Source organism: Camelus bactrianus, chromosome 5, assembly GCF_048773025.1.
Source record: "Camelus bactrianus isolate YW-2024 breed Bactrian camel chromosome 5, ASM4877302v1, whole genome shotgun sequence".
NCBI lineage: Eukaryota > Metazoa > Chordata > Mammalia > Artiodactyla > Camelidae > Camelus > Camelus bactrianus.
Genome location: NC_133543.1, coordinates 85,295,620 through 85,434,436, shown reverse-complemented (window position 1 = coordinate 85,434,436; position 138,817 = coordinate 85,295,620). Strand labels below are relative to the sequence as shown.

At 39.3% G+C, this 138,817-nt stretch overlaps 1 protein-coding gene and 2 long non-coding RNA genes across 9 annotated transcripts; 2 read left to right on the top strand and 1 right to left on the bottom strand.

The window, feature by feature from the left end:
- Nucleotides 1-31,527: 31,527 nt before the first annotated feature.
- LOC123615010 (uncharacterized) lies at nucleotides 31,528-97,787 on the bottom strand. Of its 4 annotated transcripts, XR_006722538.2 has the most exons (7): nucleotides 97,581-97,787; nucleotides 95,999-96,091; nucleotides 91,426-91,526; nucleotides 60,697-60,731; nucleotides 39,254-39,347; nucleotides 37,399-37,515; nucleotides 31,528-33,691 (listed from the first exon to the last, which is right to left on the bottom strand). It is a non-coding gene; the product is annotated as an uncharacterized LOC123615010 (long non-coding RNA). The 4 variants fall into 4 exon arrangements; XR_006722537.2 differs by lacking the exon at nucleotides 39,254-39,347; XR_006722535.2 differs by lacking the exons at nucleotides 39,254-39,347; nucleotides 60,697-60,731 and having other exon boundaries at nucleotides 97,581-97,716.
- On the top strand, nucleotides 51,766-76,977 carry LOC141577741 (uncharacterized). The gene is made up of 4 exons (XR_012507154.1): nucleotides 51,766-53,213; nucleotides 57,108-57,262; nucleotides 57,566-57,608; nucleotides 74,328-76,977. It is a non-coding gene; the product is annotated as an uncharacterized LOC141577741 (long non-coding RNA).
- Nucleotides 97,788-97,835: 48 nt separating the features above from the next.
- NABP1 (nucleic acid binding protein 1) lies at nucleotides 97,836-106,415 on the top strand. 4 transcript variants are annotated; one of them, XM_074364252.1, is made up of 7 exons: nucleotides 97,836-97,975; nucleotides 98,244-98,439; nucleotides 98,737-98,875; nucleotides 101,490-101,561; nucleotides 103,280-103,355; nucleotides 103,970-104,036; nucleotides 105,068-106,415. In XM_074364252.1, the coding sequence occupies exons 2-7, from the start codon at nucleotides 98,349-98,351 to the stop codon at nucleotides 105,235-105,237; spliced, it is 615 nt and encodes a 204-aa protein (XP_074220353.1). In that variant the 5' UTR covers nucleotides 97,836-97,975; nucleotides 98,244-98,348; the 3' UTR covers nucleotides 105,238-106,415. The 4 variants fall into 4 exon arrangements, with proteins under 4 accessions (XP_074220353.1, XP_045367951.1, XP_010947004.1 ...); XM_045511995.2 differs by lacking the exon at nucleotides 98,244-98,439; XM_010948702.3 differs by lacking the exon at nucleotides 98,244-98,439 and having other exon boundaries at nucleotides 97,850-97,963.
- The last annotated feature ends 32,402 nt before the right edge of the window (nucleotides 106,416-138,817 follow it).

Genomic DNA, 138,817 nt, shown 5'->3' with positions numbered 1-138,817 from the left:
TAAAGTCCAAACCACTTATTAGACCCTTCCTCTTTTGTCTGTAACCTCCTTTCACAGTCTTGTATCTTGCCTCCTCCCCTTACCCAGTCACTCTTGTTTCAGGCACATGTGCTACTGGCTGTTCCCTGGGGGAGGGAGGTCTCTGTGTCTTGGTTTATGTTGTTCCCTCCCCTCAGGGTGCTTTTCTCCCACTCCCCAACATGGCTCCTACGTTTCAAGACACGGTCCAAAGGCTCCCTCCTCCTGAGGCTTTCCTTGATCTTCCTCAGGAACAAGATCTTTCTCTTGTTCTCACAGAACTTTATTCCCCCTTCTCTTTGCAGCCTTATCAAGTTGCATTCATAGATGTTTGAAAGTTTTCTTACCTGCTTGTAGAGTAAGAGCTGCTCTCCCGCATTTTGCCATCCTGATGGCTTATCACAGCACTCAGCAAACCTCCGTTCCAGGAAGGGAGGAATGAGGAAGCCTGCAGAACGCCACCAGGCCAGGGCTATGTGGAAAGCCAGTTTGTGTTGGTGTGAGCATGAAAGCAGCATCTGGTCCCTGTACCAGCAGATCTTAGAATATTCACCACTGCAACTAATCCTGAACCCTGTGACCCACAGGGACTGAGGAGCAAAACCACAAAGAGAACCATTTTGTCCACATGGGAGCAGCATGGTCACTTCTACAAGCTGCCCGAGGCACCAGGCCGAATCAGGTTTCTCACCCTGCAGGTCCATTTCTAGCCGCAACTGTGGACCCCACTTCTCCCTGAGTTGAGTTTCCAAAGATCACTCTAGAAGCTTGTCTCTTTCACCACCTTTTCCTGGGCTGCAGGTCCCAGGCCAATAGTAGAAGGCCTTAATTTCAAGGTGATTAAAAAAAAAGTCACATGTAGGGGTTACTTGTAAATTGCTTGCTTCCAAGCACTGGAGTAAGTTTAAATCACTCACTGTGTTCCTAAATAATGAAGCAGCTTCCCCACAGACACAGCACTGTCATGCACTCAGATGGCAAATGCTTTTTTGTGGGTTTTCAGATTTATAAGATGAGCCCTAAGGAGAACCACATCAATGCTCCCTCGGGTTTTACGCTGACATAAATAATTTATATTATATTTATGTAATATATTTATATAAATAATTTACATACTATATTTAAATTATGGCCTAATTTATGCTGACATAAATTTAAAGACAAGTGGGTGATTACTCCCAGACCCACGCACTGTACCCTCATCTGTAACGTCAACAGTAATACTAACTTTTCCACAAGAATTTTCTTTCTGCCACATTCCTACTTTTCAGAGCAGGCAGCCACAGCTGTGACCAGTATGACATTCCCTTCCACTTGTTTTTAATACCGCCTCTTGAGTTAGTTTGCGAAAAGATTCTCAACTGCGATTTTTCTTTTTTTCTATCTTCTAAAGTGTTTATTACTCAAAGATTCAGCTTTCAGATTCTCTGCAGAAAATGCTTTCCTGGGAAAGGTAAGAGGTTAAAGAAGATGGAGCTAAAATTAGTTTCTTTTTTGGCTCTGCAAAAGAAAGGACTGCAGCCATGGCAATCGTCAGAAGCAATAACTTAACGAATGGCTTCAGAAATGGGCTCTTCACTGTGATGTGAAAGAGCTCTCCGTGAATCCTATTTCATAATTACTGCTTGATTCTTACAAAGCATCTTAAAGCTTGTGTGAGTGTCTACCAGTTTCATTCCTCGGGTGAACCCTTTGGTTAGCTGTGTCCAATTTGGTGCACACACTGAACTCTGAACTTATAGTTTGTTTGCTGATGACAATTTAATTACACTTGCCAGCCTTCAGAAATCTCAGTGACTAACAATGATAATATTTTGTTTTATTGATCTGCCGGGATTCCTTTTCATTGGAGGAAATTAAGGTGTTTCTTGTTAATAATTTTCAATGTAACTAGAGGAATTTGGTAGTGAGGGTTGGAAGGAAACAGAATGAACAATGATGGGTAACTGACCTCCCCAAGGTCATTCTAAATCACCAAAATTGGGATAAGAATTTGGAGATTCAGGTGGCCTGGTTGCTTAGTTTTGACGAACTTTGACCATAACATGTAAACCCTATTGTCTGTTATCATATAGGCTCAACTGGTCCTTGCCTCTCCAAAGGGGAAACGCTATGTCTGTATATACAATGTGTGTCTGTGTGTATACAGGAAATACTCCACAGTGAGTGCTTCTCTCTAAAATGCAGAGAGGACAGTATAGCTGGGCCAGAGTTGGTCCACAAACTGCCAATTACTCTTTGAGATTCTCATGCTCCTTACCAAACAGCAGGACCCACTAAGATTTACAGAATAATCTGTGGCTAACATTTGGAATTTAGAGTGTTATCATCTCTACTTTTCCAGAGAAAGTCTTTGCTACATGAGTCTGCTTGTTCTGTTGAAATGAAAAGAATGGGGAAGGAATGAGAGGGACAGAGCTGATCTAGAGTCTAATTTAATGTTGCCACTGATTTCTGTGTAAATAGCAGTGAATTTCTGTTTTTTAGTAAAGGTGATAGGATTCCACCAAGTTGACTGTTTCTGGAGTCAGGTGATGGCATGCGATGGTAATGTGTGGAGGGGGAAGAAGGGTAATTATGCAAATCCAGGCCTCCCCATAATGGGTGGGTCAAGTGCACCTGCTTCTTGAGATAAATATCAGGAGCTGAGGGAAGAGAAGTAAATGTCTTCTCTAAAATCAGAAAAATCAGACTAGAGGCCATGAGCGAACTTGTTTCTAATATTTGCACTGTGATCGTCAAAGGTAGTTGGACTGACATCTAAAATGTGACACAAATCTGATCATCTAGGTAGTCTGAGGATAGTATGTATTTAAGGGAGACTTTGTTCCATTTTCAGTGCCCTGAAGGATCTCCAAAATTGTTCAGCTAAATTTAGGTTGTCCCTTTAATTATCTCTTTACCATCACTACCCCATTACTGCCTCTGAATGACGGCTTTGTGCATTTTTCACTTAAGGGTAATGAGCTGCTCTCTTAATCTCATCCCATCATTCAGCTTTGTTCCAGGGAGGTTCTTTATAGACAATTTCCATTTTAATCAGAAGTGAATGAGACTATTGCCTTTAAAGTGGACCATCTGTGGGTTTACCAGGAATTTTATCAACTTTGATCTTTATTCAATTTAACTTTCTGCCAGAGCTTCCAGTAAAGTTCTTTTAAGCCTGCAGAAAGCAGAGCTCAGAGCTCGGGTTGTAGGCAATTCCCTTGCACTCCCTGCGCCAGTGCACACGCTCCACTCAAAATGAGGCCATTTGTTGTTTTGAATCCCCATGTTGGGGGGGGGGGCCCGTTTGGAAGGTAAGGAAAGGGAATGTGTGAACACAGAGTACAATCCTGGTGTCAGTCCAGGCGAAAGTGGGAGCTGGGAGCCTTCCTCTGGAAGGTCCTGGAGCAAGTCCCCAACATGACTCCAGTTTAAGACTCCTTTGTGTTAACGAGGTCATCTTTAATGGATTCTGCTTTCCCCAGAGTCAGAGTCTCAAAAGCCCTGATGCCAGCCTGTGCTGAGTGTGACGGGCAGTGCAGTGATGTAACCATGTGGACAGGTCCAGGTGCTACCCACTTTGCAGCAGGACCAAGAGATGCATGGAGAGTACCCACAGTGGCTTTGGCCACTGGGGTCAAAGGAGTAGGCAGCAGGCAGCAGGCAGAGTCTTCTGGCACCCTGCTTGTACAAGCTTTGCTTTTATAGTTTCCAGATGACTCCTCTGGCCTTTGAAGGGGAGCAGTTTTGGATGTCTGCAGATCCCTCTGTGTTTAATGAATGCCCCCTGCCCTCTGTCCAGGGCCGTTGCTCTTCCTCTCCTCTAACTCAGGCATCCTTGACACTTGGATAGGATGTCCAAGCTCCTAGGCTCTGTTTCTTTTATTCTTTTTAAAACAACTTTATTGAGGCAATTGACATACAATCAACTGCACAGACTTACAGTGTACGATTTCACACATTTTACTTACGTATTTACCTGGGAAACTCCGACTTCAATCAAGACAATACACATACCCTTCACTGTAAGGTTTCATAGTGCCTCTTGGCAATCTGTCCTTTTTGTCCTTATCCCTAGACAATCACCGTTACTACAGACTATTTTGCATTTCTAGGATTTCATGTAAGTAGACTCAACTTTTTTCTTTTGGTCTGGTTTCTTTCACTCAGCATAATTATTCTGAGAGTCATCTATGTTGTTGCATGTATCAATAATCCCTTTTTATTGCTGAGTAGTAATCTATTGTATAGACATGTCACAATTTCTTAACTCATTGAGCCATCATTTCGTTTTATAAAATCACAAAGCATAAGAACTGTAAGGGGCTTTACAGATCACTTAATCTAAGAAAATCATTGCACGGATTAGATAACTGAAGCCAGGATACTACTTCAGAATTTTCTTGGAGATTATTTAAAATTCAGACTCTTCCTGCCATTCTTTTTTTTTTTTTTTAAAGTATTTATTATTGTATTATTTAATTATTTTTATTTTGGCAGGGCAGGGGCAGAGGTAATTGGGTTTATTTATTTTTAGAGGAGGTATTGGGGATTGAACCCAGGACCTCCTGCCTGCTAAGCAGGTGCTCCACCACTTGAGCTGTACCCTGCCCAGCCATTCAGTTCTATATGGTGGGGTGGGCCCAGGATTCTGCACCTTTAACAATATCCTCTGGTAATTCTAATCCAGATATGTGGTCCACTATACTTAAGACACTGAACCAAATGATTTAAATAATTTGTTCTAGGTCATAGACGATTAGGAGCAAAGGCTGGATTTAAATCCAGTTTCTGATTTTAAGTTCAAGGCCCCTTCCACTGTATCATGCCAGCACCAAATCACAGCTGACACACAGAAGCCTGACGCTGTCTGCGGGCATGAATCACTAGCTTTCTGATGAAAGAGGAGGCCACAGCTTTGGGATGTTGAGCTGCTCTCATCTGTTTCCAGGAGAGGGCACTGATGACAAATCCTTTATTTCATGTCTGTCTGCCTTCTTTTCTTTCTTTCCTTTCTCCCTTCCTTCCTTTCTTCTTTGCCATCAAATTTGAAACATGAAAAGCAATGACATGAGACAACCACAGTATGGGGAACTATTTTGCACCAGTAAAAAGACAAGGCCCCTGGAGGCATTTCTTGACTTCACTGCATTTTATCACAACCTTGCCCGGAGATGTTTTCACTTATTTGCTTCCTGTGTCTAATTCTGTGACTCAGCACTTTCTCCTGGTGGCTGTCTCAAAACTGTACAGGTACACAGGGCTGAGCAGAACATGCGAAGTCAAGGATGCTGAAAATGTAACCAGAGCTGAGGAAACTGACTTTAGGAATAACAACAGCAAAAACTGCCATGTAAGCCATCTTATCCCCTAGATCTTTCTCTTGAGTTTGTTAGGGAAGAAGCCATAAGGCCTCACTTGGTACATTTTCCCCTTTGATTATTATAATTTCAGTGACATTAGATCTTTCTCCGAATTGTGGAAATTTGAGCTCAGATAGAAAGGCCTGAACCATGACTTGATACCTGGTGGCTGAGGATGTCGCTTCTGTAATACAAAGCTAGCTAAACATAGATATCAAAATTATGAAATAATCAAGCAATAACATATCAGTTGAAAGAAAAAAGGAGTGTGTCTCAGTTTTTCAGGAAATTTTAATTTATCTTTGAGAGTGTTGGCTTTTTCCTGACAATACTGTTACGATGATTTGGGTAGTTCAAAAGTGCTTGCTAGTTTTGAAGGCCTAGAACGAAAGTGGGCTTTTTTCCTCAGTCAATGAGCTGAAGAAAAGAAGGGGCTTTGAAAACTCAAAAACTTCCTTGGGGAGAATTATGAGAAGGCACACTGTGTTCCCAGGTCCCCCAGACTCCGTTCCTCCTTTTCCAGAACCTGTTCCTGCCCCATCTTTGCCAGGTAAGGACATTCTATTGTTTTCCTTACCAGATCCTTGGTGTGAGTTATACAGAGTCTTAAGTATCCTGTCTGAACTACAGTTTCATTTTAGCATTAATTGTGGGCATGAAGGGCTTTGTCTTTGAGTCACAAGATTTGGTAATGAGACAGAAGATTGGTAATTAGGAGTTCTCATCTGTGTTCATCTATTTATCACTCGTAAGCCTGGAGGCAAGTCATTTAACCTTTATGAGTCTGTTTTCTCATCTGTAAAATGGTAATGATGATCATAATCTGCACATTTGCGAGTGGCTTTAGGGATTAGAGATAATATATATAGAGTGCCTGGCCCCTAAATGGTAGTTAAAGGAATGTCAGACGGACAACTGTCAGGCATGCAGGAGAGGAAATCTTTTGGGCTTTTCCTTTCCTTTTGACAAGAGGACTTTTCAAAAACAATTGAAACTGGATCACCAGGAGGGAGAGTGATGGTCCCCTACTCAATGAAGGTGGCTTTATGTGTTGGGTCCTACTGCTTTATGTCTACCTAATTTGCCTAGGTGTTCATTGTAATCATGGAGCTTGAGTGAGAGTCAGAAAGCTAACTGGGTGAGTGCTGGACTAAGGAAGGACTCCAACATACTTTTGAATTAAGCTATTTTAGTGTTGCTGCATTTGAAACACAGGTACTGAATACACACACGTATGATCGGGCCGTCCAGGATGGCTGTTCTCTTGCTCTCTGTACAGCCCCTGCTCAACCAGTCCCTGCTTCACCTACACCTGACTCACATGACTGACCTTCCCCCTAATCATAGAGCCTAATCCGTAAATGCCTACCCTCCAGCCTGTGATTGTTCTAATCTTTATATCAGAACATCTCCACTGAGATAGCTTATCAAAGGGGCGGTGAGGGACATGCCCCTCAGCTGGTTTCCCTGGTAATCAGTGAGCCAAACTGACATCACTTCTCCCCTAACACTGGTAACCTCCCCCACCTACCCCGCCCCTGCCCATAGCAATCTGCCACACACGAGGTCCTGGAGTGGGGTGTCGCTCCAGGACCTTGCTTCAGACATGTAAGACTCCCCCCCACCCCATCCATTAAGCCATTGATGTCTCTGTCACTGACTCTGGGCTGTCTCTTCAGTTGAGACTGGGCAAATACAGGGCTTGTGGGCCTGCAGGGTGCAGCCCAACAACACATACACAGAATGACAAATGCACTATTCCACGAGTCTGACAAGGAAACGAATCTTGTTACTTTATGGTCACACTTCTATGCCAGTACAGTTCTATTTTGTCAAGATGCATAGCTGTGTTTATGCATATATACATGCTCCTCGATGGCCGATTTCTATACCCAACCCAAAATAAATACAATAAAAACTGTCTCCTCACAATCCAGTTAGTTATTTCTTCCATGTGTTATGACAAGAGGCATTTTCACTGTGATTTCTCTTCTCGGGTAATGAGAAGCTGTGATAGACATTAACAGAAGAGGCTTCAAGTGGAAAGTTCCCCCAGATTTTCTCACCGCCTCCCTCCAAATTTGATATGCTGTGATGTTTTTAGTCTTATTATTACAGTGTCTGGGTGGAGATGTCGAGAAAGAAAAGATGAAGTGCTGGAATCTAAAAATGAGTAAACAGCTGTCAAGAGAAATTCTCAAGAAGTGTCCTAAAGCTTGGAGAAGGTTTAAAGAATTTATTCTTGGCATCATTGCCTATAATCAGTAATTAGTAACCCACTGAAATGATGTTTGTTAAATACCTACATTTTAGATAAAGACTATTGAGATTACATTAAGCCAGTGGGACAACATACTGCAATATTCACTCTGGAATAGATTTTGGTCTCTGGGAGTAGGTAGCTTCCTGAAGCCAAGTAGTTCTTTGGAGTTGACCTAATTAGCCCCAGGAGACTGGGATTTCTAGATTAGCAGAGTGGTACTGTAGCTGGAACATCTGCCAACGGGCATCCACCTTAGTGAGGAGATTTTGTTGTTGTTGTTGCAGGCTTTAAAGCTCAGAAAAATTCAGAAAACAGCTCTCCAGGTGCTGACAACTATTTATCAATATTACAGCTGGACTCGTTGCTGTCCTTGCCCTGAAGCTTTTGTTGATGTCTCCTTCCAATCAGTCAGCTCAGGGTTTAATCTGGTTAATCCCACTGAGCACTGGAGTCCTTTTTCTGCTGTAGCTTTTCCAGTCCAAGGAGAAGGGAGACATGTTCAGATTCACAAGAGGTCTGTGTTTTCCAGCACACTGCAGCAGTGTCAGACATACGTGGCAAAAAAGCAGCAAATTGTTTTCCTTCTCCCATGGTTGGATAAGAAATATTTGTAGTTTCTGGAACTCAGGTGAAGGTAAAGCTATGCCCGTCTCAGCGGCACAGCTGAGCTGACTGCCAGGCATGTTAAGCAAGTTCGCCAATGATGGCAATCAGGTATGTCGGCCTTTTCCCGTCTCCGGAAGTGCTCAGTTTGGGCAAGAGAGTGGGTACAAAGCACTGGGTGTATGAGCCCAGTCTCCGACATAACTAAGATCAGAAGGTTGACTTTGCCACTACCTGGTCACCTCTCTTCCTATCAATCAAAATATTTGTGGAAATTAATGGTAATCTGAATTACATCAGTGACACAAGACAGAGGTAAAGGACCGTCTCCAGAGGACGGGTGACTGTATTAGTTTCCTGGGACTGCTGCCACAAACTTGGTGACTTAAAACAACAGAAATTCATCCTCTCACAGTTCTGGAGGCCAAAAGTCTGAAATCAAGGTGTTGGCAAGACTGGAGTTATTCGGCCACAAGCCAAGGAATGCCTAGAGTCAACAGAAGCTGAGAGGCAAGGAAGAATTCTTGCCTAAAGCCTTTGGAGGGAAGGCAGTCTTGCCAACACCTTTTCTCTGTCCCGTCCCTGTCCCATCTTCTCCTTCTCGATCTTCTGTCTATGACAAATTTCCTTCCACCCTGCTCTTAGAAGGACACTTGTCATTGGATTTAGGGACCATTGAGATAATCCAGGACTACCTTATCTCAAAATCCTTAACTTAATTATATCTATAAAGCCCCCTTTTCCAAGTAAGGCCACACTCATATGTTTGGGGGTTAGGACATGGACATGTCTTTTTGGAGGCCACCATTCAACTTACCACGGTAACCACCTGAATATGTTAGTTTGATTGAGAAGGTTCCAGTGAAGATGAATTCCAAGTCCCTGGTCTGGACAGACAGGAAGATTGTGGTGGCAAATGCCCAGAGAGGGGAGATTAGAAGAGATGCTGTTTTTGTCATTTAGTTTTAGACGCCAACTTTAAGGTGAGGGATAGAGAAAGTAGAAACTTGACTTCACCATTTTGCCTCATATTAACACAGTCTTGAGATTTCAATAATGCTGTCAGTGTTACTCAATTAGGAGTCAAGAAAATAGATAAAAGGCTACAGTGTTCCTGATTATATTCGACTATTACATCATCTTTGTAAAACTTTAAAAATACTTCAGGATAAACAGGACGATGTAGGAATGAAATTAAGTTTTCATTTATGTCCTAGGAGCAGTTAGTTAGCATTTGAAGGATCCTGACCAGGAATCCACAATCCAGGCATGATTACCAGGCACTTCAAATATTGCTATGGAAATCTGCAGAGGAGTTTGCTAATTAGCATAAGAAATGTAAGAAATCATTTTTCATTGCTCAAATGGGTAATGTTCAACATGTATGCCGACTTTCAATTCCAACCACACACGCATGAAAACTTACAGGAGTCTGGCAAGCCCAGCCCCCCTGTTCCTTTGGAGAAGCCCTCAAGGGGAGAGCTCATTTAGTCCCAGGTCCCACACTTTACAGAGCACTGGCACATGATCAGGATGCTGCCATTCTCACCACCAGAACATCATGGCATCCACCTTGGAGTGAACTTTTCATGCAAAGTGCCTATTGTTGAGTCTGAGGGCAGAGAGTGGAATGTCTCCAAACTTACCAGTTCAGGTTGACTGCTTTTGCACCTGCTTGCTAATAAATGTTTGAGTATTTGGCAGAATTTGACTAGAGACTGACTTTCGTCTAGCCTGCTGCTTGTCGAGGAGGAGGCTATGGGGAAGCTAAGGTGGACTCACCTACCTCTGATCCCCGGAGGCTATCGGCCAAACGTTCTAGTTACCAAAAGTCTCAGGCATTTGTTAAGTATACACGTTAGTTTGGGTAAATTTGCAACAGGCTCCCTTGGCCCTTGAGCCCAAACTACCTCCCTTTAGATTTGATGGGGCCTGGTTCTGTCCTCTGGAATACATGGGGTAACTCTTCTCCCTCTGTGGCCTGACAACTTTTCAAATATTCAAAGACAGCTGCCATGTCCCTTCTCTGTCTGAAAATAAATGCATAATGAGGGACAGTTACACATGCCTAAGGTTTTGCATGGCAGGGACATTCTAGGGAATGTCACACCAGCCCTATTCAGCCGATCTATAGGGAACAACCTGGCAACCTACAGATGAGTCCCTAAGATAGATTTATTCACCCTCATCTCAGCTGGCTTGTCAAAAGACTTAAGAAAAAAAATTATAATGCTATTTTGAATGCCTTATTCTTTAGTGAAAACTGCATAAAGTCACGAATTGTGATATTATCTTTAAATTACTAGTTTCATTCATTATTAGCTCAATTTTATGTCCTCGGTTTTATGATGCAAAAAGAAGGAATTCAGTGCAAATAAAAGATTAACATAATGTTTTGGTAATGCTTAGACCAAACAACAAATGATATCTTATATTTAATTTTTTTCTTTAAGAATCTCAGGCACAGCCTAACAGGGACTTGCAGTTTGAAGGTTGGCAGGCATAGAAATCACCCAATCAACATTCTTTCAGACATTAACTAGTGTTGTGTTGCCCGTAATTTACTTTAAAACACTTGAACAGAGTCAATGATTTAGTTTCAGTGTACAGCAGCAGTTTCAAATTACATCCAGGTGATGGTTAGTTACCATTTGAAGTACCCTGTTTACAAATACACTACAGGAACAGCTACCCAATATTGGAGAGACAGGAATCAGAGGTCCACACTCCCAGAGGAGCCGCTCCAACACTTCAGCTAATTTTCTTCCTCATTTTTGATCAACACCAGCAATTTTTAATAGTTATGTTACTAGAAATATCTGGATGTTTATCAGAAATGATTTCTTTATTGATAAAATTAGTCATGATAAAGAAATGTGGATTTGCTAAACTATCATACAGGTAGTCTGGCTCTTGCATGCCCAGGGCATAACAATCTCACTGTCCCCGCCACTGTAGCCTCAGAAAGGCATTCTTGGTTTCTGCCTCTGGCCCAGTAGGTTCAGATTTGGAAGATTTTGGTTCTTTGACCTCTATTAAAAATTTAGATAAATCCTGCCGCTATAATGAACCTTTCCTTTCACTGAAGAGCCATCTCAGCACCTAACAGGGTAGAGCTCCGGGACTTTGTCAAGCTTACAGAACAGCTTCTATGACTGCTCTGTGCCTGCTTGCCTGTATGTCGGGCAGAACTCCATCTGAGACTGACTTACACTGTGTCACTCGCCCCGGAAGCAAGGATATAGGGGGAAAGACCTATGACCCTCATCCACTCTAGTTACTGAAGATGCGTTAGACTGGATTATTGTTCACAAACATTCACTCTGTCCCCATAACCTTCCCCACCCCCCTGTAAGGAATACGCTTTCCCATCTTTTGACACTGGAATGGCCACAGGACATGTTTTAGCCCATGTGATGTTAGTTTATGACACAAGCACGGGCTTGAAAGGTGCTTGTGCAGGAGGCTTGTCCGCTCACATTTCTGCCAAGACCGTGAGAGGAACATGCCCTAGGTGGCGCTCGGGGACAAGGAAGTGGAGAAACACAGGGAGCTGACCTGGTCTCAGCCGGCAGCACAGAGATGCCCAGACATCAGCAGAGCTGTGGCTGCAGACCCACAGAGAAACTTGAGTGTTTATTGTTGGATGCCACTGAGATACTTTGTTATGTGTCAGTTGCTGACGGGCACATGAAGCTACCAACATCTACCCCACACAAAACCTAATCATCATGAATGTCCAAATCAGATTAGGCTCTAGGCACTTTACAAATATTGCTTCATATGATTCTTATAACAAATCTGGGAAGTGGGTATTATTTCTCCCATTACACAGATGAAGCAATCATGGCCCGAGTTACACAACCAGGAGGAATATAATGAAAGTTAGCTCCAATCCAAACTGGAGAGCCCATCATCTCCCACTGCACTTCACTGCTCACTCTTACCAGCGTGCTTAGATTGACCTGAACCGTAACTGAAGCTGTGTCCATGCACCAGTGAGGGTCATTCATGAGCACATGCATTCATTACACATTTAATGAGCACCTGCTGTGTGCCAGTGCATTGTGGTATGTCCCAGGGATTCAGTGATAAGCATGACAGAGACTATGCCTGCCCTACAGGGCTTCCTCGCATCTTATTATAGATGTATCTGTTAAATACACGTTTAAGGTTTTTTTGTGTTTTTGTGGTGTAAGGATTATAGCCTCATTTTACACTGTGTCCATAAAGGAAACTCCCTGTCTTTGTCTGACTTCTAATGTGGTACACACTAACTAGTTGGCATGCAAGTAACAACTACTCTCAAAAATGCCTTCAACTACGAATGGTAAACCTACGTTGTTGTTCCACGGAGTTCTCCCATATGTTACAGGTCAAAGAGTTTGGGAAAAACAAAGTTACTCCTACTGTTCCACAGGGAGAGAAGAAAAGAAAGCAATGGGCTATTACAATTCTTATTAATAAACATTATTAAACCCAGACAAGTTCTGAATTTTAGAATAAAAATAATTAATCTACTGAAAGAATGGTAAACCAGGAAAGATTAAAAATTATAATTAAAGAATGGGAATGACATTTGGTATCAGAGGCATCTCAGCAGACTATCTGAATAGTACACTAAACAAAGTGAATTATTTCTACCATAATAATGGTATTTACTATAATACAATGGCATACTAGAAATCTAATTGCAATCTGCCAAGGATTTAAAAAAAACAGTTATAATATAAAAATACATGAAGAATAGATATGATCTGTATTTTTAAAAGAACATGGTAATGCTACTATATGGTTCAATTTTCAGATACCAGGATTTAATATAATAAGAAAAGAAAGAGAAAATGAAAATTGGGGAGATGTGAATAGGTGCTTTAAGAAGGGGATTTGCAGCCGAATGGAAACAGGCTGATTTTGATTACACTTTAATATGAGATAAAGTAGAGATGGGGTAAATCCAAAGTAAAACATAATTATAAGTTTCTGCATAATCCCTGGCAGAAATATTAAAGATTAGATTTCAGAATTGTGTTCGCAGCTCCATACAGCTTTTACCATTCATAGTTACCCACTGTACATTAAGCAGAGTCACAAAACAGATAATAATATATTCATAGATGGAAATAATCATAAAGGTATTTAATAAAACATCTGGATTTTAAAGTTTTGCTTTCCTCTTTCTGAAATAGAAAGAAATCATAAATACAACTTACAACAGAAAATAATCTTGTATAAACACCAGAGTGAGAGTGAGGAGACAGAATGCTATGAATTCACTTGTCAGTAGAAAAAAAATTAATTGCAAACTACTCTTGCTACAAAGAAAGCGTGAACACAGTATGCTTTATACTATCCCTTGATTTCTTTTCACCATATCTTTTGCATATATTGAGAAATCCCCATGTATGGGAACACAGATAATGAATCACAGAGGTTAATGGATGGAATATTGACTAGTGGTCCTTGCTCCACACAGGCTAAGAAAGACAGGCATTATTCATTCTAACATAAAAATAACCCTCAGGTGTGAACAGAGAAATCAACACCCCTTAACTTAAATGCTGACAATCGATAGATTTGCAGTGCTGCACATAGGTGAGAAGAATAGGTTCATTTTAGGCAAGTGTCGGACATTTGGGAACATCTGATTATGAAGAGTCTGAGATGGGCCAACTCAGTGCTAATAGAAACTGATCATGAAATGTGGCCACCATTCATTCTAAACTCTCAGAAACCAACAGCGTGGTAATAAATCCGATAATATTAGTGTCTTTTTTGGTCTGGCTTTTTGTCTGTCTACCTCCAATACAGAAGCAGGTGGACATGCACAAAATAAGCTTCTACTAAAAATCTTGATGGGTGACCAAACCATTTACCACCGCTAGATCAAACGTACTTTTAGTGGTTGTATATTGCAGGAGTGAAGAGAGAGGGGAAGGAGAGGGCGTGGGAGAGGGAGAGAGAGGGCATTACAAGGTATTCATTTTAAAGATGGATTTAGACATTTTTACAAATCAAATAAAAAAAAACCCCAAAAAACAGAAGGAATTGTAGGTAGGGAAATAAAAGTAAAAATTACATTCCTATAAGTAGTGTCATCTCTGAAGAAATTATTTTAACTTTATTCATTTCACAGAATTTTTTTCTGGAATATGTAATTAAATAATAATATTGACTTACATTTTAAAAAGGATAAAGTTTTTTTTTATTATTATATTACTTTCCTGAATTCATTATTAAAGATTTTGACATTTAAGGTGGTTGGAGCACTAGAAGCCCTTGATATGGCTGTGAGTTTATTACATTTTAGAAAAATGTGTATTTTATTTCTGATTATAATGGTATTACATTGTGGGCAGTATGGATAATGATAATCATAAAAAGAAGAAATTGACAAATCTATAATCCTTTCACACTGTTTGTAGGTGTTACCACTTTGGCACATTTTCTTCCATTTTTCTGCTCTCTTTAAAAAATATATATGTATTATATGTATAAATTTGTGTCCTACTTTCCCTTAATAGAACATCCGAAATATTTTCCTATGTGATTAAAAATTTTTAACAAGAATCATTCTAATTGCTGTGCAATATTCCATTGCATAAATGAGATCTAACTTTCACATTCTCTTTACTTATATATTTATATTTGCTATTTTCTTTTTAAAAATTTTTATATATATTTATTATTAAAGTATAGTCAGTTTACAATGTTGTGTTAATTTCTGGTGTACAGCATAACGCTTCAGTCATTCGTGGACATACATATATTCGTTTTCATATTCTATATTTGCTACTTTCAATGACCTCAGAATGAACAAACGTATTTGCATTTCAGAAAAAAATTAAGTGCCAATTTCATGAGCAAAGATCCTCAGAACTGGAAATATTGAGTCAAAGGCTAAGTGTTTTTTATAGTGCTATAGCTGTCTGCCAGATTTGTTTGATTTTCCTGCTGGGCACAGAGATAGAGTGCACTTCTCAGCCTCCCTTGCAGTGAGGTGCGCGCACACTCAAGAAGGAATTATTTCCAAAGGAATGTGAGCAAAAGTGATGAAATGATGTACAGTGCTTCTAAGTGTGGCCCGTAGTCACCTCTCACACAATGCTCAGCCTCTCTCGTCCCCGTCTGCTGGCTGTACGTCAATTCAAGGGGAGCGTGGATGGCTTTTGTTGAAGAGAGTAGAGCATCTGTCAGGCTGTTTCTGAAGAACTGTGGAGCAAAACAGCCCTAATTTCCACTGCCTCTAATTGATATTATATGAGTAAGAAGTAAAATTCTATTATGTTAAACTATTAAAATTGGGGGCTTTATTCATTTTACTGCTAGTGTAATCTTAACTAACAGGGATGTTGGCATGGGAAATGAGCTACAACTCTCTAATAAAAACCTAAAAGATGTGGAATCAGTATTTGGCAGTGAGGAAACTAATATCAGAGGATGGGGAGATGGAGACCCATGTGATACAGTCATAAAATTTGTGTTAAAACTGTCACTGGAGATAGCTTGAAGGGAGATCAAGCACTCATAAAGCCTGTAGCTCCAGGGTGAGAGACCAGAAAACAGAGTCATGTAATGGGTGTGGGTTGTTACTGGCTTCTATTAGGAAGATATTAGAGGGGAAAAGAGTCAGTAAATAGCTAGATGATTTTCAAGCAGAAATAAAACAAACAAAAAAAAAAAACAGAGAAGAAATTTGGGGCATTAAAGAATTGGAAAAGCTAACTGTTTCTAGACCCCGAACAGTGGGAAATAAGATTGAATGTGCTTTTAGTGGATGGCTCTGTGACAAAGACCAGGTTAAGGGCATAGCCTTCTCTCCCAAGACTCCCATATGTTGTATGACCTCAAGGATGCTGGCATAAAGTTGTGTATATGTGAGGGAGGCATGATGGAGAGGAAGCAAAGAGAGGAATCAGAGTCAGTAATTATACTTAGGGAAGAGTTTTGGGTGGTGTTTCTGGCATGTGAGACTGAGTGGAAGCAAATGGGTAGAAGTCTACTAAGTAAAAACATACTGCCAAAGACATCATAAGCCTGGATGGAAAAAGCCTTTGGCTGCTTGAGTCTTAAAATCATTCTTGGACCCCCAAATCTGCATGAGCAAGAAATAGGCTGAAAAAGCTGTTTGATCCCATGAGAGGAGGTCTCCCACTTCACTGGAATTATGACCAAAATGCAAATGGACAAGGAAGGATCTCCCAAAGGTCAATTCAAGAACTGTGGAGAAAAATGGACAGAGAAGTCTCCTGCAGAAAGTAGGATCAAGGTCAAGGCAAAGCACTTCTCCACCCTGGAGGTAGGAGTCTCCAGTCAGCATGAGTGCTATAGACCAGTGACTGCGTGTCCAGAATCTTCCCTTTTTTGAATGAGTGGATTTTTTTTTTGTAATTATCAAAAATGCTGTTGTGCAATTAAAAGAATGAAGTACTGATAATGCTACAGGATGAATGAAGGTCAAAAACATTATGCTAAGTGAAAGAAGTCAGACACAAAAGACAACATTGTGTGATGTCATTTTTATGACACATGGAAAAAATGCACATCTATTGATGTAGAAAATAGATTAGTGGTTGCCTGGTATTGGTGTGGAAGTGAGGAATGGTTACAAATGAGTCTGAGCGGCTTTTGGGGGATGCTGGAAATATTCTAAAGCTGGATTGTGGAGATGGTTGCACAACCGTTAATTTACTTAAAAATCACTGAATTGTGTACTTAAAACAAGTAAATTTTATGATATCTCAATAAACTTGTTTTTAAAAATCTGCTGGTGAATGTGGAGGAAAATGAGCACTTTAATACATGGTAAGAATGAAATTTGGCATAATCTTATGGGAGATATCCAGTAATATATATCAAAACTTCAAATGTTTGCACTCTCTTACCTAGCAATTCTACTCCTAGGAATTTGTTCCAAGGAAATATTTGGATACATGCTACAAGGTTATTTCTTGCAAAGTTGTTTACAATATTGAATAATTGAAATAACTTAAATGTCTGTCCATAGGGGACTGGTTAAATACACTAGAATATATCCAAACATTGAAATGGCCTACAAGTGTGCTACTACCGTGGAAATCTTAATGTATTTATGTGGAAAACTATCCAACAACAACAAAAATGCCATTAAAGTGTGCTGTCTATAGTATACACCCATTTATGTTAACTAGTTTAAACACAGGGGTATAAGGGTAGAGGACACCAATTTTTACTTTTCCTGAAATATGTGAATTCTTTTCAGCCACCATACTTTATTAGGAAAATAGCAACAAAACATTTACACTTTGGAAATAAGCTTGTGGTAAAGTAAAATAAAAATCAGATTATAATTTTATGCTTTTGATATGTCTGTATTGTAAATCCTATTTGACTAAATTCAGGGATATTCCTCCCTCCAGTTTGAAAATAGTTAAATTTATGTGCATGTGTTTAACTCCCTTAATGTTCAATAACTCATTTGACATACATTTTCATATTTGAATTTCTTTGACATTGATGAAGTAAATCTTACAATCCACCTTTATTTAATTTTTCCTATGGGCTGATTCTAATTAAAAAGTAGTACCATGAGTTAAATCTGGTCTGTGTTCTGGAGGAGATTTAATGCTGCCGTACAACACAGGGTCATTTTAACAAAACTAAAATAGCTAAACTAGGCAGACGTGGTTTGAAGTGAGGGTCACTTTTTCAGATCTTATCCTTCACAATCACCAAAGAAAACTGAAAAGGGGATGTTTAGAGGCTAGATTCCTATCAGGAAGTAAAGAATTTGTGAATTTACTTTATGTAAGAAAGTAAATATTTAAGGAGTTTTTCACGTGACTTTAACAGTTCTTTCGTACAGTATGTTACAAACACATTTGCTTAAGGGATTTATGACATTTGTTGATAGGTACTAAAATTCAAAGTAAAGTATCTTTCTGTTTGTCCCACACAAATCTAGGATGTAATTGAGTAAATACGTCAGATTATGTGTCAGAGTTTTCTGAACAGATTAGAACTGGTATTTGGGGCATTATCTCACACACACACACACACACACACACACACACACACACACACACACACGTCCCCGATTATTTCAGAGCTCCTCTGACATTAAGCATCAGGTAGAAAGCTGTGTGTTAGAAAGTAGTACTGCCTTGCTGTTTATTTCAAAAAGGAGCAAGAATAGTATATTGGTAGGTATTCTAAGTTCCAGCTCATTGACAGAAAACTGAATTTAAAACAATAAAGCCTGAATCGAGAGGGGACTCACAAATGAGTAATCAGACATTGTTTGAAACCAATGAATATCCATGACAGTAAAAACAGGGTGTGTGTATGAGCAGAAGAGAGAAATGTTTGGATATGAAGCACAGGACATTAACTGCTTGAAAAATGGAAAATCCTGGGGCTGTTTAAGAAATAAAGCACTGGACTTTTATTTTATTTAATATAAGAAACTACTGTTCCTTTGAGTCTTTCTGTAAAAATGAAAATTAAAGGCTTTTGGGGGCATTTACCACAAAACTATTATAAAATGTTAAACAGACAGTATTTAGATGTATTGGCACTTTCAACAGGTTACCATTTGCCCCCTAGCTTAAATATCTAATAGGAATGTCATAGGCTTTGACTGGGCAGTGGATTGTGGCATCACATTCTTATTCCTTTAGATCAGATGCTGTTTTTAAACTTTGACTCTTAATCGGGAGAAGAATTTGCTTGAGAGGGAACCCTAGGGCCCAGGGGCAGCCCAACGGCAGGGCATCTCTTGGTCAGTGTTACTGCCCAGTCTCCCTAACATCTACTTGCTTCCCTTCTTGACTGTTATTTTGGCCTCTAGGGCGGTGGTTCACAGCTTTGGCTGCACATTGGAATCACATGGTGGGCTCACCTTCAGGAAGTCAGACTTAATTGGCCTGGGGTGTGGCTCGGGCATCAGGGCTTGAACAAGCCTCCAGGTGATGCTAACATGCAGGTGATACTGAGAGCCATTGCTCTAGGCAGCATTTCAGAGTGTGATCCCGGGACAGGCAGCAGAGCAGTGCCGGGGAACATGTGAGAAATGCAGTCTTGGGCTCTACCTCAGACCTCCTGAGTCAGAAGCCCTGGGACCGGGACCCAACTATTTGTGTTCTACCAAGTTTTCCAGGTAATCCAATGACGCACACTCAAGTTTGAGAACCCTTGCTTAAAGAAACGAACCTTCTACTGGTAAGAGTGAAGCCAGTAAAGAGTGAATGAGAGAATGTGGCAGTTGGTCACCCATCTTTTTTTATCTTCAAAAGTGGCTGCTAATTTAAGAGAATTTTGAAGGCTTTTTCCCAGGGTTGTGTTCCTTCACAGGCGTTACTGTGTAGCAGATGACATCACAGTAAGTGTATCCATTATGAATGCTTTTCCTGACTCTTCCTCTGAATTGAGTATTTTTAGCCTTATCAGCTGTCTGGGAGTAGACATTAGTGAACACGATGTCTTTAGCTGTACACAATAGGTGACCTTCCATCTCTTCTGATAATATTGTGAAGACTGAGTCTGAAAAGGAAACCTTACTGCTGTCAAGCAACTGAGGCTTTTTGTTTTGGTTTGGTTTTGTATTTTAAGATCCTGGAATTGTTTACTATGATCATTGTAACTGTAGGTCTAATTAAGACCTCTAATCAAAGAAATTGATAAATATAAATCCTAACGGAACACTAAATATGCCATCTCTTATGTGGCAGATTCTCCAAATGAGGTAAGCTTCATCAGTATTAGCACTGCTTGTCTCCAAAATTTTTCTTTCTATGTCTTTTACATATTGTGTTCATTTCCTATTGCTTTTCTAACAGATGGCCACAAATTTGGGTCAGAATGTTGATATGAATTTATGGCGAGCTGAAGTCAAGGAGTCGGTAGGACTACATTCCTTCAGGAGGCTCTGGGGGAGAATGTTTCCTTGCCTTTTTCAGCTTCTACAGGCTGCTTACATGCCTTGGCTTGTGACCCCCTCCTCCATCTTCAAAACCAGCAGTGTATCATCTTTAAAGCTCTCTCTAACTCTGATTCTCTTTTTCCCATTGTCACATGTCTTTTCTGATCCATGAGCCTCCCTCGAGTAAGGCTGTGATTACACTGAGCTTGCCTGGACAATCCAGGAGCGTCACCCATCTTAAGCTCTTTAACTTCACCATGCCTGTAAAGTCCTTTTTGCCAGGGAGGATTCACAGATTCTGAGGATTAGGGTGTGGACATCTTTGAGAGGCCATTACTTATCCACCACACATGTCAAGAGACAAGAAAGGGTAGGGAACATGTTCTGATAAGATGCCCTTGGAGACTAGACTGCAGGGGAGAGTTGAAAAGTAGCTGCCTGGGGAGACCCACAAAGCAGTCAATTTCAAATTGTTGTGTGCTTCAGATCACCTGGGGATTTGTCAAACAATGCACATTCCTGAGCCCTGAGTGGTTCAGCCTGGGGTCTGCGCTTTAGCCGTGAGCACGCTCGCATCTCCCTTCACTAGCTGTGCGCCCAGAGGCGAGTGGGTGCAGGTAACCCCCAGAGCACAGGGAGAAGCTGCCAGCAGGGGGGTGGTGAAAAGCCCAGACCCCGGGACAACTCTGTAGCAGCAGCAGCCTTAGCTCCAGGGGATCCTCAGAATTCCTAGGGAACTGTTAAAAATAGTTTTCTTGCGCTCCACTCCAGGAGATAGTGATTTCAGAGGTCAGGGAAGGGCCAGAACCTGTGTTTTTGAAAAATGCTTTCAGGTGATTCTGGCTGAACACCCTTGCCCCCACCTTAGAATTCCTTGGGGCTCCTGGCAATTCTACCTGATCCAGCTGTAGCCAGAGGACTCTCCTATTTTCCTGTATTCAGAAAACAATCTTACCAGCTAATAGTCTTTTTCTTTGGGACGGATTCAACTATGGATCACGTTAAGTTTTTAATTTTTGTGTCTCCAGTGCCCTTCTCAGAGCCTGGCACAGAGTGGGTACACAGTAAATGTTTCTGGAGTAAATCAGTGATTCCCAGACACGACCCTGTGTCACAATCACCTGGAGGGCTTGGGAGAACACAGATGGCTGGGCCTCAGCCCCAGAGCTTCCAACTCAGCAGTCCTGGGTGGGGTCTAAGAAGGTGCATTTCAAACAAGTTCCCAGGTAATACTAGTCCTGTTGGTCCGGAATTACACTTTGAGATCACTGGGATAAACAGAGTTTGAATTGTTAAAAGTTCTAACTCGTTTACTACAAAATGAAAAAAAATCCCTTTTCAGTTTTTTTTTTGGGGGGGGAGGTAATTAGGTTTGATTAAAGAAAAAAAATTTTTTTTTGGTGGAGGTACTGGGGATGGAACTCAGGACCTGGTGCATGCTAAGCATGTGCTCTACCACTGAGCTATACCCTCCCCACCCTCCCCGCCCTCCCCACGAAAAATTTTATATATGGTTGAGAGACTTAAAACTTTTCCCAAGTTTTTGAACTGTCCTTATTTTTTTTTTTTATGATTTCTATTTTCTTCCCTTAAAAAATTTTATCCTCTCGAGATTGAAAAAGAAAATCCTATTTCTCCAGTAATAGCTGTCCTATCATGCTTTATTGTTTATTTCTTCTCTAGATGTGAATGCTCTAGAAACAAAACCATTGAAAATAGTTGCGGAGTTCCTACTGATGACAGATTTTTTTCAAACTTGTATCTTTAGCAATGGTGATGCATAACCTAACAGTAAATTATCTTTTAATCTGAAGCTTTAGTTTGATTTGCAGTTTTGCCTGTTTGGTTAGTTGATTTTTCTTTTGGTCATATTCCTCAAAGTGGGTGAAATTGTAAGGGAAGGTAGTCACACATGCATTATGAGGCCAGTCAGCACTAGAAATACAGCACAATTGAGAAAGAGAAGTACTGCCGAGTGATTTGTCCGATTTGCCTGAGACTTGGCAGTGCACACTTTTTTATCGTAGAAATAAATATAAAATTCATCCAGTATATGTTTTCATGAAATTTTATTTCTTTGGAAGAATATCTGACTTTTTCCCTTGTATTTATCCAGCTAGAGATCATACACAGGGGATTGATAGCTCTTAGATGTACTTTTTCAACCTAAGAAATCCTTTTTTAGGATTTTAAGGATAGCTTTCCTTATTTATACAAAACTGTAACAGCATGCTTTCCTCGTAAAATACTCCCTGCAGGTTGGATCAGCCTTGCAGATAGACTTATGCCTTTGAATCTGGGTGTACTAAGAGTTTCTGGTGATGAAGTAAAAAAACGTATTGATTTGATTTATTATACTCCCATGAAAAGGCTGTATAACCAGATTGATGGGATGGAGGATTACTACAAATATTTTTATAGGGCTAGGAAATTTGAATCTTGTATACAGTGCTGAATTTGAACATATTGCTGGGCTGAAAGCAGGCATCTCGTAAACAAACTCTTGCAATGAACCACTCTTGCATGGCTATTAGTAGTCAGTATGTTTTTACTGAGTGCATGCCATGTTTGCAGCCCTGTGTTAAATCATTTTCTGTCTTAAAAGTTTCCTTTTTTTGTCTTTTGCATATACATTTGCAAAAAAAAACTGGTAAGAAATTCTTATTAATACCCAAAAGAGGTATACTCAAGTTAAAAAATTGATATAATTTTGCATACAATGAAAAGCACAGTTCACAAATGTACACATAGGTAGCTTTTGACAAGGCATATACTTCTGTAATGCATACCCTTATCAATCAAGACGCAGACATTTTCATCACTAAGAAAGTCGCCTCGAATCGCTTCCCAATCAATCCCCCTCCCTCCCATCAACACTGATCCAATTTCTATCGCAGGCACTCATTTGTGTCTGGCTTCTTTCACTGAGTACAGTATTTTGAGCTTCATCCCCGGGGTGTGTATCAGCAGTTAGTTTCTTTTAATTGCTGACTAGTATTCTATTGTATGAGGCCTGGGCAAACTTCCTACATCCTGCTGAGTATTCCCTAATGGAGTGAGAGTGCAGACAGGATCTAAGGGCTATCCTTTGTTCCCTTCACTCCTCAATGTTTAAGCCATTTTTTCTGAAAGTGCAAACCTTGCCCTTCCTTCATCAGTATCACTAGGGCCCCACTATTATGTCTGATCTTACTAGATCAGAATTTATACACAGGGTAGAGGACCCAGTATTTCTAGCAAGCTCTCTATGGGATGCTGAACATCCCATATGAACATTAACGGTGGACACTTTAAGCAAATATTTTGCAAATATAAAGGATTAAGGAAAGAACTAGAAGAGTAAGAAACAAGGTGGCCAAACTGCTTCCAGTAATTCACGATGATGGACCAAACCAAGCAAATTTCTAAGAGTACACTAAGTCTCAGACGGTGAGAGGGGACGGGAGCAGGAGTCCCTGGTTGGGGGGAAGGTCTAATAATTAGAGGGGAGACAGAGAACGGGGCCTGAGTAAGTCAATCCTTTCTACATTTGAAAAGATGGGTTTGGGCAAAACAAAAGAGGAAAAGGTGAGAAGGGAAGCAAGTGAGACTGTTAGTGTGTGGTGTCTCCCAGGAATAAAAAACCAGATTTCAGTTTACCTAAAGCCTTTCCTGGCTTTCCTTCCCGATCACTCTCCTCCCACCTGCTGTCTCCCTGAAGGTTGCTAGCTCACCTGTTTTTTCCTTGTTGTTGCTTCCCAGCAGAAATGTGAGTACAGCTCAAAATTAAAAGAGCAAGTATATCGGTGCTCCTGAATCACGAGTTAAAAAACAGCCCAAAGAAATGGGATCTCTCCTCTCAAGTGTAGCGATAAGGCGTTTAAATGCCAACATGATAAGAACAAGATAAATAATAGCAACAAGCCCTGTGATGCACCCAAAATGTCAGGCTGGCGCCACATGCTGTCCAATGAAATGTTTTTGGATGATCTAGGGGCTGGGAGGAGAGTATATACTTTTCATTCATACAATTTATTCCTTGAAAATGCCAAACTGCTATGAAACATTTCTTTCGCTGAAGTGTCTGGCTATCTGGTGCTTGCAGTCTCGGCACAGACACTGCCCACGGATAAACAGACGTCTCGTATTTCATCTGTCTTTGTTCAGTGCTGCTTGGGGCATATCTCCTTGGCTGCCAGCATCACCAGCAGTCCTGGAGGGTGGGGCTCAGAGCATCTCTGGCTCCACTGTTATCAACAGGCTAAGGTAGCCCCACCCTCCACTCACCCGAGGTCTTTTCTCTTCTCTTCTCAAGACTCAGAGGGGAGATGAGATAACTGAAGTCATTCTGACCATTATCCTAGCCAGAATTTTCCTATTCCTCAAGGGAAAAGCTTTTGTCTATACGTAGCCCCATTAGGTATTTTTGAACATAGGCTGTGTGACACATCATTAGTGGAATATAGTCTAAACAGACATACAAAGCAATGTTGACTTCCATTTAGTGTCTTAGTGTTAGTAGTAATATTGACATATTTCATTATACTAGATTTTACTGATATTTGGAAGTTATATATTATACTTATAAATAAAGTGGTTATGTTAATGTTATAATTATCTTGATGACAATATTGTTAAGAACCATCATTTTCACTGTAAGAGAAAGATACCAGTATAAATTTTTTTTGAAAACTTAGTTACTTTTAATTAAATTTGAACTATTTGAATATTTGGAATTTGATATGTCAAATATTAAAATATATTTGAACTTGAGATATGAATATAAATTTGTTTTTAAAACATTTAAAAATTTGAAATGTTTTAAAAGTGAAAATGTTAACATACCCCCGTTTCATCCACTAAAAAGACCCAGTAGCAATGACAACTCGTGAGAATGTTAGCATGTTAGCATCAAACTATGGTCTCTGAATACTATTCCCTACTAAAAAGAACCAGTGATTCTTGGAGAGATCGCTGGTTCCAAATGTGAAGTGGCAAATGACAGGCAGAGACTAGATCATCTTGTTATGCTGGAAAGCAAGGAGGTTGGCCACTGGCTAAAGGTGCACAATTTTTCCATCAAAAGGAAGATGATGGCAACTGTTTGAAATACACAGCTAATAAATGTAGGAATGACAGAAGTAGAATAATTCATTATTCTGTAACATCTAATGAAATAACTGATTCAGGCAATAAACAGCTATGGATGTGAAACCTAAGAAGCCAAATATTAATGAGGAACTAGATATTCCAAGGGAGCCAAAAGGTCACCCTCCAACTTTGCACCTACTGATTAATCGATCAACTGGCATCTTTAAAAGGAGGGCAAACAAGTATTGCGTACTTTCTCATGAGGGGTCATATGAAGTATGGAGGATCACCTGTGAAGTACCCCTGCCAAAACTGTTAGCCCTGAATCTCAAGCCTTTATATCTAACTTCCAGTTATAGAAACATAGGAGATGGAAAACAAGTTGGAAAAAATTCAGCAAAATCCAGAATGTAATGGGACAATTGGCCCAGACTCTTTACGAGGCCACTGCTTGAGAAAAGGGTGATGGGGGAGATGACTGTGCCAGACAAAAAGAGGCTGAAGAGACCCATCAACTTCAACAGCAGCAGCAGCAACATTCCCTTATGTTAGTTAATTCTATGTCTTTAATTTGCATATGTGTTTCAACAAAGGACTGTGGTTGGCTTGCTGACTGACATAGTGTTTCTACTAACCTCTAGTGAAGAATGTAGCTGGCTAGGGTTTCCTGTGCTCCCTCCCAAAGTCTCTACCCCCTCCCAAAGTCTCTGCCTTCCACTCCCCACCCCTAACAGAATCCAGAGGGGTAAGTTCACAAAACTAATAGCAAGAAGAGGGGCATAAACAGACAGAAATAGTTCTTACTCAAAATAGTTTCTTGGAGGCGGTTTTGGATTCTGCGTTGCGGGCTTGGTCACAGAGTCAAATGCTGTAATAAAAACCAGATAATTTTGTGTTCAACAATAAGGTATAATTACATATGCTGAGATAAAAGCAATCAAATATCACGCTCTGTCTGTGATGGAAATCACTGCGTGCTGTGCAGGACTGTGCTGCAGGGGTCTAAAATGAAATTTCCCCTGAACTGTGTGTAGAATATTAATAGTTGATTAGAGTTCTCTGAGTGTCAAATATAGGTAGATCTAGTGGGAACAGTGGTCCAAAATACAAACCCCATTTAACCAGGCTATTCAGAAAGTACAACCAGTAATTCTTGTACCATGTCTGGTATCACTTTACATTTGATTTGAATGATTCTCTCATTAAATTTCTTCTCTCTTCCCTTCTGTTCCTCTGTCTCCCTTACCCACCTGTTCACATACATACAAAAACCACATATATTATTATATTCTTATGTCATATGTGGTCATTATCTCAAATCCTCATATCCCCAACCAACTGCCTAACACTGACTGCCTTAATTTTAATATGAGATTTAATACCAGATGACATTGAGAAGAAAAACCTTTTGTAAACAACCATTTCTATGCTTTAACCCAGAAATTCCACTAGTAGATATTTTTTCCTTAAAAATAAGTAGTTAATTTAGGTAAAGATTTAAGATGTTTATCACAACATTACACACAGTACAGGGAAAACTGGAAACCATCTAAATGCACATCAGTAAGGTGCTCCTATGCTGTGGGATATTGTGTGACAGTTAAAATGAGACAAAACTATTCATATTAATGTGGGAAAATGTTTGGGATATCCTGCTAAATGAAAAAAAGTAAACTGCTAAACACTAGGTATAATGAAATATTTTAATAAACAACAATAAAACACATATGTATATGTATAGAAAAAACTCTAGAATTACATACATGCTATTTACAGAGGATACCTCTGGGTGGCAGGACTGCAGGCTGACTTTTACTTTCTATTTTCAACATTTTTGTATTGTATGAGTTACTGTTGCAATACCAACTTGAATAATAAGTTTTATTTAAACGTTACATGAGAGGAAAAATTCATAAAACATACTGTAGACTAGAACCCCTTACTATTTCTAAAAGTTTTCTTTCTCAGTGTATGAAGAAAGAATGGGGTAGTCATTCAGTGAATCCATGTCCTTGTCTATAAAACTTACTTTTTCAAGGAATTCTGTCCTAATATATTATACCTGAATAATTTCTCCTTGGCCCCATTATCTCCTAACATTCGTGACTTTGGACTTTCATTCCTATATATATATTATTTTTCAAATATTCCTAAGTAGTTTTTACATGTATATGTTCTATATCCTCAACTGTATAAAATCCTTGGTTATTGCCTTTTCTTTCTATGGTATAGTTTTCTATGATCAATAAACGCTAAGGATTTTGTGATTAATGGGCTAATTCAGGGGTCATCAAATAATGGTCTGTGAGTGAAATCTGACCAACTACATGTTTTTGCACAGACCATGTGCTAAAAATAAGTTTTACATTTTCAAATGATTGGGGAAAAAAACCCAAAAGAACAATAACACTTTGTGACATATGAAAGTTATGTAAAATTCAAATTTCAGTGTCCAGACACAACGTTTTATTGGAACACAGACACATTTATTTGTTTACATATTTTCTGTGGCCGCTTTCATGCTATAATATAAAAGTTGTAATGAAGACTGTATGTCCCACAAAGCCCAAAATATTTACTAGCTGGTTTTCACAGAAAAAGTTTGCCAGCCCCTGAGTTAGCATAATGTGTGTAAATAGCATCAGAAAGGTCCTTTAAAAAAAAATCCGCTATTGTAGGACGCGTTTAGTAGTTTGCTGGATTGCATCATTGTTCTCAATTCTTCTCTGCTGCTTTCATAATAGGATTATACATCCATATTTTTATGCACATGACATTGCAATGTCTTCCCGTAAAGAAGACAGTATACACCCTTGCCCCAGTGTCTTTAAGCTTGGTCATGGTATGCTTTGGCCAGTGAAATATTAGCAGATATGATGTGAATGAGGCTTTAAACATGCTTGCATAGTTTGACATGGATTTTTGGGTGTCTGTGGTCTGCCAAGAGGTAGCAGCCATCCGTCCAGCTAACCACTGGTCCCAGAGTGAGAGACATGCAGAACATACCTGAACTTGAAGCAGAGTCAATTCAGTCAGGGCAAAGACTCGTGAGTGAGAAACGAATGCTGCTAAGAGTCATTGAGGTTTGCAGATTATTTATTATATGACAATCTGCCTGATACTCTGGGACTTACCACTTGTTAGTTATGGTGTAGTTCGTGTAGCTCTTCTATGCTAAACATATAGAAACTGGAAATCTCATTAGATTTAGGAAGAAGTAATATGGATTACACCAGGTAACCAGTAAATGTAACATACTTATACTGCTTTATGAGTATAGTTATAAGCTTGAGAAAAGTCTATTTTTTTTCACCAAGCTGTTCTAATGCCTTGGAATCACATTTTCAGTGGGCTATTGTCCAACAGTACGAAAGCCAGTTGGTTGCTGTTAAAATGAACAAGCTGAACTCCTATGCTTCTTTGTCCATTTCCCCACTCCTCTTGTTTGATGCGTGATGTGACGTGTGATTTTATGCATCTCTGTAGATCTGATTTCCAAGTCTTGAAATGCAACTATATTTTTACCTGTGAAATGGGACACTTTTTTTGATAAAAATTTTGCTCTATTCTAAACCTACACAAACTTGGTGCTCTTTCCCATAAGTATTTAGAATCTGGTTATATTACTGAAGATGTGTAGTGTTCGTAAGGCAAGGTTTCCTAACAGTGGCACTATTGACACTTGAGGCTGGAAAACTACTTGTTGTGGGTGGTTGTCCCGTGCGCGTTACTATTTTAGTAGCATCCCTGACCTCTATAAACACTGGATGCCAGCAGTGCCTCTCCGATCCACCCACTCTTCCCCATCCTGTGCAGTCACTGATGAGCAAACATGTCTTCAGACATTTCTGTATGTTTTCTGGGAGGTGAAACCACCCAGATGAGAACAGCTGCCCTAAAAGTAAATTTTAACGTGGTAGTTACACATTATAATAATCCAGTAAGTTTTCTTTTTTTACATCTTGTTTTGAAATAACTACAAATGTACAGAAAAATCCCAATTATAGTACAAAGAACGCTCATGTCCCACTTGCTAACATTTGCCAGGTGTACTTTTTCTTTTTCTTTCCCACTTTTTTTCTGAATCATTTGGGAATAAGTTGCAGGGAGGATACACTCTTACCCCTTAATACTAAGTATGTATTTCCTAAGAACAAAGCTATTCTCTTGCATAGTCACAGTATGAGTAACAAAAACAGGAACTTCAATATAATACAATATTATTATTCAATCCACAGTCCATATCCGACTTTTGCCAGTTGTTCCCCAAAATGACAATGCTTTTCACAGTCCAGACTCCAGTGAAGGACACACGTTGTATTATCATATTTCTTAGTCTCTCTCTTTTTTTTTTTTTTTTGTTTAGAGTTCTGCAGCTTGCTTTATCTACCTAGTGGTACATCCTACACACCTTTCCCTAATTCTTTACACCAGGTATGTATATATATCTCTTTGACTACCGCTGATTGATGTTTTGGTTGTTTTGTGGCTTCTTTAAAAATATCTTTGTTGTTACCAACAATGTTGAGATAGATATCTATGCACATTTATCCCAGGGCACGTGTGCTTGTGTATCTATAGGCTAACTTCCTAGCACTGAGACTAAATATCCTTTAAGAATTAATCTCCTTTAATCTAGAGCAGTTTCTCAGACTTTCACTGGTGTTTAAACCTCAGTATTTTTCAAGAGTACAGACTACTTTTTGTAGAATGGCTCTCAGTTTGGATGTGTCTGATGTCCCCATGATTAGATTTAGGTTGTGCAATTTTGGCAGAAACATTATGAGAGTAATGCTGTGAACTTCTCAGGGCATCTCGTCAGGAACCGTGAGATACAGGTTAAAGCCTTTATTGGTGATGTTAACTGGTCATCTGGTCAAGGTGGTGTATTAGTTTCCCAGGGCTAGCCTAACAAGTTAGCATGAATTTGGTGGCTTAAAACAGAAGAGCCTTCTCTCACAGTATGGAGGTCAGAGTTCAAAATCAAGGTGTAGTCAGGGCTGTACTCCTGGAGGGTCTAGGGTATAATCTTTCTTCTTTGCATCTTCCAGCTTCTAGTGGCTGTCTGCATTTCCCGTGGCTGTCTCATGCTAACCTCTGCCTCTATCTTCACATGGCCTTCTTTTACTTCTCTCTGTCCATGCCTTCTCCTCTTCTGGTCTCTTATAAAGACACTTGTCATTGGATTTAGAGCTTGAGTAATCCAAGATGATTTCATCTTGAGATCTTTAACTTAACTACATCTGCAAAGACCCTTTTTTTCCCCAAATAAGGTCACATTCACAGATCCTAGGGGTTAGAATGTGGAAAAATCTTTGGGGGGCACCATTTAAGCCAGTACAGGTGGTACCTGCCAGGCTTTTTCACTATTTTTCTTTTTTTTTTTTATTAACAAGGAATTAATGGGAAGATACTTTGAGACAATGAAAATATTCTATTCCTCATTAAGCTCTCACCCATTGGTTTTAGCATCTATTGATGATTCTTGCCCAACAGGTGATTTTTTAATTGCATTATTCCGTCTACATTTACTAGTTGGTGTTCTATTGAAAGACCCTTTCCTTCCTTCCTTCCTTTTTTATATCTATATAGACTTATTTTATTCAATGGGTTATAAGCTATCATTGTTCTTTTATTTTCATGCTCAAACTTTCCCAAATGTGGCCATCGAGAGCCCCATCAAGTCGGCTTCTGTGTTCCTGAACATGACCCCCACCATTCTTTGAGCAACTTTCTTTCTGGCACAAGAAAATGTTCTAAGCTCGTTTTATGTTTTTCCCATCTTGGCTCTAGAATCAGCCATTTCACCAAGGATCTTTAGTTTCTTTTGGTGGGGAATAATATTTAAAAGCCAAGATCTATGTCTGAGAAGCCTTTTTCAATACAAAAATTTGAGCCCTACTTTCGAAGACTGTAATTCACAAGTCCTTGGGTAGGGCCCAGAAATGTACATGTGTGTGTGTGTGTGTGTGTGTGTGTGTGTGTGTGTGTGTGTGTGTGTGTGTGTGTGTAAAGTTTCCAGTAGCTTTGCTACACGGCAGTGTGTGAGAACTACAGCTCTAATGCATTTGAGGCATGACTTAGTTTACACTACATTTTTCAAAGCACATTTTTTATCTTAAGGGACAAATAATTGCCTCATACCTTAATTACTGGATACCAGAAATCTAAGCAAGACAAAACCTACACTATCTGAAACATGTATCAGACATCAGATGTCAGTGATGGATGTCTAAGATAGAAAATGTGTTCCATAATGTAAAATAATTATTGATTACAAAATCAAGTCAACTTAGATTCAAGTCTAGATGTAATTATAATCTCAATTTAAAAAGAAAGTGGAAATTTTACTTTTAAATTGCATTCATCTGACTATAATCTCTCTCTCTCTCACACACACAAAAGAATACATCACTCTGTGGGAAGGGATGCAGGGAATACAAGAGTTTTCACAATGGAATAGAAAAATCATTTATTTCAATATCCGTTGCCTGACTATCTTCAATAATAGATAACTCACAGAAGGAACAAAATTACTTCAGTGAAGCCAGACTGTAGTGTTGAAAAGTTATATCACATTTTGGTATTGAACGTGAAAAAGCATTTTTCCCATATGAAATTTTGGGTTAATCTTTTTTTTTTTTCATTCCTTAAAAAAAATAAGTGCATTCCAGGAACTAACACTTATATTTTGAGGAAGAAGTTCTTGTTCTATCTACAGATAATCAGTGTATATATTGAGACTTGGAGTCTGTAACTTTGCCTTTGTGAAAAGGAACACAATATACCTCCTTTTTCAGATGGCAGCACTTTGATCGCCCACTGAGAATCACTGAGGTTAGTTAGAAGAAAATCCCCCATGGGAGTAAGAATGGTAATTCTTATTATCAACAAATAATGATCGTTGTCATTTTTGAGCTTGTACCAGGAATTGTACATATCATCTCTATTTTTGAATCAAGTAAGTATCGATAAATGAAGTAACTTGTTCAAGGTCACATAGATTGGAAACGGCTAAGGCAGGACTCAAGCCCAGTCAGGACAGACCAGGTTATGTTCAGTAACAAACAACTGGCAAATCTCAGCAGCTTGTAATGACAGAGATGCAGCTCAGGCTACACTGGCACCTTGGTTTGGCTGTGGCTCTATGAGTTTCATTTCCATCCTCAAGCCCTGGCTGACCATGAAGCCTCTGTTTGGAATACTGCCAGGAGCTGCAGCAGACGAGAAGGAGGACTGCAAACCACACAGTGGCTCTGAACCCTTCTACCTGACAGAGGAACAAAATGGTTTCAGTGCAGCCAACTGCAGCGTTCAACCACTATGTCACATTTTGGGTTTGAACATCGGTATTTGCATTTCAATGGCCAGAGCAAGTGAGGCCAAGTTTGATGTCAGTGAGGTGGGGAAGCAAAATCCTCTCACAGGTAGGGGCAGCAAATATTTGTGACTGTAACCAGCTTACCACACACTGGTATGCAGGTGGCATAATGTAACCTTAAGCCAGTGCAGCAGTGCCCGGTCTCAGCAACTGGTCCACAGTGTGAAGCAAAAACTTGTTCGATGGTTTGGAAAAGAGTTGACCTTGCTCTTTCTCTAATAAGGAGCTGCTGCGGCCATTTTTCTGCTGGGAGTAAGTGCGACAAAAAGTCTGCTGATTTGTGCAGGAAGGCAGTCAGGAGAAGCGGAACCCCAGCACCGAGGATCCCATGAATCTCTGGAACAGCTCACCCTGATGGTGGTCCCACCTCTGAACTTTCCAGTGATATATCCCAACAAATTCCCTTAGGTTGAACCAGTTTGAAGAAGAACTTCTATTACTTCTATTTCTAATTGATAATATTAAAATCCAAGACCTAGCAAAGTCCTAAACTTTGTCTTGGAAGAAGCACACATGTATATGTGTATGATACACTTAATTTTCTAAAAAAAGCAATGTAGTAATACTATGACAATTTTGAAACTAAGGAGGAAATTACCCATAACCATACTACCCTAGAACATGAACTACTCATCAGGTCTGGGTATGTTATTCCACTTCCCCCTCCCCACCATGTGCACTGACTTTTACATAAGTTGTGTTAAAGCATACAAATCATTTTGTGTCTTACCTTTTCACTTAAATGTACATTTGAATTCTTCTCCCACATTGCTACCTAATATTATATGGATTGCTGGAATAGCTACAAAATATTCCAGCACTTGGCTGTAACACAGTATCGATGAAAATTTCCCTAATCTTGGACATTTAGGTTGCTTCCAGTCTTTCACTTTACAGGTAACAGCGCCACATACAGAAATGCGGGTGCGTGGAGAACAATGGCAAGGGCACACACAAGGCGCTATGCCACTGGGCGCTTTTCTTTAGGTCTCTGTACAGCCCCCTGGACCATCAGGTGACGAAACGCACAGACTCGGGCAGGCGTTGGGCTCTGCCTACTGCATGTCACTGATCTAGATACCCGCAGATGCGGATCTGGTCTTATTGTGCTGTTAAAAGAAAAAAAAAAACTGGCATAAATATCTTGAAATTTTTCACCATAATAATGAATTCTGATTTGGAATAGTTGGTTAAAATTCAGAAGATAATAACTTATAGGTGGAAGCGAGTAGGAGAGGGAAACTTGCAAACGCATCAGTAATAAGTCAGAAATAAGTGCTACTGAGATATATCAACAAAGATTATAGGCAAAAACCAATCTTTTTTGTACTGAGGTCCTCAACTGGCATGAATTGCTCACATAAATCTGTTTGGCCACTGTCCTGAGGAGGTTATGCTGAAAGGGGCAGCTCTTTACTGTTTCCCGGGAGTCTGTGTACTGCCCTGTGCGGGTCACACAGCTCTGCCAGCCTGGCCTGCTCTCTGGCCTCTGAGGGCTCTTGTCTCTGGTCCAGAATCCTCCCGTAACAACATTCCTGTGCACTTTCCAGTGAACCTGAGATAGTATTTCCCTTGCTTGCTCGAGATTTATATTTATATCTATCTGTTATAAATAATTAAAAGGGGCTGACATGGTTATTCAAGAGTAGTGTCCAGGCAGTTCTCCAAGTCAATTTATCTTTCTCAGTCTCATTTAAAAACTGGAAGACTGGTGGACTCTTGATTAGATGTTGAACTTTATGGCTCTGCTAATCTTGGTCTGGAGGTACAGGGCCACAGCTGTTGATCTTGGCACCTGTTTCTCAGTCCAGGTCCCGAACATGATTTCTTGACAACTGTATTAGCAAAAGCATTTAGCCTGTACCTACAGGGCCATTAAAAGCAGAGCTGGATAGTTTGTTTAGTGGATCTGACTTCATAAATTAGGGAATCCTTCTTTGGCAGAGTGTGGGCTGGCTCGGGACAAAGTGGTGGTATGTAGTGGAGCCAGAAGGATGTATATTAGTAACTTCTGAGCAGAGAACCAGAAATGGGCCTCGATCTTCAAAAGAAACCTAGTAAGAAAGTATCTCCCAAGAGTGAAGTTGGTCAAGCAGGGCCTCCCAGGGAGCGGTGACAGCATCTCCTCTGAGATGATGTGAGTGTAGTTGACCTAAAAGTGAGGGGATTTATAGTTCTCAGGAAGGGGGGAAAGGATGAGAACTACCAATAAAAATTAGGCCCTGGAAGACAGTCAGATAAAACGCAATCCCTACCTGCAACCTTTACATAATCACTGAGTGAATGAGCAGCTGGTGCAAGTCCTTTGACTGAAATGACTGATTACTTAACTTATATCTTTGGCTAAATTCTATTCAAAGAATACAGAGATATAACAATGTATCTTTTTATTGAGAAATTTTTAACGTTTTCATTTTCAACCAGTGATTTTAGTATTATTTTAGACAATGCCTTAGAGCTTCTTTTTTTTAAATACTTTTTTTCCGCAAAAAACTCCAGTATGATACCAAGAACATTTATCCCCCCATAATTCAAATTTGGGGTGATGCCAAAGCCTGTTATAGGATTTCATTGTGATACTCAATCCTGAATATTTAATGTAGACCAACATGTCTTTGTTCTTTTCCAACAACTGCCAAGCCTTCACAGCAGCACCACACAAGAGACTTGTTTACAAAGCCTTTGCTCCCAGCCTCTCTTAGGTCCCCAGAATGTAAGCTGCCTGAGGGCAGACCGCACCTATAGCATTCGCTGGCTTCTCCTCATGCTTAATAAACACCATGCTGGCTCAATGGATAATAAATGCTAATGAATGTTCCTATATCCTTATTGCTATGTTTACTGGGGGAAAAAAAATAGAGAGAAAGGTTAAGTGGAAGTAGATAGATAGACAGACAGACAGACAGACAAATAAATAAATAAATAAATAAATAAATAAATAAATAAATGTATGTTATGAGAGAACCTGAAGTTCTCATTTAGTGAAATCCATGCTTTAGCACAGTGACAAGGTGTGTAGCTGTTTGAAAAGACAGAGAAGCAGCAGAAGTCTGTAGCATGTTTTCGCTTTTCAGAATTTCCCCACTACAGCATATTATTTCAGATTTTCTTAAGGGTTTTTCTCTGTACTCTCCAATTATCCTTTGAGGACCATCACTAAGGGGTGAAGCTGGCACTACTGCTTTCTGAAATAGCCCTAGTGTCTCATGGAGATGAGATTCTCTGGCTTTCAGTTCCCATTTGGTGACAGCCCCATGCACATCTAGCCTGACAGGCCATTTATTGCTTTTGGCAGCAGAGTGAGCTCTGTGCACAAGCATGGTTGATGAGGGAAACTCCATGGAGAGACTGAGGAGTGAAAGCAGCCTGGACTGGCTGGGAAAGGGCAGCTCAGGGAGCCGGTGTCCTGGATGCTTGCTAACGAGGATGGCGGCTCAAAGAGAGCTACTGCTAACCCACAGGAGCCCCACTGGCACGTCCCCCTCCCCCAGTTTCTGCGGGAGCCATCACCCTGCTCATGCATTCATAGGTCCTCAACCCCACTGCTTGCCCAATATGTATTCTGTAGAGACAAAGGGCAGACTTGAGGATCATTAAGAATATGTGGAGAAAAGCAGTCATCACATAGCAATTACCCAGAGAGCAAAGAGTCTGAGATTTATTTCTGAATGAAAATTTAAGGTGGAAATATACTTGACATCTTTAATCAGTCCCTTAAAATCACTGCATTCATTTATGCCACACTGACGTTATAAAGATGAATTAATGACTTCAAGTGTGGACTTCAAATCAAAATTATTTCAACTTATGTAAATGGAAGGCTTTTAAAATAACAGGCACATACACCTGTGTATGTTAAACACTAAGGAATTTCCTTTTTTTAAAACCCTAAGCAATAGAATGTTTTCAACCTTACCACATCACTCTAGTTATTGACTGGTGAAACAGCGCTCATATAAATACTGTGAGACTTAGTGATTCCTTGCAGAATCTGATTCATTAGGGAGAAGTACTCTCTGCTATTTTAAGCACTTAGGTTACCTGTTCTCTGAGCCAGTCTACTGTCATAGCAACTGATCTACCACAGAAAAGCAAGGGAGTGCCCTCCAGAAGTGCTTTTCCTTCCCCTTCATTTGGGAATCTTTCCTTGGCTCTTAGAATTAAGTTTCATAACTCAGGTACCTATTATGGAAAATTTCACTTAATGAATGATAATTTTGTGGCAGCTTTTAAATTTCTGAAGTGTCAGATTTAAGGGATGTTCAGATGCTACAGGTTAGCACCAAAGGTTGGGAGAGCATATGCTGGAATACCAGGAAAATCATGTGACAGATGAATGGGAAAATGAACCCCGTGAGTTTGTATAAATATATCCAGAAAAACTGAGATCGAACAAACCCAGATCAGTCAGAAACTGAGGGCTTATCTGGATCTCCTTAATTTTAATCACATTATGGTTAATCTGATCCCACATGGGGTTATAAACTGCTTTACATATTCCAAAAATGTCAAACAAACAACTAACCAGTGGCCTGATAAGGCAGTCTCCCATATTTAGACACTGTCCAAGGAGGGAAAAAAAAGTAAAAGTAAGTCCATTGGGGGAAAATGTTTCAGTGGCTCAGAATCAATGAACAATGAAACCATCGAATATTCTAAAGTCATAAAGTGTTTGTATAACATGGCCGTAGATGTTCATTCACCAAGTCGAAGTATTAGACTTCAGAAAACACTTAATACTTTAACTCTTTTTAAAAAAGGTGTGTGTGTGGTGGGGGGGTAGTATAAGAAAGGAAACACATCTGAAATCACTTACCTGAAAACTTTGGGGTCCAGAAATACTTGTAATGTAGGACTTTTTAGCTCTTGGATAGGTAAAAATATAAGTATTCTATATCATACGTAAAACCCTGAGTGAGGCTTGGGCAGCTCCCTGTAATAAAACAAATTGACATTTCAGTGGTGAAATGTATAAACATTCATACTGATTGTGATCAACGAAGATTAAAAATAGCCTCAAGTCAGTTCAGGGCAGGTTTTGTTGCCAGATGAGTTCAGGTCTTGTCAGGCTTTGATGCCCCATGAGTTATGAAAAGTCTTTCATTTATCAAACCTCTTTGGACTTCAAAATTGGCAGATAAGGGATGGTGAACCTACACTGCTTTGTGCAGTGACTAACATTCTCTCTCCACTGAATAAAGCTGCATGGACTGTTCAAAAAGGAAAACAGGTGAGTTAAGGGCTGATGGAGCTGCAACAAGTTAACAAAGGAAAATAGTAATATTTGGGAATATCTGCCTTCAAGCAGAATGTTCTTTACATTTCTAATAAAAACAGGGAGCTAAGTAGATGGAAGAACTGATCTGAGATGTGTTTTGGTGATTCTTATGTTATGCTGGCAACACATGTGGGCAATTAGGACACACTTTCACACAACAGTGAGGCCAGAAAGTGAAATAAGGGATAATGGGATGTCTAATAGGTATGATTATGTGACAGACACACTTGTGGAGGCAAAGGGCAAGGGATTTGGCATCAATTGGCAGCCTTCCTGAGTTCAAACTTGACTCCATTACTTGCTTATCTAAGCCTCAGTTTCCCCATCTGTGAAATGGGGACAGTAGTATCCTAGGGTTGTGAGGAGGTACCAATACAATAAAACCTGTAAACACTTAGCACAGTGCCAGCTGTATGAATAGCAGTTAAGAAAATAAAACAAAAAAATTTCGAAGTTAATTGTTATCAAATGTACAGATACAAATATCTCACTCAGTGTGCTTAGTTAACATCAATGGTGTCATGAGATTACATATAAATACACAATCTTCTCTATTTGCACCAGGCCTCCGATGGGGGCACTCTTATGAAGAAAAAGACATTTGAGAGCTGTCTCTTGCACAGGAATCTTGCTTCAATTATACCTTAACATAAAGCAAGAGGCTTTTTTGCTAAAATAACTTGCTTCCCCACTGCCCTGTACTTTCCACTTTGTTCTGTGTGACAGTGGGTTTTAAATCAACCAATGTACTAGGCCTCAGAATTCTGCTACATCTGGGTTCAAAAAACCATTTTCTTCTATAGTTTTCTGAATTAATCTTATTTCTTGGTTGTCATATCTCATAACTCACAACTTTCTATGTACTGAATTTTGGGCTTTCTCTTCTTTTTCGCCATAAAGCTACATACCTGAAAGATAGCCAGCTCTTTCCTTCTCCCCACCTTAATGTTCACTGTGAAATATATACACATACTTTGTTAATTTAAAAAAAAAATTCCAAAGCCAAATAACATAGGAGAGTGTGTGTGTATGAAGCAAACAAGTAAAATGGGAAAATTTACCTTGAACTTTCATAATTTTATCACCTGCCTCCCACTTTGCAGAGATAATTGATGTTAACCATTAGGCCTATGTTCTTCCAAGTAACTTTTTTTTTAATTAAAAATTTTTTTTGGGGGGAGGGAAATTAGGTTTATTTAGTTATTTACTTATTTAATGGAGGTACTGGGGATTGAACCCAGGACCTCCTGCATGCTAAGCATGCACTCTACCACTGAGTTATACTCTCCTCCCACCCCAAACAACATTCTAACTACATACAAACATTTATATCCTGCATGTTAGGGAGGAATTTGTTGTTGATTTAGCAAAAATAAAATCATTCTATACATACTGTTCTGCAGCCTGCATTTTTCCTGTTTAACCATGTACGATGGCCATCTTCTCATATTGTTACTATTCCCATTCTTCTGTAATACGTTGTATTCCTTAAGCATAATTTGTATAGTTATTAACTTATTCCTTCATTCACCAAAGTAATAATTTTTAAAAAATTATTTGATTGAAGTGTAATTGACTTACAATATTAGTTTCAGTTGTACAGCAAAGCGATTCAGTTATACATATATATATACATATATATTTTTTATTTTCAGATTCTTTTCCATTATATGTTATTATAAGAAACTGAATATAGTTCTGTGTGCTATACAGTAGGACCTTGTTGTTTATTTACTTTATGTATAGTAGATTGTATCTGCTAATCCCAAACTCCTAATTTATCCCTACCTCCTCTTTCCCCTTTGGTAACCATAGTTTGTTTTCTATGTCCATGAGTCTGTTTTTTCACCGAAGTAATATTTATTAATCGTTCAAATGAGGAAAATATGTGCTAGTTGCTACAGAAAGTGCAATATTGTAAAAGACAGTTTTTGTTTTCTGGATGCTTATTATAATCTGAAAAGAGAAATAAGACAGGGACACATATAACTACAATATTAAGTAGAATAGAATATGCAAACCTAGATTTTAGTACCACTGTGGGTCAGAAGAAAGTGAATTAACCTTTGGAAGGGTTGATCAGAAGGTTTTTAAGGAGATTTTGGATTTAAATTGGGTCTGGAAAGATTGGCTGGATTTCAACTGATGTAAAAGAGGAACAAAAATATCTTTGGCCAAATTTCTGAGAGAAGATAGAGACCATGCCCCCCCCCCCACTAGATAGCCTTTATTTTAACACTTTTATTATGGTATGATTCCTGTAAACTACACACATTTCAGATGTACAATTTGATGAATTTTGATAGATGTATATACACTAATGAAACAACCACCACAATCAAGATAGCTAACATTTCCATCACTCCCCAAGAGGTGCAAATTTTGAACTCCTGAATTGTTCTTTTCAAACTCCTTCCTCCTGGTAACCATACGTTTGTTCTCTATGTCTATGAGTCTACTTCTGTTTTGTAAATAAGTTCATTCTTCTTTTTATTTTTTAGGCTCCATGAATACGTGATATTATATGGTATTTTTCTTTCTCTTTCTGGCTTACTTCACTTAGAATGACAATCTCCAGGTCCATCCATGTTGCTGCAAATGGCATTATTTTATTCTTTTTTATGGCTGAGTAATATTCCATTGTATAAATATATCACATCTTCTCGGACCAGTCATCTGTCTATAGACTTTGGGTTGTTTCCATGTCTTGGCTATTGTACTTACTGCTGCTGTGAACACTGGGGTGCAGGTGTCTTTTCAAATTATATTTTTCTCTGGATATATGCCCAGGAGTGGGATTGCTGGATCATATAGTAAGTTTGTTTTTAGTTTTTTAAGGAACCTTCACACTATCCTCCATAGTGGCTGAACCAATTCACATTCCCACCAACAGTGTAAGAGGGTTCCTTTTACTCCACACCTGATAGAGGATATGTTCAAAGGAGGGCCATAATCTAAATGGATTGATGTAAAACAATTTTTGACTTCAGAGATATTAAAAAGTGGGGAGAGATGTAAAAATTAAATCAAGAAGATAGCGTATTTGGTCAGTTTGATTGGAATGGAAGGTTTCCAGAAGGTAAATTGATTTTAAAAAATTCATAAAAGAAGTAGACATATCATGGAGAGTGTCGACTGCCATGGGACATCTGGAATCTGCCTCTTTTGACTCTTGCATTGAATTCTCTTCCAGATCTTTCTTTTCTTCTTATAACAAGCTGTTAGAATTTAGGAAGAGATCAGATAAACTGGTCTTGAAGCATAAAAGTCCGTATTCTGGAGTCCTTATCCTAATGATGTCTTGAAAGCTGCTGACCCATTTTGGCAGGCTCTCTCATTACACTTTTTTCCATAAAGAGATAAACATTTCATATTAGTTTATTAATATGCCCAGCAATGTACTAGGCACCAAGGTGTCAGTGGTGAACAAGTCTCATCCTCACATGCTCATGGCCTAGTTACTAGAATTTCCAGTGTCTTCTCCCCCTTTCCCAGACATCATCACTGTCAAATTTGCTGGCCTATTAACCATCAAAAATGTCCATCACCTCGACATCGCATTCTGCTGTCTTGGCATTGTTTCTCGTTAGTGGCTGTGATTTCCTCTTTGCCTTGCTGAACTCTGATTTCTTGAAATCTCCGTGCCCTTTCTTAACACCTAGGTGATTTTTTTTTCCTACTGAGCTTTACTTTAAGCAGAGCTATTTATAAATTAACTTTCATTTTCTTTTCATAGCATTTCCATAATTATTTCATAAAAGAAAAACACATTGGTTTTTGGGTTCCCTTGACATTGATGAGGACAATTATGATGATGATGATGAAGAAGCATGGGTGGACTCAGAAATATGCCAATATCTGCTACAGAAAATGCTTATAACAATAAACACAAGTGGGCTTTAGAATCAGGCATGAAGCTTAGTATACACATTTAGGATTTTTCATCTTTTTGAGGAAATTACTGTGATGAAATATTCCCCCTTATCTCTGATAATACTCCTTCTGGAATCTACCTGGTCTCTTGTTAACAGCTATTCTAGTAGCCTCCAACATGGTCTCCACCTCATGGTATGAACACCTTTGTGTAGTCCTCACACTGTGCCAAAATTGGTCTGTGTAACTAATAAAATATGGTAAAAGTAAAGTTATTTCACTTCTGAGACTAGATGATGAAAGACTGTGACTTCTCTCATAGGCCCTGTCTCTTTATTGGATCACTTCCTCTGGGGGGAGTCATGGCATGAGAAGCCCTGTGGAGAATCCAAGTGAAGGAGCTGAAGCCTCCTGCCAACCACCAGGGAAGTGGGCCTGGATGCTGGTCCTCCAGACCCAGCCAAGCCTGGCACCTAGACTGTGAGAGACCCTGAAAAAGAAAACCCGGAATCCCGATGCACAGAAATTGAGATAACAAATGTTCGTTGTTGCATCTGAGGTCACTTGTTATGCAGCAACGGATAACTTATACATCTAGCTTTCTTTTGATTAATACTTTCATCGTGTTTTGAGGGTCCCAAGCCACCCCTATTTCGGTGATTGGCCAAAAGGACTCACAAGACTCAAGAGAAGGGTTATATTTGCAACTAAAGTTCATTACAGCAGAGGATACAGAGCAAAGCAGCAGGAAAGGGGCTTTCATTGGGTAGAGTCCTGAGGGATCCAGCACAGGCTTCGGAGTCCCTCACCAGAGGCCACATAGGATGTGCTTTCTCTCTCGCAGCAAACTGTAGGACCACATGTGAAATGTCTCTACCCAGCGAGCTCTGCTGGAGTCTCAGGGTCCACAGCTTTTCTTTGGCGTGCTGGTCACGGAAGCATATCTTGCTACGCAACCAGCCATGGCAACTGAAACGCAGGGCAGTGAAACCAGGTGCATCTCGTTCATCCTGATACTTGTGCAAAGCAATCTGACAAGCTGACATAGCACAGCCCATTGCTCCAGGTGGACATAACAAAATCATCATGTTCCCAGCAGCTCCTCAAGGGTCATTCATGGTCCAGGTTCTCTTGGAAACATGCAAGGAACAAGCAGCCAGACCGGCTCTGTTAACTCTTTCCTTACAAAAGGTGGCCAACAGTTAGCATCAACTACCAAATATGTAGCTAAATGAGACTTCAGAAAATTCCAGCCTCCAGGCTTCAAGTCTTCCAGCTCAGGCCCTAGACATTGTGCAGCAGAATGAAGCATTCCCTGCTGTGCTCTGTCAGAATCGCTGACTCAAAGAAATGATAGGAAAGAATAAATGATTACTGTTTGAAGCCACCAAGCTTTGGAGGTGGTCTGTTCTACAGCAATAGATAGATAATACAGGGTAGTATTTTCTTGCTTCTTTACAAGCCTGGCAATTTTTTATTGAATGGATTTTATGTTGTGGGGCACTGAATTTTGTTGTGTTTCATTTAATAGTGTTAGATTTTGTTTACTGTTACTAGGAATTTGTAGGATCCTTTTAAGGGCTGCTTTTAAGTTTGCTAGGGTCCAGAGCAGCCTTTAGCTTGAAGTTAATTTATTGCCACTGCTAAGGTGACAGTATCAGGAACTAACAAACTTTCGGTAAGGGACACAAGGTAAAACCTGTAGGCTTTGCAGGCTGTATGTAGTCTCCGTTGCACGTTTCTCTTTGTGCACTTTTACAGTCCTTTAAAAATATAAAATCATTCTTAGTTTGCAAGCCACTCAAAAACAAATCTATGGGCTAGACATGGCCTGTGGGCTGTAGTCTGCCAACCCCTGCCCTGTGTGACGTCCTCTGCATGAAGAGGTCTTTCCAGAAACTGGCTGAAAGGAGTTCCAAGAACTTTTCTGCCCATTCATTCTCAGGGTTCTCTCCCCAGCCCTGGGTGGTTTCCTCTCATGCATGTGCAGATTAGCATTCAGCCAAAGACTTGAAGGGACCTTTCTCCAAATTCCTCTCGGCGCAGCCCCCTCCTCTCTGGCAGTCTTCTACAAACCCTAGCTGTCATGGCCTCTCTGAACTCCGGTCTCTCTCTTTTCCACGTTCTGTGTGGGTCCCCTTCCTGTGTCGCAGCCTGGAAACGGCCTCGAGGAAGTAAGCTGGTTTGATTGCAGGAGTCACCTTCTTTGTTTCCCTCCTCTCAGGGTCACAGCCCTGTGCTGTTTGGTTTTCAATATTTTCAAAACCATTGTTTCAAAAATGTTTTCTAGTTGCTTCAGGTGGGAGGTTAAATTCAATCCCTTTACTTTATCTTGGAAAGAATCTTTATATTTGAATTAAGTTAGTATTAACGGTCATGTTTCTGTTTGCTTACACATACTTACTTCTATGTGTTGGTTTCTACTTATATTGAACATAATTTCTAACAGGAACTATTTAGTTCTATTTAATGTCCTCCCTGTTAAACATAGCACCGTGTTCTCACACATGTAGATCATCATAAATGCCATTGATAAAAGCTGTATGTCAGGGACCACAGACTCACAAGGTTTCTAGTTGAGGCAACTCTTAAAGGATCAAGCTGATCCTAGTCCATCTCTAACCATCTACAGAATTTTCCTCTTTAACATCCTTAGAAGTAAACATGTGCTTCTGAGGGCCATACTCTACTTTTTAAGATAGCCTGTTTCATTCTTGGCCAGCAGAGAATTATTGTCAGAAAACATACATTTTAATGAGCTAAAATTTAATTCCTTATAACACTGACTTTTTAGCTCTTACTGATTTTGTGTTTAACCTAAGTCCAGGGGATCTTTTCTTACCAAGTCCTTTTAACTCTCATTGTGCGTTACTGATTCAGTCTACAAATATGTGCTGTGATGGGCTCTGTGCTGAGCTTGGGGTTGCAGGGGTGAGAAAAAGGAGGTCATGTCCAGGCCTCAGGCATCGTTCAGTCTGGTGGGACAGTTAGAGAGCAATCAAAGGAATAAACATGCACACGAGTGAAGTGACAGTGTGATATGTGCCAGTAGGCAGCATGCTGTGGTGACACTACATAGAGGAGGACCTGACCTGATCAGGGAAATTAGGGAGGACATCCTTGTAGACATGTGAGTTGGGATCTGAAAGCAAAGTAGGAGATAATCAGACAAAAGGGGTAAGAGCTTCCAGAAAGAGAGAACAGCCTGGGTAAAGGTACTGGGGCAAAAAAAGAGCAATTGGTGCTAAGTCTAAATGTAGGACTTTCAGATAACCCTCAAGTATTCTCCTCACTCACTGAATACACCCAATCTGAGAAAAAACACTGTATTACGGAAAACGTGTTTCTATCTTTTTTGGCAGGGAAAAAACACTGTATTATGGAAAACACGTTTCTGTCTTTATTCCAATGGGAGGAAGTACTTCAGATTGACCTTGCAAATATTATTGTCCCCACCTGAGCTTTTGTGAGCCCTGAAGCTTATAATACATTTTGGAATGTCCTCTTTAAGACAAAAAATACAACCGATGAATGCAAAGGTTAGTACAGGGCGTGGAAGAGGCCTCCCAAGTGAGAGGCCCTGATGCTGACGCCTCGTTAGTTTCCGAGTAAATAAATCTACCTTCTACCTTGCGGTATTCAGACAAAAGGTCCATGACCACTTACTGGTAACGTATCGTGGGAGTCCAGATGCTGTGTAAAATCTGGACTTGACAGATGGCTAAGTGTCCTCCAAATGCAAAGACTTTGTGTTTACTTGGCTTAAGTCTGAGAATTGAACAGGTCAAAGTTTGACTCTGTAACCTTCACCACAGCGGTGTGGTGTGTGGGGCTGAGTGGCTGAGCGCGGGTGTGTATCTTTCAGGTTCTCAAATGAATCTGAACGTTAAATGTCTAGTTTTAACCCCTAGCCGATTGTTTTGTTCTAGCACTCAAATCTCAAACCACAGATTCTGAGCTAAAAAGTCTTCTGAATAAGAGCTTGGGTTTCATGCCCATGCTAACCAGTGCGTGTCCACAGAGAACACGTCATGGACGGCCCCGAGGCAGCACCTCCACCCTCGACCCTCCTCTGTTCACGTCACAGCAAATTCCCCTGGTCAGAGGAGGCTCGAGGAGAGGAGATGGATGTCTTAGTGCAAGTCCCCCATCCCTGCTGCAATACACTGCCTGCTTCATTGTCAGAAAAAGAGGGCACAATACAAATAAAGACGCCCCCCAACCCTGGCTGCCACCCTTCAAACAAAAACAAAAACAACCCTCAGAGTCAGCTATGCTGTGGATCATTATTGTAAAGCAGGACTAATACTAACAACAACGAAGTAACAACAGCCGCACTGTGACCGAGGGCTTCTGCATTCCCAGGGTAGTTGTCTGGGCTCTTAGAAGACTTTAATTAGAGCTCAGAGGTAGGTGAGTTGCATGACTAAAGTTCCTGCCATTCTGGTCACCAGAGGAGTAAAATTAGGTGAGGTTAAGTGGTCAACTCATGGACACCTGGTCATGCTCGGCTGCAACTGCTTTTCCAGTCTGTCAGGTTTTTTGGAATCTGCCTCGTTAGCAGCTCTGCCAGGCCCTGTGCCCTTACTTACAGGTGCTGGGTTTGGCGCAAATGTGTTAATAATGTCAGCTGATTGCCCACGGGTTTGGCCACACCAAGTTTGAACCTGTTTGCTTTTTTTTAGAAGTAAGTCTACGTGGGACATCCCTGAGCCCAGAAATAACAGACCTGGGGCCAAGTAGAGTGAGTCTGAGTGCCTGCCAGGCATGGTGCAGAAACAAGAACAGGGCTTTTCCATAGGAGGTAAGTGACTGCAAGTGGCCCCAAGTTAGTTTAAGTTTTTCCTACTTTAATATTTAGGAACAGTTCAAAACCATATTTTTGCTACTTATGTAGTCATAGAACTACTTCTAAGAAGACAGGGAAATTTTAGATCTAGTAAGGAAATAAAAAATAAAGTCCTGCTGAAGGTAAGTGAAGACTTGGAACTTTCCTGTCCTGCGTGTCCCCTACCCACTCAGACTTCTGCAGTGTCTTTGTTTTGTGCCTGGTGAGGACAGAGCAGTTCTGTCTCGGACAGGGGCTCTGGGATCAGTGAGTTTGCTCACCCTGGATTCAACTGTGGCTGATTAGAAATTTCCCAGACTTCCACAGTTACCATTCGTATTGTCCAACCACACATACGTTGATACAAATCTGCTTCAAATCTACACACTTTTTTTTTATACCAACACCTGGAAGATAGGAGAATACTGTCTTTCACTTATAAGGCAGAGTGATTGCTTTTTATTTATCCTAAAACAACACTTTCCAAACTTCAATGGCTTTCATTAGGTCTGGCACCCTGGGGTTTGGAGAACCAGGCCCTGTCCACCCAGACTTCATGTTCATAATTTCAAGTGTAATTCTATTCCATCTCACTCTCTTTTTCCTGGTCCCACCTGTCCTCATTTCTAAGTCCCTCTTCCCCTTTAAATTGTCATTGTTTTTCTCTGGGCCTTTTCTCTTTCTTGGATGCCCCTTTTAAATTGAAATCAGAATTTCACACACTTGTCCATCTTTCACTGTGGTTTCTGTCTGAACACACTCTGATAATTTACTTTCATGCTTTGAAAAATTTTTGTGTGTATAAAATTTCCCAGTTTATGGGGTTTTTCGGTCTCAGTACCTATCAGACTAATATATTTGCTTAGAAAAGAGTTGACAATGACTTCTGGTGCTTTTCTTAGATTTTAATCGATAGCTCAGAAATAATCTTGTAGGTGAAACATTTTTTCCTCTTGAATTCGGCATTATTATTGCATACACAGAAACTCATTTCTCTTTCTGTTTGCAGTGCCCAATTCTCTTCTCCTTACTCTTTCATGAGTTGCCACTGCACTACCTGGAAAATCAATGGTAGCAATAATTTACCAATAGCTTAAGTAAAAGTGTTGTCCTGAGACATGGGCTTAGTGAGGGCAGCCTTCAGGACAGCTCCAGGTGGCACATCAGGACACTACACCACAGGGGCAGAAGCTGCTTGGTTAGTGTCTTAGTTTGCCAGGGCTGCCATATAAAGTACCACAGACTGGGTGGCTTAACCAACAGAAATTTATTTTCTAACAATTCTAAAGGCTAGAAGTCGAAGATCAAGGTGTTAGCAAGGTTGGTTTCTTTTGAGGCCTCTCTCCTTTCCTTGTAGATGGCCCTCCTCTCCCTGTGTCTTCACATGGTCTCCTCTGTGTGTGTCTGTGTCCTAATCTCTTTATAAAGATACTGGTCATTGCATTAGGGCCCATTCTAATGACTCATTTTAATCTAATCATCTCTTTAAAGACCGTATCTCCAAATACAATCACATCCTGAGGCACTGGGGATTAGGATTTGGGCATATAAATTTAGAGGGGGACACACTTTAGGCCACAACAGTATATTAACAATTCCTCATATAGCTACCGTATTTCTAGCAACAACGGTTAGCTCCACGTACAGCCTCTAAACCTCAAAGTCTGTGTAAAAGTTAGATTATGGAGCCCCATTGGGTTGAGATGTCACAGGCCCCTCCCTCCATTTTACAGACTCTCCATAACAAATGTAAACACACTGCTTATCTGACTCCCCAAACTGCAGCAGCCCAGGGTATAGAGTAACCACCAACCAGAAAAAAGACACACTGTGAGGGGCAGGTGTGCCAACCGCAGCAGGAAGTGACTTTGGCATCGAGACAGCAGCAGAAGAACCTTAAAAGGGCAAAACTGGATTGTCAGTTGCCACAGAGTGCGATGAGAGCAGACAGTAACAGTAGCCCTGACTGTCAAGAGTAGGAGATGTTACTTTCAAAAGCCTGTAGTAGAAGGCTGTGGAAATTTTCCCATAAAATATAGTGAAAACTGGGCATTTGAGGGAGATAAACTTCAGTTAGAGCAATTCACCTATGCAAAATTAAAATTTCCTAGTTCTACTGGATAAATACTTCTTTCTATAGATGACAGACAAGGTCCTGCCTGGATTTCATGAAGGTTTTGCTATAATCCCGAACACAAGCATGTGAAAGAAAGGCTCTGGGATCAGGGCCTTTCTGTCCTGATGGTCCTTGGGTTTAGGCTTAACTTCCCAGTGAGGCTTAACAGGCAGTCACTGAGATTAGCTAGCAGTTTTCAAAGATGTTTATCAGACAACTTTTAATTTAAACCATACCCCCTGTAGAGTGCAGTGAATTAATATTTTAATAACTCCTATAATGCTTTTATGAATACTGCAATTATATGGCATTGTGTTTCGTGTGTATGATGCTTAGTGAAAACATTTAAAACACACTACTATTTTTATAATGTTGTTTTGGCATTTCCTCATGTTTTAGTATACCAGGTGCCTCAAACCTGAGAGCAACCTGAGCATTTTCTGGTTCTAAGGCCTGTATTGCAATGCACTGGGTACTCAGCCTCAACCTCCCCTGAATCATCTCCAGTTTGCACTTGGTGCTTCTGACTACCTTCTGTCTCCTATTATAGTTATTTATGAAGCTGTTTTATATGTCTTACAAGATGTGAGCTTAATTTCCCAATGGCCAACCCCCAACCCCATGGTAAAAGTACCTAGTCTTTATTTTCTACTTGTTAAACCATTTGTAGCATTTGTTGCAGATGCCTTACAAGGTTACCCTCAGGTCCTGCCCTGTGCTCAGAGGAAGATCACCCATAATGCTCTGCTAGAGTTTGTACAGGTCATGGCCATGGTGTGCTGGGAAACACAGGTTTCTAGGGTGGGCAGTGAGAAGGAAGGCCTGATTCCTAGTGTTTGCTGGTTCTAGACCTCACTGAACGTGGATCTGGGAAGTGCACAAAATTGGCTCTTGCTGGCCAATCAGACTTCAGAAAGTCCCAGCGCATCACTGGCTCACACCTGAGGGACACTGAGAAATGCTATTCTGTAAGGAATGGAGAAGCACACTGAATCCTTCTCCCCCCGCACAAGGCAAGCCTGCAGTACATAGTCACAAGACTGTCTCCCTTTCCAGGTTTGCCTCCTCCCACCCCTCGCCAACTAACTGCACAAGATCTTGACCAACCTTGAAATAGCTTTAAAGTCATGGGCAATGAGTCATAAAATGGATCTACTTGGAAGTTTCTTAAGGGTCACTAAGAAGAAGGCAGTTCAAAACTCTCAGAATTAGTAATGTGTACATACAGGCTGACTTTGGGGTTATAGTCTTTAACCCTCCAAATTATCTTTTTCTAGTACTTACTCAATTTCCTACCCCTTTGCATGCATACACACTTACTTAGACACGTGCTAAGGTGTCTGTGACTCAGCAATTTTTATCAATGAGAGGCAGTGGTACCACTCCCTCCCCATCCTACCTCCTCTCTCCCACTTCCATACACCAGACTGAGCAGATTTCAAACTTCTTTAATCAGGGATTTTGGCTTACTCTTCTATCTCCCAATATGATGTTTTATTCTCAACAGATAGTCAAAAAGTATTTAAGTTAACTTTCATTTTATGTAGTATATGAGAAATACCTTTTTTCCTCTGACTACAGGTGCTCATAAATGTTTACTAATTCTTGCATGAGCAAGTTGAGATCATTTCTAATCTAAAGCGAACTTTCTGTTCTTAGGAGAACAAGTTTTTCTGACTTAGCCAATAAAGTCTAGCCTTGCTCTACCTCTTCTTTGTTACAATAACTAGCACGTAGCTGTCTGCCTCCCACAGCCGGACTTCCCTAAGTTGCCACAGTCTCAAAAGCCTTAGCCAGTGATGACCCAGATCCTAGGCTTAGCCGTGCTGGTTTCTGGGGCTTGAGGAGTGAGAAAAATCTGAGTCTTAAAAACAAACTCGCTAAAAAGATAGTGAAAAAAGACAGACAATAACAACTATTAGTGAGGAGATAGGGAAACTAGATGCCTCATAAATTGCAGGCAAGAATGTGAAATGGTACAACCGCTTTGGAAAATAGTTTGGCAGTTTCTAAAAAGTTAAACATAAACTTGCTATAGGACCCAGCAATCCTACTCCGACATACCTACCCAAGAGAAATGAAAATGTGTGTCTGTACAAAGGCATGTATAGAAATGTTCATAGCAGGTTTATTCTTAATAGTGCCACACTGCAAAAAATCCAAATGTCTATCAACTGGTGGATGACAATACAAAATGTGGTATTTCCATACAATGAGATACTCTGCAGTGACGAAAAGTAAAGACGTACCGATACATGCTACGAAGCTGAAGAGCCCCGTAACAGTAATGTTATGCTAAGTGAAAGATGCCAGACACAAAAAACTCCATGTGGGATGATTCCATTTATTTGAGAAGTTTGGGAAAGGCCAATGAATGAGACAGAGAGCAGAATGATGGCTGGCTGGGGGCAGGGGACAGGAACAAAGACTGACTACAAATGGACAAAGGATCTTTCTGGAGTGATAGAAAGTTTGCACATTTTGCACAACTGTAAATTTAGTAAAAATCATTAAATGTTATGCTTAAAAATGGGTGAATTTTATGCTGTTAATTATAATTCATTAAAGCTCTTAGAAAAACCAACACAACATAATAGAGGTCTTTGTTAATTCCATTTAACCACTGGTTTTCCTGGCCTGATTACGAATCCCAACATGGCTATGTGGGATCTACGTCACATCTTATTTTATTAGTAGATGAGGAGAGTGGCTAAATATGTTGCTGGAGGAGGCACGGAGTAGATCAGGCCCAACAAATCCACAGATGCACTGACAGATTTTTTTTTCGCTATGGGCATACTGGTCACATCGCCTGCAGGGAAGGACATGGCTGATTCATTGAGTAACCATCCTTCATTCCATGTAGCTGGCCATGGGAGGGATGAAGTTCTTGTGTGTCATCTGCATGCTGGGGAAACTGTATTGGATATGGGGTATTACACTATCTTAATCCCAGGAGACAAAAGATACGCCTTGTTAAACTGGAGCTAGTCTTGCTTTAAAGGATGAGATCATTTCTTTGACCACTAATCTTTTTCTTACCAAATGCCCTCTCTTTGGGCCACAACAGAATAGGAAGCCCATAGGGAACCTTCTGGTTTTAACTTGGGCTCTTGATGTGGCTTTTGAAGAATATCCTGGAGCTTGCTCCAAAATAGCCAAATATCAGATGGCAATTCCCATAAGGGGACCAGCTAAGAGTTGGGAGAGCAGGAACACTGGCAAGGAGTCTATAATACTGTTCCAGGCCCAGGGGGAAAACAATACACTATTTTTTTGTCCATCAAACGGGCAAACTGGAAAATTAGGAAGTATACACTGTCTAATTTGGAGTTCTTAGAAAAATAATTGGCCTGAGAGTATAGGCTGGGTGGCTTAATTTACTTCCAGCAATACCTCAAAGAGGGTTTCACCCTGGTGGTCCAGTTCCACTGCCCTGTGGCCCCAGCTACCTTTTCATTTTCATGTCCTTTGATTCTCTTGTGTGTAACTGATTTTTTAAGGTGTATTCACCACCTTTCTAAAATAAAAAAAACTTCATTTTTTTATTATGCTGCGAATACTTAACATGAGATCTACCTTTCTGAAAAGTTTTTAAGCACACAGTACAGTACTATTAACTGTAGGCATGATGTTGTACATAGATCACTAGCACTTTTTCTTTCGGCATGACTGAAACATTGAACAGCAACTCCCCATTTCTCCCTCTCCCAAGACCCTGGCAACCACCATTCTATTCTGTTTCTATGAATTTACTAGTTAAGATATTTCATGTAAGTGGAATCATCCATCGGTGTCAGGCTTATTTCATTTAGCATAATTTCCTTCTGGTTCATCCATGTCGTCACATTACCTTTTTATTTACGGCTGAATAATACTCCATTGTATGTATATACCACATATTCTTTATCCATTCATCTGTCCTGGACATTTAAGTTATTTCTGTATCTTGGCTATTAGGAATAATGCTGCAATAAACATGGGAAGGCAGATACCTCTTTGAGATCCCAATTTCAGTTATTTTGGACAAATACTGAGAAGCAAAGTTGCTAGATCGTGTGGCAGTTCTATTTTTAACTTTCTGAGGAACCTCCATACTGTTTTCTATGGCATTCGCATCATTTGACATTCCCACCAACACGGGTTCTCTTTTCTCTACATCCTCACCAGTTGTTATCTTTCGTTTTCTTGATAATGGCCATCCTAACAGGTGTGAGGCAATATCTTATTGTGGTTTTGATTTGCATTTCCCTAATGATTTGTATTTACCCTTCTATTACTAGTGCCTGCCCATGCCTGGAGCACAGCAGATGTTCAATAAATGTTTGTCCAATGAGTGAATTAGTTATAAATGAAGTCATCTTCAGTACAAGCACAAACACTCAATGTGAGAATGGTGGGGGAGGGGGGCAGTTGTGTCTGTGACACAAAATCAAAAGGTCCAGGCTGCTGGGATTCCTTCTGGCTTCATATTATGAGGCTGCCAAAAATGGCTGGGACCTGGGGACTTGAATAAGTTCACCACAGTGGAAAGAGGTAAGTGTTTTGTAGAAGGAGAAGAATGTAAATGTTTTGTAGAAGGAGAAGAACGTAAATGTCTTGTAAAAACCATGATCTTAAATATTTGCATATACTGAATGTTTGTGCTCTGGAGCAAAGCCCAGGAATGTTTTTTTTAATCTCTTCCATCCTTCAAGGCTTGCCTCAGAGCCTCTACCTCCACAGCTGCTTTCCCTAAACCTCCCATTTATTCTAGTACAAATTTCTGTTTCAGCAAATATTTGTGTTCCCACCGTCCCCTGAATGCCATGGCTCTTTGCATTCTTCGTGCCCAGTCATCCTATCCACTTTCGTCTCCAGGGACAGCTCTCTGCCTTGTCTCATCCTCCCTTCTCAACAGCAAGCTCAGTGGCAGCAGCAGCTCTGTGTGTCCCATATGGGAACACTAAATATTTGTCTGATTGGACTGATTAATCAAATCATTTGGTTGGTATCAGATTACTTTCTTAGGCAAGGGAGACAAGCCTGATGAAATGGCTTACAGACTCCCAGTACTGTTTCAAAATAGCTCCTCTTCTAGAAACTGATGTCTATCTGTAGGTGTTGTGACTCATTTTTTAAATAGAAAAACCAATATTTTTCCCTAAAAAGCATTTATCAACTCGACAGATATAGAGAGAATATTTTCAGTTGACCAAGTTTGTCAAAACAATACCTAATTTCAGAAAGGAAGGTAGAACTAGGGGTGAAATTCCATCTCTATATTTGATCGTTGCTATGAAAATATGTAAATAATATTCCACGCTAGTGAACGATATTTATAAAGTGTTTTGCCCTGTGTGGATATGCCCCTAATTAATATTATTTTATATGGACAAGGCAAGCCATTTAAAAAAATCAATTTATACTTTTGTTAGTTTCATAGTCCCTGTAAGTAGTTCTACTGTAAAGCTTTCCTGATAGCTTTCCCATACTCTTACTAGCATGGGCTTTCTGGAAAGACTACAGTTTCCCTTTCTGTCTCTATGTGGCATGAAGGAAGCAGCCACATCCTTTGGGTGACATCTCTGTGAGCTGAATTCTAGCCTTGACTTTGGCAAAGAATAAATGAGTCATCTGGATTAAGTCACTTGGGATCTCGACTTCCTTATCTGAATATGAATTATGAGGGAAGAGGACATCGGGATTTGCCATCATCAGCTCATAGGATTTCCTGTCCCCTCCTCACTCGCCAAGGCCCACAGCTGAGGCTCTTCGGTTCACTTCCTTTTCTCCCCCGTGCAGCTGCACTCAACCACTCTCAAAAGAACCAGAACCTCGGAGCTGATGGCTGGGTAATAACCTGTCCAGGACAGGCAGGCTATGTTGCCACACTTGGGATGGGTGAGGAGGGATGAGGTGGAGACCTAAACATGAATGGGGACAAAGGATGGAGAAGAAGCTGCAGTAAGAATGGCTCCTGCGTGCCCAGCATCTTAGGGCAGAGGGGAAGAGAAGACAAGGGGTGAGGACAGAGAGCACCAGCTGGGCTGGGAGACCTGTGCTCAGGCTGACTGGGCTCCACGTATCACTAGGAAGCCTGGGTCCTTGGACAATATACCCTCCCTCCCAATCCCTGTAAACTCCAGGACAGACTTCTGACAGCTTCATTAAGAACCAATGCTGGCTTAAAACCTCCCTCACGCTACAGGATAAGTAAATAGTAAAACTATGCGAGGATTAGATCTCTTGGGGAGAAAGGGCATGAGAATACTGTGAGTCTAAAGTGGGAACCGGCCTCCTCTCCATCTATTGCTCGCCAGGGGAAGTTCTCATGAATACAGGAAGCCCCTGGGATCTTCTTTCTCCTTCCCAGTCAGAGCTCATGCAAGCCCTCCAACGCTCCATTGGATTCTGGCCCCTTGAAGGTTCACCTCTGCCCCTGGGCGCCGCACTTCCCAGTGCCCTCATCCTTCTTCAGGACTGTATCCTGAACTCAAGGCTAGACCTCAGGAATGCAGGGCTACATGCTTTCATTCCTTTTTTTAGGCCCATTTGAAACGTTCTTTTAACTGGTAGAGGAAAGAGTCGTCAAGAGGAAGTAAACAAGAGACACAGCTTACGTACTTTCTGATTTTGCTTGAGATGGGCTGGGCCTCCAACAAGTAGACTTCTTCCCCACAGACTAAAGTAAAAAAGCTAACAAACAGCGCAGGCAGCATCTGGTGGCATGCAGCGCGTCATGTACTTAAGGGAACACGGTGCTGCTTCATTTCTTCTTAAAACTCATCTGCCTTGACTCTTGCTTTTCTGCCTTGGATAATAGCTGGGACTTTTGACCTGTACATCATGTCTCCTTGTCTTGTCTAGTATTTTTAATGTTATTTTTAAACCTTCCTGATAGGATAGGTATGCTAATGTTTCCTGAAGCATTCTTTACTCCACCCCTCCCCATAATTAGGCCTTTTTTTCCCTCTTAAAAATTGTTTAGAGTGTATTTCTAATATTTCAAATGACTATTAAAGACATCTAACTGCTTTGCCCTCTCTGCCTGTCAATCCAGATCCTACTCCTGCTTCTACAGGTATTTAGAGTTAAGAGTGCTGTTGAGAATGGTGACCCCTCTATTACTTTATCCTCACTCTGGAAAAGCCGGCAGAAAAATTCCTTTTAGACCTAATTTTCTAAGCAAAAGGAAACCTTTTGCCTCTCCTCTTTAACCAGTACGTTTTCACAGATAATAATGATTCTTGTAACAATCATGTTTCTTTTTTACTTTGGCACAGCTCAGCTCTAGTAACTGTAAAAACCTACAGCAGGTCTCCTGTCTACTAATTCTCGTATCCGGTCTTATCACTACCTGTCTTTGTGTGTGTGTTGGTGAGGGCTGATTTCTCCTAATTTTGGAAAAAGATTTTTCTCCAATCCATTTACATTTTAAGATTTAAAGAAATATTTTTATTTTGAGCAAATTTTAGGCTTGCAGAAAAGCTGCAAACATAGAAGAGAGTTCCTGTGTACCTTTCATCCACCTCATCTTACTTTTAATTTTGTTCTATTGGATGTATTTGTGAAAGTCACCTAAAATTCTTTTTGGAACAAGGCCCACAGGTGCGTCACTAATTTGGCCATCTGAAGTTGTACACCTCTGGTCAAATGAGTTGGAAATGACTGATGCAGACATCCCTGGCAGCTTTGACATGGGAAGGATGCCTAGCTTAAAAATGAACTGCACCTTCTGATAATTTGCTTAAAAGTGATTTGGCCCAAGCAAATAGGAACTAAAGAATATGATCCAAAGAAAACTGGCCAGTAGTACAATCTGGTTAAAATTCTGAATCTGTAAAAACCAAATTTTTAAAATATTAATAATCAATATTAATCATAAGGTGGTTTCATAACCTTTTATGTGGTTTTAAGCATTTGTGTCCACATATCATATTCTCCCTCTCCTATTTAGACTTAAAATAATTCCTAACTAGTTTTTGACCAATAGGATATCAGTTAAAATTACCTAGAGGTCTGACAGTTTGTGACCTTATACATAAGTTATATCGGAGATTATGAAATGTAGCATAATCCTATTTTTAAGGATTAGATCTGTGTGTGTGTGTGTGTGTGTGTGTGTGTGTGTGTGTGTGTGTCCTGGAAGGAAATATCTCAAGATTTCAAAGTTTCAACTAGATAGGTTGAATTTGTAACTGTTCATAGTGTCCCTTTTTGCATATCTATATTTTCTATTTTTTGTACTGAGTAATGTTGCTTTTATGCCAAGAGAAAATTAACCATAAAAACTTAAATAATAAAATAAAGCATAAAAGAAAACATGAAAATTCTGTTTTAATGAATTCCCTATTAATGTATGTTTAGGTTGTTTTAACCCATCTACTTTTGTTGGCCATTTAGGTTGTTCCATTGTTGTTGAATAATTCTTTTTTTCCAACTTTTCAGTATTGTAAGAAGCAAAGAGCATAAGTAGCTGGCAACAACAACAAAGTAGCCAATTTTAACAATCAGACAAAAATGCTTAAGATGCACAGAGACATCTCATGGTATACACACCACAATTACTAAAAGAAGCAGTGGTTGGGGTTACTCAGTTTCATGTAAGTATTATTTTACTAATTTTCCTATTGACCAAAGTACTTTTAAACTAAATACACATAAACACTTTATATTTGCTCAAAATTTATTTGGTGAAATTTCATTTAGCCAAATTGTTTTCAGTCAAATTACCTGCTGCAGTTTGTGAAATTTGAAACATCTTGGCTTTTCCCATCAGGACTTGATGTACTGATAATTCACCAGAGTCCTGAAATGTGGAGCAGAAAGGCAGTCCTGGAGCTAGTTTAGTCTACCTTCTGGAATGTGCCCACCATTCAATAAAATGAGTCATTCTAATTTTTCAGGGATAAGAAGAGACATGTTCTGCAGTGAGGAATACTCTCACAGGTTAGTGGCTTTGGTAGTATTTTGGTCAAGTGGAAAGTAGAACAAGAATAAGCTCTCCCCTCCTGTTGTTCCCTTAGGTGAACAGTTAGCCCATGACGAGCCTTAGGGCTGTAACTGAGTGAGGCTTTCTGCCTAGTTCGAGTCCAAGAAAATAGTGTGCTATGATCTTAATAAAATCTGAAGTTACACTGCAACTTTAAGGTAAAAAAATTTTTTTTCCCTCAAGATGTTGAGTTTCCAGGTGATCGTCCCCAAAGCTAAAATGAATAGGATGGATGCTTCTAGTGGCTGCTGTCCCCATGTTCACTTGCCTTTTGCACAAATTGGGATTGGGGGAGAGGGTAAGGGACAGGCTTATAAATCAGCCTCTTAAACAGCTGGTAACCAAAGGTTCCCTGGAGAAGAGAATTACAAGTCTTTGTTTCTCATATAAAGTCTTTTTTGGCAACACATTGCCATTCTTAAAACTCTATATATTCCGATGCTGTGATTTCAGAGCTTTTTTTTTTTTTTTCTTGCCTCCAGTTTCCCCAAACTCTACCTGCTCTAGCATAGTTTTAGAGAATTTAATTAAAAACAACAACAACAAAAAAAGCATCTGCATAGACTTAGAAAATTTGTGGATTGGAAAACAACCCTGAAATCTATGGTTCTTTCCCTAACTGTGCAGGTAACTTACTGAGAGGGCTGGAACAAATGATTGATGGCTTTGCTCCTTAGTTTCCCCATCCATCTACTCATCCATCCTTCTGACAGATAATCATTAAACACTATGACCCTATAGATACAAAAATAAGTAGAACCTGGTTCCTTTGTCAAGATGCTTGGAATTTAGGGGACAAGACAAGCAAAAATCAAAGATTATAATTCAGTGTGGTAAGTGTGATATTGGAAGTATGCAAAGTGTGCTAAAGGAGTAAAGGGAAGGAACCTCAAATCACACTCGGAGATGGAGTGTCAGGGACCACTTCGATGAAAAGGTGATGTCTTCTTGGAAACTTGTACTCTAGGAAATGAGAGGGGTCCATTAGTAGATCTAAAAGAACCATCCTACATCTATACTCTTACGTTAACTGAAGAAATGCAAACAATTGGGTCAGGATGGTGGAGTAGTAGGACCATGAGCTTGCTTCCCCTCACGACTCCAAGAAAACCACAACTAAAGAACAATTGGGAAAAAAAGACTGGGATCTAGCCAAAATGATCTTCTTCAACTGGAAACATAAAGAGGGAACCGTAGTGATATAATTGGGCCCATATTCTCCCGGAATGGGCGACCCACAAGCTGAAGAATAATTAAGTTGAAGAGGCCCTCTCATAGGAGTGAGAGTTCTAAGCACCATGTCAGGCTCCCCAGCCCAGGGTGCCAGCACTAGGGGGAGGAGATCCTAGAATATTTAGTTTTGAAGGCCAGTGGGGTTTAACTCCAGGAGCCCCATGGGACTGAGGGAAACAGAGATTTCACTCTCTTAGGAAGCACACAAAGAATCTCGCATGTGCCAGGACCAAGGGCAGAGGCAGTGATTTCATAAGAACCTGGGCCAGACCCGCCTGCTGGTTTTGGAAGGTCTCCTGGTGAGGTAGCGGGTGGCTGTGGCTCTCTCTTGGGACATAAAAGCTGGTGGCAGACATCTGGGGAGTGTTCATCTACACGAGGTTTCCTGGAGGCTGACATCTTGCTTGGGTCATTAATACGAAGACCGAGCCCCATGCATCAGCAGACTTCCTGAACTCAGAGTCACCTCTAGACACGCCCTTAGGCACAGCCCTACCCACCAGAGGGTCAAGACCAAGCTCCACCCAACAGTGGGCAGGCACTGACTCCTCTTGCCAGGAAACCTGCACAAGCCTCTAGTCCAGCCTCACCCACCAGGGGGAAGATACCAGAAGTAAGAAAACAACAATCCCAAAGCCTGTAGAAGGAATCTGCAAATGCAGCCCAGACTCTGCCCTGGGACCAGCTGGTCCCTGGCCCTTTGGTGACAAGAGAGGAGTGCACTGATGGGACGTATAGGACATATCCTACAGAGGGCCACTTCTCCAAGGTCAAGAAAAGTAACTAACCTACATAAACATACAAATAGAAATTTAGACAATGAGGCAGCAGAATATATTCCAGGCAAAGGCATAAGGTAAAATCCCAGAAGAAGAAATAAATGATGAGGAGGCAGGCAATTTATCTGAGGAAGGGTTTAGAGTTACGATCATGAAGATGTTCAGAGAACTCGGGAGAATAGATTCACAGAGCGAAGTTTTTAGCAGAGAGTTAGAAAATATAAAGAACACCCAAACAGAGTTGAGGAATACAGTTACTGAAAAGAATAATACACTAGAAGGAATCAAGGAGAGACTAAGTGAAGCAGAAGAATGGATCAGTGAGCCTGAAGACAGATTAGTGGAAATTGCAAAACAGAAAAAAGAAAAAAGAATGAAAAGAAATAAGGATAGTTTAAGAGATCTCTGGGACAACATTATCACATTATAGGGGTCCCAGAAAGAGAAGAGAGAACCTGAGAAAATTTCTGGAGAGATAATAACCAAAAACTTTCCCAAATTGGGAAAGGAAACAAGACCATGTGTGACAAACCCACAGCTAACATCATACTTAATGGTGAAAAGCTGAAAGCATTTCCTCTAAGATCAGGAATAAGACAAGACTGTCCACTCCCACAACTTTTATTCAACATAATTTTGCAAGTCCTAGCCATAGCAATCACAGAAGAAAAATAAATAAAAGGAATTTAAATTGGAAAAGAAGTAAAACTGTCAGTTTGCAGATGACAATGCAATCAAAAAATGGACAGAAGACCTAAATAGACATCTCTCCAAAGAAGACAGACAGATGGCCAACAAGCACATGAAAAGATGCTCAACATCACTAATTGTTAGAGAAATGCAAATCAAAACTACAATGAGATATCACTTCAAACCAGTCAAAATGGCCATCATTAAAAAGTCTACAAACAACAAATGCTGGAGAGGGTATGGAGAAAAAGGAAACTTTTATGCTGTTGGTGGGAATAAAAATTGGTGCAGCCACTATGGAAGACAGTATGGAGATTCCTTAAAAAACTAAAAATAGACTTACCATATGATCCAGAAATCCCACTTCTGGGCATATACCTGGAGAAAAATATAATTCAAAAAGACACATGCACCCCAGTGTTCACAGTAGCACTATTTACAATCATTCAAGTGCTATATAATATTCACAGAAAAGCAACCCCCAAACTTTGTCTCCATTTATGGGTACACATAGCCCCAAAGTTAGTTTTTCATTAAATTTTCTGGTTACCATTTGATTTTAAAACAATACCTCACTTTTCGAAAAGTTATCTGCTCCAAATCCAAACTAATTATAGATGCAGTTGCAAATCTACACAAATTGCTTAAAAAATCTGAAGCAAATTGTTTCAATTTCTAGCACACATTGTTGGTTCCCTTCCTACTGTTTACTTTTCCTTCTTCTTTTTCCCAAGAGAATTCCAATTTGGCCCATGGTGGATGCTAATTGGTCCAAATCAATCATGAGAATTCTATCCCCCTAGTCAGTGATTGGTTTAGGAAAGGGAAGTCAATTGGAGAAGGGGCAGTTCTGGAAAAGGTTCCTTTCTCCTGAAAAAGACATAGAAGGATATGTTCTCTTTCCTTCCCTGGAATGGATCAGGATGTGCCTCTAGAACCACTGCAGCCATATTGCCACCAGAGGACGAGGCCAAGCATGGAAGAAGGCAGAGTTGGTAGAATTACCCAGGAGTAAAACAGGGCCTGAAGTATCATGCTCCATCCTTCTTGGGCTCTCTTTGTTCTATGAGACAATAAATTGCCTTGCTGTTTGAGCCATGATGAGTCAGGATTTTCAATTAGCTGCAGTCAAAAACAGCCTAACTAATAGCCAAGTATGCACTGAAGTTTGTGCACTGTGTTTATAGGATATTATGTCAGGCATTTAGTTCTAGGAAACAGGCTTATCTGATTTCCCAGTTCATTGCAGATTAGAAACAGCACGTTAGAAGCAGAGAAAGGGCTGTCAGAGACAGGAAGCCAGACAGAGAAGGAAGAGACATAAAGGCAGAAATAAGAACTAAGGATGTAACAGTGGGGGATTATTTAATGTTGGAGCAAACAAATCCTCCCCCCTCCATAGACCTTGTGGGTATCAGTACATCTCAGTGACTAATCCATAATGATGGCCACATGTCATCAACGGAAGTTTGCTTTCTGTTTAGCATATTCTGTTTTAGGATGTTGAGGCTGATTAATATTTAAAAATATTTCTTCATAAACAAGGAAAAGGTTAAATGATTAAAGGGATAAGCTTATCTTAAAGGCACACAGAGAACGAACTCCCTTGTGATGCTCAATAAATGGGTGCTGTACAAATGTGCAAACAGAATCTGTTAGAAGTTGGCTTTGTTGAGAGAAAAGGGAGGAGGGGAAATGAAGCAGTATTTTGATTGCTCAGAGAGGCTCCTTTTAGTTTTTGGTTTCCAAGAGAAGACCCAGCAGAGGAGAAGCAAAGCTGGCAGATGAGGATGTGGTACTGCTCTTCTGCAAGTTACCTTATTTTGGTTCAATGGCTCAGCAAGCCTGGCTAAGCTGTTTCCTCAAAAGCCTGCCAGTAGGAAGTAAATAAGCTACTGGACTCTCCTCCTAGAGGAGGGTTGAGCACTTGTAATTAAAGTGTAAATAATTCTCAGGGCCAACAGCTTGTAGACAAAAATAACTGGAAAGATCATAGACACTGAAATTGCACCACACAAAACAGGTTCTAAGTCTTTGTCTTCACAAACGCTATGCCCACCAGTTGATTTAGTCACCTTGGTGAGAAATCACCCAAGCCGAGTCACTTGCAAGCATACACAGGAAACCAGCTGGTTGCTATATGCTGCTGATGACGCCAGGGACCTGATGACGCCAGGGACCAAAACTGAGGCAGGCTTGTTTACCAGGTTCCCAGGCCATGGGCAACTCAGAACACAAGCGTTACAATGAACTCAGGGCTTGTCTGCAATCAGCTGGTGAATCCATTGTCCCACACACCTCCCACCCCTTGGACTGGAAATGCTGCTGCAGGCTGCCCAGATTCAGGCCCCGCCTAGGCCCCCAGGGGCCTGCCCACGTCCTGCTGAGACTCGGGCTGTCTGTACAGGCTCCCGTTCACCAGGGTGTTACTTTGGTTTTAAAATTCCCCTTCATTTGAGGAGGATCCTAAAACTTAAATAATATGCAAATAAAAGCTAAACAAAATGGGAGCAAACCTAAGACCTTTTCTGTGCAATTACCAACAAATGTGCACGTGTGTGCCTTATACATAGCAGGTACTCATAATTTTTTAAATGAATAATAAATGATTTATTAATCTGTGTATGAGGGAAGTATATAAAGAATTAAGGAATTTCATGAATGTGAATATAGAAACAAATACGTATGTGTATGTATGACTGAAACATTATGCTGTACACCAGAAATTGACACACTGTAAACTGACTCTACTTCAATTAAAAAAAAGAAAAAAATTAATTAAAAATAAAGGATTTTATTAAGAATGAAACTTAAAGATTATTTCACTTAGTGGTTTTCAGTGGCCTTTTTTCCCTTCACACTAGTATGCTACCATCCATACTAAGATTGTTACTGGTAAGTTTTTGTTAATAGTAGCAGCCAACATTCTGGCATTACCCTAAAGGCTCTACATTCATTATTTCATTCTATTATCAGAACAGCAGGTATACAATACATTTTACACACAGAGAAAATGAAATTTAGAGACGTAAAGTAACTGCCGGGAGCACAGATTGAGGAAATGGTTGGATTATGAGTCAGACAGGCCCACTCCAATGACAAAGTCATTTCCCTAACCACTACGTCGTTATTGACAATAGTAGTATTGAAGGTTTCCAAGATTCCTCTAGGTTTTTAAATGAAGGGAACTCAAGAATCTCTCACTTGCACTCCAATATGTTGTTTTGAGGGAGAGAGGCCAGAATCATGGCTAATATGAGGAAAATGGTGAGAAACTATGTATGCTCATTAAGTCTCTAGTATGTTTGTCACAGTAAGATTGAGACCTGATTTAGACTTACTTAATCAGGCAATTCTAATTATTGAAACTGAGTTTAGTCCAACACTACAGTACTCTCCAATTCAAGGTTCTAAATATTTTTCATTCTAGTTTTTTCATAATCCTGAAATGCTTACTTGATGTTTTAGCTTCATTTAAAAAAACTAATTTAAAGTGTTTTTTTCACTCTACATTCATTCATGTTTTAGACTCGTTCATTCAAACAGCTACCATTTATTGCCTTCATAATGTCTAAACAGTGCCAAGTCTGTAGAAAAAGCTTATTGCATCAGTGGCTTGTTTTCATAGTCTTTCCTGGAAGGCCCCAATTTCCATCTTGATGACCTGGTTTGGGTTCACAAGCTATACTGGGTTTCACTTTGGTGGCCTCCAAGTGGGTCCTATTCACACGACCTTTAGGATATGTAAGCTAGTTCAGCTATTCATATTTTAGTGTACTGTTTTTCAATGTTAAATTAAACACATATTAATTATTATTTAATTTATTATTACCCTCTCTGCCTAAATTCAGAATAAACAGAGGTAGATGCAGAGGCTGGGTAAATGGAGATGAAATAGTTTTATTACTGAGAAGCTGACTGAGCTCATGGCTTTGGATTGCTGCCCAAAAGAACTTTCTAACACTCTGCTCCTTAGTTAATCTGATTTACAACCAGTCACTGGCATGGCTGTGATCTTTAGACTTTGCCCTCCAGTGCAGACTGGAAGGTAGGAGGGCAGACTGGAAGACAGACGGATCTGATCAGAGAAAATGAAGGGCACTGGGAAAGCTGAACCGTGCCCACATGCCAGATTTTCTCCCCCATTTCCTCAGCTGCGTAACTCTCTCCCAAGCCATGGCTCATGGTTTGGTGACCTGAGTTTCTACTAAATTTTAGCCCCCGCTTACCCCAACTGCACCAATGTACCTGCAGACCCAGGTCACTCCTCCTAGCCATGGGAGAAATGAATGAGGAGATGGAGGGTGCTGGAGTGCTTCTCATGCTTGCTCCTTCTGCGAGATTTACAACGGCTTGAACTCCTGGATCCAGCTGGATATAAAGCTACCTGTACTCCTGATTTTCCCAGTTGTGATCAAATATAAATTCTCTTTCTTTAAGCCAGTTTGACATAGGTTTTTGTCATTTCCAGACCTGAAGTTCTGATGATACTTTAGCTAATTTTCTTATGTTTAATAAAATCAATTTCAAGAAACATATTGTGTGGCTATAGGAAAATACCATCTTTGCCGGTACCAAAAATGAGCCTCCTTTGAGTGTACATTTAGGTTTCTATTGGATATGGAGATGACTGCCCTTGTGAAATCTTTATAACATGGTCTTATCGACAGGCTTTCCAAGTTCCCAACACAGCCCCTTTGCCCTCTCCCTTCGGATCTGGGGTGGTAAGTTTCAGTATTACTGATTCTAGCGAACTACACCACCCCTTGGAGTTCCTCTACCTACCCACACCTTTTGTAAACAGTCCTTTGATTAAACTCCTTGAGTTACTCTACTTGTTAAAGTATCACATAAAAAAAGGAATAAAGTGTTTTGTTTTGTTTTGTTTTTGCAGGGGAGGGGTAATGTGCTATGGCTTTTGGTGTACTATTCTCAGATGAATGTATTCTTTCTTTCTACACTTCCCCCCTTTTTTTTCTCTTTAACCAAGGAGAAAGAATCTAAAATGTTATTTCTAATCTTCATTTTTTTCTTATTTCCTATCTACTAACTTTATTTGATATTAAAAGAGTACTATACATAATTTAAATTTCTTCTTGGAGGGGTATTTTAAATGGTGCTGAAGTGATGCTGAGGTTCTTTTAGCTACTCAGCATAAACAAATCAATAGCTTTCACCACATTTCAAAATAACTAATGAGAAAACACAATGGAAAAAAGACACATCCCATGTACAATAATATGAAAGGCCATGAAAAGTTTATGAGCAGCCTTAACAAGAGCTGTGCATGACCTATATGAAGACAACCATATAACTTTATTCAATGTATGAAGAAGGTGAATAATAATATAAGCTAGCATTTCTATATACTTTGTGCTTTCCCTGTGTCACTTCCTTATCTATGAAGCCGAGAAGTACTACAGTAGCCAGCACACAGCACTTGAGCCTGACTCAGTTTACCTAACTTCTCTGCACTTCAGCTCCTCCATCTGTAAAACCAGGAGAGGTACAATACGTGTCTCACAGAATTGTTATAAGATTTAAATGTCACTACAAATAAAGTGCCTAGAACAGTGCCTGGCAAATAGCAAGCTATTCGTTGTTTTCACCACTTCTAACAACCACCTCATGACACAGGGATCATTATTCTAATCATGTTATAGAGGAAGAAATTGCTATCAGGGAGGCTAGGGGCTTGTCTCATGTCATCCAACAAGTAAATGACTGGGATTCCTATGCTGGCCTGTCCAACTCAAGAGCTAGGACTCTGTATTTATAACATTTTTGTTTCTAGATGAAAAGGCAATGGCATTTGTTTTGACACTCTGTGGAGTAATTCTAGAGTTCATCTGGTAGAATTAACAGGCAAAATATTTTAAAAATAGAGAACTAACAGATTAGTTATAGATGATTGCATCAAAATTTAAATATTTCTATGCTAAAATAGAAAATAATTAGGGTGATGGAAATGTTCTGTGTCTTCACTGTAGTAGTAGTTACCCAACTGTGATTTTAGTGAAAACTCTTAAAACTTTACACTTAACAAGGAGTGAATTTTATGTGTGAAAATTATTCTGCAATAAAACTTGGAGAAAAAGAAGATAATTATAAATAAAAAAATAAACAATCAAGTAGGGGGAAATTTACCCAGATATAACAGAGTTGATAAGTTTTCTATAGCACCAGCCAAAGCTAGTCAATCTAACCTATGACCTAGCAACTCTAGTCCTGTGTATACACCCAGAAATGAGTGCTTATATCTGCTAAAAGACATGTAAAGAATGTTAAAAGCAGCCTTATCCATAATAGCTCCAAACTGCAAACAACCAAATTTCCATCAACAATAGGATGGGTAAATAACTTTTAGTACATTCATACAGTGGAAAATAACACAGCAATGAAAAAGAATGAATGATATATGCAACATGGATGAATCTCCCAAACCTAATGTTGAATGAAAGAAGCCTGACACAAGAGTACATACAATATGTTTCCACTTATAAGTACAATACAGGCTAAATTTATCTATGATGGTAGAGATTAGAATAGTGGCTATCTGGGAGTGATGACTGCAGACTGGGAGGAGATACAGAGGAGATTCCAGGTAAAAATGATGTATATCCTTATGCACCCCAATGTTCACAGCAGCACTATTTACAATAGCCAAGATATGGAAGCAATCTAAGTGTTCATCCACAGATGCATGGATAAAGAGGCTGTGGTATATAGGTACATGTATGTATGTATGTACCCATCTATATATACATGCATACACACACACATACACACAATGGAATACTACTCAAACATAAAACAGAATGAAAATTTTGCCATTTGCGATGAACTTGGTGGGTATTATGCTTAGTGAAATAAGCCAGACAGAGAAAGACAAATACTATATATTATCACTTATTATGTGGAGTCTAAAGAAAAAAAAAAAGACAAACTAGTGACTAAACAAAAAAGACACAGACTCACAAATATAGAAAACAAACGAGTGGTTACCAGTGGGAAGAGGGAAGGGGGGAGAGGCAAGACAGGAGTAGGGGGTTAAGAGGTACAAACTACTATGTATAAAATAAATAAACTACAAAAATATAGACAGCAAACAGGGAATATAGCTAATATTTTATAATAACTATAAATGGAGTATAACCTTTAAAATTTGTGAATCACTGTGTTGTACACCTGAAACTTATAGAATATTGTAAATCAACTACACCTCAATAAATGATGTTTTGTATTTTGATCTGGGTGGTGGTTATATGGATGTGTACATATGTAAAAATTCGTTGAACTGTACACTGAGATTTGTTTGCTTTCCTGTATGTAAACTACACCTCAAAAAAAAGGATCTAATATGAATTAATACAATGGGCAAAGGGCTTGAGAACACAAAAGAAATCAACTGACAACAGTTAGGGACACAAAGATACATACTCTATCTCACTAATCAGACAAATGCAAATAAAGCTATTTTTAAGTTAAAATACCCACAGCTGAGCAAGATAGGAAGTTATAAGGAAGATGCCGAGATGACAGTTTGTGTGTAAATAATTATCAAGAAAGTTCTTAAAAGAGGAACCAGTAAGGGAGTGGAGGTAGAAGAACAGAGGAGGGAAACTCTGGAGTGTAAATGACACTGTGTAGTTTATTCTGTCTCAAGGCAAGTGATCTGCGCTTTCATACTCCTCTACTAGTCAAAGGTGGGCTTCCTGCTGCCCTGGGATGAGAGGATGGAACATCACTGCTCCCCCAACTCCACCCCATTTCTGGCTCCCAGTGCATCCTGCTTAAGGGGTTCCTGTAACCCATGGGTAATTCCCTGAAGAAGGCTGCCAGGAGTAACGTTAGAGTTAAGTGTGCAGAAGCTGGGGGATGGGCAGATACAATCAAACAATAAAGGAGATCCAGGGAATCTAGTGGAGTGTTGACGGTATCTGCAACAACTGTCTTCATGCCAGGTTAGGTTAGTAGCTTGAGGTATCATCTTGCATGAGATTGTAATGACCAATTACGACCAGTTAAGCGAGTAGACAAATAAAGTCAGGAATAAATGAGTGGTCCTTCTTCAAACTACTCTTTCTAATAAGCTTCCCATACTTTGTACATAAAATAAGGTGCTTTTTTTGCCAAGTTTAGCTAAAGGGAGATGGAGGAGATTTATAGGCAAAGAGGTGGAGTTGATTTGTTCAGAAAACCTTCAGATCTTATTCAAATCTTAGAATGTGATGAGTCATGTATAGGCCACTTGTGTTGTGAAACTGTGTGTGTTTGTTCTCTTGCAGGCCTACCTGGTCAGCCTCCATTCTTGTCCTACTCGTGCAGTCATACGCAGCCCCGCTTCTGCTAGACTACTTTGCAGTTTATCATATTTAATCTTAATAACATCCTGGGAGGCAGCAGAGCCAGATGTTTTCCAGATGAGGAAAGTAAGGTTAAATCCTTCCTTTGCAAACCTAGCAGCACACCACAGCCACTTGTGAGAGCTATGTAAACTACAGTTTGGAGTGCCTGGAGGTGGGGACAATCCCTGTTTTTTAAAAAGCTCCCAAAGTGATCCTGGAGTACAGCCAGATTTGGGAACACAGGGATTAAGTTACCTTCCCAGGGTCCTGAGGAAAGTAGGAAAACACACCCAGGCCATTACTGTATTTTTTCGTTCATCCCACCTACCTATTTATTGAACATTTACTTTGTGACAAGGATTCTGCTAAATATTGGGACTGCAACAGAGGAAAGACAGTCATAATCCCCTTGGCCTCATAAAAGGTTATGGTCTGGGGAAGGATTTAGGGTGTAAGTGGGAGGAGCTGGGTATCACATCACACAGGTCCCAGGACAGCATTCAAAAGCTGGGCAGACAAAGCCTGCAGTGAACTTGGGGACGAGATGCATATTGAACTATGAATTCCAAATATGCTAAGTCTCATTAAAATTAGAGCTTTGGTGTATTTGGGGAATGATAATGTCAATCATCTTCACATACAGGAGGGTCGCTGGTCATTTGGGGCCACTGGCAGTGTCCTGTGAAGACAATCAGAACTGCTAATTGGTTCTATTTATACCAAGTGCTCTCTTTTATTAAAACATTACAGAAGCCCATGGGTGGGCTGCCACACGGAGGGCCCCTGACCTTTTGATGTCAAATTCCACAAACCAGATTAAACTCCCTACTGTGGAATTTTTTTTTCTTTTCTTTTTTTTTTTTTTTTTTTTTTTTTTTACAGTTATCTAAGCCAAAGACAATCCTGCAGAGAACTTGCCTAGGGTCCAAACAGATATACAGTTTATCCTTTATTTCCCATCTTTTTGTAATGGTTCAGCAGAGGATTGGGGAGGTTTTTTAGATAAGACAGGCAGACATATGGCATTTGGTGAAGTTGAGCACACTGATTTTAAGATTTTAAGGCCTTTAGACCAGTATTCCCCCAAAGCAAGTGTGAGCCATTTGTCTGAGTCCTGCGGCATAGCACTTGGTGAGGGCAATGGGATGGGACCTCCCTCGCATGAGGATTGTAGAATAAAGGCTTTCCTGCATCAGGGTAGCTCCACGGAGAGTCCAGGGAAGAGATGTGGGAACTTGATTCCAGCATGCTTTCCTTTACACAGCAGCTGCCAACACACAGACCATGTGCCCCACAAAGTTGGGCTCTCTTGGTGTTTAAAAATATAATCTATTTCTTCAACGTATCCTTAGCAGATTTTTAGCAAGCCTCAAGATAATTTTAAAGAATGATTGAGTCTTCTTAATACTATTCTTATAGATTCTTGCTGTTCTGATTTATTGTCATACTGTCTTGTCATGTTGAATTCATCAAATTCCTCATGACAATCATGTCAATTTCTTTAAATTCTTCTCCTTTTTGCTCCTCTTTGGTATCATTTATGATCTCATTTGCGGGGGAGTGCTACTGGAGCTGGTTAAGTTTTGGATTTCAAAGTGTCTCTGTGAAGCCAGTACAACGTCAACAAAGCAAGTAATTAAACTGAGTAGGTGCTGACTGTGGATGAAGCGTATGCCAAGTTGTTAACAGAGCAAGTCATTAAGCAAAATGACTACTAAACTCAATAAAGCAAGATTTGCCCTGGATAAGCTACCCTGGGACCAGACAAGTTGACTATATTTGGCAAACTTTCAACCAGGGAGAAGGTTGAAGACAAAAGATAACTCAGCCCTAAACAACCTTTCAGAGTTTGGGGAACAACAGGCGATCTCAAAAGATCATTGGGTCCAAGCCCTGCTCTTAAAAACACATGATTAACTGATCCTTCTGGGCTATATTCCTGTCCACTCTAGTTTTCAAAGTTAATCAGAATAGACAAGCAACCTATTTATTAAAACCAGTTCCAGTGTTTAATGCTTCTAAATGGCTCTTCCTTATTCCAAATGAATGTTCTCCCATATTTAAGATGCTTTCCTTGGTCAAATTTCTGGCCTCTTGAAAGGAATTGCTCATCATCTTTTTCATTAAAGGGATTAAACTTACAGGCTCTAGACCCAGATTGCCTTGAACCTATGGCTTTTTAACCTCTTTCTTAGTCGGCCTGAGTTTCTTTATTGATAAAATGAAAATACTACCAGTTAGCTACCTCGGAGAGTTGCTGTGAGGATGAAATGAGGTAACGGTTTTACAGTTCTTGATTACTACTGGTACATGCTCAGTGTTCAGTAATGATCATAACAATATTAATAATTGTTATTAAATGCATCTTATATTTGAAGGTGGTAACTGAACCAATCTCTTAGTCTTCTGCTAAGCATTAAAGAAAAATCGAATTCCCTTCTGAAAACTTCAAAATTGCCCCACTTTTTTTCTGGAACAATCAGTCTGAAGCTCTTTAACATCATGGTTTATATCCTTACACAGTGTAAAGACTAAGAAGTTCACTATATTACACGATGTGTTTTTGTAACAATGACCTTGAATCTTTAAAGGAAAGATTGCATGACATTCAGTATATTGAAATTCTTCTTAATCTGAGGAAGATGTCTGCCAATATATATGTTACTTTTTCTTTTTTGAATGAACCCTTAAAAGAAGAATCAGCAATTCGCCAAGTCCTGAGAATATAGTGATGAAAAGTAATAGACATGCTCTTTGCTCTTATGGTGCTTACAATCTGGCAGGAGAGGCAGATGTTAATAAAGTCATAAAAAACGAGGGCCTAATTAATAAGTGAGATTAGTGCTATAAAGAATGAAACATGCTTCTGAGTGAACATATTAAATAGAAGCCTGACCTCATCAGGTTTCCCTGAGGAAGCACCTGTAGAACCGACACTAAGGAATGAGTAGGTGAGAACCCAGGGCCAAGTGAAGGGGGCCGTTAGGTTGTTAGGAGCAGCTGTAGGAGGGCGCTGTTCTGCCTAAAGGGGCCTGTGGTGGGGGGTTGCGGGCGGGCGGGCGGAAGAGCATGAGGAAGAAGGGGATCAGAAAGAAAGGCAGCGTGGCTGGGGAGCCGATGGCAAGGGCAGGAGTACCACTGGATATGATCAGAGAAGGAGACAGGCCAGCCCCTGAAGGCCCTTACTGGCCTTGCCAAGGATGCTGTCCTTATTTAAAGAGTAGTGGGAAATGACTGAAGATTTTAAGCAGGTCGTGTAGAACAAGATCTGACCTACATTTACAAAGGTGACTATGACTGAAGTGTGGGAAATGGACAGGTAAGGGGGCTGGAATGGTTCAGGGAGATCAGTTAGAAGGTAACTACAGAAGTGTGAGCGAGATGTATTGGTAACCTGAACTGGGGTCTTCACAGTGGAGACAGAAAGAAATGGACTCATGTCATACATATTCCTAGACAGGACTCGGTGATGTGTAGATAGCAGGGCTGAGGAGGAGAAAGGTGTTACAGTGACTCCTACGTTGTTGACATGAGTAATTAAAAGGATGAGGAACCACTTACTGAAATGAACACTGTAAGAGAACCTAGTTTGGGTGTTAGATTATGAATTTTACCTTGGACATGTTGAGTTTTATATAATTAGAAGATTTCCAGTGGGCATGGAGTGAAAACAAAAAAAGATAGTGTCCTGATGGACATTTCATTCAACTATGGTTATCACGGTTCTTCAGTGACTGTGTTTGTGTTTGCTAGATTTAGTATCTATCTTTCTAGAACAGTTAGAACAAACCTTGCAAACTTTTCTGTAACATATTGATAATGGCTTAGGATCTGGGTCAGTCCAGTTAAAGATGTCAGATTGAACATAAGCATTCAATTCCCTTCCTTTCTTCACCCAGCTAACAATAGAATGATTTTTAACAAAACATAAATGTACAAGGACAGATGGAATGGGATAGGAGACAACAACAATACAATTTTAGAAACTGGGAAGCAGAAAGACAAGCAGTAACTGAATTAGGACATTCAAGAAAGCTGAATCTTTCTACCGTATAACATGGAGAACTATATTCAATACCTTGTGATGGCCTATAATGAAAAAGAATATGAAAAGGAATATATATATATACGGATCACTATGCTGTACACCAGAAATTAACACAACATTGTAAACTGACTATACTTCAATTAAAAAAAAAAGCTGAATCTTAAACTTGATGATAACCAATCCAATTTACAATACAGGGCCCCCAAAAACTGAAGCAACAGGTAGGAAGTAGGAGTGAGGGTGGGATTACACAGGGGATTTGGTAGAAAGTCTTTTTAAGAAGGTGGTAGGTCCCTAATTCCCTACTCCTATTCCTTGCAGGCATTCGGCCTCTCCCTCATTCAGTATTAAACTGAAGGCTTATTCTCATGCAAGAACTAAGAGAGGGACTCTGGACTGAGATTATAGGGAAAGGAAGAGGGTTACAGTATTGAAGACTGGGGATTAAGAGTAAATTTATAAACTGTGTGTTAAGACTTTCTCAATCTTCTTCCTCCATTTAGTTTCCAGAACACTGTTAGCCAGGCTTATGTTTCCTTGGCAAAAGGCTGGAAGAATTCTCTGGGTAATCTAACCAGCCTAAGAGAAAAGATGCTGATGTGGGTCCAGAATGTTCATTGGCCTGTGTCACATCATCCTGTAGCAAACTCAATGAAGAGTCCCCTTCCCAAGAAGAGCATACTCTTCTTGGTGCCCTGTTCTTAAAATAGAACTAGACAGCCAGTGATCACCAGATATTTGAGGAATGCCTGTTAATGCAAGCTAGAGACCAAAACAAACAGAAGCAAGCAAGGAAACAAACTCTGCCAATAGAAAACTTAGAAAATCAGCTATCTTGTCTTCAGAGAGATAACAGAAGATACGAAATAACAAGACTTATCTATAAAAGGAATAATCAGTAAGCTCAGAAGAAACCTAGATATTAAAAATGTGACATCAGGAATGAGAAATTCAATGTAAGGGCTAAAAGACAAAGTTAAGGCAATCTCCCAAGAAGTAGAATAAAAAGACCAGCATACGTATAGTTAAAAAAAAAAAGATGAAATTTAGAAGAGCAGTTATAAAAGGTCCAACATCTAATAATAAGATTACTAAAAGAAAAGAACTGAAGATAGGAAATCACAGCAAAAAAATTAGTGAAAATACCCTACAATGCCAGTTTCCAGAGTTAAGGGCCCACCAACTGCCCAGAACAATGCGTAGAAATAGATGCCCACCTGAATATCATAATAAACTTTCATTGATATAATCCCAGCACCTATAATAGTGCCTGGCATATAATAAACACAATAAATTTGTATTGAAGAATAAACAAAAAAACTGAAAGGAGGGACAAGGAGATACAACTGCCAACTTCCAGGAAAAAAGAAAAAACAAGTTTAATATAATAAATTAATAATAAGAACTTGTCTGTCTTCTCAATAACAACAACTGAGTCCAGAAGGCAATGGAGAAAATGCTTTCAAAATTCAGAGGAAAACTGTATTTCTGTGCCCTGAAAAGTATTACATTTAGAATGAGATTATTTTCCAATGTGTAAGGTCTCACAAATTTTACTTCCTTTTCACTATTTCTCAGGAAGCTCCTGAGCTGTGGCTTTCAACACAAAAAGGAACAAATCAAGAAAGAGGCAGACATAGGAGTCAGGAAACAGGATCCAAGACTAGAGAGAGGTGAAGAGGATCCAGGAAATAAGGATGAAGCGGCCTCAATTTCCTCAATTTTCCAACTAGAGAGAATGCTGCAGGACATGTGACCCAGATTGGAGCAAGTCTGATTTCCCCCAGAAGATGAAATGGTTAGAGTCCTCAATGCATTTGAACATACTGGGCGGAGATTATACAATTGAGGGAGAGTTTGAATTTGTATTAAGTACAAAGAAAACTAAGTAAACAATAAAATAATTATGACAATAATTTCAGAGAAAATAGGAGGTTATATAGGAAGGGAAAAGTAGTCACAGTGGTCTACAGGTATTAGTTATGAATAGCATTTTCCTATTTATAATAATATGAACACTGCATATTAGATATAATGAAAACCACAGTAAGACTCTCTTAGTTTGTTCAAAAATACCCAGACTGGGGTGGCTTATAAACAACAGAAATTTATTTCTTGCATTTCTGGAGGCTAGGAAGTCCAAGACGAAGGCACTGGAAGATTTGGTGTCTGGTGAGAACCCACTTCCTGGTTCACAGACGATGCTTCTCACTGCAACCTCACAAGGCAGAAGGGGCAAGGGATCTCTTTGGGGTCTCTTTTATAAGGGCACTAGTGCCAGTCACGAGGGCTCCACCCTCAAGACCTAATCACTTCTGAAAGGCCTCACTTCCAAATATCATCACACTGGGGATTAGGTATCAACATATGAATTTTTTGGAGGCATAATCATTCAGACCACAGCAGACTCTATTGAAAGAGTGGGCAGAGGGGATGAGAGCTCATGATGGGGGTGGGGAATGGGGGAGACAGAGGGCTAACTTATCGTCTAGAGTGAGATGACAACAGAGAACACCTAAAATGGAAAATCCACAAAGTAACAATTCAAACATGTTATTTAGCAATATGGAGGTAAATGCCTTAAAATCAGCTTTTGAGGCGGGGAATGAAAATCGTTGCCTCTAGGTTGTGAGAAATGGGATAGGAAGGTAGGGACTAGGGCTGCTGTTTTCAAACAAACCTTGAAGAACTCTTTGATTTTATAAATTATGTGTATGTGTAACTTTAGTAAAAATAAAATATAATTAGAAAAATCAGGCTCTGGAAGGGTACTGCCTGGGTACAGATCCAATTCCTAACACTTACTAATTACATGATGTTAGGTAAATTATTTATTTTCTCTGACCATTAGTTTCTTCATGTGAAAAATGGGTACCTACTCTGCAGGGTAGTTGAGAGGATCAAATTAAATAAAGCTTCATAAGCTTTATGTGCCTGGTCTACAGTTTTGCATTTTGGGGCTTCCTTTTGCTTTGCTTCTTGTCAATCATTCTTATTTTATTCAGTTTTTCCTCAGATTATCATGTTACCATCACATTTCAGATCAGACTGGCTTCACAGATATTATACCCAATTCATTTTGCTTGAAATTCTGAATGCTCTCAAATACATTGAAAGGCTAAACCAGTATCTTGTTACGTGTCAAAATCATATATGGCATGATCCTATCCACATGTATATGAGGAATGCTTCCAGAATCTATTTGGAATGCATTCACCATGAATTATAAGTAATCTGCGTTTTTTCTTTAATATCTTTTTTTTAAAGTACAATGAACTCGTGGTACTCTAGAAAATCAGGGGGAAATATTTATTTTAAAAACAACTCTTCTGTCATAAATTTACAATTTCATGTGACTTTCTCATCTATTATGTGTGAATTTTATTAGTTTGACTCTGTAAGATCCAAATTGTTTCCAAGTTCCTAGTGGTACCTCATTGTTCCTACCCAACAAAGCAACATTCACAGCTGTCTGGAGCATAAGTTCCTCCAGTTTGCCAGAGTAGAAATTGAGGAACACTAGCTTGTCTGAAAACCACCATCAGAAAGGGGCAGAGAGTTAAGACTCAAGTTCGAGTTTTCTCATTCTAAGCTAAGTGTTCTTTCTACCATATGAACTGAATGCCCATCAATAAGTGACTTAATCTCTCTGGCCTAAAATTCATGACATGAAGGTAAAAAGTAGGTGACCTTCAAGTTCCTACCAGCCCTAACATTCCATGAATTACTGAGGTACACAAGAGTAAACCTGTGTCGTTAACAATATTTATTCCTTCCATATAGGGATTATAGATTCCACTAAGTGCCTGAAAATCCATGTGATCATGAAGTCCAGGTTACTTGTGTGCAGTTTTCACTCCCTGTCTTATTCATAAGTACCAAGGCTCAAAACAGCTTTGAGTTTTATTTTCACATTTGCAGTCACTTGGGAATTTTATCAAGGCTGAAGAGATGTGGAAACTCATAATGCGTTTCCCAAGAAGCTGCAAGGGTTGTGAAATTCACAGGGCTCTAGCTTTCCTGAGAGAACGGGAGCTGACTGGACAAGACAGCCCATTTCCAGTAATGTTCCTGGGTAATTCTCTGGAAATAATGGCGAGGGCATGGTAATTGCAGCCCAGTTGTGTGCTTTCAGTTAGGACACCCACAGGATTTTCTTCTCCCTCTGCCTCCGACATTCACTCAGCAAACTACACTCAGCCAGTCAGGAGAGGTCATCAATAATATAGCCCAGCCCAGCTCCCTGTGGGAACTCAAAGATACAAAAACCAACATAATGCCAGTGACAGTTTCAAACTGGATACAGATCAAAGAGATAGAATGAGACTGCGTTTTGCTTAACTGTTGGCTAAACTGTATGCAATTATCTGTGTGACCCACTTTTTCAGGCATTCCACTCCACTTGCCCCCCCAACCCAGCAATTAGTCAGAGGTCTTCCTCAGTCTGAGTGGCTTTACGTCTTGAGAAATTATGCCTCTGTGAGAGTTAACCTTCTGTCTATGCTTAAAGACCCACAATCAACTCTTCAGAAAATTATTTTGAGAAGCAAATTGTTATGAAACTGTTCTTAAAGGCACAGTCCCAAACACCTTTCGTAAGTACCCATAAGCAACTTCTGAAGATGGTCTACTGCATTGATTAGAAGTTACTGATCCTTGAGCAAGTCTATTCTTAGTGACCCATTAAATAAGGTTAATTATTATAACACTGCAGAGTCAAAAGATCCATCCTGGCCTTTGTTTTCCCACACATTCATAAGGGGGATTTAAAACTGGGAGAGAGGTGATGGTGGCAATTATATTCCAGAGACTACTCTGAGGCAAAGTAAGCTTTTACTGTGTTTCAGTGCCCCCTTGTCAGCACTCTGTCCCCACCCTATAACACATCTATAGAGCTCTCTCCCTCTCCCATTAAAATGTCCTGTAAAGAATATGATAAAATCAGGCAAAATGATGTGTAAAACCTGGCTCAGTTTACAGTGTTCCCCCTCGCAGAAATCCTTTCACTTTAGTACCTCTTAGGAAAAATGAGAGAGCCTAGGATCAGGGTTTACTCTGGAGGAGGGAGAAAATGGGGAAGGATTGAGTTTTCTAAACCCTCGCTTAAACCTGCAATGGACTAAACTCTAAAACACAAATACATCTGAAGCTCTTAGCACAGTGGTTGGCACATAGTGAATGCTCAGTAAACATTAGCTAGTATTTTTATTGTACTTTTATCATTATGGAAACTATCATTTAGCTTCTGAGGGCACTGACTGAATATTCATTGATAAGGGGCTGGTATAATCCACATTAAATGAACTGTTTGGGACTTGCTTAGAGTCTACTGGCTTCTAATTTTGGTAACTTGAAAACAATGGACTTAGCTTTCTTGACCCCTGCTAATAGGATCTGGTGAAATATCCAAGAGATGACAATTTTACAAACTCTGACAGGAAAAGTTTTCCAAGTTTTGGACATAAACAAGCTTCCCCAGAAGGGTCATAAACCTAGAGATTTTGCTGAGATGCCAACTTGAATGGAAATACTTCTGAAGCCTGTGAGTTAAGTTGCTATGTTGACGAGCAAGGCCAGAAAACTGCCTGGCATGTGTGTCTCAACTTCCTGGCATTGTTCTCAACTTGTTTCATAGGCAGTCAACAGTGTGATTATTTTGCGTATGTGTGTGTCTCTCAATTGCTAGTTCTGGTAATGCAAGTGAAGCTCTAAGAAAATGATTGTTCTTAGCCAGGCAACAGAGTTTTGGTGTAAGCTAGTATGTGAAATATGTAATTTGGAAGTAGGTTTCAGTCTATGACATGAATGAGCCTTTTATATCAAACAAAGAAAAGATTAAAGTGTTTCAGTGAGTATTCCCAGTGCAAAAACTGTTCATCAAGTGAAAATGAAATTTTGGTGAAAGATGAAAAGGCACTTATTCAATAGATATCTTCCCACATGTGCAAAATGACATATGTCTTGGCTTACACATTGCAACACTGTTTGTAATATCAAAAGATAGGCTATAACTCAAACGTCCATCAACAGGAGATCAGTCAAATAAATGACAGTACATCCATCAATGGAATATTATGAAGACCTATAAAAGAATAAACAAGCTGTGTATCACTGTGGAAAGATCGCTAAGCTGTATTATAAAGGAACAAAAGCAAAGGGCAGAATATTGTAAAAAGAGGTGGAGGGAAAGAATATATATACATACTTACCTATACAGGCACAGATTATCTCTGGAATGATGCACAAGATAACGGTAACTGGTGGTACAGGGGAATGGAAAACTGGGTGACGGGGGGAACAGAGATAGGAAAAATCTCTCACTAGGAACACTTTACCTTCAAAATTTCTAATCATGTAAATTTGTTATCATCTCAAAAATAAATTAGATTAATTTTTTTATTTAAAGGAGAAATAAAGAAAAGGCCGTAATTTGTAGGGTGCCAGTTCATGCATAGGGAATGACATGGCTATCAATAGAATAAGAAGCCAACAAACTATATAAAATTTTTTCTGTTTTTCTCACTTTTGGAAATTTTGAAAGTTTCTAGAAATACCCTTTAGAAATGTCAAGCAACTATTGTATGATGAACATTTTTGGTCATTTATGTTCAGTTAAATCTGTGAGTGTCTAATGGGAGAATAACAGTGACAAGCTGCACCACTTAATTAGGATTGAATTTTTTATGCTGTCTTAGTAGACCATAATAAAATCATGTTTATTGTAGTGAATATGGTGATTGGTCTGTCAACATCCATTTGACTCCACCTTTAAGATTAGCTGTCATATCCTTCAAGCCATAAAGCCCATAAGAGAAGATTACAAGGTTCAAGGCTTCATTATCCCTTGTATTTGTTTCTGCGATACTCTTGTTTTCCTAGAGAAAAAAATCTAAAGGCCGGGGTGGAGTTGTGTACATGACCTTGGATCAAAAACTGCATTGTAATATGGCTGAGTAATATTCCATTGTGTGTATGTACCACATCTTCTTTAAACAGAATGAAATAATGCCATTTGCAGTAACATGAATGGACCCAAGTATTATCATATTAAGTGAATTAAGTCAGACAGTGAAAGACAAATATATGATATCAATTATGTGTGGAATCTAAAAATATGATACAAATATTAATTAGAAACCAAAAATAGACTCACAAACATAGAAAACAAGCTATGGTTACCAAAGGGGGAAGGATCGGGGAGGGATAAATTCTGAGTCTGGCATTAACATATACACATTACTATACATTAAATGTATTAACAAGGACCTACTGTATAGCACAGGGAACTATATTCAATGTCTTGTAATAACATGTAATGGAAAAGAATCTGAAAACATATGAACTAACTGAATCACTTTGCTGTACACCAGGAACAAACACTGAAAATCAACTACTTCAATAAAAAAAAACAAAAACAAAAACAACCAAAAACGATTAGCTGTCATATTGCTGGGTTGCCAGTGGTGGCCCAGACTAGTTTAAACCAATCATCATAATCCCATCTCCTTTACCAAGTTAACTGGTTCAGGGACAGGAAGCCTAAACCAAACTTGAAAAGTCTTGCAGTATGTATTAGTTTTCTATGGTCTAGTCTACTAATTTATAGTTAGGCTATGTTTTTATAGCAACTATATTATTTTTTTCTTTATACACGTTTTCAGTTATTACAGTATTTAGGGAATGGTATTTGTAATGAGATCCTTTGATGTATAATAGGTCAGGCCAAGGGGAACTGACTCATGTTATAAAATACTTCCTTCAGGATGGGGCAGAGTTAGCAGATCCCCCAGCACCTTCCTGGCATTGTAGCTCTCCAGTATTTACCTGACACTGAACCTGTCCCTGGGATAGCACTGGATATTGATTGACAAAGGTTCTGTTCCAGAGGTTGCATAGTTTTTTTTGCCAAGGGTCAGACAGAAAATGCTTTGGGTTCTGCAAACCATGTGGTCTTTGTCACAACTACTCAACTCTGCCCTTGCAGCTTGGAAGCAGCCATTAGCAACATGAGCATGGCACCATTCTAATACATTTTCATTTACAAAAACAGGTTTGGAACCACAGTTTGCTCACCTCTGTTCTATTCCTTCCTTCCTTCCTTCCTTCCTTCCTCCCTCCCTCCCTTTTCTTTCTTTCTTTCTTTCTTTCTTTCTTTCTTTCTTCCTTTCTTCCTTTCTTCCTTTCTTCCTTTCTTCCTTTCTTCCTTTCTTCCTTTCTTCCTTTCTTCCTTTCTTCCTTTCTCTCTCTCTCTCTTTCTCTCTTTCTCTCTTTCTCTTTCTCTCTTTCATTCAATCTCCTAGCAGATCATTCCATTGGGGGGATGATATTTAGGATAGGTTACATTTAATTAGAGCTATTTGTATCTTGAGATGTGACAAACCTGGCCTCCTATATTGGGCAGTAGAGACACAAACTCTGGAGTCAGAGAAACTTAGGTGGAATTTCAGTTCTGCTCTGCAGTGGCTATGTGGCCTAAAGCCTCTCTCCTAGCTCCATTTTCCCATCTGTGGAATGTGGGTAAGAGTCTTATGTTAGGGGTGTGTTGTAATGATTAAATGAAAGTGTATGTTAACTGCCTGACACAAAGAAAATGATTAAAAAATATTAGTTTCCTCTCCACTCCCACAAAAACACAAGTGGGCAACGCCCCATCTCAACCATCCATATTTGGAAACCCTCTCTTGGATGGCTAATGTTGGAAATTAAAAATTAATCCTAATTAGCTTTAATTTCAGATGATGCTATTTTTAAAAATCTGCCCACAGTTTCTGGGAATTCATTTTGTTTAGCTCTTGCAGTCCTTTGCATGTTAACAACAGCCAACCACGATGCCACCAAACCATTTAAGCAAAGGCCTTAATTATGGTAACTCTGATAACCCTCTAGGAAAGTAAAGGAAAGCTATAAAATATACTATCAGATTTTAAAGGGCCACTATTGAAAAGAGATCTTGTGAAAAGACTAACAATTTAGATTCTATTTGATGTTTGCTATGACCATGACAAAGCTTTTTAGAACTGGTTTTACTAAAATTTATTAGGGAATTCACTTTCAGTGCCATAAGCAGTGGATTGTAAAAACAATATTACTTGATATTATTCCCCTTTGATAAGTTTAATTTTAAAAATATGCGTGCATATATGAGGCACTAGTGATAGGAAGTACTTTCACAGCAGGAGAGCAATTCTGTGTGTTTATTTACTTTAAAAAACATACTCAGATACTATAAAATAGAGTATATTTAGCACATGCATTTTTGGTTGGGGGATATTCAAGTCCTCCCATAATTAAAAAGCAAAAATAAAAAAAAATTCGCTCCCTCCCTAGAGAAATTATTAGAATCAAAGCTAACATGGCTATTTGACATTTGTAAAGCAATAATATCTTCAAAGAAATAATGTAGCGCAAAAGCAATATAATTTTGAAAAATAATAAGCATCCCAATAGACAAGAGATGTTATTGTTTCAAGCATGAGAAGTGAGAATTGGGTGTCTTGCTCAAGGAGCTTTGTCCTTGACTTCCAGAATCAGAACTCTTCAATACATGACTCAAGGCATTTGTTTCTTGGTTCACTCATTCATTCATTTACCAAACACATTTATTAAAGAATTACCATTTGTGAAGCACTGTGCTAGGTACTAAGAACATAAATTATTTTAGAATCAGATGTATAAGTAGTTGATTACAGTATGTTTTATAAGTGTTACTACAGAAATATGTACCAACAGCTGAGAGTGCTGTGCAGAGGGAAGACTTCATTTAAAGGATGGCAGACCGAGTGTGGGGAAAGAAGTGCTCAGAGACACTTCATAAAGAATGCAAACAGCATCTGGGCTAGGTATTTTCTGAGGATGAAAAGACCAGTAATTCTAGACAGAGTAAAGTGCATGATCAAAATTAAAAAAGCATAAAAGTGCACTTAGCATCTGAGCATAGTTGTGAGTACTTTGATATGACTAGAACATGCCTTCATGGTGGTGGGGGTGTGGGTTTCACACCATATTATAAATCTGGGTCCTTCAACCAGTTGGTCAGTGATCCCTTGGTCACCATATTTATTTTTCCTATGAAGTCTATGCTCTGAATGGCTGAAAACCCAGGTATATTATTGAGGAGAGTTCAGCTTGCAAGGAGCACAGACATGCCTCTGATCTTGGGTGATGGGAATTCACTATATGATATGGAGGAAATTAGGAGGCAAGTATGGGAAATCACTTTAATGGGACAATCAGGCCTCAGAAGAGCATTGTTTATTGGTCTCCAGGATCATCTAGTAATTCTAACATCTCAAAAGGAATATTGGGGTGGTCGTCACATAGAAGGGTGTTTGTTCTTTGTGCACAAGATTCCATTTACGTGATTTGGCTACTTTTGTTCTCTGCTTCTTCCTCCAGCTGTTGTTACTGCCCTCTGGCTATTTCTCAGTTTATTTATCTCATGAGTTCTATTTATTTATTGCTTCTACTAACTCATGGAGTCTGCTTAGTCTCTGTTTAGTTTCCTGGCTCATATATCCTGCTTTGCTTTAAACATCTCTCTTTGGGTGCTTTTATGTAAAAAAAAGAGTTAACCACAGGTCCAAGACTGCTATTCTTAGAAAGATCTGCTTTCAAGGTTGGCCCTGGACTGAAATCTGAGAATTTAGGTTTCAAGAGGGTTCTAGCCATTTACTAAATGACAACTTGGCTCACTGTGCCTAAATTGTTTGTACACACAATATGGTTTATGCTAAACACCTGCTTTCCTTCTCGCAGTCAGAAATTTAGTATGTGCCAGGAAAGGGTACCTATGTGACCAATACTCAGTAAAAATCTTGGGCATTGAGTCTGTAATGAGCTTCCTGGTAGCGAGCATTTCATACCTGTTGTCACAACCTGTTGCTGGAGGAATTAAGCACCTCCTGTGTGACTCTGCCAGAAGAGGACTCTTGGAAGCTTGCACCCTGTTTCCTCCAGACTTTACCCCATGCACCTTTTCCCCCTTGCTGATTTTGCCCTGTATCCTGTCACTGTCAATGCCTTAAGTATGACTGTAAGCTGAGTCTTGTGAGTCCTCCTAGCTGACTGTTGAACTTGGGGCTGATCTTGAGGAACCCTGACACAACCTTGTCTTCAGGCTCCTGAAGAAAGAATATCTTATTCACAATCCACTACTTGGTCCTTATTATGATCAGGCCCCTGGCTATCTCTTCCTCCTTATCTCCCATCACTCCTCCACCCCTTGTTCTAGTTATGCCAGATTCCTTTCTGTTCCTCAAGCATTCCAAGCATGCTCCTGCTTCAAAGCTTTTGTACTTACTTTGTTCCCTCTGCCTCTGCCTTTTCTTCCAAATATCTACATGGCTGTCCTCACTCATGACCCTGCTCACGTGTCACCCATCTAAAATAACTATCCCCTCCCACTCATATTCCTTAACTGTTTACTCCTTTATCTCGATGAATTATTCAGCGCAGTTATCGATATTTTACATTATATACTTTATTTGTTTAGTGTCTATCTTTCCTAACTAGAGTATAACTAAATGAAGGTAGTGACCTTGTCTGTTTTGTTTACTGCTCTATTTTTAGTAGCTAGAAAGGTGGCTGGCATACAGAAAGGGCTCAATAAATACTGCTTGCAGAAGGAATGAATTAATAATGCATCTGTTGGGCATATTTCTCATACCAGGCCACATTATATGCCCACGGAGAGTGTACAGATGTCTGCCTCTAGGTTGGGCATGTGGCAGAGACTGCTAATTATCTATCTGCTCTCTCCTTCTGTAGTGACAGAACCCCTGATTTTTGGCTGGGAATATAGCTACCAGGAATAAAGAGTACACTTCCCAGTCCCCTGTGCGGATAAGAGTGGCTGTGTGACTAAGTGCAGGCCAGCAGGATGTGAGTGGCAGCTGGATAGACAACACCTAGGAAGCATCCTCATAAGGGTGGATTCTATTTTTCCCTCCCTGTTTCCTTCTTGCTGGGTGAAACAGACTGCAAAGCTTGGAATTCGGGCAGCCATCTTGGATCACGAGGCAGCCCTGGTACTGGAAGGTACAGTCAATGGAGAAAAACAAGAAAGAAGAGGCCAGATAATATGGAGGCCAATACCAAGTCCAAAGAACCTACGTTTGGACTTGGACAAGAGTCAGCAATAAACTTCTATCTTCTTTAAACCCAGTCAAGTGCAGCTTTCTCTCACTTGAAGTTGTCTCTAATCGAAACTAATACAAGCACTAATCTCCAGTCTGACTTTTTGAAGTCAGGTGGCAGAGTTACAAAATACAAAGCATGATACCATATGAGCGATTCACTTTTCTAAAAGGAAGCTGTGGGCATGATAGGAAGGCCAGCAAGCAGAATGCTATCCTGTGGGAAATGTCAGCTGTGGAAAAGCATTATACAGTAATGCCCCATCATGACTTTCCTGCCTCCACATACCTGTTCGCAAAGTGATGTTGCTACTCCTTCCATCAAGAGGCAGGGGCTATGTCTCCACCCCCTTGAATCTAGGTTGGCCCATGACTGACTTGGACCAAAAGAATGTGACAAAAGTAACATAATGCCAGTTCCAGGATCTAATCTGTAAAAGACCCTGTAGCTACCGCTTTCGCCATTTGGAATCCTGAGATCACCAAGCTCTGAAGCCGGGTGTAGCTTACCAGAGGATGTGAAACCACGTGGAGGGCAACAGAAGCACCCCAGCGCAGAGCCAGCACCAACCGGCAGGCATGTGAATGAGGCCATATGAGTGACTGCAGGCAGGGCCATCCGAAGTCATTGCCAGATGGCCAGCCTACACAATCATAAAAGTGAAACAGCTGCTGTTTTAAGCCACTAAATTTTGACAAGGTTTGTTATGCGGTCATAGGCACCTGGAAACTAATCTAAGGGAATATCTGTTTCTTGCTGCAGAAAGATCCTATGACAAAGGTAGATATAAGTGAAAAGCACTTAAGTTTAGTAACTTTTAAAGAGAAATATAAAGTCTTCAGCTTACCCACTTTAACATTAAAAATAAGGAGCACAAGTCTTTACTTAAAAATGACGACAAATAGAAAAAAGGAGTAGCATAACATAGTAGAAGGAACTTTGGATGAGGAATTGGTAGAATTGGTGGGTATGGTTCTCTTTTCGTTAACCAGTTTTATGATCTAGAAAAAGTGGCTCAGCCTCTTAGTGCCTCATTTTTTTCAGATGTAAATGAAGCCCACCCCATGCTCACTCACTCATTCATTCAACACTGATTACCCCTGCTGGGAGACATTGTCATGCGGGGTGAGATGACAGTAGACTTTGACTTTCTACTTACACATTTCCGTATAATTTGATTTAAAAAATAATTACCTTTATAACCAGCAAAGATCATAAAGATGTTGTTATGGGCTGAATTTTGCTCCCTAACATTGGTATGTTGAAACCCTAACCCCCAGGACCTCAGAATGTGACTGATTTTGAAGATAGGGCCTTTAAAGAGGCAATTAAGTTAAAATAAGGTTGTTAGGGCCCTAATCCAATCTGACTGGTACATGATATTAATCCAATCTGATCAGTGTCCTTATTAGAAGAGGAAATCTGGATGCACAAGGAGACACCAGGGATCCATGTGCACAGAGGAAAGACCATATCAGGGCTTGGTGAGAAGGTGGCCCACCTACAAGCTAAGGAGAGAGGCCTCAGAAGGAACCAATCCTGCTCACATGTTTATCTTGGGTTTATAGACTCTATAGCAGTGAGAAAATAAACTTCTGTTGTTTAAACCACCCAGTCTGTAGTATATTGTTAGGGTAGCCCTAGCAGACTAACACAGATGTTTTCACCTCGAAAAAGCCCTAGTACCTTCAGGGAGCACATGGTCCTTATTCTTGAGGTGCTCATGTTCAAGTCGGAGGAGAGTGACAATAACTTTTGATACAATGCCACGTGATAAACAGTGCGGTGGAACCACGCAAAGAACAACACGGGAGTCCAGAGGAGGGGGACCCAACTGGCGGGAGAGGGAGACGGATGACGGTGGGTCCAGTGGGGAGGGTTTAGGAAACCTATGCTGGGGATGAAACGCCACTTTCAGTGTTGAAGAAGGAATAGGGGTAACAACTGTCCCATCTACTGGCCTTTCTGCTGACCCTCTGTGCTTGGTTGCCATATGCTGCATTGGTCTCAGATCAGGATTTCAAGAATCAGTAGAATCTCAACAAACACACACACAGAAGTTGGGGACTGGATATACCGATGCAGCGTTGCCAATGTTCCATTTTACTTTTTTTTTCCCCAAAAGGACATTTAAAATGCTAAGCAACACCATCACTGTATCATTAAAGATATTTAAACATTATCAAGGACAATCCCTTATGTTGAACACATTTAGCTTTAAGTTCCTTCCATTGTCCTTGGTTTTTGCACTGCACGTGCAGTAGTCGTACGTATTAGACCAGCATTTGATGGCCACTAGAGCTTCAAAGTAACTTTTATTAATCAGGTTATGAAAACAACATTTAACTTTTTATATGGCAAAAACTAGTTTTTCTCCAAAATCCATACCTCCCTTTCTCCATAGAAATAGAGATTATAGTCGGTAATGGTTACTCAGCTAGAGACTACAACTCCATCCTCTCTTCACAGTGACGTGGGATTGTGTGGCTAAGTTTTGGCTTATGGGATGTAAGCAGAAATAATGTGTAAATGGAAGTTATATGTAATTTCTGGGTCCTCTCTACCTTAAAACATAAGAGACTTGCCTTGGAGTTTCTCTCTTTTCCCTTTCCACAGGTTGGACCACTGAATGTGCCCACAACCTAACTCTGACCACGAGGATAAAGACATTACCTTAGGGAACAGTGAAGCAATAAATGAAAGGAATCTGGGTCCTTGAATGACTTTGTGGAGTAAAAATTCCCTGCCAAGCTGGACTGTTCTCCTTATGTAATGCGAGAAAAAAAAGAGCTTTTATGTTATTTAAGCTTCTGCACATAAATGTATACTTTTTTGGTGTTTCTTTTTGGGAACAGCTTAGTCTTTACTCTAGTAAGCAAGTCCTGCTTTCTCTTGCTTGATTTGATGGCCACAGTGATATCTGCCTTCTAACTTCCCCTTCAGAAGTCCCATGCTACTCCCATGCATTCGACCCACAGGGACAGATATTTACCTAATAGTCCCCTACCTAAGTGTGGAATTTCCCTGAAGGAGAAGCCAGTCACCTTCTTACTACTGTGCATGGTTTCTCCCACAAGTCTCTGCTTTGTTCCCTTTGATCTACTTACGGACTGTGGTTAAGGGAACCATTCCCCTAGTGGTTTGGCTGCTCAGCCAATGGACATGGTTCATCTTCAGGACTTTCCAACCTGCATCTATCACTTCCCTTTTTTACCTTCTGAGCGCTGCCTCTTTCATTTTCCAGAGAACCAGATAATATACGTCTCCTTTCAAATCACAGACACCTTGAACAGTCACTGAACTGGCACTCTGCAAGGTATAACATAAAATGATGAAATAGGGAAAGTATCTGACTTTTCAGTCTACATGGAAAAAATAGACAAATAGGCAATTATAAATTAAAGTGCAAAGCTCTATAATTGGGGTAAGTACAGTGTGTCATGGGAAGACTCAGAAGAGGCACCCAGCCCAGTGTTTGTACAGGAAGGAGTGTGGTCAACAGTGTTGAGTGAAACAGAGGTGTGGAAAAGGTCAAGTAAATGTGTATGTTAGCTGCATAAAGCTGTATGCCTGTTAATTAGTAATAAAACACCATTTTAAAACTTCAAATAATCTAGAGTATGTAAAATAAAAAGTGAAAGTTCTTCCTTCCACACATGCTAATCATAATAGCCATAGTGATTTGTTAATGTTTGGCATATGTTCTTCCAGATGTACAGATACAAAATTAGATATGCCAATATATATCCATGTAGGGTTTATTTTTCAAAAACCCTATCATAGTATACAAACTGCTAAGCAGACTCCCTTTTTCCACATGGACTTGTTTCCTTATCATGCATATATATTTACATAACTTAAAAAACAGTTCATAGATTTCCCTACTAATGATACATTATTTAATAAATCTCTACCTTTTTGACATTTAGGTTATTTCCCCCTTTTTTTTTTTTTTGCTTCTAACGGTAGTGTTTCAAGGAACATTCTATCCATTGGACTTAGTGACAAGTATTAAGTGAAAAGGATTACAATCTCAAAATTCTATACCTGCCCGAGATGGATGTATATGAGAAAAAAGTAGACATTTTTGGATATATGAAGTATCAGAAAGTTACTTGCTGGTTTTCTTTCTGGGGAATTTACTTGAGGAATCACTCTAGCAAAACAAAATCAAAGCTAAACTATATCTCAGGGAGATTTAAAATGTATAAAAACATGAATGAGTAATTAATATGGCAAAGTTAAAAGACCAGAATAGAGAATCATGCATGGTTTCTGAATGGGAAACTTAAAATTGTAAAGAAATCAGTATTTCCCACACTAATGTTTCAGCTGCTTTCAATTCCAAACAAACCCTGAAAGGGGCCTGTTTTTGAATGATGATAAAATTTTCTAGAAAAATAAGTAAGCAAGAATGGCTAAAAAATGTTTACAAAAAGGGGACGGGAGGTTGGTATTTGCCTTTTCAGATGCTGAAGAATTATAAACATACAATAGTTAGAGCATGTTAAGTACTGAAAATAGCCAGATAAATCAGTGACTCAGAAGTGACAACAGAGCTTATAAAATATAAGACGATAATAAGATAATATATTTTAAAGTTACAAAGTGAAGGGTGAGGAATTGTTTCTTTAATAATTAATGTGGGGGAAAAAGGGGTTTTTTGATGAATATTTTATTAGTACTTTGTACCACAGAATATAAACAAATAGATTAAAGAGTTAAAAATTCAGCCATAAAAAAATTGGAGAAGGTATAGAAGAAAGTTTATACCATCTCTTTATGAGGAAGGATTCCCTCGAGCCGAAAAGCAACGCAAGAAACCATAGGAAAAGATAATAGACTTGGCAACATAAAAGTATAAAATTTCTGTACTTAAGAAAAAATACAGAAAAAAGGAAAAAAGGAAAACACAAGCCACCAAATGGGAAAGATTTGTACAACATACGTTCCAAAAACCAGAGTTACTATCACTTGTCAAAACAGTATCACTCTGATACTGGTTAAATCCAATTCTGAGCCTAGTCTGTGCCTAAACCTTCACAGACGAATGTGTCCAAAGGAAAATACAAAACCATGTGTTCTGGCCTAACTTTAAATTTACTGTTAATTGCTTTCAAGTGAGACTTTAGCCCTGTTCTAAAATTGTTATACACTTCCCTAGTTCACTCACTCTCCCATGTTCCCTGACGACTATTTATTACCGTCTTCTCACACTCACACTTCAAACTTCCAGCACCTCTTCCCCATCCTCACTCAACTGATGATCTTGCTTATAGTAGTGATCAGAAGAGAATGTACACACACTCACACCACCATATCCCACCCACTAGCATCTCTCCTCCTGTTTCAGAAGAACCGTCTATGCTCCCCTCTGAACTATTTAAGGACAAGGATCTGTCTCCAGAAATCCCCTAGTTCACTCTCTCTCTACTAAAACAGTCCCTTCAGGCTACAGTCATGACATTATTTTTCACATCGAAAAAAAAATCTCTTTTGTCCCATTTCCCCTCAAATTATGCCATTTCTCACTTTTGCTTTCAACAATCCCTCTAGAAGGAGCTGTACACACCTGCTTTAACATTTCCAGTTCCTCAACTTCTGTTCTCTCTTGAACTCAATCCATTGGGCTTTTACCCCCACCAACTCTACTGCAACTGTTCTTGTTAGTGTCACCAATGACCTTCATTTTTGCTAAACCCAGTGATCAACTCAGTTTTATCTCACATGATCTATCAGCAGCTCTCGACACAAATATCAGCCCCTTTCCAGAAACATTTGGTTCACCTGGCATCCAGAACACCACTCTCCTGATTGTGTTCTTCCTGCCTCACTGTTTTTCATCACTAAAAGGGCCCTCCTGATGGCTCCACAACCTCCAAAAACTGTTCCACCTGTAGTCTTCCCCATTTCAGTGGATGACAACTCCATCTTTCCAGTTGCTCAGACCATAAATGTGAAAGTCATATTTAACTCATTTTCTCATACTCCACTTTCAACCAGACTGAGCTTGTTGGCTCAGTCTTCAGAACAGATCCAGATGCCAATCACACTTTACTATCGTCACTGCTACCAACCTGGTGCAAGGGATTAATACATAACCTCCTGACTGATTTCCCTGCTCCTTTTGTTCTGCACCAACTAGCCAGAGTGCTACTGTTCAGTCAGATTAGCATGTAAGGTCTTTACTGAAAACATTCAGACCCCAGTCTGAGGGTAAAAGCCAACGTCTTCACATATGGTCCACCCCCTCCTCATCCTCACGTCTGCACTCTCTCCTAGCTCACTCACCTTCAGTCATAACAGCCTGCTTACTGTTCCAGGAAAAAGCCAGGTAGCCTGAGCCTTTTCGATGGCTCCCTCCCCTCCTTTGTATCTTTGGTCAAATATCCCCTTCCTTGCCCACTCTCTGTAGCCTCTCCTGCTCAATCCCTTTCCCTCTTTTGCTTTTTTTTGCTTTATTTTTCACCTTCTCACTCATCGCCCTCTAATGTACTATATAATTTTACTGATTTATTTCGTCTATTGCTTGTCTACTTACGTTAGAATGTGAGCTCCACGAAGTCAGAGATTTTTGTTTGTATCATTTTTCACTGATGCAGTCCCAGTGCTGATACATAGCAGCTGTCCAAAAAAGATCTGCTGAATAAATAAATTAATTATGTTCAATGAATATACAAAGGACAAATGGGAGTGTAAATCTCTTCAAACTTTTTTTTTTTAATTGAAGTATAGTTGATTTACAATGTAGTGTTAGTTTCTGGTCTATAGCATAGTGATTTATGTATATATATATACATTCTTCTTCATTATAGGTTATTATAAGCTATTGAATACAGTTTCCTGTGCTATACAGTAGGAACTTGTTTATTCTGTATATAGAAGTTTGTATCTGCTAATCCCAGACTCCCAATTTATCCCTCCCTACCCCACAAACTTTTAAAATGTAACTTAACAATACAGTTGTCCCTTGGTATCTGCAGAGGACTGGTGCCAGGACCACCCCCATGGATACCAAAATTTGAGGATACACAAGTCCCTTATATAAAACGGTGTAGTATTTGTATATAACCTATGCACATCCTCCCATACACTTTAAATCATCTCTAGATTACTTATAATACCTAATACAATGTAACCACTATGTAAATAGCTGCCTACGCACAGCAAATTCAAGTTTTGCTTTTTTTGAACTTCCTGAAATTTTTAAAAAAATATTTTCCATCTAAGGTTGGTTGACTCCCCTGATACAGAACCTACAGATATGGAAAGCCAAGTGTTCATAACAGAAGTCTTAACTACATACTGAGTAATGTCACTTTTAGAAATTTTTCTTAATGACAAAAAAAAAAAAATCTCTAACCTGCTGTGGTTCTCAAATGTGACTGCACACTGTAATTACCGTAATTACCTGGGGGAGTGTTCTAAAATATATTGATTCCTGAGCCCCACGTCAGAGATTCTGATTTAACTGGTCTGGACTGGTGGTCATGATATTAGCACCCTAAGATGATTAGCACTGAGATCCATTCATTCATTAGAGGGTGTAGGTGGTAATCCTGTTTGTATCTTTGGGCCCATATTTTTCATATACAAAATGAAGGGGTTAGAGCACATTATCTGTAAGCATCCTTCCAACTGGGACACTCCATGTTCATATAGGAAAATCTCTTATTTAGGGATTTATAGGAAATATTGTTTCTTCCTGGTAATTTATTGGTATATGTGTGTGCGTGCATGTGTGTGAAAGAAGAGCACATGTATCAGCTTTGCAATGCCCTGAAATTTTTTAAAAAGGTACTTATTTTTTATCATAAAGAAACTGAGATAAATCAAAATTTCACAAAGTTATCAAGCCCTCCATTCCAACAGGTGTCAGGCATGAAGTTAGGAGAAACTGTCACATGCTTCTTGTAGGGCCGACTAGAGCAAGGAACAGGACTCTGAAACCAGGAGAGCTGTTTTTTTTTTTTTTTTAATTGTCATTTGTTTATTTATTTTCACATATGTCTTAGTTCACTGGGGCTGCTATAACAGAATACCATAAACTGGTGGCTTATAACAACAGATATTGAGAAAAACATGTATCTCATAATTTTGAGGCTGAGAAGGACAAGATCTGGTATCTGGTGGGAGCCCACAGCTTGGTTCACAGACATCTGTCTTTTTGCTGTGACCTCACATGGTGAAAGGGGTGAGAAGCTCCTGGGGGTCTTTTTTTTAAGGGAATTAAATCCATTTATAAGGGCTCCGTCTTGTACACCTAATCACCTCTCAAAGGCCCCACCTCCAAATACTACCACACTGGGGATTAGATTTTAACATACAAATTTTTGAGGGGACACAAACATTCAGTCTATAGCAACACAGGACACTGGAAAACATCAGCAAATAGCAAATACTCTTGTTGAAGCATGTAGGTATACAGGATAAAAAGACTTTTGATCCTACAGAAGCCTTCTTATGTTCACTTTGTATGAGTGATTTGCAGCATTTTCTACAATATTCTTTTAAGTACGATGTGTATGATATATACTGCAGTTAGACAAATCTTTCACCAATAAAGAAATAATTTTGTATTAGTTTTGAGTTAGGTCAGTTGCCAGTAATGTTTGGTTTTTCAGCTGAACGAACAATAAATTCAGGCAGCTATTTACATGTGTGGTACACTTGAAAAGAACTTTTTAGAACAGAGAAGCCGAAGTCATTTACTCTGTCATTAGAAAGATAATGTAGCTGAGCTGAATTACCCCATTTAGGGGTGCATTTCTTCCCAAGGGAAACTACAAAGTTATTCCTCACAAGCCGACTTCACTGCCCCCACATAATTAGACACTGGGGATCAGATAAAATGCTGCTGCACTTATCACTGTGAACTACAAACTTTCAAAAAAATCTAATTACTCACTTAGATAACCAAAAAAATGCACTTTTTTAGGGAAAATAACCTGTTTTGGAGAAAAGGTCATTGTATGTAACAGACAGAGGGCTTTATATCCCTGCTTTGTAACTGAGTATGAAATGAGAAAATTCACTTCATATGAATTAATTATTAAGTAATACGTAAATAAGTATAACGTGCTTATAAGTGTAAAATGCCTGGCACATAGCAAGTGCTCAGTGTGTGTTAGCATTTATCATTACAGGGATGATTTATGTGGTTGTTGTTGCAAATATTACTAAACATTACTTACGAGGCTTTGGTTAAATCTTTTTATGATTAACGTAAGACCTTTTATTTTTAACCTTGCCAGTTATGCTACAAAGTGGATTATCTCTGTGTGAACACTGTAGTTCTTGTTAAATTTTTTTTCTTGCTAGTTTCACCACGCAAGACGTCTAGTGTCAAACAGTATTTGGCCAGGTGTTTTACTGATGTTGTAATAGTTTCATTTTATTTTATTTTTAAAGATGCTTTTCTTTTTTTAATGGGTTCACGCAGGACCTCATGCTAAGCATGTGTTCTACCACTGAGCTATACACTCCACCCCTGTAATAGTTTTAAATAGATGGATAGTACAAAGAAAGTGAAATGACCATCGGAGTCCCAGAAACCAGAACCTGGTAGTGAACATGGGTAGTGGGTGGTGGGCAAACTTTACAGGAAAATATTTATCTGTGAGAACCCAGATAACCAGAACCTTATGCACAAGATTCTAATGGATGCCTTTCTGCATTGTACTGGATCTCACTAAGCAATATAATATGTTCTTCACACAGTAGTGGTGTTCAGGTTCTGGGCATAAACCACTTATCACCTCAGAATAAATTTATGTTTGGGCTATGAAAATGATGAAGGTCCATAGAACAACATCTTAGAAGACCATGAAGTCATCCTGCGAATATAGTAAAGAGTCAGCAGTATAATCATTATGACCTAACTGGCTGGGCAGAGTGATGGATCTTTGTTTATTTCACTGAATGCTAATATTAGGAAAGATTACCTGGGTGGCAATAGTTGCTCTTCTAGACACCTCCTTTTTTTTTTTTTTTTTTTAAATTAACCACCACCCTTGAGGGGTTGGAGGTAGTTGAAACCAACTGACCTGGGTTGAAGAGTTCCTGTGCTGCCCATGCCATCTTGTTTCTTAAGACTGTCTTTAATTTTGGTGAATGAGAAAGCACTTGCTGCCACTTTCTTTCTGAGAGCTGCTGAGTTAGTAGGGAAGGAAGTGAGGGATGTTCCGCTGAATTCTGTCCTGTGGGGGATGGGCAGAGCTGGGCTTTTCCTCTGAGCACCAGCTTCTGCTTTTGTGGGGTTTGGTTTCCCAAGTATCTGGTTCCTCTTTATAATAGTCAATAAAATTGGTTTGAGCAGCCCTATCTAATTCCTTTTCTGGGAACAATGACCCCAAGGTGCAGGGAGTGGCTAACTTTCCTCAAACGCTTGGCTACAATTCTGTTAAATGTTCTTAATTGGTTTCCTGTCTATTGATAATATCTTAAAGACTTCATCAAATCTTAAAAAAAAAAAGAGGGAGTCTGATTTAAATATTGCTTCTGAGATGATGCTTTTTTTGTCTGTGTTGAAGAATATAGCTTTGAGAAACATCTAGTTGAAGCATCCAGACACATCAGATAATAATGGTAGAATGAGAGCTTCTGATCCAGACTGGGAGTCTTTGGGAGCCCTGAGGTTGGATGTGGCTCTGCCATTAACTGACATGTTTCATCATTTGTTTTATTTGATGTTGAAAATCATGCTAATAATATTATTTTACACCATTTGCCAGCATTACATCAGTGTCTTTGGCACTCTGGACCTTATTTGTCTAAGAACTGGAAGCTTCTGCTTCTTTAAGAATGTCTTGACTCTCTTGCTAATTGTGATTATCTTTGAAACGCTTTTTTTGTGCTGTAATATATCTAGGCTATTTGTCTGTAGATGTCTGGGAAGTGGTGTGGTTGAGCTAAAAATATTCAGAAAGATTCAATGAAAAATTAAGTCTTCTGCCATACAAATTCTCTGATACTCTTCTCAACATATCTGTTACCATCTCAAATAGTTAGATGATCCTCTAAAGCCATATAAATATATCTTGCTGCTAATACTTTATTGCTTTAGTTTATTTTTGACTCATAATTCCACCACTGTAATTTAAGTCAAAAATCACCTTTAGGCTGGAGGGCTCTTGGATCAAGGTTGCCTAGATTCAAAACCCAGTTTGCCCTTCTCTGGCTGTGTGGTTTCTGGTGAGTTTCATCATCTGTAAAATGGGGATAAAAATTACTAGTCATCACACAGGATTGATGAAATGAATAAGTAATCACACCTTAAGCCATTATTGTTTTCCTTTTCTTTAATAACAGAAAATAGGCGAAGGGAAAATATTGTCTACTATTTGCTAGGCACTGGTTGGACAATTTATGAGCCCAGGTAATCCTTCATGAGGTAGGCACCCTTTTATTTTGGATGATTAAATTATGACTAGAAAGCTCAATCAATTGTCCTAAAGGTAACACAACTAGTAAACAGTTCAAACCCAGGTTTGTTTCTAAAGCATATGCCTTTTTCACTATACAACATAAAGAAAATTTTATTCATCTTTTCACCCCAGATTATAATGTTTCAGGGTTTCCCACTTGTTGTTACATGATTTTTTGGGGTGTATAAGGGCAAGTTCGTAACACTGTAAATCAACTATACTTAAATAAAAATTAAATTAAATTTAAAAAATAACAAAAAACAAGGGCATGATGACAGCTCATGAAAAGACATGGAGGAAACAAATGCATATTACTAAGTGAAAGAAGTCAACATGAAATGGCTAAATACTGTATGATTTCAACTATAGGACATACTGGAAAATGAAGACAGTAAAAATATCAGTGGCTGTCAAGGGTTAAGGGAGAAGGAACTATGAATAGGTGACACACAGATTTTTAGGGCAGTGAAACTCTATATGACACTATAATGGTGAATACAAGACATTATACATTTGTCCAAAACCATAAAATTTACAACACCAAGAGTGAATTCTAAGGTAAACTATGGACTTTGGATGACAATGTGTTAATGTAGGCTCATCAGCTGTAACAAATGTACCTCTCTAGTAGGGGTGGGATACTGATAATGCGGTAAGGTTACGCATGTGTTGGGGTAGAGAGTATGTGGGAAATCTCTGTACCTTCCTCTCTAAATTTTGCAGTGAATTCGAAACTTCTCTAAAAAATAGTTTATTTAAAAACAAGCACAGGGAATAAGAGCAAATGGGGAATGGGTGTAATATGAGAGAAGGCTAAGGAAAAATAATGTTTCCAAAGGAATTTAACTACTTGTCTGTCTACCTAGTATTACAGAGTGAAAAGCACCAAGACTAGGTCGGACAACTTGTGCTGACGCGCTGCTTGCTCACAAGCTGCTGGGTGACCTTCAGCAAACTACCTCACCTTTCTGGATCTCAATTCAGATATGCGTAAAATGAGGCGGTAGAGTTGATCCCTAAATTGCCCTCGGGTCCTAAAACTCCAGTCTTGCAGCTAAGGACCCATCCCTACCTTTTTCTTCTTTCAACCCAGACCAGCCTGAAACTTGTTCTTACGCTACTGCATACTTTCTGACGGACCCACTGGGTCCTAAAACACAACAACCGTTTCCCATGACCGTGAGACTAAAGGGCAAGGGTGGAGGACTGAACTCTGAGGGGAAAAAAAAGTGCAAGAAAACCCAGAAGTTGGACAGTGACGCGTACTAACCTGCATAAGAAAGGCTAGGCAAGGCAATGCTGACTCTGCGCAGCGACGGCGGAAGCGGGAGGAGGGTGGGGCCGAGAGCCGATTGGATGGCTGAGGGGGCGGGGCCTGCGCTGACAGTATTGGGGAGGAGTGAGGAAGGCTGCGCCGGCGTCTCTTGACGGTTTCCGTCCTTTGGCTTCCCCTCCCCAGTGCCTGGAGGGCGGGGCGTTGGGTGTGCCGACGCCATGTGACGTCACAAGGGGCGGGGCGTCCCGGGAGGGGTCCTGCCGGCGCGCGGGCGCGTTCCGCAGTCGCTGTTTGGGACGCTGGGTTCGTGGTAGCTGGTTTTCTGCTCCGGGTTTGCTGTCACAGCCTGTTCCTTCCTGGAGCCCGGGACAGACAGGGCACGCGCCCGTGTGTGTGTCTGTGTGTGAGCGGGACTCAGGGCGGAGGCGTCCTGTCGCTGCTTTTTTTTTCTTCCTTTTATCCAAAAAAGGGGGCAGTTCTCACGCTTGCCTTCCTGTCGCCCTATTGGGAGTGGGGTTGGTGTGCGGAGTTGTTCGTCTTTTTTTCTTTTAAATTTGTGAGCGCCCCCCCCCCCGTTTTTTTTAGGCTCAGTGCTCTCTGGGCTGGTTTCCTCGGTCCCTGACTAACCGCTTTCTGCCCCTTCTCTCGCCACCCCAGCCCAAGGTCGCCCATCCGCCCTCGCCCCTGGTCCGGGTGGGTGGGAAGCTTTGTCCCGCTCCCTGCCCACTCGAGTCTCCGCATCGTAGCCGCACCTGCCTCAATATGAACGGGGTTAACGACCCCCCTCTTTTTATAAAAGATATTAAGCCCGGACTGAAAAACTTAAATGTCGTCTTTATTGTCCTGGAGATAGGTAAGTGGGGTCCGCAGCCGCTCCGCCGCCCCCTGTGCTTCACGGGGCCGGAGGGAAGGGTGCTGCCGCCGCGAGCCGGGGGCTCCCCTCCCCCTCCCCTCCCTTCTCTCTCCCCTCCCCCACCCACGTGGCCCTGTTGGCCCCAGCCGGGGCTTCAGTCCTACCTGCGGCGAGAACCCGGGGCTAGACCTCTTCCCACCTTTCAGGTGCATTGTGATCCTGGAGGAGGAGTTAGCTTTTTGGAAATCCTCATTTTCTAATATACCCCTCCCCCTTTTGATTTTTAAATCTTCACAGGACGCGTGACCAAAACCAAAGACGGCCATGAAGTGAGATCATGCAAAGTAGCAGATAAAACGGGCAGCATCACTATTTCCGTGTGGGATGAAATCGGAGGTCTTATACAGCCAGGGGATATTATTCGGTTGACCAGAGGGTAGGTGTGCATAAAAGTGTTGGGGGGAGGGTGAGAGCGCCTTCTAAGTAGGAGTCTGCGGAATTGACTGACGCCGGGGACCTTGGCAAGTTCTGAAGTTCCACGTCTTTTCAGTGGGCTACTCCAAGGAGTTTGAGCCCCTGAATGTGGCTCAGATGGTGGACACCGTTGGGATGTAATACCCTTCCCTTTAAAAAGCAGTCAGTTTCAGCCGAGAATCTAACCCCCACCCACAAGTCCCTCTTTACAGATTAAGTAGATTTTTAAAACACTTTTCTGAGATTACTCAATCTTTTTAGTAGACTAAGTTAAGATTAACATCAATATGTTCTCTTTTTCGTAAATTAATTTAATATAGTTATCATTTAGTTTTTTTTCCCCAACCCTTTCCCCTTTTTCTTGACCTTTGAAATCCTGACAGTATTTTATTTGTACTCATTTAGACAGTGTGGACATAAATTAAGGTTGTAATTGGAGAATTTAGCAGTTTTGTGGTGTCAGATTTGTACTGGGTTGTAAAAGTTAAGAGGGCAAGTTTACGATATCTGGAAGCCACATTCTCGAAGACGATTTTTTGTGCCCACTGCTGTAAGGTCAGTGTTGTACACAAACCAAAATGATACGCAGAAAATGTTTGGCAGAAGGATGTCTATGATACCTCTGTCCAAAAGAGTTAGTTGACAGATTGGCTTTCAAAAACAAACTTTTTTTTTTAGTTAGTAGACTGCCTTTAAAGGCAAATCTTTATCTTAGGAAGGTGAAATGCCAGAAAGGGGTCTTAAAAATAGATCTTGGAAGCTTTGTGATCAATAGAATTGTAATAATTTATTGATTATAACTATAGGAAAGGTGGATGGAGACTGATGTTGGCATAGTAAACAATCTCAGAGAAGTGCAAGATCACCTTACAAGTAGGAGCTTAGAGCCCTTCTTTTGTATCTGACAAGTCTTACAACATCTTCAGGAAGTGAAGTGCAGAGTATTATCAAAGAAGGAAGTGAGAGTCAGGACTTAGACATTTTATTCTCATACACTGACTCATTATGACACTAGTTGTGTCTTTCAAACTTCCATATCTTTGATTTGTACAAAAGAGAATTCCTACCTGGGTGGGTATGGTGAAAACTAGCATAATTAAAGTTTTTTGGCTGCCAAAGTATCTCATCCAGTGATTAAAAGTATTTTATACAGCATCACATTTCAATTATTTCATAGTTTGTAGTCACAGAAAATACATAGATGTGTCCATCAAAAAAATTGTGGAAAAACTAAGTTCAGTAGCCATGCAGTGTATATAGGGTTTTAAGGAGTATAGTTACCGAAGAAAACCAAAGAAACTATTTTCTAACATCAGTGTGACCTTGAAGTTACTACATTTTATCAACTTCCTTTTTTGTAAAATGGGAATAATTATACTTTACTTACTAAAGTAACACATCTAGCAGAGTTTGGACCATAGTAAGGCCCTTTAATTCTGATTTAATCTAAAATCTAAAAATCACTTGAAGAAAGGCATACATCTCAATAATGGTAATTTGAATATTGACGTGTTTATGAGAAAACGCTGCAAACACTGATCTCATTCCGGAAATAAGTGAAAGTTAAATGTTTTAGTTACAGTAACTTTAAATTTTCTCTCAAAATAAGCTTTAATTTTTACTTTAGGAAGGTGAAATATTAGTGCACTGACTTCTAAGTCACTTTTTGTATAATTTAAAAGTGGTCAATGGAGTCTTTAATAAATAACCCTTACTGAATGAAGAGAAATATATAACATGGAGCTAGCAAATTTTTATTAATCTGTGTTAAAAGATGAACTATACCTAAGTTAAGCAATATTTGGTTATAATTTATCATTCTAAATCATGCCATTACCATAGTAGTTGTACAAAGAACTACTGAAAACCAAGCCTTGGGCTTATTTTATAATATTGATTAACTTACATTTTTCTTAGATTTGTGTGAATTATTTTACCTAATGATGCTGTCTGCATTCAGAATGGTTTAGAGTAAATAATAGGTTAGCCAAGTTGGTGCTAAAAATTGTCAATTTGGAAAAGCAGGTAGGTGAAAGATTTGTGATCTAAATTTTTTAGCCCATTGATTAAATTTTACTAAATTTTCAGTAGCTTAGGAACAACACATACTAGCCTATGTTGTTTTATGGAGGCAGGGGAAAAACCATATATCAGTATCTGATAAACCAAGCAAATGAGTGTGAAAGTAAACACTATGGTGTAAATTTTATATGTCCTATGACTAAAAAGTAATTTCTGCTTCAGCCTCTGCAATTTCAAAGTTCTCCCTTTGTTAACTGACTAAAGATGTGATCTTTAGAGAAAACAATGCTTGCTCTGCAGAAAGACTTCTATTTTTTAGAGTTATTTATTGTTTAGTTATGTCAAAATTTGGCAGTAGTGCTTTCTTTGTATTATTCCTTAGTAAGTAACAAGTTAATCAAAAATTAGCTTAACTGTATTTGATTTACTATGTAGACACACAGTTTGATCCCCACCTGCACCCGAATACAGAAAATACAGTATAAAGATTTACTTGATTTAAGTAGAAGGGAATATACATATTTCCAAAGAACTGATGTTTCTTTTCTTTCTAGGTATGCATCCATGTGGAAAGGATGTCTGACACTTTATACTGGAAGGGGTGGAGAACTTCAAAAAATTGGGGAGTAAGTATTAAGATGCATTTCATGTAATTGAATAAATTACAAACTATATCTACAGAATAACTGGTAGGTATCAACTATAAACCTCTTCCTTGGCTTTTTTTGGCTGGTAAACTGAATGCCTGCAGCAGGTTAACTATAAAAATAACTGCATGTATGTGCTAGTTTAACAGCTATCAATACTGTTCCCTATGGTTGAGAATGTCAGTTTTTCCTGGCAAAGAGCATTAAGAAACTGCACTTGAGACATTCCCCAGGGACCATTTCTGTAGGCTTTGGGAATGTGTATCTTTCAGGCATCACAACTGCCATTTGAAGTAAGTTCTGTCTTCAGGTGAATTGCCAAATAAGAAGCTGTGTATGGATTTTAAGCCATACATTTAATTTTTCTTTTTCTCTGTTTATGGGTGAGTATGTACCCATCTGTAAAAGGACTTGCAGCAATGACAGTTGAAGTCCTTTATTTATCTACAGTCTACGGGCCTTACAGGCAGCTGCAATGGACGCTTCCTTAAACCACTGGTAATCTCTACCCTGGGGGATCCATCCTCTGTAAGCCTCCATTCTGGTCTAGATGTTTGGGATGTTCTCATAAAGTGTGGTGTAGGCAACGAGAAATCATAAAGTTCATCCTATTTGGTTAATGCCTAAGACATCTACTTAATGCCTGTCAAAATAGAGGAGAAAGAAAAAAGGGAGGGAGGAAGGAAGGAAAGGAAGGAAGAAAGAAAGGAAGGAAGGAAGGAAGGAAGGAAGGAAGGAAGGAAGAAAGAAAGAAAGAAAGAAAGAAAGAAAGAAAGAAAGAAAGAAAGAAAAGAATCTCTTATACTGCAAGGATAAGATACGTGGGGAAAATACACAATCTTGCTAGCTTTCAAAGATCAGAAACTGGTAACACTGCCTTTGCTAAAAGGAAAACTAGGACTCAACTTATGTTCATATTTAGAGCAGTCTTAGAGCAATGTGTTCTGAGAGGTCTTAGCATCAATGTTACAGAAAGATTTAGGATCCTGTGCCGATCTTGTAGAGAAGTGTTTGTAATAATGGAGGTTGGTTATGTGAAGAACCACTGGAGGTTACTCAACACTTAGTGACTTTGTCAAAGTTAGTTTAGGATTTACCAAAACTGGTTCTAATTTATTTGTGGGGTCAGAAGCTAAGAAAATGCTTATGGGTAATGTTAATTAATATACACCATAGTCAGCTGATGAGAAGCATTAGGATAAACAGTTGCCTTGATAGCCAGTTGTTTTTATTCATGCCTGCAGCATCCACTTTTAACCTTGAATGATTATCTTTGCAGATTCACAGTGATTGGTCAAAGAGGGACTGGATGAGTGTGTGGGTGGATCAGTGCAAATCCATCACCACTGCTGGAAAAACCACTCTGGAACCCTAAACATGGTTCAGTGGCATCAGCCTATGTGGAAAAACAGGACAAAGATGTGTTTCTGAGTCCTTGATCTTTGACATTTATTTTTTGCAGTAGAGAAGAGTTAGAATACAAAATAGAATGTTCTAAACATTGTAGCGATCAGATATTTGATTTTCTTATGCAACATAAGCATTTAGGAAGTTTCTGTTGTAAATGAATTTAGTTAACATGTCGCAGTTTAATTCATTTGACATCTAAACTCTTCATTCCTGTAAGTTATGCATGTTATGTAAAGAAAGGTTGATTATTTCAGAAGTCATTCATATTGTCCTTTATTGTCTTTCAGATTTTGTATGGTTTATTCAGAAGTGCCAAATTTCAGTGAACCTAACCCAGATTACCGAGGACAACAGAACAAAGGGGTAATTAATCCAAATGTATTGTCTGTTTTTGTGGTTAGGCTAAATTTGACTGTGTACTATAATCCTATGGCTAGGATGCCAAACCTTTTATAACTTGGGTATAATGAAGATAGTTTTTAAAAAAAAATCCTTTTAAATAATTTCCATTCTGTATATCCTGTGAGTGTATATTAAATATACCATCAGCTCTCCGTATCCATGGATTATTCAGCCAACCAGGATTGGTTCTAGTGCAGAACCCTCCTATACAGAGGGCTGACTGTAGTGCACCATTTATACAAGGGGCTTGAACATCTTCTGATTTTGGTATCTAGGGGGTCCTGGAACCAATCCCCCGGTGTACTGAGGAACGCCTGTATATGCCATTTAGCAGTTAGCACTTTAGAGGAGTGGGGAGTAATATCAGGAAATACAGTAAGATGTAATAGAAGTTGTGAAAGGTCTGGGAACATTCCTGAATATTTTAACATGGAGAGGACTTGGATAAATCTTTTAAAAAATTATTTTTAAAAATCTTTGAAAGTTAAAAAAAGAATTGCTACATGTTGTTATAATAATATAAATGCTTTTTTTTTTTTGAATCTTCATTTGATTAAATGAAAACTTCTTTTTAGGCACACAGTGAACAGAAGAATAATTCCATGAATAGTAATATGGGTACAGGTACATTTGGACCAGTGGGTAAGATTTTCTTTTGCATATTTGTGATCAGGTGTAAGAATTAAGGGAATATATCTTATGAAAGGTTTAGAGGAAAAAAAATTGTCTTTAGGCATAAATTGGTGCTAAAGGGAACTACTGTGAAACAGGGAATTCTCAAGTAACTGATTTTCTAGAAAGCAGATACCCTCTTAAGCTAATTTATTGAGCACATTCTGTATTTAAACATTTGGGCTAGTTACTGGGAATGCAGTGATGAACATTGGCTAATAATAAGAAATCTAAGTTTTGGTGATGCATTATGTTGTTTCCCATTGAATTTTACAAAATTTCTGTAATCTAGTGATTGTTTATAATGCAGGATAACTGGTTATTTTTGTGTACTGAAAGCAGTTTATCTTCAGACGAATAGTTCACCTTAATTTTTCACATGCTGATAGCTGCCTCCTTAAAAGATTAGCCTTTACCCCTCAGATACCCTCAAATGTCAATGTCTTGCATCCCTGTTAAAAGTCTTTTGAAGTCTTTATTCTTAAAGGCCTGAGGAAAAGTCTTTTGTGATTGGCGTTCATTAGGGAGCTGAAGTTTTACCTGACCTGTTGGCTACACATTTTGGCACAGCTGATGATCATCACATTATGGGAAATTTTCTTTTCCTTAGAAAGTTAGAATCACATTGTCTCTTTTGAAACATTATTAACCTTATTTGAACCAAGTGCCAACACTTACATACCATTTTGCCCTTTCTTTGTTCTTTTTCTGTTACAATGTAGGTAGTGCATTATCTATGCTTTTTTTCTACTTTACTCATCTCATTCTGGTACCTAAGTTGCTCTTTTTTCCTCTCCCTAGCATCAAGTTAATGTACAATAATTTTACATTTGGAAAAACCTGGAACTCATGAGTTTTTTTCTAGTAGTTTAAAATTAAAAGTGTTTGTTTTCCTTAATATTACTTGTAAGCATTAATAGCATGGGTTAGAACTTCAAATAGATATACTTCTATAGATCAGTATCTGAAAATGGTGATGATTTTTTTATATTCTTTTTTAGGAAACGGGGTTCAAACTGGCCCAGAAGCAAGGGGATGCCAGTTTTCATATGCTGGTAGAAGCAATGGCCGGGGACCTATAAATCCACAGCTACCAGGAACAGCTGATAATCAAACAGTCATGACGACAATAAGTAATGGCAGGGACCCTCGGAGAGCCTTTAAAAGATGACCTATGCCAAATACTCACATGTGGTCTTTAAACTACGTGCCCTACTTGAACACTTACTGCACTTTTATTTATTGTTAACTGTGAAGACTGTCCTTTATCGGTTTCCTCTTACATTTTTGGTTTGTTAATGAGTGATTTGTTTTTTATAGCAAAACTATTAAGCTGCTCAAGTCTCCTATTGAAGAACAGGAACACTCTGAAGAATAGGGGCATTTATTTTTAGAGCAAAAAGATCTCTGGATATCCTCTAAAAAACCTGCACCCATTTCATGGGTGAGTTACTTAAGACATCAGCATTTTAGCCTCTATGAGTCTGTCTTCTGTATACATTTTGTAATATTTGAAATAAGGCTCAGTGGGACATATTCTATTGTCTTAAATTCAGATATTGCCAACTAAAGCAATAACCACCAAAAAAACAAAAACTTGGTCAATGCTAACAGCAATATGAGTGTTCATGACTCCAGGAATTCTTTATTGAGTGACTGCCATTGAGATTTTCCAAGGACTGAATCATCCTAAACTCTTTATTACCAAAAAATATGTTCTTTATTGGAATTATGGAACAGAATGTGATCTGCATTACAGCAAGACATTTTTAGAAGAAAGCTACATTTATTTTAGGGTAGTCCTACTAATATTAGCTTCGTGCATTACACTGAGTGAAAATTGAAAACTGAGGCCTTGAATGTTTATTTTTTGAAACTACTGTGTTAAATATTGCAGTTTAATTTGAGGGAGTTATGAAGTCATAATAAATATTAACCTAATTATTTTTACAAATTATGGTAGATAAATACAGTGAAGGCAGTTCAAATTGAATTCATGTAGAAATATGTAATCTTGATTTATAGAGTCCTGGGTATTTGCAGAAACTCAGCCTGGAGAGAAAATCCTAGGTATTTACTTTATTTGAAGGGGGGTGTATGTGTTTATTGTCAAAGTTTCTGAACACATTTCACAAAGCCTTATCAGCAAAAATTAAGAAATGGCTCTCTCAAAGAAGTGAATACAGCTTTATGTAGAAATGGAAAGGCAGAATGTATTTATGTGTTGTAAGTGGTCTCCAGTTCCACTTTTTACTGTAGAGTGGATAACTGGTAAATTTTTCCTTTGTTAGAATTCAGCTCTTCTTCAACATTATCTCTTGAATAAAACTTGCATTAATGTTAACAGACCTACCTTATTTTTACTCTTTTAATGATTTACAATGGAGAGCCAGTACATTTTACTCTAATTATGATGATGACTTCAGCCTGCTGACTACTTAGCTCTGTGTCACTTTGTTATTGTTTATAGTACTTCAGTAGCTGAAGATTAAGTTTTATAGAAGTAAGTTTTTCCTTTATTCATACACTGATGATTATAGTTAATTTGGCTTGTGACTAGTATTTTCTTAAGATGTTCACAAAATTACAGATGATTGGGGTAAAAAAAATATTATAAATTAGTACATAATTTAAAAAATCTAATTAGAGGTAGGAGCACTAGCACTGAGTTATTTGTGGGAGATTATAGTGTTAGAGGTGATTTTAAAAGAAAGGATTTTAGAGTTTTGGAAAATGAAAATATAAGATATGAGTTGCTGAGCTTCCAATCGTGGCCTAATTTTCTCTTCACCTGTGATGTTGGGCAAGTTATTCCACTTGAAACCTCTGTAAGCCTTAGGTTCCAAAACTATAAAAACAAGTAAGTAAGTAATATTACCACTCTGTAGAGTTATTTAAGATTTTCCATGTGAATGATTGGAATGATTTCTGGCACATAATAAGCAGTTAAATGTTTGTTGTCTAATCATACCTCAAGAATAGAAAAAAATGCAGGGTTAAGTGTGGAAGTACTGTTACCCTTTAGCATGTTGAGATTAACTAGAGAAAGACGTTCTGTTTTACTTTTGTAGTTGACACTTGCCTCAGTAATTTAATCTTCTTGTTCTGTGTTCTTTATCATTGATTAACAGATTTCTTTTTTCTTAAGGGAAGCCTTCAAAACCAAAGCAAAGTGAGTTACAATCCATAATGAATATTTGCCTTCCAGCCCACTTGGACAGTACTCATCAAGAAGTTAAGAGGAAGAAGTTTCCTGCCTTCCTCCTTCCTGGCACATTCAGCTATCGACTTTTAAACAAGTTTAAACACCTACAAAACACATAAGCCATTTAGTATAGAGATACACACTACTAAGTTTGGGTCCCATTTTATTTCTACAAAACAGTTTTGAAGTGGATTGAAATCTCATCAGGCAGGGGGCCTGTCTTATCTGCGTAGGTTCTTTGGGGAGTTGCTACAGTACAGAAATGGAAAGATGAAACCCACAGGGCCAGATAATGATGCGTAATAGTAAAGGCTGCATTATGCTTTCCTGTGAACATTTAGACACGTTTTCCTATGTTTTACCAGCTCACTCTTTGCTTTGTTCCTGTAGTTTTCGTATTCTATATTTGAGGACAGTTTAACTTGAGGATGCCCTAAATATTTGTTATCACTAAGTATTTGTCACTTGGCTTTTTATCATTTAACATTTTAAGAGAGTTTTCTGAGTTGAGTAATAATGCCAAGGGAATGATACTAAAAACACGTAGATGTGATGTTAGCAAAAAAAAACAAAAAAACAAAAAACAACAGTCTATGTTATCTAAAGAACATTTAAAGTATTGGAAGGTGGTTAACTGGCCCTAAAAAGTTTTCTCAGAAGGTACAAATTGAGAGTATTTTACATCAGTTTTAAGACACAGTGGCAGTTAGATTTTATGTGGCTCTAACATTCCAGTTCAGTTGCTGACATGACTTCCGTTTTCTTCTACCTCAATAATACCATTAAGTATCATAATGTACCTAATGGCTGTTTGCTCCAAGCAGTTTTAGGCTGCTGTGACTCTTAAGAGACATATATTTGAAAGGTTCTAGAGACAACTAACTGGAAAACTATGTGAAAGCAGTTTCCACATGGAACACTTTCCAAAGTCTGTTCTTACCTCTAGACTTGTTCTTGGGATAACTTGCCCTATGATGGCTTTTTGTTTGTTTAATCTAATTTTCCTTCTCTTGTTTTATCCCCTATCTGATGAGAATGAACATTTTTAGTAGGAAAAGAGGGTGACAGTTCTCTGGTATGGGTTTTATGACGGGAGTAAAGCAGATGTACTTAGCCATAGTGAAGACCTGTGAAGTATGCTTCTGAGGAAATCTAATTGTGACCTGTCATGAGTATGTTGTTAGGATTTGAGGGAGAAGCTAGAAAACACTTTAATTTCCAAGTATATTCAAGTTTTCCCCCAAATTCCTTGAGGTTTACTTTATTAGGGATGCCACCAAAATTTGTATTCGAATACCATGACACATTACTCCAGGTTTCAGAGCTAAAGAGTACAATGTTGTTTGTTAAAGCACCAATCACAGACTAAGGAACAGACAAGAGAATCAAGTCGAGCATGTTTCCAAAGGTGTTACTAAGAGCCATTTACCACTATGAGAATTTGTATGATGTAAAGAAAATGAACATTTCAACAAGTTTGACAAGTAGACATTTAAGCCTTTTGAAAGGACTTGATAGGTAATACACAATTTTATTGCGACTCTCCATAGTTTTAAGAACATGCCTACTGAGAGCTTGGAGACTAGCTGCTGAATTATATGAGAGCCCTGGTCTCTTAAGACTTGACACCACAGTCCTCATGGGCACATCATGCTTATTGTCTCACACCCTCAACTGAAGGAAGTACTGTTGATGAGTCTTTAAAAACCAGTTCTTTAACCATTTTCAACCAACAATTTAAGTACATTTTTTCTATTTCTTGTCACTAAAATTTATGCTACTGGACATGGAAGAGATAGTCCAATTTCTTAGTTCACATATTGAAAATATGTTGAATAAAATTCTCAAAGAATAGTTTATAAACGTCCTTGAGATTCTCCCCAGGAACTTGTTAGAGATACACATGACTTCTCTGCTCAGAAGGATAATTTATAAGTGGGAGAGGTGCAGTTGAAACAAAGACCTGGAAGATGTTTGTTTCCTGCCTTAATATCTCTCATTAATACAGAAGTAACTTTGTTTTGAAATATATATACACACATACACATACCAGTTTATCTTTATGGGGCTAGAATATACCAAGGTTCTGGATTATAAAACGTGGAAAAATTACTTAAAAGCATATAATTCCAGAGGTCAGAATTAATGGGTAAAGCATAGTAGTTTCAAGCAGAATAGAGTTTTGAGTATGGCCTCTGAATATGAGCACTGTAAGTTTTGACTTAGGTTCAAATAGAATATATTAAAATCAGATTATCCATAGTGGAGTTGCCTAGCTTCATCTGGACCTGTGTAGATCTAAGTGAAAATGAGCCTTTTCACTGAAGCTTTCTGTTTAAAAAATTAAAATAGATTTTACTACTGCTTATTTCAGCAAATGTTTGCAGCATCTTACACCTTCCTCATATCTCCCAGAGCATTCCTCAATTCCCTACTTTATTATGTGGAGATGCTGGCCAAACAAAAATGGGGCTGGAGGCAGGATAAACATTCCTGAGAATGCCTATAGAACCTGCCACTTACAGATCTCAATCCTGTTCTGTACAGAGGGGCAGATATCATTAAAATTTTCCATATATAAGTAACATACAAGACATGAATTTGACTGCCACATGGGACCTAGTCTTTTGTTTCAAATGTGTATAACCCCAGTCGGAAGCTGAGTAAGACCTCTGACCTAAGTCTGGACTGCTTAAGGATAGACCAAACCCAATGAAAACGGAGTCGTCAGCACAACTAGTGCCATCTACTGGGTGATTACTATATTGTTTCAGTAGTTTAGGAATCTGGCTTAATGTGGGGAAAAGTTTCCATTATTCAACTGGATAAAATTTTTTGATGGGTTAAGCATGATATAGAAGATCATTAAGGAGAAGTTGGGCTGTCTGTTTAGTTTTAGTTTATGAACAGGCAATACTGATGTCAAAAGTAAATTCCCCTTAGTTAAGCAGGTTTATTAAACAGCTGCCCCTAAAGTTACAGAAAATACGGGAATTGTTGCCAAGTTTTGTATTCTTGTTAGAGTTGTCAATAATACTGATGGGAAGTGTATAAACTGTTAAAAATATCTTTGGGTGGGTGGTGGTTGGGTAAGAACAGTTGAAGTAGAACACGAAAAAGCCCTTAGAAATTGTATTCCTTTACTAAGTGGTATTTTGTCAAATCCTGGCCAAGTGACTGCTGCTGTTCTTGAAGTTATGTTAGCTTTGCAGAACATAACCTATTTTAAATGCCAGATACAATGTGCATTGCTGGAAAGAATATCATTTTGAGCTGAAGGGATCTTGGTTTCAGTCCTAGATCTAATATTTACTGGCTCTATGACCTTGAGCTTTGTTATAAAATGAGGATATTGGGGCTGTATACTGGCAGGGCTCTGAGAACTATGTGAGTCAATGTATGCAAAACATCTGTTCCATATCTAGGGCTCAGCAAATGCTATGCTCTTTCCCCATGAGCAATGGAAATGAGGCAAATACTGGTCATTTCTTCATGCCGTTATTAGGAGACAATCTTTTCCGTAATTAAAAATCTGAAATATACGCAATTTAAATAACTGCAATTAGGTTTTGTTTTTTAAAAACAAGCTTTTGCAGTCTTTTCTGGGTGCAGAAAAGTACATATGCTGACAATTTACCACAATTACCAAGACTGCATGTGTGGTTGAGTCTTCATCGAAAAGATCTGCCCAGTAGCTGAGGACCCTGTGCTGTTTTTCCATTCATCTTTGCCCAGAGGGTGAGGACATGATTATGAAAGTGCAGGGGAAAAGGGAGGACATGTGGGCCAGGTTTATGTCAGGCGGGAGGTCAGTGGCCAAGAGGAAAGCAGAGGACACTGGAAGGAATTCTATATTCGCAGGGACAGCCCTCAGGACTGCTGTGTATCCAGAATTTGCTTGTTTGCTTTTGATAAAGTATTGGGTAATTTTCCCCAAGGTTTTTTTTTGAAAAAAAATTAAAACATGCAGTGATGTTGAAAGAACTGTAGTGTAAACACCTGTGTCCTCACCAGCTAGATTTTACTGTTACCATCGGACGATACTTGTTTTTATTACATCCGTCCGTTCATCCTATTCTATCCATTAATCTATTTTCAATACATTTCAAGTAAACTGCAGACATCAGTGCACTAAATATTTCTCTGTTTCAGGACGCATGTTCACTGGAGTTTACTGTTTTGCAGTTTTTAGTGTAAAATTTACAAAGAAATGCACAAATCTCAGGTGTACATTCATGAGTTTTAATGAGTAACTCCAACCCCTATCAAGATACAGAACAGTATCATCACTCTAGAAACTTCCTTCATGCACCTTCCCAAGTCAATCCCCTTCCCCAAGTCCCCAGTAAAACTAAAGGTAACAGTTTCACACGTCAGCTTGAGATTGCCTTACTGAGTTACACAACTCGTTTCGATCATGCCAGAGCAGGGCCAAACCCAGCCTCGTCATACATCTCACAAGTATAATTCCAAGACCTTTTATTCTGTCTCCTTGTTTCAATTTAGCTCCAGTTTTGCTCCTACTAATAAATTTTTTTTCCCCCTCAAAATTGACATCTGACATACTAGACTCTTGGGGCAGAAACTGCTAGAATGAAGACCAGCTGAGCAGGAGGACTTGCAGTCCTAGGACTGTGGCTAGAAGGAGCTGGCTATCCAGGACATACCACTCTGCTCTAAGCAGCTCTGGGTCAGGGGTTGGAGGGGGAGCCTCTGGCAGGACATATGAAGTCCCCTGGGATGGAGTACCAGAAGTAGAAGAGGTACACCAAAATGTCAGCGTTTGTAGGTCAGGTGCTCAGCTATTCAGCAGATTTTGATTCTAAAACTCTGATTTGCTTAAGGTATGAGCTGACCAGAGTGTTTTCTGCTCCTTAGGGTTTTGCCTTTTCTTGTCATAGGCAGGGATTGAGAGTTGACATACTGAAGAGTGTAAAAGTTCTTTGCCAAAGAAAGAGCCCACCACTCTCAGTCTATAGGGGAGCACCCCTGAATGAAACACATGAAAGAAAACACAACTGTGTGTTCTTTCCCAGTCTGTGCACACAGGTAAGCACATACACATTAATCGCTGCCAACAAAGTCATTTCTGCCTTAAGCTCCACACTTCCCGGACTTAGATATTTTCCTTTTTTCATTACTTGGTCTTTCCACTTCTTTAATAGGCTTAAGTAACTTATTGAGCACTAACTATGTGCCAGAACTATGCTAGTGAGTTCCCTACATTATCTCACTGATTCTATTAAATGACCCTGTTATCGAGGTTTTGTTGTTCTCACAGATTTCAGATAAAAAAACTAAAAAGGATTGAGTGATTTACCTGAGATCACACAGACAGGAACCGACAAAGTCGCCCACACCAAAGCCTATACTTTCAGCTACCTAGCAGTATGGAAACCGGGAGGCTCCTGCTGACTCACTGGACAGTGTGGAAAGGAGATGGGGTTTGAGTTGGTTTTAAAAGGGAGTGTCAATTCAGCTATAGGCAGAGAGAGAGATGGAGAGCCCGAATACAGAATTTGACTAACACATTTTCACCTGGAATTAGTCATACTTTAAATGTCAACTGAATACAGGCTCAAAGAAATGTAGTCTACAATAAAGATGGTATCTTAATAGGGAAACTGGGATAATTAGATCCTCTCTTCCCAACACACACACACACACACACAAATATTAGAGAAACACAGGTGAATTCCCCTGTTACTCGGGAATGGAGAAAACTTTTCTAATAATGGCTCAAAATCCAGAAATATTAAAGATTGCATGATTTAAAAAATAAAGCATGAAGACAAATGATAAATTGGGGGAAATATTTGTAAGTTATATTACTGACAAAGGGCTAATAGTCCTAATATATAAAAAGCTTGTAAAAGTAGAGAAGGACAATCAATCTCTTAAAAAATGGGTAAGAAATATAGGCAGGTCACAGGAAAAAATTCAAATGACTCCTAAGCAAATGAAAGGAATACTCAACCTCACTCACACTGAGACACAAATTAAAATGCCACTCAGATACCATCACTCACTTTTAGATTGAAAAAAATGTAAAAGTTTGAAAACACACTCTATTGGTGACACTATAGGAAACAGGCACATTCATTTGTACTGGGAAGGAACGCAACTAGTCTAACCCCTAGGGTTGGGCGGTGGGGGAGGAGGGATTTGGAAATTTTACATTTAAATCTTCCCTGTGACCCAACAACCTTGCCTCTGGCGATCTGCCCTTGTAGCAGATTGTGAATACCTCTGCCTGTCTGCATGTCTTGTGCTAGTCACCCTCTTCCCAAAGCCAATGGGCCTGTCTGAGTGCTCCTAGGACAGGGGCAGACTTTATGCAAGCAGAAGGTTGAGAAGTACTTGTGCGCTGGGGCTTGAACTCTGTTGATGTGCCTGGAACCCTGAGAGAGACACAAGAACGCAGGATGAGGGCTGGCTGCCTCACCGGAGCGTGAGAGGCCGCTCAGGCACCTTGGGTGGCAGCTGACCGACCTCTCTAGAAGTCAACGAGCCTTCTTGGACTATCCAGTTCCAACTGACTTGACAGCTGACTTCAGTCACATGAATGCGAACAGCAGAAGGAAGGACAGGGCTGAGCCCTGCGAAAACTGCTGACCGTCAGAATCTTGAGCTGATAAGTGACGTTGTTGCTTTATGCCACTAAGTTTTGAGGTAATGTGCTATAGTTAGCAAAAGCTAACAGATGCAGTACTGAAGATACACTGGCCAAAAGATGAAAGGCATGTTTACAGAAGCACTGCCTATAGCAGCAAAAGACTGGAGGCAATTCAGAGGTCCACCAATTTGGGAATGGCTGAATATAACACAGGGCATTCCCTCGATGGAATACTAAGCAAATGCAATAGAGATTTCTGCACACACTTTTATGAAGTGATTTTTAGGATATATTTATGGAAAAAAGCAAAGCACAGAATCAGACATACGGTGTGCTACTTTTAAAGAAGGGGCGATGTGAGTATTTTTGCTTTTATTTTTAAAAATGGAAGAATTGATAAATTAATGAAAAATAATCTCTTAAAGGAAAAGGAGAGAGGCACAGATGGAAGCTAGACTTCACTAAATGTTCCTTATTTTGTAGACATAACTTTAGAATCATGGCAATGTTTTACATATAGATGTACACACACACACACATAAAATCATGAGAAGACACCAGCTGAGCACCTGTGAGACTCACTGGAAGCCTGGCTGAGATGCCAGCGGAGCTCATTGGGAAGCCATCCATTTGGGTGCTGCTGAAATTCGCTGGGAAGTGAGCGCCCCTGTGCAGCTCATAGCTGTGGCCGCTTTCAACTACAAGAACAAGCATGGGAGAGTACGGTGGAACCTGTGAGAAATGCCCCTTCCTCTTCCAGAGTCCCTCTGATAACGACAAAGCTCAATATCTTGCCAGTCGGCGAGAGAGAAACGTTCATAGGGTCCAGCTCCAGTATCACACAGCGGAACAAAGAAGGGTGAATTTGGAGCTGAAGAGTATTAAATTGCTAACTGGCACACATACTGAGATGTTTATAGATGAAATAAGAGGATATCTGCAATTTGCTTAAAAATAATCCTGTGGGTGGGGGTAGGGATGGAACAGAATTATTCCCATGTTAGTAACTGAAAAGATGGGGCTGGTATATAAGGGTTCATTAAACTCTTCTCTCTGCTTGTTACATGTATTTTTCTCATAGACAGGATATATGCATTTATATGTTTATCTCATATATATATGAGGTACATATTATATATGAGAAAACACATGTCTATATAAAGACAAATATAGGAGACGTTTGTTTTCTTATACGTCTCATATGTATCTCATGTATGAGATAAGCATGTAAATGCATATGCATATATGTATGTATATATAAAATTCCCTACTCATTTTCATTATAAAAGATGTTTTAAAATGTGAATGACACATTATCTGCTCCTAGAAAGCCCATACTGTATGTTATAACCTAGCAATCCAGGACTGCTCAGAATCTGGGAGGAGCCAGGCATCGGCCTTGTGCGATCTGGGGATGGCCTGACTGAACTGTCTCTCTGGGTGGTGATGGGAGAGAAAGGGAGTTCCCTCCTATTGGGAAGTTTGGGGTGGGGCCAGGAGGCCAATACCGGTAGGAATATGTTTCTGACATTGAAAGTAATTGCCTTAAGTGAGTTAGTGTGTGTCAAGCACTTAAAACAGTGCCTAGAATGTTCTAAGCTGTATGTGAGTGTTTGTTGTTGTTCGTATTTCATGTTCATGATTTGCCCAACCTGCAATACCCCCTCTGCTGATGAGGCCCCCGCTTCCTTCCTGAGGTAGTATCATCAAGACTTCCTATAACCCAGGAATTCAGACCTTGAACCCTTGAAGGAGAGCTGACCAGCATCTAACAGTGCCCTGTTTTTCTGTTTCTTGCCTTCCTAGGGGAGAAGCAGCAGTAACGGAGGTCTTAGTAAGGGCAACAAAGTAGAGCCTCTGCCAGCAGTGCTGGGGAGGTGGGGGCGGGCAGGCAGAAAGGCGGCCAGACGAAAGCAAACGTGCTGGTCATAGCGAGGGCAGCAGAGCCTGCAGCGCACAGCAGGGCCTGGACAGGGCAGGTGCTGATGCAGCCCTGGAGTTCAGTGCACAATGGGCACCACGTAGGTGCCTGCAGGGGCGCAGGGAAGTAGGTGAGACATCTGGCCACATGGGAGGGGAGGGTGCCAAGGAGTTCACCAGCTAGTGGGAGGAAGCTGATTAAACCTTGACTGGAGATTTTGGAGGGAGGTATTTCAGTCACTGTCCCCTAGGTGGTGGCAGTGTGTGTATGTGTGTAAGTGCGTGTGACACAAGCATGTGTATGTGCATGTATATATGGGCATGCAGAAGTGGCAACAGGAGACTCAATCCCCCAGTAAAAAGGAATCAAACTTCATATTCAGATTAAATAAATGAGTAAGTGAACATTCCTGGACAGTCAACCTGATATATATTTTCTTCTAGAGTAGAGCTGCATTTCTTACACATACACATTTAATTTATGGGAATTCACCTAAAAGTGCCTGGCTTAGCAAGCAAACAGCCTAAACAACCAGAAAAACAAGATAAAAGTTGGAGAAAGACAAAAATATTCATTCTAATAGTGCATCTACCGTGACACGAACAACTGGTGCTCCCCTGGGTTGTCGCAGCTCCGGTGCTTCTCACAGTGGAGCGTCTTGCTGCCTGTGAGAGTCTAGCCCTTAAAGACCTGATTTTCTTTTTTGCTATTTTTTTTTTAATAGAATATGCACTTTAAATGCCAACCAGCTACTTCATTCAGAACTCAATGAATAATACCAATGTCTCACTCTTCTTTCTTATGAAATTAAACATTTTTGGAAATTATGTTTCTCATGTCTCATATTAAGTGAAATCATTTGAAAGTGATCTATATTACTAAGTAGAGCTGTATACACAAAATTATGCCTTCCAAATTACTTTAAGTGAATAAAAAATTTAGCTGCTACATGGTTTTAGTTTACATGCTGCCTTTAGACCCTAACCCTGCATAAAACATGGTTTCTCTGTATGATTTCTGATACATATATTGAATCAAAACAAATGTCTCGTTTGTATGTGTTTATTAGCATTACACAGAGGATGTGTCAAAATTCAGTGTTTACCCTTTTGTTTCATACAAAATAATAATAGCTCCTTAAAAGAGCGGGGTGGAGTTGAACATTAAAAAATGAAGGCAAAGTTTGAATGTGTCATCTAGGGAAAGAAGGGCCAACGGATGCTGGAAAACAAACCTTTTTCATATCTCAAAGGGACTGGGTAGTAACAGGTAGAAGAGTGACAGAGCTGACACAAGGACGTGAACTTGGCTATATAGATTGCAAAACCCAAGTCTGGTTTCCCTGGTCTTATGTGACAGTGTGAATATTATAAATTGCTTATCATATCTGAGCCGTCGGTGCCCACCCCCACCTCTATGGTTTAGACACACTGTATGATGGCGAGAAGCACTCGTTGATCCAAAGCCATCTTGTGGCTACTGCTCTGTGGGACTGAAAGGGCCCTTGATTCTGCCTTATACCTTCCCTGTTCTTTTTCTGGACTCTTCCTTGGAATTATCAATACTTCTGGGGTTTCAGCTTGCCTGGAGTTTTTGTCGATTGGAGGCAGAAGAGCGTCCTGGGAAGTGAAGCCGAGCTGGCCTGCTGCTGGGGCTCAGCCTCACCAGCTTCCCTGCTAGCTGTCAGACTGCATGATGCTTGTGTTGAGGGGAGAGAAAGGGGGTGGGAAGGGGTGAGAAACTTCCTGGGAGGAAAGGATCTGAGCATGTGGAACGTGACCCAGAACAAAGTCATCAGGGCTAAGGGAGGAAGTTCTGAATACAATGCAGCGACTGTTCTCAGAATATGTCCTTGGTCCTGCAGTGCTGGCCGGATCCCGGGGAAGGAGAGAGCTGAGGAGATAAGGGGAAAGTGCTGATGCACTAAACTGCTAACATGTCAGGCACCAGACATTGCTGAGATTCCTCTGGCGTAGGGTCAGACACCACTCAGGCCAAAGGACAGACGAGATGTTCTTTTACCTGCACCTCAGGACTTACCTGAGGATTCAGGGGGTTGCCAACTGGCAGAGTGTTCGCTGCTGGGCTGTGGGGGAGCAGGTGCACACCCAGAGAAGTGGTGGCTCCTGGGTTGTGGCCAGGGGCAGGGGGTCCTAGAGCCCTTTGGTAGGGGAACACTTCCCAGGGACCTGGAGTACCTGCATCAATCCTCCAGTGTTGGTTAAACTCAGTATTAACTCTTCTGGTTTTAAGTCTTTCTAGGACTTCAAATTATCTCCTTACATATAGCATGGAATTATATGGCTTTACAGGGGGTAGTTTCAAATGTATTAATGTGAAATAAATTTATTATGCTCTAAAACTTTAACTTGTCTTATCTGTGAATGAATCAAGCCTCTTGTTATGGGGTATACATTTTTGGCTTTCCTGTTGTTTATTCTTTAGACTTTAGAATGTCAATAATGCAACTATTTTTTTAAAGTAAGAAAATATTTTAGAAGAGTTCCCAATACTTTTCAAGAATGGTTGGGGAAGAAAACTAGTTTTCTCAGTTTGTTTTATGTGATTTCCACACAAACCTCCTAAAGCAAAATCAATATGCAACAAAATCCTGGAGCTGGTGCTGTCAGCTTCTCACTCATAAGTATATTAGATTGAATCCCCTGTCCTACTCAGGTACTCTCCCTACATTTTGTATCCAGGTACACTTTGAGAAAACCAAATGCAAAAATGTCTTGTTAAGTGATAATTTCTATTTTGCACTCATCTTCCCTCTTGCACTTCCCCCCTCTGCTTCTAGCAGATGTTATGCAAAGCTGCATGGTAGGGTTTTTTTTTTTTTTTAACTTTACAGGAAGGAAGGAGAGAAATTCAATTTATAAGAATAATTGGCTGTTTTTCCCGATCATAGAGGAAGGAGAGAAAAAGACGTCAGCAGGCAGAGCTGTATCCTCTGCTGTTTAATTCTTACCTGCCTCCTCCCTCTTTCGGATTGGTGTCGGGGCTCACTGCAGTTCCAGAGGAGGCTGGCATGACCATCAGCAAGGCTACTTACAGGCCTGGGTCTTCTTCGCACCAATTGGGCTTGCAGCCAATTCTGAATCCTGCCACGCAAACACTGCCTGTGAATAAACGGCAGGTCAGTCCACTGGCTTCTTTTCCTTTCTTCTACAGTCACACACAGAGCCTTGCTTTAGGCTTCTAGGAATTAATAGAGGAAGAGACAAACATTAGACTACCGAGATTCTAATTAACTTTGATGTGGATTTATGTGTAAAGTTGGATGAGTCACTGATTTTTAATAAAGGGGAGAGAAAAATCTTAAAGATTAATGTAATAGCTGAGAACACAGGAGCGAGAACTTTGATGCTTGCTTAATTCTTTTTCCCAGCCCACATCATTTAGAGAAAAAAAAATACCAAAGTCCTTTACAAAGTGGGGAAAGGAAAGGGGATTATGCAAATTCAAAGTTCACAGGACTAAATCATTACTCTTGTGCAAATGAGCTTCTCCTTCATGTGCTTTTCAGGAGTGTTTTAGGGCTATATTTGCTGAGGATACATTCCTGAGGATAATGAGAAATGGAGGCATGATTAAAAAAAGAGACTGATTATGAACTAATTGCTCTTTCTGTACGTTACAGAGTTGTATGTATTGAGTTTTCCCCCTCCTCCCATCCAGTCCAGGCAGCATGTCGGGAGCCTGCACCAGTATGGCTACCTTTCCAGCTGTCCTTACAGTGGTCTAAGCGCTTCATTCGCTTCAGGACCATTGCTGTCCTGCCCCCTCTTTTGCCCTGATTTGAGGACTAGGGCAGAGCAAAGGTTTCTGATGGCCAGCAGAAGCTTCTCACTCTTGGGTGCACTGGTTAAAACCAGCAGCTCTGTGGGCTCCCAGGCCACTCACTTTCCCATCTGATGGAATGTTCCAGTGTTGAGTGTGATCAGGTTAAACAATTTAGCCTTAAGCTCCCTTTGGCCTGATAGTATACAGCTGCAATATATAAAGATATATTTTGAGTGGTTGTATAGATTAAGTATTCAACTTTTTCCTAAATGGTAAACTGGCAGGGTGATAGATAGGAAACAATGCACAAGGCCTTACTGTGTCTGATTAACCTTGACTGTGGATGGTTCTGTAGCTTACACAGCTGGTTTGAACAAAATTGTAATTTCGCAGCCTTACCAAAAAAGTCATTAATCTTTCATTATTTTATAAAGTAGGAATTTAGTATATATTTACTGATAATGAAGGGACATGTAGGGTGACATAATTTATTGATACCTTATTTCAGACTTGAGTTCTGTGGACAAATATTTATAAATAACCTCCTGGGATATATATCTTTTCTCACCTGCCATATTTTTTCTTAGAATAAATTTATGAGACTCTATGAGATTTCTGAGGGAAGTAACTAATAGTGGTGAAGACTGTGAAGGCTGACTTCAGGCTTTACCTCTTATGAGCTGTGCATCTTTATTTAAGTCACTTAACAGCTCAAAATCTTCAGCTCAAAAATAGAGATGATACCACTTCATTCTCGAGCTCTGTATTAAGTGAAATAACATCTGTAATGTACATAGGCCAGTGTTGGGCATGTAGGAAAACATTTATTAGCATAGCAATTATTCCTAGAAATAGAGTTGCTGGGTTAAGGGTAGGATGTTAAAAATATTAATACAAATTGCTAAAGTTAATCTTAAAATTTTGATTATAAAGTTGTGGGACTCATTATTGAATATATGATAGTAAGAGGTAATAGGCATGCCCGTGAATGTAAGAATCTGCCCCTAGTATTCACCTGTTTGTTTTTTATCTGTTCTCTCTTCTGATAACAGCACCTTGATTTTCCTTGGGAAAACCGTATTTCCTCCATTCTTAATCTTAGTTCACTGGTACTGACCCCATCCTGTGGCTTCAGCAGGGAGCAGGAGTATATGAGACAATCCTCAGTAATCAAGACAACATAACCTGCCACAGTGATTGGTTCAGTAATGGGCATATGATTGAACTGGGTCATCGAGTCCAGGATGCACATTGATATTATTGGGAAAGTGACACCATCTTTTTGCTGGGGTTGCTAAGACTTGAGTTGCTGGTGACTATCTTTGCTCCTATCTATAAAGAATCTACTGGGGAATGAAGCATGAAGAAATGCAAAGTTGAAATATGGAGATGTTTCCTGGTGACCATGTTTGAACTCTTGGATGTAACTATGTCACGTTTTGAGTTACATGAGTCAAAATATTCCCTTTATTGCTCAAATCACTTTGTGTTGGGTTCTTATTGAAAGGTGACCAAACCTGATAAATCACATTATGTCCTTCAAGGTCACATCCTGCATATGAAATAAGCAGAGTTTCTATCATATTAAATGTCAGAGACATTTATGTTCTGGGATATTTCTGAATGCGGGTAGGTCACAAGTCAATACGAGTTATGCGATGCATGTCTGAAGCTGTCATTGGATTAAGACTCACATTGGACAGGTTTAGGTTTCCTTCAAAAGCATTACTGCAACAATGGATATCTGTTGATTACTTGGTAACTAGCCGTGTTTCTATGAAAGTATGTATGAATGAAGGTAAATACAGGGAATTTTTAAAAAGCTGAATGAATTGTTAAAATGAAAACCTGCAGACTATATCTGTTGGTGTTAATTTCTAAGACTTCTTCCCTGTAAGTTTGCATTACAAAACATAAGCATTGTTTGTGTTTGACTTTTTCATTTGTCCACATTGAGACTACAAAGGCTAAAATAGAGGGTCACAGAAAACGAAGCCAAGCAGAACGTAAAGATCAAATTTAAGAGGGCTTTGAGCACTGGTCTAAGGCATTTGCACTTCATTCTTTGTGTAATGAGGCGTCCTTAAATATTTTGAGAAAGTTTCTAGAAGGTTAATAGGGCAATAATAGAGAAGAGACAGGAGGCAGCATTACCGGCCTATTGCAGTAATTCAGGCTGAGATTTAAAAAAGGGGGTGGGGGCTTTGGGAGTGGAAAGAAAACAATGGATGGGGGAGACATTGAGAACGAGGAATCAACAAGACTTGGCCACCACAAGAATAAGGGGCAACAGAGAGAAAGAGTCAAAGATGAGCTTTTGTCATTAAGATTTTTAAAAAGCCAAGTTATTTAGGGTAACTGGTTTGGCTTGGTGGAGAAGCGGTGGGGAAGATAATACATTTGGTTTTATATTTATCTGAACTTTTTTCTATTTGGATTTCAGTTCTCTTAAAAGTTGAATGTAGTATTTAGAGTGGAAGGTAACCATGAGGCAGCCCTGGAAGTTGAAAACTGCTCTCCTAGAGCTATATTTAAAGAGAAGTATAAAAAGTAACTTTATGTTTAAGTCTTTGATCCATTTTGAGTTGATTTTTGTATATGGTATAAGGGAGTGTTCTAGCTTCATTGTTTTACATGCTGCTGTCCAGTTTTCCCAACACCATTTGCTGAAGAGACTGTCTTTATTCCATTGTATATTCTTGCCTCCTTTGTCGAAGATTAGTTGACCAAAAGTTTGTGGGTTCATTTCTGGGCTCTCTATTCAGAAGATGTGGTGTATTTATACAATGAAATACTATTCAGCCATAAAAACTGACAACATAACGCCATTTGCAGCAACATGGATGCTCCTGGAGAATGTCATTCTAAGTGAAGTAAGCCAGAAAGAGACAGAAAAATACCATATGAGATCGCTCATATGTGGAATCTAAAAAACAACAACAACAACAACAACAACAACAACAACAAACAAGGCATAAATACAAAACAGAAATAGACTCATAGACATAGAATACAAACTTGTGGTTGCCAAGGGGGCGGAGCGTAGGGATAGACGGGATTTCAAAATTGTAGAATAGATAAACAAGATTACACTGTATAGCACAGGGAAATATACACAAAATCTTATGGTAGCTCACAGAGAAAAAAATGTGACAATGAACATATATATGTTCATGTATAACTGAAAAATTGTGCTGAACATTGGAATTTGATACAACATTGTAAAATGATTATAAATCAATAAAAAATGTTTTAAAAAAAGTAACTTTAAGAGTAATAATCTTTATCCATAGCTTGTGACCATATTAACTGATCTAAAGAAAGAATGGCTCATTAGAAAGGGGGTTGTTTGGTAATGAAGTACACAAAATGGTGAGTCATGGAGACAGTTTGGCAGTGCCCCAGAAACACTGTTTGGAGTGGTCTGAGGCCTTGGGCAGTCTGATGTGATTGGCAGCTGTGACCCAGCATGCTGATGGATGGATGTACCAGGCTATTTTAGCCTTATGGCACTTCCTAGTTTGTTCTAATTTTATACTCACCAAATCAACCTTCTAAATATAATTTGGCTCCTCATATGGTTCTATGCTAGAAGAAAAATTCCTTTTGAGTAGCAGTTCTTTTTCATTGTCTGTCATTAAATTGGTATTCTGGGTAAGAAGCACACATGTCAATTAATGACTGTCCACAGTGTTGAGTCATCATCTCCATGATGTGTCCCACCCTGAGGCACAGGCAAAACTGGCTTTCCCTGTGTACGGCTGAGGCCCAGTCTGCCTGGTGGTGAGCTACCGGGTCAAGGCCTCACAATAGGTAGGTAGCTGACTTGCCCCCTGGTATGTTTTGACTTTTCTATGATCTCTTCTCCTCAAGTGTATACACTCCATGATTCAGAACACACCAGGCAACAGAGAATCAGCAACAAGGCCTTGAATCTGATAGAAGATCTGTCACAGGCTGTGATAATTAACAGCTGGGGCATTTTTCCACTTGGGGAATTTTAAGGCACCACCCAAATCCTATTTACTTTGTTTAGTTTTTTTGCGTGTGTGTGTGCGTGTGTGTGTGTGTGTGTGTGTGTGTGTGTGTGAGTGATCATAAAAGTTACTCTTAGTCATTATAGAAAAGAAATAATGAGGAAACAAAGGTGAATAAAAGCAAGTTAATGCCCCTACCCAGAGGCAGCCACAGTTCGGTATACTTCCACCTAGGCAATTTCTTTTTACTTTTAATTTATACACAATTTAAAAAGCTTCATTACGTGGTTCCTAATTCCACTGTAAATGAGAAGTAGTAATTTAAATAAAGGGAAGAGAAAGAAAAGTCATAAAAAGTAGATACAATTTGTTGAAGCGCATAGTGTTCTGGATCATTTAATGGGCCACAGTCATGCACAGTTCAGTAACTCCTGGGTTCAGTCCCTGTATTGTAACTGATACAATAATAAATTTATAGCAGGATAATTTTAAATCATCATTAAATGGTTAACTTATGTTTATATACTTCTGTTAAAAGTAGATATAAAGAGCACACTTGAACTATGTTATTCAAATCAGTTAATATACATCAGGGGTGATGAACCCTTAGCTGTCTGGAAACTTGATTATACAGAATTCTTCTTTTTCAATGGGTTCCAAATAGACAAGCTGTAGCTGAAACTATTGGTTGCCTCTCTTGTGTCCATTCTACCCTTCTCCCATCATGTAGCAGCTGTGTTCTTGGTGGGACTCACACATCTCTTGCTCCAGAGAAAGGCTCTGCTTGGCCTAAGCTAATCATCACTTGCCCCAGCAACTGATTCAGGAATGACCCTGGAGCTGTCACCTAAACCAATGGCTCAAAGCATTTCTCGGGCCAGAGTGACCATTCAGAGGTAGATGCTGACCCCAATTCATCAGTCAGAATAAAGCCATTAGCTTCTGTTCAGTGGCCGTGGAAGAGAGACTCTCCTTTCCCATAATCTGAGATGTACATTTGAGCCCTGGAATTGCTGTAATCATTTGTTATCACAAGAAAGCCCACCTGAGAATTTTTTTTAAAGCAGCAGAAGAGATGATTTATTGTATATATGTTACACTCAACCACAACTGAGAACACAACTAGTCCAGAATGTCACTGGACGGAAAGAGTCTGTTTTGGTATGAGCATGGTGGGCCTCTCAGAGGTGGCTGTGGCAACTGGATGGCTACAGAAGTTCTAGAGCCACTGAAATAAATTCCAGGCAGTAGCATGCAGTCTAAAAACTTGTACCAGCATCCCCAGCCTCCAGCCTTCCATATTTCTGCTACTGTGGCTTCTATGGGTATATAAGACAGTGGCTTACTTGGACCTCTGACTCATCTTTATTTTCTTTTGGTCTTTGGCCTGCACATTTGCTTCTTTCTCTCCTTGGCTCTTATGATGCAGAGATTTCTAAGAAAAAAGTGCTGAGATCAATAGCCTTCCTGAGTATTAATGCAACCCATGGAAGAGGGCAGAGCTGAGAAAAAGAGAGAAAAGCCAGAATCCTGAAATTCACTCTTCACGTGGGCTTGAGTAAATGATTTTCATTTATATTTAGGCTATTTTGATTTGAATATCCTGTTGCTTGCAATAGAAAGTACACATGTTTTTACTGTGCTTCCTTGGAGGCAAAGGTAGGCCATCAACACATAAATGTCCATGAGTTCTGTGAAGGGCACACATCTAACGTTCTGGACAACAGTCAGGGCTGGGCTTGAGTCACAATTAGGAAGGTAGTAGCATATCACCCAGAAAAGGGGCTGCTCAATCCAAATATTGGTTGAGTGTGGTTGGAATAGTTAGAATGGATCAGTGCTCACTAGGAGGAAAGACATAAGAGTAGGTCAGAAGACCCAAACTCCAGTGAGCATAAGGAAGAGAAATTGGAATTAATGAAGGAGCCACTGAAGAGATCAGGAGACAGGCAGCATGTTGTTCCATTATTTTGCCTAATGAGAAAAAAGCTTCCATTAAGAGCTGGTGATCTACAATGTCATATGTTCCAGCAGCATCAAGATAATCAATGAACAAGATGAACTTAGTAATTTGGAGGTAATTGGTGACTTTGTGAGATGCAAAGAAACAAACAGTAAGTGACTTTGAATTTTATTAGATTTGGGATAAATATGGTGTAAAAAGAAGTTTCCCAGAGACGCTGGTCCAACAAAGTATAGGGTCATAATGACAGTCACAAAATGGATTTTCTTTGGTTTTGCTTTTATTTTCTTTGTAGAAAAATCCAGAGATTTAAAAATTCTTTATGCATTTTGGGGGACTCCGGAATTTTTTTTGTGTCAATTACAAACTCACTGGTTGCTAAGTGGTTTTTACCATTTTCCTCTTGTCCTTCTCTGGCTCTCTGCAGAGTCAGGTGATGTTAGCAAAGGCATAGGGCAAGGAAGAGAAGTCACTTCTAGAAGACCAGCCAGCCACCAACCACTTTCCATAGCTCATGGCTTTCACTCCGGGAGTTTGACTACCATCGGGGCATAGCTAGTCCTCAGCAGTGGGGTTCAGACATCTCATTCTGCCAGCACCCTGAGACAGTGCCATTAAGTCAGCTCTCAGAGACTTGTCTCCTGTGTATAAATTTGTCAATTTTAGGATGCATTATAACCCTCAAGAAATGAGAATGCCTGCATTGACAGAAGATTGGAGACAAGGAATCCAAATATTGGGAGTAATTTGATTCAAGAAGTATCCCCCAGCAGGGACAGATTAAGGTACTTCTAGGGATGATGCTGCCAAGAAATTCAAAATGTTTAGTGTTTGGTCAGAATTCCTTTTCCTCTCGGTAACACTGGCATAGTTACCTGTAAACATTTTCTTCCTCTGGGATCCTGTGTTTTACCCCTGTTCATGTGGCTGATCATCCTCTACTCATGTGGTTTTTCAAACACGGGTCTGATACACTTGATTAGGATTCTGCTTACAATCAAATGCCAGTTCTGCCTCCTTGAGACTGCTCTCAGTCATCTTGATTGGAGCTTTAAGTTTTCATAAACTTTCCCTTCAAACAGTTTTAAAGACAATTTTTGAAGTTTATTCCTATGGTTGAAAATGTATATCCAGTGACTTCAATATTTTCTAGTTTGTTCATTCATACATTTTTCATCCATTTATTCACTCATTCATCCCATGAATATTCAGTGTATGCCTACTAAGTGTCAGGTGCTGTGTTAGATGTTGGGATGGTAACGATTCGTAATACAGGCATAGTTTGGCTCTTTGCAGCTTTGATGATAAGTACTGGGAGACAGTTCACTCTAGACCCTGGGTGAGGTGATAGTTTCTGCTGCTATGGGAGCCCAAAACATTGATGCCTATGGGAGTGTCCATTGATGCCCCTCAGTGACAGTCAGTTTTCCTTGTTGATGACTCCACCGCCTTGGTACCTAGTACTGCCTTGTATTAGACGCTGCTCGAGGTGGTAGTAAGGCAGCTGAGTCTGCCCCTAAGGCTGGACTCAGGGCAGCCAGGGCTGTGAGAACATGAATAATAAATACTGAGGGTGCCGTCTTCTGACACTGATCAGGCTGATGGTTTCACTGCCAATCACTCTGCTCCCCTGAACTTCCGTCTGTTTTAGCATTTCTCACTCTTTCTACCCGCCTCCAGTTTTATTGAGATATAACTGACATGTTGTGTAAGTTTAAAAGGTACACTGTGATGATTTGATAGACATAATATATTGTGAAATGTTTACCATAATGTTAGTCAACACATCCTTCACCTTATGTAATTGCCATTTTGATGCCATTTTTGTGAGAACATTTAAAATCCTGTATAGCAACTTTCAAGCGTAAAATACAGTACTGTTAACTGTAGAGTCACCATGTCGTGCAGTAGATCCCTGGAACTTATTTCTCCTGTAACTGGAAATTTATATCCTTTGACCAACATCTCATTTTCCTCACCCTACTTACCCTGCTCCCCGCCCCGGGCCCCCGTCAGCCCCTGGGAACCACTGTTCTGCTCTCTACTTCTATGAATTTGGCTTTTTAAGATTCCACCTATAAGTGAGATCATACAGTATTTGTCTTTCTCTGAATTATTTCATTTAGCATAATGCCATCCTTGTCGCAAATGGTAAGATTTCCTTCTTTTTTATGGCTGAATAATATATATATATATATATGAATACAATATATATGAATATATATTCTTCTTTTTCCATTCATATATCTACACTTAGGTTGTTTCTATATCTTGACTACTGTGAATAATGCTGAATTGAACATGAGGGTGCAGATAGCTCTTTGAGACAGTGATTTCATTTCCTTTGGCTATAACCAGAGGTAGGACTGCTGGATCATATGGTTGTTCTATTTTTAATTTTGGGGGAACCTCCATACTGTTTTCTATGGTGGTTATACCAATTTACATTGCCACCAACAGTGCACAAGCATTCCCTTTTCTCTGTGTCCTCATCCACCTCTTGTCTTTTTGATAATAGTTATTATTACAGGTATGAAGAGATATCTCATTCTAGTTTTGATCTGCATTTCCCTTATGATTATTGTTGTTGAACATATTTTCATGTGCCTGTTGGTCATTTGTAAGTCTTCTTTGGAAAAATATCTATTCAGGTCCTTTGCCCACTTTTAATCAGATTATTTGTTGTTAATTTTTTTTTTTTGCTTTGATACATGAGTTCTATATATATTTTTTGATATTAACCCCTTATCAGATATATACAGTTTGTAAATATTTTTTCCCATTCAGTAGGTTGCCTTTTCATTCTGTTGATTGTTTCTTATGTTGTGCAGAAGCTTCCTAGTTTGATGTAGTCCCACTTGTTGATATTTTCTTTTGTTGTTTGTGCTTTTGGTGTCATAGCCAAAAAATACTTGGCAAGACCAAGGTCAAAGGGTATTTTCCCTTTTCTTTGTTTTAGGAGTTTTACTTTTCAGGTTTCAGGTCTTATGTTTAAGTTCTTAATCTATTTCAAGTTAATTTTTGTGAGAGGTGTAAGATAGGGGTCCAATTTTATCCTTTTGAATATAAATATCTAGTTTTCCCAACACCATTTATCAAAGACATTATCCTTTCCCCACTGAATTTTTTTTACTACTTTTTCAAATATTAGTTGACTGTATGTATGCCTGAGTTTATTTCTGAGCTCTTAATTCTGTTCCATTAATCAACATGTATGTTTTAATGCCAGTACCATATTGTTTTGATTACTATAGCTTTGTAATGTAGTTTGAAGTCAGGAACTGTAATGCCTCCAAGGTTGTTGTTTTTTTATCACGATTGCTTTGGCTATTTGGGGTCTTTACTGATTTCACTTAAATTTTAGGCTTATTTTTCTATTTCTGTGAAAAATGACTTTGAAATTCTGATAGCAATTGCAATAAATCTGTAGATTGCTTTGGGTAGTATGGACATTTTAACAATATTAACTCTTCTAATCCATGAACATAGTTATCTTTCCATTTATTTGTGTCTTCTTCAATTTCTTTCAACAATATCCTATAGTTTTTAGTATATAGATTTTTTACTTCCTTGGTTAAGTTTATTTATAGGTATTTTATTGTTTTTGATGCTACTGCGAATAAAACTGTTTTCTTTATTTCTTTTTCAGATAGTTTATTGTTAGTGTATAGAAATGCAACTGATTTTTGTATGTTGATTTTTGTGTCTTGAAACTACTGAATTTATTTATTAGTTCTAACATTTTTTTGGTGGAATGTTTAGTATTTTCTATATGCAAGATTATGTCAACCATAAACAGAGACATTTTACTTTTTTCCTTTCTGATTTGTATGCATTTCTTTTTTTTTTTTTTTTTTTTTTTAACTTAATTGCTCTGGCTAGGACTCCCAGTACTATATTGAATAGAAGTGGTGATACTGGGCACTCTTGTCATGTTTCTGATTTTGGGGGGGGGGGAGGTAATTAGGTTTGTTTACTTATTTATCCATTTATTTATTTATTATTTTAGTGGAGGTACTGTGGATTTTAGAGGGGAAGTTTTCAACTTTCCACCACTGAGTATGATGTTAGTTGTGGGCTTGTCATATGTGGCCTCTATTATGTTAAGGTATGTTCCTTTATACCTACTTTGTTGAGGTTTTTTATTATGAAAGGATGTTGAATTTTGTTAAATTTTTTTTTGCATTTATTGAAGTGATCATGATTTTTATCTTTCATTCTATAAATGTGACCTATTACATTTATTGATTTGCATATGTTGAACGATTCTTGCATCCTAGGGATGAATCCCACTTGATCATGGTGGATGGTGTATCCCTATCTGGCTTTGGTAGTAGGATAATGCTGGCCTCATAAAATGGGTTCGGAAGTGTTCCCTCTTCTTCAATTTTTTAGAAGAGTTTGAGAAGGATTGGTGTTAATTCTTTAAATGTGTGGTAGAATTCATTTTAGAAGCCATCTGGTCCTGGAGTTTTCTTCTTGGGAGGTTTTTGATTACTGACTCAGTCTCATTGCTTATTATTGGTCTATTTCTTCATGATTCAGTCTTGGTAGAGTGGATATTTCTAGGAATTTATCCATTTCTTCTAGCTTGTTCAATTTGTTGGTATATAATTATTCATAGTAGTCTCATAATACTTTGTATTTCTATGCTCAGTTTTAATGCCTTCTCTTTCATTTATAATTTTATTTATTTGAGGCCTCTCTTTTTCTTGGCTACTTTAACTAAAGGTTTGTCAATTTTGTTTATCTTTTCAAAAAATCAATTCTTAGTTTGTTTATCTTTTCCATTTTTTTCTATTCTTTATTTCATTTATTTCTACTCTGATCTTTATCTCCTTCCCTCTGCTAAATTTGGGCTTAGTTTTTTCTTTTTTCCTAGTCCTTAAGGTGTAAAATTAGGTTGTTTATTTAAGATTTTTCCCTTTTAAAATGTAGACGTTCATTGTTATAATCTTCCTACCTAGAACTGCTTTTGCTGTGACCCATAAGTTTTGATATGTTGTTTCCATTTTCATTTGTTTCAAGATATTTTTTCATTTCCTCTTTGATTTCTTCTTTGACTCATTGGTTGTTCAGTAGTGTGTTTAAATTCCACACATTAGTGAAATTTTCAATGTTTCTTTTATTTCTGATTTCTAACTTCATACCATGTGGTAAAAAATGTACTTGGTATGATATTAATATCTTTAAGTTTGCTAAGATTTGTCTTGTGACCTAATATATGGTGGAAAAGAATATGAAAATGAATATATGCATATTCATGTATGACTGAAGCATTATACTATACACCAGAAATTGACACATTGTAAACTGACTATACTTCAATAAAAAACATATATATATGATCTATTCTGGAGAATGTTCAGTGTGCATTTAAGAAGAATGTGTACTCTGCTGCTGTTGGATGGTCTGTTAGGTTTATTTGGTTTAAAGTATAGATCAAGTCCAATGTTTTCTTACTGATTTTCTGTCTGGATTATGGGTCCATTGTTGAAAGTGAGGTATTGAAGTCACCTACAATTATTGTATTATTTTCCATTATTCCTTTAAGATATTTTAGTATTTGCTTAATATATTCAGGTGATCTGATGTTGGTTGCATATATATTTATGTAACTTGTTATTATAAGTTTTATTTTGGGGGGGGAGGTGGTAATTAGGCTTATTTATTTATCTATTATTTTAGTGGAGGTAGTGGGGATTGAACCCAGGACCTCATGCATTCTACCACTGAGCTATATAATTTTTGATAAATTAACCCCTTTATCATTATATAATGATCTTCTTTTCTGTTATTACAGTTTTGGCTTAAGGTGTATTTTATCTAAGTATAGTTTTTGCTATACTTGCTCTTTTCTTGTTTCTATTTGCATGGAAAATAATTTTCCATCCCTTTACTTTGAGATATGTATGTTCTTAAAGCAGAAATGAGTCTCTTGTAGGCAGGAGATAATTTGGTCTTTTAAAAAAAATTCATTCAGACACTCAATACCTTTTGATTAGAGAATTGAATCAGTTTACATTTAAAGTAATTGTTGATAGGTAAGGACTTGCTAATGCCTCATTGTTTTCTAACTGGTTTTTAGTTCCTTTGTTCCTTTCTTCCTCTCTTACTGTCTTCCATTGTGAATTCATAATTTCTGTAGTGGTGTACTTTGATTCCCTTTCTTTGTTTTGCTTTTATAGACTATAGGTTTTTGTTTTGTGGTTACCTTGAAGCTTCTATGAAATATCTTACAGGTTTAATAGTCTATCCAAAGCTGATTGTAACTTAACTTCCATTGTATACAAAAATTCTACCCTTTTACTCCTTATCCACCTTTTGTTTTTAATGTCACAATGCACATGTGCTTATATTGTGTACCCACTGACAAATTATTGTAGCTAAAGCTATTTTTAATACTTATCCTTTACCTTTATACTAGAGTTAAGTGATCGACACACCACCATATTGCTGTATTGGAGTATTCTGAATTTGGTATATACTTACCTTTACTAGTATGTTTTATATGTCATACGTTTTCATGTTACTAATTAGCATCCTTTCATTACAACTTGAAGAACTCCTTTCAACATTTCTTGTAAGGTAGGTCTAGTGGTGATGAAGTCCCTTAGCTTTTGTTTGGGAGTCTTTATCTCTCATTCTAAAGATTCTGAATGACATATTTGCTAGGTATTCTTGATTCAAAAATTTTTTTCTTTTAGCACTTCGGAAATATAATGTTACTCTCTCTTGACCTGTAAGGTTTCTGCTGAGAAATTTGCTCAAAGCCTTATGGAGGTTCTTTTATAAGTGACAAGCTTCTATTCTCATGCTGCTTTCAAGGTTCTCTGTTAATCTTTGATTTTAGACAATTTTATTGTAATATATCTTGAAGCAGATCATTTTGGGTTTAAATTTTGGGGACATTTATGGGCTTTATGAACTTGTATGTCCAACTCTCTCTCCAGTTTTGGAAGTTCTCAGCTATTATTTCTTTAAATAGCTTTCTGTTCCTTTCTCTCTTCTACTGGCACTCCAATAATGCATAGATTGTTTCTCTTTATTGTGTCCCACGAGTTCTATTGCTTTCTTCATTCCTTTTTTTTTCTTTTTTCTCCTCTAACTGGATAATTTCAAATGATCTACTTTTGAATTTTTTTTTAATTCTTTCTTTTGCTTGGTCTAGTTAATTATTGAAGCTCTATATTGAATTCTTCAGTTCAGTCATTATATTCCTCAGCTGCTATATTTCTGTTTGGTTGTTTTTTATGTTTTCTATATTATTATTGAACTTTTCATTTTGTCTTTGCATTGTTTTCCTGATATTGTTAAATTGTTTATCTCTGTTCTTTTGTAGCTCTCTGAGCATTTTTACAATAATTATTTTGAATCTTGTCAGGAAATACATTTATCTCCATTTCTGTGGGGTCTGTTAGTAGAAGTTTACTGTGTTGCTTTGGTGGTGTCATGTTTCCCTAATTCTTCGTGATCCCCATAACCTTGCATAGGTATCTGCACATTTGAAGAAGCAGTCACCTCTTTCAGACTTTATGGACTGACTTTGGTATGGGAAGAATTTCACCTGATGGTGAGTGCACACTGTAGCACGCTACACATTTGGGTCTAGGGGTACAGGGCACCAAGTGCAGGAACTTGTGGTAACTCTGGGTCTGGGGGGCAGTGTGTGTGATGTCTTATTGACTTAGGCTGCTGGGGTCCATTGGCACTGACAACTGTGTGGTTCTTGGCAAGCACTGCAGGAGTTCCACGGTGGCTGCAAGGCCTGTTGAGGTTTTAGAAGAGCCTCCAGTCACCAGAACTGGGCAGCAGTGATGCTTTGAGTACACTTGGCTGTGGGGGCTGACTTCAGGTGCCTGTACCATAGCAGGGGCTAGATGCAGATATTTACGTAGTAGTCAGGGGCCAGGGCCAGTAGCTAGTGCTGGGGCCAACTGTGGGCATGCTAGCAGCCATGGGGGCCCTGGCTGCCAGTGTGTACTCATATGGCTACAGGGTATCCCCACAGGTGTGCATATGGTAGTGAGGGTCACTGATGGAAGTTGGGCCAGGAGGCATGCACATGCACAGCTAGCTAGGGGCTAGCTACAGGTGAGCCAGCAGTGTACGCCAGTGACAGACCAGGGACAGGTCTGGGCCCATAATCAGCTTTGGGGGGATCTGGCTATCAGTGTGTACTCCTGTGGTAGCAGCGTCTCCCCATGGGCGTGTGCATGTGCATGGCACTGAAGGCTGGTGACAGGTGCTGGGCCAGAGTCTTGCAGGTGCACAGCCAGAGGGGGTAGTCCTGGAAGCACACAGTGGTGGGGGCCAGCTGCTGGGAATCTAGGCTGGTGTCTTACACTCACACAGTAGCAGAGGCCAGTGCTAGCTACCTGTATTGATCCCAGCTCTTTCAGGGATGGGGAGGGCATGGCTGGGGAGGGCATGGCTGGGGAGTGAGCAGGGAGAGAGCTGGTGTCTGCAAATGGAAAAACCTGTAGAGGGGAAAACCTCAGTGGTGAGATCTGTAGGGGACTTGTGGCAGCTGTCCTGGCCCATGGTTTCCTCAGCAGTGAGAGCTGCTGGGGTCCTCTGTGGAGCCAGTCACTGGGAACCTGTTCTGATGGCTCCCACTGCTGCATAGCTCCTGCTTCATGGCTGATTCTGGTAGCCCCTGCCCTTCTTCTGTTTCTAGCTATCTCTAGGTGTCTCAGCTTTGTTGGTCTCTGGATAAGGTGAGGGTCATTCAAGAAGTACCCTGAAAGTCTGGTAAAGCTGGTCACTCACCTCGTTCTCCTCTCCCTGGTGAAGGGAACTCTTTTGAGCCAGGGAGTTCCCCCTTAGTGCTATGCAGTGTCACCCTGGAGGATGGAATAACACAGGGAAAGTGAAGCTATTCTTTCTTTTTTGTGGTTATTCTCAGGAGACAGTTGGTTGGGAAGATACACTGTGTTGCTGACGTTTTTAAAGGGGACTTCTAAGCCCTTCCAGAGCTGTTTTTGTTCATGGATAGCTGTCTAATTGCTGATCCTCGTTGGGAGGTGGAAGTTGGGGTCTCCTCCTCAACTGTTATGGTAACATCATCTGGCTTTCTCACTCTTTCATTGTAGCCCTTTTCTTCTAGGACTCACTACCCTTGCTCCTACAACTAACACGTGCATCTTGACTCTCTCCTTAGAATGAGTTCTTTCTGAAGAAACTTTTTTTTCCCTCCCCTGATGCAAATATACTCTTGATTTGCCTGCTCCATTAGTCCTCCAGATATATGAAGACATCCTAAATCCCTCAGTAAGCAAACCTTACGGTCAAGTCAATGTACCTAAAATAGATTCATTTAACTCCATCACCAATATACATGACTACATACATAGAGAACATTAACCCAGGGCCTAGCAAAGGAACTCACACAATAAGAAAGGATGAGAGGGAAGGAATTAAAAGGGGAGGAAAATAAAGGAAGAAGAATGAAATAAAGAATGAATTCTAGTGCAGAATTCAAGAAACTGAGCACATAATGAATCCTTAATAATTTAAGATAGGAAGAATAGTTGGATGTAACAGTTTTCTAGAGATTCTGATACTTTTTTTTAGAGAGTGTATGTTATATAATCTAGAATGTATAAAGAGAAACAAGGTTATGATTGCCAAGATATAATATATAACTGGAATATATAGCATAATATTTAAAGCAAAATTCTGAAATACATTTATACATTTACTTCATCTTTCCAAGGATAGAAACGTCATATCTTTGGAAATTTCAGATGACTAGGTAGTGCCAAATTCATATGAACTGTTTGTGAAATTCATGTGAGAAAATAACAGTATAGAAATTGCTTATCCAGAATGTAAGAAGACTGCAGCATCAGCTGGAAAGTCAGTCTGTGACAGGCTGTTCACATCACTGAGAGGCAGAGCCCCCTGCTGTGAGAGGCTGAGGCCCCTGCTGGGAAATGCTATCTGCACATTTGCTGGGTTTCTTGTATTGCTGGGCTCTTTGTGTTTTGTGGTAAGTCAGAAGCAGCGGAATATGTGAAATGAGGACAGGTATATTAAAGATCTCTTATAGCTTTTGGTTGCACATATTTAAACTGCTTAGAAACAGTAGCTCCAGGTTCATACCTTCTGTCCTGTATATGAGTTTAATCAGTTATAAAGCATATCTTCGCTTTGTAAAATGGTAACTGGAAGGCTGATTTTTATGTTCAGAAAAAAGGGCTGTATCAGAATCACTGGTATCAGGAGTCTTATGCATATGATACAGTATCTTGTGGCTGAAAAGGACCAGATCCAGAAAGGCTATTTCTTCCTGAACTGAAATCTTTACTATAAGTTTAACTGCTTTGTCTCTAAGCAAGGACCCTTTTGTTTAGCTATAGAGACAAAGGAGTTTGCAGAGAAAGTGATGTGTGTGGACTGCTCATCTTTCTCTAGGGAGAAAGGGACTTGGGCACCCCCACTACGTCCTTCCCTTACCTCAAGACTTTGATCCGGATAAAGGGAGATGAGAGTGACCAAGGTACAAGACAGAAATGATTTGATAACAATGGAGTCATGCTCTACAGGGAATTCCAAAATAATAAAAAAGTGTTATATTAGTTATGCTGTCTCTTTCAGTTGTATGCAATAAAAATTAAACTTGAACTAGTTTAAAGAAAATAAACGTATTGACTCCAAGGTACATGATCAGACAAGGCTGGATTCTGGTATACAAGGATTGCTGGCAGGCACCTGACTCATTCCACCCCTTGACTTATCTTTTTTCTTGGTGTTGGCTTTGTTCTTAGACTCTTTGCAAACAACCAAAGCCTTATGTTCTACTGCCTCAGCGACACCAGCAGAGTGTCTCTCTTTCCTTACAGATACAGAAACAGCTCTCCAGCTAATGCTCACTGGCCCAAGTCTGGTCATGTATCCATTCCTGAACCTAGTGTTTACTCTGATGGATAGAACGTGGGTCATGTGACCACTCTTTCCCTGCAATCAGGTTGGGCTCAACTCCACCCACATCAATGATCTGACAGTAAGAGAGGGATGGCTCTGCAAACTATATGAAAGGAAAAAACCCCAGAAAACTTAAACAAGCGGGAAAATATTCTCTGTTTTTGGATAGAATGGCTTAGCCTCATAGAAATATCAACTCTCTCAAGTTAGTATATTAAGTTTAAGGCAAGACCAATAAAGATACCAATGAACTTTTCCCCTAGAGCTAGACAAATTGATTCTAAAGATAATCTTAAAAATAAACAAGCAAGTACATCTAGGCAAACCTTAAAATGAAAAGCAATGAAAGAAACTATACTTTAATACCCTATTAAACTTTCCATTATTACCTGTTATAAACAATACAGCAAATAATATTCTCTACATGACTTCTTGTGCACATATACAAGATTTTTCTTTAAGGTATCTCCTTAGAAGGGAACTTAGGAGGTATAGGATAGGTGTATCTACTAAACAGTTCTTTTTAAAATTTTTTAGTTGTAAAGGTTTAAAAAATTAACTATAGTGTGACATACATATTTCTGTATAAATATTTTACAGGTACAGTTTATATTCTCAAAAGTACTGAGAATAATGGAACCCACCCCACAGAACGAGAGTTAATTGAGAATTGAGTTTACTCAACAACTAATATTGAAATTATATTAGAGAAAAATCTAAAACTAACAGGCATTGTGATGGTGTTGACTGAAACTCCAGTCTCTCTTCAGGCAGGAAATTACTTAACTCTTGGCTGGCCCTGACTTTATCTTTGTGACCCATGATTTTCATTTTGGTTCTTCTCCCATCCTTTTGAATTGATTAGCCCTTGTATCAATGCCTTTATTACTTAAAAGAGTTCTCAGAATCTTTGCATTTTTAAAAATTCACACTTGACTGAGTTTTCTGTTTCAAGCATCTAGCACAGTGCTTGGCAAACAGAAGAACTTCTGTTCAACCGAAGTCTTTTGTCAATTATAGTTCATAGCTCTAACTATCCCTGACCTTATTTGCATAGCTCCATGCAAAGTTCCATACTGGAACTCCTAATGCATGTTTGGAAATAGTATTGCCAGATGGTTCCAACAAGAATACTAAGATTGCTTGAGGAAAAAAAAAAATGACCACATACCAAAATTACACATGCCAGGAGGAGCAGTTTGCTGATGACAGTCTATGTTACATCTTGTGCTTTACATTAGATAGTACTTAATCAAATGTTTATTTTTCAAGAATACACTCTGTTTTCAAACAAGTGGATAATATATCCCAAGAAAGCAAGTTCATTTTTTTGAGCTAACACTTAATCCTCTGTGTTAATTGTTCCATATATTAAGCATGATCACTGCTGATTTTATAGAGGAACTTCTCTGAAGTTCATTCCAGAACACTCTTTTTCCTGAGAATTATGCAAACGAGAGTTGCATTTTATAGCTGAAGTTATATTTACCAGTGAATTTTAACATTCACATATCTTTATATGTCTATCAGTTATCCATCACTGTGGAACAAATTACTCCAAACCTTGGGGGCTTTACATGACATTTATTACCACTTGCAGCACTTATTACTCTTGCCGGTCGGGAATCCAGGAGTGTCTTGGGTGGGTGGTTCTGATTCAGGGTTTCTAATGAGGTTGTCAGTCATCAGCAGCCCTGTGAAGACCTCATGGGGGTTGGAAGATGCACTTCCAAGGTGGCGCACTCACATGATTGGCAAATTGGTGCTGGCTGTTGACTTCTCACCATGTGCGTATCTCCAAGAAACTGCCTGAGTGATGGTCTACAGGATCATGATTCCCTGTGGCAAGCAAACTGGAGTCTCTGTGTGGAATTTTCAAAATATCGCTCTTGTTCTGGGATTCTGATTACTTACACTAATAATGGTGGTGTGGGAACAATTTAGAACTAATACTGTATGTAAATAGGAAGAATAACATCTACGTCATGATTTTCTGAACTCAAAGTGAATGGCATTTTGTCTGCCAATTTTGGGGTGTTATCTCAAGGTCACCCTCAGCACAATCCAATGAGGTGGGTATTATTATTATTACTTCCAATTTAAAGGTGAGAAAACTGAGAAAGCGCCTGTTCAGGTAATAGCTCCATGGAGCTGAAATTTGAATTTGGGCAGTGGACTCTGAAACTTGTGCTCCTAAAAATCAAGCTGTAATGTCTCCTCTTTGGGTCTTATTTTTTTTATAAAATTAAAAACTCCATTTTATTCCAAGAATTTGAATATACAATAAAGTAGACAATGATTTTATGAACCTATATGTACTCAACACCCAACTCCACCAGTTATCAACTTATGTC

Bases quoted from the DNA above. Each gene is read 5' to 3' on its own strand.
- NABP1 (XM_074364252.1), top strand. From the start codon at position 98,349: ATGAACGGGGTTAACGACCCCCCTCTTTTTATAAAAGATATTAAGCCC. The intron at 98,440-98,736 runs GTAAGTGGGGTC...AAATCTTCACAG, and splicing joins CTTTATTGTCCTGGAGATAG to GACGCGTGACCAAAACCAAA. The intron at 104,037-105,067 runs GTAAGATTTTCT...ATTCTTTTTTAG, and splicing joins AGGTACATTTGGACCAGTGG to GAAACGGGGTTCAAACTGGC.